This window comes from Pteronotus mesoamericanus, unplaced genomic scaffold (genome assembly GCF_021234165.1).
Source record: "Pteronotus mesoamericanus isolate MK-2021 breed Mesoamerican mustached bat unplaced genomic scaffold, CSHL_Meso_final contig_68, whole genome shotgun sequence".
In the NCBI taxonomy this organism is placed as follows: domain Eukaryota; kingdom Metazoa; phylum Chordata; class Mammalia; order Chiroptera; family Mormoopidae; genus Pteronotus; species Pteronotus mesoamericanus.
Genome location: NW_026555234.1, coordinates 4,975,336 through 5,119,514, shown reverse-complemented (window position 1 = coordinate 5,119,514; position 144,179 = coordinate 4,975,336). Strand labels below are relative to the sequence as shown.

The window sequence follows — 144,179 nt, the reverse complement described above, 5'->3', positions numbered from 1 at the left end:
TAAGATTTCCTTGTTTTTTTACAACCAAGTAATATTCCATTGTATAAATATACCACATATACCACATACCACATATACCACATGTGGTATTACCACAAAAATATACCACAGCTGTTTTATCCACTCATGGACACTTGGGCTGCTTCCAAATCTTGGCTACTGTAAATAATGCTGCAATTAACATAGGGGTGCATATATTCTTTTGAATTAGTGTTTCAGGTTTCTTCAGATATATTCCCAGAAGTGGAATCAGTAGGTCATAAGGCAGTTCCATTTTTAATTTTTTGTAGTAACTCTCTACTGCTTTCCACAGTGGCTGCACCAATCTGCATTCCCATCAACAGTGCATGAGGGTGCCTTTTCTTCACATCTTTGCTAACTCTCATTGTTTGTTGATTTATTGATGATAACCATTTTGACAGTATGAAGTGTTATCTCATTGTGGTTTTAAAATGCATTTCTCTGATGATTAGTGATGTTGAGCATCTTCTCATATGTCTATTGGCCACCTGTATGTCCTCTTTGGAGAATTATCTATTTGGGCTCCTTTGCCTATTTTTAATTGGATTTTTTTGATGTCTAGTTGTTTGAGTTTTTTATAAATTTTGGACACTAAGTCCTTATCAGATGTATTATTGGCAGATATGCTGTCCCATTCAGAAGGTTGTCTTTCCATTTGTTGATGATTTATTTTGCTGTGCAAAAACTTTTTAGTTTGATGTGAAGGGATGAGCAAAAAAAAAAAAAAGAAAAGAAAAGAAAAGAAAAAGGAAAGAAGGAGGAGGAGGAGAGGAAGAAGAAGGAACTCATAGCCACAGACAGCAGTACGGTGATTACCAGAGGGAAAGGACAGTTGGGGCAGGTAGGAGAGAATACAGGGGAGATAAACGGTGAGGCAATGAGACTCAGCTTGGTGTGGTAAACACGCAACACAATACACAGGTGATGTACTATAAAATTGTACACCTGAAATTTATATAAATGTATTAACCTGTGTTACCTCAATAAATTCAATAAAAAAGTAGAACAGAAAAATAAATAAATTAGAGAGAGAAGGTGGTTCATAAACATCTCAGAGTTCTTTCCAGATGGGAAACGAGGGTTTTGTTTTTCCAAGTTCCCCTTAAACTTGTCATTATTTGGCAGAAATAGTCAAAACAAATGCACCATGCTTCAAAGGAGCCGGCACGTAAGAAAGCAGATAGCAGCAAGACAAATCCTCTTGTCTCAGCAGACAGATGCTGTGAGCGCAGATGTTCGAGGAGTGAAGGGCGGGCCCTTGTGATAATGTATTGCATCATTTCTTTGACCTCGAGATAAAAGCAAACAAGAGAAGCAAAATGTGCCACTCACCAGGCTATAAAAATGAAACCTGCCACACCACTCTGATCTTTTGCATGAAGTCTGTCTTTGCCAGAAAGATGGAGGATTTCCATCAGAATGTCAGCTGTGCCTCGTCTTATATGCTTTTTTTAAGGAACAGAAATGAAATTAGGGAATATGAAAGAAAGGTTTTAAATTCAATTTAGGTTAGCTCATACATCAAGTCTCATTCACCGAGCTACTCTGATCGTCTGAAACGATACAGAAAAATGAACACTAACCCAGTTTCCACCACAACAAACTTAGCATGTGTCGCATTCCCACTGCTCACAGTACCCTTGAGAGGATGTGAGTATTTTCCCCATTTTCAGCTGAGGACACCAGATTGTGGCAAGGTTATGTAACTCACCCAAGGTCATGTAGCTAGGCTCGATTTTAGAGGGCCAAAATCTAAATCCAAGTCTCATTCTGAGGTTCCCACAATTCTCCACCCCCACTTCCCCAGCACAGTAGTTGCTCTTATCTGTGGTTTCACTTTTCGTGGTTCTAGTTACCCACAGTCGGCTATAGTCAGAACATATTCCATGCTAAACTCTAGAAATGAACATAAGTTTTAAATGGTGTGCTGTTCTAAGTAGCTTGAGGAAATCTCACACAATTTCTCCCTGGATATGGATCATTCCCTTGTCCAGTGTCACCATACTGTTGGTGACACTTAGCCATTCGCCATTTATGGACCTTCTGGGTTATCACATCAATTGTCTTGGTATCTCAGTGTTTGTGTTCAACTTGCCCTTATTTTACTTCATAATTACTCCAGTGGGAGAGTCACGATGTCGGCTACTTGGATATGCCAAAAAGAAGCCATAAAGTGCTTCCTTTAAAAAAAAAATAAAGCAAAGTTCTCCACTTAATAAGGAAACACAAAATGTCACATGCTGAGGTTGCTAAGATTTACGGTAACAACAAATCTTCTAGCCGTGAAATTGTGAAGAAGTAAAAACAAACCCATGCTAGTTTTGCTGTCACACCTCAAACTGCAAAAGCTATGGGTGCAATGTGTGATAAGTGCTTAGTTTAGATGGAAAAAGAATTAAATTTGTGGGTGGAAGATATGAAAATAAAGTGAGATGGCAATGTGTTGTACCAGAAGGTATTGAACCTACACAAAAGCTATGGCAAGGGATCCCCTGAAATGAGTGGACACCAAGCCGTTTCCTGCAATCAAGGGATGGTTTCACAGGTTCAGGAATGAGTTTGGCATTTTACCATCTCACACCACCACAGGAAGAGGGGGGAGTACGGTGCGATAAAGTATTTTGAAAGAGAGACCACATCTAACTTTACCTGACTTTGATTACAGCATATTGTTATAACTGTTCTATTTTGTTAGTAGTTATTGTTGTTAGTCTCTTACTCTAATTTATAAATAAAGCTCTATCATAGGTATGCATGTCCGTATAGGAGAAAACATAATATATATAGGGATTGGTACTATCCGCAGTTTCGGGCATCCACTGGGGGGTTTGAGTTGTGTGCCATGCAGTTAAGAGGGGACCACTGCAGCGAATGGCATTTAAATCCACCAGCTTTGGGTTGCAGTCTTCACTCCCAGCGTTCTCAGATCACGTGGATAAGAAGTGAGGGGAAATAATTACCCAGAAGAAAAATAGAGTTTCCATTACAGAAGATAAAGAGTTTTAGGACAAAAGTCAGCAATGCCTACATGTCAGCACTGGTTTTGTTGCTGTCAGTTTTGTTCTTTTTTTTTGCTGTTGTTATTCTTTTTTAAAATTGTGCATGGACAATGCTACAGTAGCTGAACACATTCTTGAGGAGTTCTGCCAAAGTGGACTGACTTCACCTTTCGTATTTGTACATTGCCTCCTTGAAAGGGTGTATCTCGCTTTGTTCATCCTGGACATGCATGAATCAGAGATAACAATAAGAGGAGGTGACCTGCGGAGCTGGTTGGCATGGGCTCTTCCTATTAGTATTAATCACCTTACAAAAAGTCTTATGATAGCAGTAATGAACACAATCAGACAGATGTCAAACAGACTCAATTATGTCAACCTAAGAGCTAGTCCTTCTTCTTTCTCTAACAGACTTGTTCATCTTAAGACCTTGTTTTCCTTCTTTGAGTCTTTATTTCATGGTCTACAGAGTATCAGGAGTTAAACGAACAAAGTGAACTCAAAGGTGTCTCCCAGTTTCATGATTCTCATAAATCAATCCATGGTAGTGACACTGATTATAAGGGAAATGCAGTGTTTTGGGGGCACCGGGAGAATCTGGGGGCAATGAAGAATTCTGAGTTTGGAAGTACTGGGACAAGATTAAGAAGAAAGCTAATCAAGAGGCCAGAGGAAGTAAACTCCAGGGCCCACCCCACTATCACCAGTGTTCTCCTCCGTGTAAGGCAGCGGCAGCGTCGTCGATTCATGGTTGGGACAGAGGAAATGGGCTGTGGAATAGGGATCTCTTTCTGAGGGTAGGACTGACAGTGGTATATTAGAATCATCTGGGAGATATTTTTTAAGTGCAAATAGAACAACCCCAAGTATCATTCTGGCCCCCTGCTCACCTTAATTAGTTCTGATATTCTCCTGCAAGAGCCTTGGCTAATTTGACAAAACCTCGCAAGTGACTCTGATACATCGCCATTCCCCAAGGCCACCCAGCCCCACCTGTGCCCACTGAGAACCATGGTCTGGATGATATTTAGCTTCCATTGCTGTTCTCTGACTTGATTCTGACTCACCATTCTATGCACCACCCATATGTAGGAGCTCAGTAGACACTGCAGAAAGAGCTGGGTTCACCCTACTTTCCACCCATTGCCTTTATCTAGGCCAGATCATAGACAGAGCTCCATACCACCAGGCATGTCCAGAATTCAGGGCACTACCCCAGCCTTGCAGCAGCCTCAGCCTGACAGTGTTTTGTGACAGATGTTGCCCTAGGCCTCAAAGACATAATTCTGACTTTCCCAGACAAATATACTCCAGTGAAAAGTCAAATTCTGCTGCCTCAGTGGCTATATCCCATTGTGAGACTCTGCCCAGGATAAAATATGGCAGGTTCAGAAACTCAGTTTTCCCTGACAATCCAAGACCAGGACCTGTCAAGACAAGCTGCTTCATTATCTGCCTGGCAAAGAGGAACGAACAATATTGTTGAGTCGGAAATGGTCATCAGTGGTAGACACTTTATCCAGGGCAATGTTTGTCATCTAATGCCATGTTGGGTTGTTAAACAAGTCATTTTCAGGACTTCCCTAAAAATATATAAAACCATCTTTATTTGATGTGGTACCATTACTACTATTTATTACCCAAACAAAACAAACAGGTCATCAGAAGATTGAGAATTCATCAAATGAGAAGAGGCTAGAAAGCTAATTAAAGCCACAACTGTGGCATAGGAAATCTCTGCTTTACCGAAGATGTTCACTTTTAAAAGGGAAAGATAATCTAAAAATTAGACTGTGTCATGGTTTTCCAAGGAAAGGAGGGGTCAAAAGAGCAGTATTGCATGATTATGTCAAAAACCATGCTGCATCCTTTGCATTTATGATCTTATTTGACCTTCAAAACAAAGCCATGTAGATTTTCATAGGTAAAAATGCTGAGGATGGAAATGTTGAGGAAGTCACTAAGCAGAATGACTGGCCAGGCTTCCCCAGTGTATAAATGGGAAGAAACCTTCTTTCCTCCCTTTCTGGCACAACCTTGATACGTCACTTGGTTTAAGCTGGAAAATACCTGCTCTCCCAGGCAGAACCTTCTGCAATCACTTCCATGAAAGAGTAGAGATCATGGTGGTGTCTAGAAAGAGCTTTAATCATAACCACAAGTCACTGTGCCTTGGACCACACAGTTGTCTGGGGCTCCTTGATAAGTCATGTGTGTGACTTGGAACTTTCATTTCTCTGTGACAGAAACCTGCATCAAATTGGCAAAAGTAAGAGGGGAATTTGGTGAACACAGATTGGGGTATTTGACCAAAGGGCTAAATAATTTAATGGGAGAAAGGTAGGGATTCGTTGGTCTTTCAGAAACCTGCAATCAGAGACTCAGGGTGCTGCCAGGATACTCTCTCTCCATCTCCACCCCTCCTCCTGCCCAAGGTCTCTGCATCGTCCTCACACTCTTGCTCCAGACTGGCTTTCTCCATGAAGCAGGAAACACATCTCCCAAACTCTGGTTGAAAGTGACTCACATTCATTCCAGTAACAGTTTTAGCAATTAGCTCACCTTGTGTCGGGTGCCCATTATTGGACCATCGCCAATGGCCAGAGAAGCAGCTCTGTACAATCATGGTAGCTTCTGTGCCAACAACAGAAGCGAAGAGGGAAAAGAGAACCCTCTACAACAGGGAGGCTCCTGGGCTGCCAAAACTGTTAACACTCAGGACACAAGGGGGGTGCCTAGGCAGGAGGCAAGGTAGGAGCTCTGGGGAGCAACTTCAGCACAGGCACATACTCCCTGACTCATTCTTCAGATGGGTACAGGAGCTGAAATAGAAGGAAAAAAGAGGAGAGACTTTGAATAGGCACATTTCCCCCAGGAGGAGACTCAAACCTATGTAGCAGCTCTTTAAGTGAGTTCGAGATACGATGCCAAATAAAACTATTTTCACTCTCCAATATGCACAATAGGGGGCAGCAGGCTGGCATTATGGTCAAGAGGCTACCAAGATTCATATCCAGTTACTTGAGTGTGACTTGGGCCTAGTGACCTAATCTTTCTGGGCTTCAACATGCTCACTGGTAGAACTGGTATCTGTGGTTATCAAGGTAGTGTGCTCCTCGAATCTTCTTCAGGAAAGAACGTGACATTCAGCTGAGAGTAGTGTTGTCAGCTTCCACTGGGGTCCACTGCAGAATCTGAGTGGAGGCCATGTTCTTCCCAGCAGCCCCTAGTCAATGACAGAGCATGGGGAGAGGGGTGCCATGTGGAACTCTGCACAAAGGCAAGCTTGGTTTTGGATCTCCACCTTAGGCTGGCCAAAACTTTGTCCAACCTGCATCATACCAGAGGCCCATGCTACAGAATCCTGCTTCCTCTAGACTCTCCCCTTTAGGAGATTTCAGAACAGTTTTGTGACCTGAAGCCTTTCCTCACCCAATCCTGCCTTTTCTCTCTTTCGTTTATAGGCACAGTGCCTACAAATTCTCCTGCAGTGTCTGAGCATCTGTCTCCATGAATGGACACATTACCTAAACATTATGCTGCCCCAGGTCTCAGTCCTTGAATCACTGCTTTCTACACCCATTTCCTGGGAAAAACCACTTAATTTCTAGAGTTTTAATGCCAATTCTATGTTGAAGACTCAAATGTGTGACTCCAGCCCCCAGCAGTCTTCTGAACTCCAGACACATGTGCCCAGTCCTTACTTAACATCTCTCTTGGCTATTCAATAGGAACTTAAGGCTTAAGATGTCCAAATCCATACTCTGATTTTTCTCCTAAACCTATCCCTCTTTCTATATTTCCCTTTTTAATAGTGACTCTGTATCTACAGTTGCTCACAGCTAACACATTGGTGTCATCCTTGATTTCTCTCATTCTCTCATAGCCCTCACCCAATGCATCAGCAAACCCTGTGGGTTCCACATAAACATGCATAGAGAGCCTCACCCGTTCTCCTCAGCTGCACCATGTCCTCTTCTCTAGACTATTGCAATAGCCTCCTCTTTGAACTTCCTACCTCTACCCTTGACCAATTCAACCTGTTTTCAACACAGCAGCCATAGTACCCTTTAGAAGGACAAATGCTGTTTGATATAATTTGTATGTGGAATCTAAAAAAGCCAAATTCACAAAAGCAGAGACTATAATGGTGGTTGCAGGGACTGAGGGAGTGGAAGAACAAGAGGGATATTGTTTAAAGACACAAACTGACAACTGGTGATAAATAAGTCCTGGATATCTAATGCACAGTGGAGTAACTACAGACAACAGTATTGTGTCCTATTATCAAACCTGCTAAGAAACTAAATCTTATTATTCCAACCACAAAAAAGAAATGATTTATGTTACGTGATAGAGGTGCTAATGTCTCTGCAATGGCAATAATATTATACTATATAAAGGTATCAAATCAACATGTTGTACACCTTAAATTTACATGTTATTTGTCACATATACTTCAATAAAAATTTTAAACTAAAGCATCAATCCTCCAAATAACCTGTAGGACCCCGTGTTGTCTGGCCCCTCCTCCACAGTTTTGCCCTCTTATTCACTCACTTCTTTTATCCTGACCATGTGGACTTCATGGCTGATTCTCATATACGCCTACATGTCCCTACCTTGGGATTTCATGAGTGACATTGCTTTGCCTGAAATGTTCTTCCCCAGATGTCCAAAGGGCTCCCTCTTGCCCCTCCTTTACACTTATGCTCACATGTCCCTTGCCAATGACATCTTTCCTGAACTCTATGTGCAACATGACACACCCAACATTCCTTTCCCTTCCCCTGCTAGACTTGTTTACAACACTCCTGAGGTCTCACATAATTGATTTCTGTCTTATTTCCGTCTTCTCCTTCACTAGGATGTAAATTCCAGGAGGGCAAAAATTACACCTATTGTATTCCCTACAGTATCCCTAACACCTATTTCAACATCTTGTATGTGGCAGGAACCCAATAAATGTCTTGTATATAAATTAATGAATTAAGATAATAATAGTGCTGACCGCATAATGAGGTTGTGATCTCCAATAATTAATGTAAATTACTTAGTCTTGTTCCTGGCACACAATAAGTACTCAACAACCATAAGTTTGTGTTAATAATATTAACACTATTTAGTCATGGCTGCCTTATGAAAGGTGGATATTTAAATAGTAGTCTCTTCTGGGGACAAAATTCAAAAGCAATGATCAGGTATGAACCACAGAATCTGAACATCTCTCTATAAATCTATTTGTTCAGATTTTTGAACAAAAAATTTTGGATAACACATCCTATGTAGGTGAACAATGATCACAATTCATTTAAAAATGAAAACTCTGGTTTACTATTTTTTCAATATAGGAACTATATTAAACTACTATAATATTGCACTGTAGATTTCTAGTGTAAATGTTAACCTCTTTCTTAATAGTGTGAACAATTTTAGCCAGGTGTTAACAGAAAGATGAAACTGTTTGGTTTACTTGAATTTTTCCTCTTCATTGCCTAAATTCTGGGACTGTTTATTTGTTTGTTTTCCAACAAATATTTTTGGAGCACCTGCTATGTGCTAAGCAAGAGGGCATTCATCATCTAGGGAGATAGGTTTGGTTCCTGTCCCCAAGGAGCTGATGCTCTATTGGTGAAGAGGGGTCATTACATAAGGAATCAGAGCAGGTAGGGTTAGAATAGCTACTGGAAGTACAGGATGCATACCATAGAAGTAACTTAGCTTGTGGTGTAGAAGTAAGATGAAAAGAGATCACACTGTGCTTCTCACAAGAGGTGATACTCAAGAAGTGCAAAGTTGTCCCGGTAAAGATTAAGTCATCCTGGTAAAGGGAAGGGTGGTTCCAGAAGGATGGGAAACATGTAAAATGACTCAGAACCTGGAGAGAACATGAGGACTCAAAGTCTCAAAAGTTCTGGAAAATGTTACGGAGGCAAAGCAAGATTCACCTGCCATGCCCTGTGAATGGCTTGTCCATAATGAATAGAATTTCTTAGACTCTTGGTAACCATAGAAAATCCTTAATCTTTCTTTAATATATACTCAAAGTTAACTTTGCATATTAATAAAGATTTTCATTTTCCATGGTACACTCTGAAAATGTCTCCTGGTCTCTTGTAAACCCTGGCTAGGAATTTCTCTCTGTGATCAAGATCCTTCAGTTCTACCTCATTCAGTTCCAAGAACCTGCAACTAGACTTGGGCTTTGGATCCTGACATTGTCGCTGGGCTGGCACATGTGCTTGTCCCTCACCCTCTTCAAGGAAAGAGCAATTTCCTGTGGATACAGAGATGAACGTAGATCTTAAATGTAAGCAGGACATGGGAGCCTTGAGTACACCTTAAGTTTTAATAGTGACTCTGTATCTATAGAGATACAGAGTGTGTCTATGAATGTTAGGCCTTCTGCTACCAGGCCTAAACTAGGCAGTAGGAAGACTCCTTGATCCCAGGAAATGTATACTATAAAGGAAGAGATAAGGCATAGGAACACACAAGAAGAGATGATTAACGATACAATAAGCAATGAAAACTGAGTGAGTTACTTAAGGGATAAAACAGAAAATCAAAAATTTGGCCATCACAATCAGAAAGGCAGCCCATGTCATGGCAGTTTGAACTGAATCGTGAAGAATGAGTAGGATTGTGATAGATGGATAATCCAAGAGAGAGAAGCGGGAGGTGGCAGCGTTGGGAGGCCAAGAGGCAGGGGAGAGCTGGTGGAACCTGCAGTTAGTGTTCTGGGATAGGAACACTAACTCTTGCAAATTTAGACTCATTCCTTCATCCATGAGGGCATGGTTGTTAAACACCTAGGATTCTGCAAACTTTTAAGATAGAATTTTAAATCAAACTAAGAAAACAAACAAACAAAAATAATACAGTGTTTAAAGAGTAAAGGCATGAATCATAATCGTCAGCTATTTTACAGTTTAAGCTACTTAAATTTGAAGCTCAAGAAATTACAGGCATAAGTGCCTAAGTAGTCTTTGGTTGACTTTTAATTAACCTCTTTTGCCATTTCTCGTCTAGGGAAATGGAAAAATATTTGTATAGTTCAACAAAAACTTATTTTATAAAAGAATTACATAAATATGAAAGTCACTTATAATAATCTTTCAAAACATATGATGTTTGCAGCTGACTCAGGCCGAGTTGTATTTATTCCTTATCAGTCCTCCTTATCTCCCCATCGCTCCTTTCTTAATAAGATTCAGACAAAGCCTAGCCTTCAGGGACTAAAGTGAAAACCCACAGCGTTTAAAAATGATTTTCTCTAATCAGGCCACATCTCATTAGTTGTGATTCCTTTCTTTTAGATTCTGATCTTTGCAGATGCTTTTGTGGAAATATTATTTAAAACATGTGCTCCCAAGTGGGTACCCACCTCTTTTGCAGATTATTCTTCCTCTATCCTTCGAGTTGGAGAAGATTTGTTTATTCAGCTTAACCTAAATCTCAATTTTTTAAAAAAAGGAAGAGATTCTTTTCCTTTTCATCTTCCCCCCTTTTAAAAGAACAAAACAATGCTAGATTTACCTAAAAACAGTAATAGAAGCCATGCCATTCAATTTTCATTTTAATGATGGTACATGGCATCACTAACACCCAAAGTAATGAGGTTTTTATACCTCCCATGATCACTGGTCACCAAAAGGGATTCACTATTGTATCAGTCAGGGTGGGCTAGGTGGTGCTGCAGTAACAAATAAACTTGGCAGTCATGGTGGCTTCACACAACAGAAGTCGGTTTCCCAGATATACAAGTCTAATGTGGTTTGTTTTGGATGCTTTTCCACCCAGTGACTCAGGGATCTCAGCTCTCCTCACCTTATCATACAGCTGCCTTAATATGTCACTTCTAAGGTCACATCACATGGAGGGAGAGAGAGAGAAGAAACACACTGGCTGGTAACTGCCACAGCCCAGAAGTAACTCGTGTTGTTCTGCTTCTGATTCTCTGGCCAGCAGGAGTCACCTGACCTCAAGCTAACTGCCAGGGAGAGTGGGAAATGAGGGGAACATGGGACATTTGGTGAGCAATAACCTCCTCTGCCTCAGGTGCATGATCAACTACTTTTTGTTCTATGCTAGGCTATGACCAGGAAAGGCACATTGAGAACGTGGAACTTTCAGCATACTGAAATCATTGCCCAGAGGCGACCTGGAGTGCAAAGTGTACACATTCTGGAAACAGAGTATAATTACCACCTGGCTTGCCACCTTCCACCACATGTCCTTTGGCAGGTATTGTAGACACTCCGAACCTCAGTGTCTTCACCTGTAAAATGGAGGGATACCCACATAGCAAGGTAGTTGGGAGAATTATGTTTTAATCCTCACTCGAGGATATGTTAATTATTTTTAGAGAAAGAGAGACAGAGAGAAACATGAATCTGCAGCCTCCAGTATGCACCCTGACTAGGGATCAAACCCAAAACCTAGCTATGTGCCCTGATCTGGAATCTAAGGGACAAGCTTTTGGTATATGGGACAATACTCCAACCACCTGAGCCACCTGGCCAGGGCCATTTGGGAGGATTAGTTTAATGGCTGTAAAACATCTATGAAAGGACCTAGCAAATACCGCAGATTCAATTTTTGAAGTAGCAATTATTATTATTGTATTTTAGTGAGAATAATAACATGGTGATATCATTATCATTTTGCCAAATAATTAAATAGTTACATTTAATTTATCAAAAATAATGAAAACAATTTTGAAATATAAGCATCCCTGAGCCTTTCTAGTTGAGTTCAGAATCAGCTTTAACCCTGCATTTAATTTGCTTTTAGCAGAAAATGTAATATATCATTACCTTTAGAATTTCTCATTTCAGATGAAAAAAAATTGAGCTTTTAGAGTAATTGCAAATTTTTTTTAAAGGGACCTCAGCGGAAGCGGAGAGGTGAGTTTCCATGGCAATGTCTGAACAACACCAAGGGACGGGCAGGAGGAAAGGAGAACACCGAACAAACGTTTACATGATGGTAGCAGCGTTCCTGGCTCTTTACCTCCGATGTCTGTCTAAAACCCAGGAAAGTGCTGGGAAATCAGCATAGAGGTCACAGTTTCATGCAAGAACAAATGGGCTCAAAGGGAGCGAGACTTTGTTCAGCCAACCGCATAGAAGGTGGACGGAGTGGGACAGGACCCCGCCTTGGCCGGCCACGGACATCCAGGCTCTCTCTGCACCAGTGAGTCTACGATGACTGCAATGTCTTGTGCCTTCTTGTGCCGAATGTCCAGGGTTTCCCTGACCTTTCTTGGACCTCCTCTAGAGTGAATGTGCAAGCGTCCTCTTCAGCCTGGGCTCTCACCAGCATACTAGCCTCCTCTTTCCTTCTGACAATAGGATACATTTCCTTAGATGCATTGCCTTGCTTACTTGGAGAGGGTTCTTCCTTGTGGTAGAAAGCCTGTGATGAAAGAGGAGAGTGTGGGGGAAGAGTGAAGTTCCCGCCATGCCCATCCATCCTGGCAAGGATGAGTTGGGCAAAATTCATCAATGGAAGCCAAATCTAGAGGAGCATGGGATGAGGAGCAGAATGTGTGCGTGGTCTCAAAGGGTGTCCCCAGAGATTGCTCACTAGTTAAAAGGGGAAAACAGTAACTACACAGGGGTGAAAAGAGATGGCACTTTGTGTGATCAGCATTAGCCTGAACAACGAGAGGCAGATGGGTGTCACATGCCTCCGGTGTGATACTCTGAGAAGGAAGCGCCATCACTCACAAGCATTGCCACTGGGAGGCATGCGACCTGAGTCTAATTATAAGAAAATGTCAGACAAACCCACACCGAAGAATAGACTATGGTGATGGACCTCCATCCTTTTAAAACATCAGTGTAGGAAAGTCAGAGAGACTGAGAAACATTCCAGATTGAAAGAGGTTACACAGACATGGCCACTGAATGACCCAGATCCTGTGTAAAGGGCATTATTGGGGCAATTAGCAAATATGAAATATTAGAAGGTAGATCGGATAAAAGTATTATTGTAACAATGTTACATTCCCTAAATGTAACAGTATTTTGATTAAGAGAATATTCTTTTCTGTTTTAAAAAATTGTTTTTGACTACAGTTGACCTTCAGTATTAGTTTCAGGTGTACAGCACAGTGGTTAAACATTATATAACTTACAAAGTGGTCCCCCCAATAAATCTAGTACCCACTTGGCACCATACAGAGTTATTACAATACTATTGACAATAGAGGAAATTTTTATCCTTAGGAATTAAAATATTAACAAGTAAAAGGAAAGAATGATGTAAACTACTTTCAAATGGTTCAAAAACAAATAATCATTTTAGAATTTATAATCTGCACACACATACATGTATGCAGATATATGTGTCTATATAATATGTGCATATATAAATATGTATACATATATATATATAAAGAGAAATAGAGGAGATAATAAAATGAACATGGCAAACTGTTAAATATTGCTGAATCTGGATAAAGTATATCCAGAAAAAGAGACTGTATTTGCAGCAATTCAATGAGCTTCAGACATTTAAACAAATGGACATTTCTATGAATAGCGAGCAATTACTGTGTGCCCATCATTGGCTGCGGACTGTCTCAGGCAGGTCACCCAAATTCTTTCTCAACTCTTTAAACAGCTGTTCATGTGGAAATTGTGTCTTCATTTTCATGTTTAGGTTCGAGAAAATTGAAAGAGGGCATGGCAGGGTCCCAGATTTGAATTCAGATCAGGCTCGCTTCCTTCCACAGCCAGGAGGTGTGGCCCAGCCGGTAGGAGCTCACGGCCCACAGGAAGACCAGAGAAGGAAGACAGAAAAATAACCAGAACATAGTGTGGGGTAGTAAGCTGTTAAAGTCTCCCAGCCAATACTTGTAGAACACCTTCCACGTACCAGGTGCTACTCTAAGCCCTCTGGGCCTGGAGCTGTGGACAGCAGAGACCTGGGCTTTGTCCCCCAGAACTCCCACTGCAGTGGATGTGGATGCGGCAGTTACGAGCGAGCACAGTGCTACGGAGGCACACAGCTAGGGCCTCGGACCCAGATGGGGGTAAGGCAGGCTTTCCAGGACGTGACTGCTGCTTTCACGGATGTTCAGAGAGGGGGGAACCTGGGAAATTTTGCTGCTCCCCAAGGGAGTTCACTAGTTGGACAAATGATAATATAGGTGTTCTCCCGGGTTTGCAGTCGGCACTATTCCTGATCGAATGAGTGTGTGGATGAGCAGGTCCCACCTGGGAAGGTGAAGAGCCCAGTGGGAAGAGCTCTCCTAGGAGCTTAGCCCCTGCGTCACGCTTCTAGGTCACCAGGTAGAGCTGGCAAGTCCCAGCAAGCTGTCTGTGAGGAGAGTTTGCGGTGGTGGCCTGGTGACTAATCACAGCCATGGGAGTTCCCTAGCTTCTGTGTTTCACTTCCAGATGAGAGGAAATGATTTATTAAGAAAGTCATTCAGAGAGCAATCTCTTCCCCTCTCTCTTTCTCTCTCTCTCCCCCCACCCCTCCATCTTTCCTAAGTTGCTCAACAGTTTTTCAGGCTCCTGTTCTGAGAGAAACAAAGCTTCCTTCTGGGAACTGTACCTTGGGGTTTTGTTTTCCCCAATGTCATGCGAAGCCAGCAGCCCACATGTCCTTGTAGGTGGGGAACAAGGGACTTTGGTTCCAGCCAAAGATCACAGTCGTCATAGTCACCAAACAATAAGCTTTCACTTTTACTCAGTGCTTTTATGTGACCTCATTTCATCTACAGAGCTGACTCGCAGAGTGTCAGAGATCCTTGTGGATGAAATGCTTGGGCATTTCCACACTCCTTTGGGGGACGTCCCAGGAGCTGTGACAGGCCGTGGGCTAGTCCCTGGCAAGGGTCAAGGTGGGGACCGGGTCTGGGCAGGGAGCCCAGCTGGCGGCCACTCTGCCTCCGCTCAGCCAACCATGCCAACTGGACTAGTTTCCCTGTACTTGCCCCACATACTGGAGTCCCAGGTCATGTTTCACTTAGAAAATAAATCTCATCACTGGAGACAAAAGGAAACTTTGAAGACTACTGATCCATTTCAATACCTTTATTTAAAAAAACAAAAACAAAAACACAGAGGCCCAGAAAGGGGAATTATTTGCCTAAAGTCACAAAGCTAATTAGTGGTCGAGTAAGAACTAAGAGCTCCTCCTGGGTATTCTTGTGATTTCTTCTCTAGGGCACGTGACCACTGGATCTGGCTAAACCATCTGAGTGATGGAAAGGCCCAATGATTAAGTCCAAGAGGGGGGAAAAATAATATATGTATTTTTTAAATCGCTAAAGTTTCTGGAATGCCCCCTGCACCCCCGCCCCGGCCATATGCCTATGGGATCTGGGTGCCCTGACCCTGAGGGCCATGGAAGGCCAAGTGCTGCCACCTCTCTCCCTTCTGGAGCCCCACTGTCCCCTCCAGAAACTGATCTGGGCACAGGAGACAGCACACAGCCATCCCGTCTGGCTCCTGAGGGTCCTTCTGCTCACCCCTCCCCTAGCTAGCTACAAGATTGAATGTGAGGTTTAAAGGAAATCATGGCTGGGCACACGGCCTTTCCTAATGTTCCCGCATCTGCAAGGTGCCATCAGGATCACAAAAGACAGTCAGCATCCAGGTAAGGGAATGAGCCCTCGCCTGCAGCCTTCAAAAGCCACAGCAGGGAGGAAGTGCCCAAGCTGCGGGGGCTCCTTTGAGAAGGTGAACTTGGGTCTATTTTAGCTCCTTCCTGTGAAGGCATGGCAGGCCCAGAGACCTCACCGAGGGCACAGCCACCAGAGTGACACCGTGCTTGCCATCTGGAGGCATGGGGCAGGGGGAGAGGCTGGGCACCGGCTGCAGTGGGATCAGCAGCTCCAGGAAGGCGAAGGGACAATGATTCCCAAGTATCCAGCAGACCCAACACGTGCTTAAACACACTTCTTTCTGCTGTAGAGAAAAAGTGTTGTCCTATAGCTTCCTCCTCTGTAAGTTCTCAGGGTGGTTTTCATAGTCGGTTCTTTCCTTCTTTTCCAGTAATTTTCTCTCTGTCTCTCTCTTGCAGTAGCTCCTGCTCTCAATCTTTCTTTGGCTCTCTTTCTCTCTTTGGCGAAACAATGTCACTTCTTGTTCGATCCCTGCAGAGAACACCAATTATATTTATTTTTAAAATGATGACAACAGTAAAATTACCAAAAACCATAAAGGGCAGTTAAGAACTAAAAGCTTGAAGTGCTGATGCTCCATGAAATTAGACTGATTTGATAGATTCTAGAGTCGGGCAATGACTTCCTCTGTCATGGGAACAAAATGTGATCTCTTTGTTTTAAAAAAAAGTAGTTAAGTCGGTGTTTCTTTGATGATGTCTATGGGTCGTTTCCTTTCTGTGAAGACAGAATGCTCATTTTCATAGTCACAAAGGGAAACAAGGATTGTCTACTCAATTTTCACAGCTCAGGGCATGTACTAATAGTCTCAGTTTCTTTTCCACTCTGGGAGCAAAAGATAAATAAATGTTATTGTTGTTTGTCACATTGTAAGATGATAATGTTACTGTAGGTAGTTAACTAGATATTAATAAAGAGAGCAAGGGGAATTAGACATGGAGCTTAATAAATGGGGACCATGAGCCCGTTTGTTTTAGCAGGAAGCTACAGCTTCACACCCCAGGGTATGAGAGCATTGCTCTGCCAAGATTGACACCCCTCCTTCCCCCTCTGTGGTGCTGGATTATTGGGGGGTAGAGGGAAAGGTGCTTGACCATAGAGGCCTGTCAGTTCAACTAGGGGGTGGACCCATGTGAAAGCCCACAAAAGCTTGGGAAGTAGATGGGTCATTTTGAAAAAGCACCTGTTCCATTCCAAACCCAAACTAATATAACCCCAAGGAAACAAAGGAGTGTGCGTTCTCTCTCTCTCTCTGTACATCATGCACATGTGTGCTTTGTAGCACACTCATTCCATGCACCCATGGGCTCTTTTGCCCATGTGAGTTTAGCAACTACTGGGGCCCACAGCAGATGGCATGGGCTTCAGAGGGCTAAGCTTTAATGTGAAGCAAAAACTCTGGAACTTGGCTTTTGTTTTGGACATGGTTGGACTTGATTCATGGCAGGACAGACAGAGAGGGGAGACAAGAGCAACCTTCCATACAAATAAACCATCTTGCCACCCTACAGTCTCCTGTGCATGAGTCCTTGAACTGCTCTCTTCAAGATACCGCGGAAGAACCTGATTTCTACCAGTAATAATGCTGACCAAATAAACAAATGGGGTAACCTGTCAAATATTCCACATGTACCATAGGTTAAAGTTGACCAAATGTCCCACGTTCAGCTTCATGTATATGTGTATATGCATATGTGTACATGTATGTATATGTATATGTGACAAATATGGACACATTCAGGCTCCATAGAGTTGTATTTCTTAAGCTGAAGGCCTAATTGCCCTAGTATGTAATTTTCAAGCTGAATGACCTTTACCCACTTTCTTCCCCTCTCTGGACCTCACTTAATTCATCCACAGTGTATTTCCTTTCACTAAAAAGGAAAAAGAAAAGGCCGTGTCTCAAATTCCATGAGTCAGGATTGAGTAAGGTCCAGGGTCAAATCTGCTTCAGGGACTGAGGGTCGTCATGGGGTGACGTGGAGGGAAGGACAGAAAGCCCAGAGCAGAGCACCCCCAGCCCTAGAAACCCAAGGCTGAATCCCACCCAGCCAATCTTTTTTTCTGAACCTGGAGATTAAAAGGGTGGGATTTTGAGAAGGCACTTATAAACTTCGACCATGTATAAATTGTCTGCATTTTTATTATCAATTAACAAGCACGATAATGATTGAGTTAGTTCGGGCATTAAGCTGGTAAGGCACTCACCGAAAGCAGCCAAGTTCTTACAATGTCCAAGGAAATGGATTTCCAATTCAGTGCTCTCTCTGCCAGATGACACAGCATTTCAAATATGAAAATGAGTTCCACAGATGAGAAGCGGTCATTCACCCGTGGGCCAGGCTCTCATCTGTCCCTGCACACCTGTCGGGAAGAGATCCAATGGAATGAAACCCACCTACCTAAGATAAAGGGCAGCACGCTAAGGACTGTGCCACCAGGTGCTCTGTCCTTAGGCCCCGCAGCAGAGAGCTGCATTGGGGTGCAAGGCACGGAAGCCTTCCTGGCCTACGTCATTCACCCCGGAGTCCAGGGATAACACTCCAGACTCTGAATTAGAGGCAAGCCTTTGTTTTCATTTCAATACAACCACAGAAAGCAAGCTCAGGATAAAGCCGTTTAATCAAAGTATGCAAATCAGTCCTGTGTGTTACAGGTCATGCCTTAGGCACAGGAGAGGAGACTACAGCCCAGGAAACGGGGGAATGAAAACAAAGCAAGCAGACTGTGCTCCTCCTCAGCGATGTGGTAGGAAGGTGGTGAGGGTTGAAGGGCCACAAACTTGCTGCCGTGGTTGCTGTCATACCACAGCCACCCCCACACTTGGCTGGCGAGGTGCCTTTGGTTCAGCCGTGTCTCTAGAATGGCTGAAAAGTGAACATATACATTGCAAACAATATGTTATATTTTTGTAAATTTATTTTTAACATGCATACATTAACATACCTTTTTTAGGTACAGTTGTTTGAGATTTGGCAAGTGCCTGGAATGGTGTAGCTACCACTGTGGTCAGGATACAAAACAACTCCATCAACACACAAGCACTTTGTGTTCAAAGATGGCGCCTATCCTGTAGCCATGGTCACTGCTCTCAGATCTTCATCCCTATAGTTCTGATGTCTACACAATGTCATATAAATGAAAATCTGGCTCCATTCATTTACATAACATGTAATGTGCCTTCGGTTCGTCCATGCTGTTGTGTGTATCGATAATGCACTCCTTTGTGTGGCCTTGCAGCATCCTACAGTATAGATGCACCAGTATGTGATCAATAAAAGGATATGTGCGTCATTTCCAGGTTTGGAGGATTGCTAATGAAACTGCTGTAAACATTTACTTCCAAGCTTTTGTGTGACATAACTTTACTTACTTCCTTGGGTAAAGACCTAGAAACAGGAGTGCTATGAATCATATGACAAATATGCGTTTAACTTTTTAAGGCGTTGCCAAACTGTTATTCAAAGTGCCTGGGCCAGTTTGCATTCCCATCAGCAATGTATGAGAGAGCATAGTTAGTCTACAACCTCACCAACACTTAGTATTGTCGGGTGTTATTACTATTACTATTTGTATTCCTATTCTAATCAGTTTGAAGTGGATCATCATCATGGTTTCAATTTGCATTCTTCTCATGGCTAATGATGTTGAGCATCTTTTCAAATGCTTACTTGCCACATTTTTCTTGAGTGAAATGGACTAACCTTTTGCCCAATTTTAAATGAGTTGTTTTCTTACTACTGAGATCACAAAATGATTTCTGAGCTTAAAATTTTTATTAACTAATTTTTATTAAGTAAAATGCAAAGAGCCAAGATTATTATCAGCAGAATTTGGATTAATGATAGCAACAGAAAGCTAGATTACTAAGAAGTCCAGATATTTACAGTTATAAAACAATTCTTCTCAAAGTTTAGTATCTAAATGAATCATCTGGGGGTCTTGTTAAAAATGTCAGTTATGAGTGAGCAGGTCAGGGTGGAGCCTGAGAATCTGTATTTCTAGTAAGTTCTCAGGCGCTGCTGTTGCTGATGTCTGCATCACATTTTGACTAACAAGAGTCTAGAAGATCCTGGCTCAAATTCCCTTGTATAACCCTAAAGCTGACCGACACTCATTATTTAAGTAAAGCTTTATTTTCTTTGGGGAGAAAAATAAACACAAAATTAACAAATACATCAAAATAGTTCCATCTCTCCCTTAGGACATAATGCATACCAGTCGACCTTGAATAGGTATATCACCAGTCTCTGTGCCAAATATCCACCCAAAAATTATGCTGTCATGTCATTTAATTTTACTACTAAGGAACATGGCGAAATCTTCCCATTGAAGCCAGTGAAGAAATAATTATATACATCCCGTGTTAGAATTCAGGTTTTTTGCCCCTCAAATACTTTGATGTAGTCACTGGTTGCAGTCAAAATGTTCTGTACTTCCCACATAAACAATGATGTTGGAGTTGGTAGGAGTGTCAAGTTATCTTAGGACCTCATTTGAAAAGCCTCATCCACAGAAGAGAGGAATTAGGTGGGTACTCTCTAAATGTTACTTAACATTGCATAGGATTTAAAGTAGAAAAACATTTTATTGTCCAAGTCTCCTTGAAACCTGGAATTTCTGTTGCATTTCTGATTTAAAAAAAAAAATCAGAAGCCTACTAGGCCAGAAAAGACAACCATCTATAATTTTGGCAAATGCAGACATTTGTTTTTAAGGGAGGAACCAAGATGAGCCATTGGGATTTAGAAAAAAAAAATTAAAACTTCTGTTTTCATTCATCTTTTTTAAAAATTCCTTTTGACCAATGCTGACTTTATCAATTGACACATGGCTCTTCATCCAGTCTCTACATCATAAAGTGGATAATAAAGAATTCCACGGTGAACAAAGGTTTGAAATCTCTGAGAGATACTTTAAAGGCGATGCCAAGGAAGTAGTTAGACTGTGGATGCCACTCACAAGAGAAGGAGGGCTAGCCCTGTAAACCAGCATGATGTCCGAATATAGATAGAAGTGGACAAGATTGTGTCAGTAGCCAAGGGAGGCATGAGTCTGGAGGAATTCTAGCATTTAGAATTTTGTGGAGGAGGAAGAACCACCAAAAAAACCTCTGAAGATGACAAAATGGTCAAGAATGTCAAGAGAAGCTGGTGTGTGCCCGGGAGCAAATGGTATTTCAGAAAATAGCAGACAGGGTGTCCAGAAAGCCTGGTTAACCACAGTAGATGCTAACGGAGGGCTCAGAAAAAGGAGACAGAAGATGCTACTGGATTCGTTCACTGGGACAGACAGCACAGCTGACCTCAGCTAGACCGTGGTAATTCAGAAGACCACCACACAAAGTGCAAGTACCACACATTTACGCCAAGGAAGGAAGTCGTATTGTTCACAAAAGTGCCTCTCATCTGGTGTTAAGAAATACGTGCATGCTTCAAGGGAATTTTTTGGAAATTCGAGAAATGAAAAAGCTGACAAGCAAAAATGTGTTTTAAATTTGTCACCAATAATTCTGTCATCTGAAGACAAGTCCTGTTATAATGTACATCTAACTTCTGTGATTTCTCACTTGGTAGTATTTTTTTTAATTTGCTTCATATAATTGCAATTATATTTTATGCATTTTTTTCGCTTCACTTTTGAACACATGTGTTTTAAGTGCCCTGTAAGCATACTACACCATAAAGTGAGCATACCATGCAGCTATTTATCCCATTAAAATAGTTTCCAATGTGAAGGTTATAAATACAGCTGAAAGGGACACCTTTCTTTATAAAGCTTCTCCACAATTATTTTGGGTTATTTTCTTACAGATGAATACCTACAGGGAAATTTCTAGGTCAAATATTAGGAGCACCTTTAAACTCTGAAGACCTTCTTTCGATGAGCATTTGTGTGCTGTGGAATGAGGAGACAGACCCCAAAGAGACCCAAACCAAGATCAGAAACTCTTGGCAGCTTTAATTACACAACTTCAATGGACACAGCTTCTAATAGTCTTTCTTACAATTCAGATTTGTTTTCCACCTCTTCCTCCAAGGACCTAAAACTTTGCTAATATTGAGCAGTAGAACATCACCACCAACAAAAGAAGGAGGCTGTAGGGAGAGAGAGAAACTGGAAGGGAAAGAAAGGGGAAGGGAGGGGAGAGGGTGGAAGAGAAGAGAAGAGATCATTTGCTACTACTAATTTCAAGAAAGCCTTTGAGCCTTGTGTTAACATATTTTTCTACAAATATTGGCATTTCCACAAGCTGAAATATCGGCCCAGTAGACACATCAATTTTAGCTTTGCTGACGCCCAGCCTCCTCCCTACTCTATCCCCAGTCTCCCATTATGGGCACCCTTGTCAGCAGGGGCCCAGGTGAGGAACACCTGTCCCTCACTTGAGCAGGAAAGGCAGCCATGGTCCTCCTCACCCTGGGCCGAGTTAGCAGGGGGATGGCACATGTATTGGGTTCCCCAAGCCGACAAATGATTCTGGGGCTGGATCTTGGAAGAATGATATAGTCATGTGGGAACGGAGGTCATTGTTACCGCCATGGTGGCCTGGGCAGGACAGCGCACGCCTCCGCGGGGACCTCTGTAGCAGCCTGTGATGGTCAGCTCTTCCCAGTGACTCTCTGTTTCTAAGTCTTACCCTCTTGCCTCTCTGAGCCCCAATAGCCTTTCAGTAAGCTTGCCTTTCAACTAAGTCAGCCTGAGTCAGTCTTCGGTATTAGAAAAGAATGTTCCACCAGTGGGCAGGGCCAGGCTACATTTAGAATTTTGGACCTTATCTTTAGAGCAAGAGAAAACTACTATGGGTAGAAACTGTCTGAGCACAGGAGTGACTATCCAGGGGGTGATGGAGGCCTAGAAAATAAATGGAAAGTAGGGAGAAAAGAACGTTGGTAAGAACAAGAGGCGCGATGCCCGCAGCCACCCCCAACCCCGACCCCAGATGGTAACATCTGGGCTGCGCACAGGGTCACTTCAGCATTGTAAGAGGCTCCGGACACCAGGGACGTAAAGGCCAGGGACTGAGATGCTGCCACTGTATGTGTCTGGAAGTAATTGCAAAGATGGATGAAGGTGCCAAGAGAGACAAGTTATCTCACTCTTCTGAAGACTCCAGAGCTGTGCTTTGTCCAATTCATGGGGCCACAAAGAACGGACCACCTGATAGCAATCTGCTCTTTTGACAGCTCCTGACAACCTCGGTGCTCATCTCCAACATGCTAGACAGAAAAAGACCGCCGCGGGATAGGGCCGCCTCTCCCAACTTGAACAAGAGTCTCCTAAACTTCACTGATCAGCTTCTCCTGCCAATCTGGTTAAAAATGCAGCTCCCAGCTCGAGACCCCCTGAGATCCTGATTCAGAAGGTCAGGGTGGAACCTGAGAATGAAGTTCTGCCATGTGACTGTTGTCATCAAGTAAGTGAAAAACACCACTGCAAAGTCTCTTACCTGAGGAAGGTACGACACAGGCACCTAGCGGGGATTTTCCTGGTCCGTCGATGGCTTCAGTGATTTTTGGTTTTGCACTGGCCAGAATCTCCCAGAAGTATTTGTATTATTGTATTATTATTATGGAAATACAAATTACTGGTCCCACCCTGAGCGGTTCTGATTGAGAAAGACTTAGGGTCTGAGAATTTGCATTTCTAACAAGTTCTCAGGAGATGCGGAAGCTGACGGCCCCTGACCATGCTTTCAGAACTACTGACTTAGAAGGAGCCCAGCGCCCACGGGTGTGCAGTCATTGGAGGCAGGCCTCGGTAATCACCCGTCACCAGCCCCCCAAAGAAACCCTCCTCCCAACCAACAACAGTCAGAGCAGAACAGGGGATTCTCTACCAGAATTACACACCGTGAGGCATCAGAGACCAAGCTCCCTCCACAGTGTATTAGAAGATAAAAGCTGGAATTCTCAGGGTGGCCATCAAGTACTCAGAGACCCAGTCCAGATCCTAACCTCCCTGGATTGAACAATGAGCAAAGTAGGAGGTGGAAGGGAGGTGGATGCCTATTCAGAGGTGATGTTTCTACAGTAGAGCCTCAGGAGACCCGGGGCAGAGTCAACACAAGGACCCAGAAGCCATAGGACCTTGGGACACATCCCTGCAAATCGGGGAGAGGATAACTGAGGTGTGGGGACCTCACGCTGGAAGTGGTGCCAGAGTGGGCACTGGGGAGTGTTAACAGAGCCAAGCCAGGGCTCCAGGCTCCCCTTGGAAATGCCCTGGGGGCGCCAACATGCTCAGAGCCAGGACCGCACCATGCGGTGCCTAGCATCTCCCTTCAGGAGGACCTTTCAAATGGCAGGCTAGTAAATGCAAAGTTCTCAGCCCTTTTCACGGAATCACTTTCAATATTGATTCCAACCCAATGAGCAGGTATTATTATACTAACTAGCCCATCCTTTACAGGCTAGGAAATGGAGACATGGTGACAGAGGAGGCTTTTAATCTAGACCCTCAATGCATTGCAAGCAAGATAAATAGATAAATAAATAAATAAATCCATCCCTCCAAGGTCGGCAAGTGAAAGAGAGTATCTTGGAGGAAGTAGCAGCTGATTCTGCGGCTCTGGCCTCATTTTTTCAGCTTCTCCTTTGCTCTGGTTCCCACCATCACCGTCCCGCTGGCCTCAGGGAATAGTAATCTTTTTCACCCACTCGGACCCAGACAGAAAAGACCTTTCTATTAACTCCTCCACTGTACAGCTGAGGTGAGGCTGGAATTAGAAATAATGAAAATCAATAGGCCTCTTACTAAACGCTCAGGAGGAGACACAAGAAAATAAACCGTCTTCTAATATCAAAATTTGGTCCACGAGGCTGCGCCATCCAACACGGAGCCCTTGGGGAAAGAACTTCATGCGTGGCTTCTCCTCCCGGACCCTGGCCTCCCTGGGTTTAGCAGGCACGATGTTCATCCCTACCTGTTAGCCGGACTCCTCAAAGTCTAGACGGGGAGGTGGAGAATTACTGTCCTCGGGTCGGGCGCCTGCCCTCTCGGGTCCAGCCTCCTTTGTTTTACGTCACTTCTCCTCCAAGTAATTGGAGATGATTGACTCTCCTCTCTGGCCTTTCATTTCTTTATGGACTTTCAAAGCATAACATGGCTACCTCGTCTGAAATCAAGTCTGTGTGTTGCCATCAATTAACTGCATAAATTAGATCTGGACATTTAACCGTTCTGAGTTTCTGTTGGTAAAAATAAGGGTTTGAATTAGCAGTTAGCTTTGTGCCACTTCTGATCTCTCTATAATTCTAGGGCCACCCATGGGCATGAATCAAGCTACTCATAGCATATGTTTTGCCTCAGCAGTAATACATTAAGGGAAATTGCCTGAACCTGAAAGATCAAGTCTTAGAGAAGGGCCTGTGTCCCTAATCTCAAAGGTCATTTTGATTTTAAAGAACAAGTCTGAGCGAGCAGGACCCGGGCTCCTGGATTCTCGATCTCTATTTGTACATAGTATTTCAAGTACATAAGGACTAAGGGAGTCCAGGAGCCTTTGCCGTCTGCGGCAAGCTCAGCTGCATGTAAAAATAGCATGGCTGGTAAAAACCGAAAGGCCTGGTCATCAGCCCTCCCACAGACCCCAGCATCCAGGCTCTGAGCCACCAGAAATGACCAGCAGGATTCGAGCTAGCCTCATGGCAGCCAGCACCTTCCCAGGAACTGCAAGCCATGGCCTGATGTCCTTCACCAATGGGCAGTCAGTACATGTGTACAAGTGACTCTTAGCCACTGGTAGTTCAAGTTTCTTTTTACATGTGAAGATGTGCATAGAATTTTAATATGAGGATGACCACAACAAGGCTCATGTTCAAAGAGGACAAGACCTTGCCCCCGCAGTGGGAATTGCAAAATGCGTGAGGTAACCCCACTGACATCACCAATACCTATTATTGTGTTGAAGTTCCTATGACAAGCTGGAGGCTTTTCACCATGAAGGGGCCTAGGACATTAGATGCTTCCTCTTTGCCAGGAGATCCAGGAGGACCAGACCTGGAAGACAGAGATTTAACAGAGCCAAGATGGAAATGCCTCCCAGTGAGAGTACAGAAGAGATCAAGATTTGGAACCCTGAGTTAATAGAGAATCAAAGTTAGGGAGTCAGGAAGGTAGGAACCAAACAGTCAGGCCTTGGTATAGAACCAAGTAATCCAAAAGGTAGAGAAAGAAGAGAGCTGTACTATTGAATGAGATAGATGAGCAGGTTATTCTAGGAAAATACTAGGAAAAAACTCTGTTGTCCAAGTAGCCTTTTAACTTCCTAGTGTGGTAACTAGTACTCAACTAAGTTTCTATACGTTGACCCACTCTGCAAAAAAAAAAAAAGGGGGGGACAACAGGTATATTTTCTGGGCTTCCTGATGTCATTGGCTTCCAAGTGGACTTCGTTTCTATCTCCTGATTTCATGGGATATTAGTTACATGTTGCTGAGGAACAAATTACAACAAATTTAGCAGCTTACAACAACACACATTTATTATACTGCAGTTTCTGCAGATTAGGAGTCCAGACCTAAATCTGTTCAGCCCTCTGCTTCAGGGTCTCATCTGAAAGTTACAATCAAGGTGTTGGCCAGGGCTGTGCCTCACTTTAAGGTTCAGGTGGGGAGGGACCCCCTCCCAGGACCATGTGACTATTTGGCAGCATCCATTTCTTGCAGGCTACCTTCAGTCATTTAGAAGCTACCTTCAGTTCCTTGCCTTCCTCCACAGGGCAGCTCACAACATGCTTGGCATTCTCATAACAAGCAGGGGAGTCTCCCAGCCCAGCAATCTCAGGTCATGTCATTATGGACATGCAATCACATCTATCCTACTACCTTTGCCACATCCTAGTAGTTTGATGCAAGTTAGAGGGCACATCCACACTCAAGCAAAGGGGATTAGCAACAACATGAGCATGAGGAAGTGGAGATCATGGGAGCCACATCTGTCACATGAAAAAAAGGTGCTCAAAGTGGATCTCAATGCTACTCTTCTGTTTTCTTGAAGAAATTAAACAGAGACACTGTAGCATGTGATATAGTTAAGTGCTGGCTTCTGGGCCAGACAATGGGGCCTGCTAGTCACACCTGTGTTGATGGGTGGATTCTCCCATCTGTTGGCTTGTAGCTGAATTTCCATTCCCAAAAATAAAGCCTTTCTTTTCCCAAATAGACAGGCTCCATGAGCCAGGTGGAATGGGGTGGAAAATTTAACAAGGAAAAGTGTTAGGATGTACATTCAAGTTCCCTAAACCCACTGCACAAGTTGAAGCAGAGCCTGGTAATGAAGGCTTGTGAATAAGGCTTAAGGGATTTGGTTGACTCAATATGGCTGCCTATAAATAGCAAAGGCTATGTTAGACTCTGTAATTAGTCCAGATGGAGGATTAATCCAGAGGAGGAGGACCTGTCTCACTTGCGGTGCCCTGTCCACCCCTGCAGCCTGACGCTAATCCCATACCCCACACTCTAGGAGAGACGTGGGTAAAGCGGAGCACCTGACAAGGAGGGACCCCCCCCCCCCCCCCCGCCAGCAGGCTGAGGAGGCGGAACCACGGGAGATAACGAAATGATGAGGACAGGAATATTTAATCTGTAAAGGCAAACTCCTGAAGTGGGTAGTGGCATTGTTTTAAAACCCTAGAGGGCTGTCTTACAGATGCGGTATTTGAATTTTTATATGAGTCCAAGGAACAGGACCAATACCTACAACGGAAGCCTTGGAGCATCAGATTTCTTCTCAGGGTGACAAAAAAATCTCCCAATGGGCAGAGCAGTTACAGTGAAGGATAGAAGCATATCACTGGAGGCCTTCATTGAGTCGTTTAGTTACTCAACAAACAGTTATTAGTTTCTACTGACTGCCAAGCACCAAACTATACAGACACCCACCAAAGAAGAGGCATTGCCTGTCTTCAGGGCATGTCTCTTGAATAAGACTAGGGAACACACAATTTCAATGACAGACTGGAAGTTACCAATGAGTCCCAAGCCTCAGACACTTATTTCTTGCTCATGTCACATGTGCCTCCATGTGAGTTCTCATTCTGGGAACCAGGATGAAGGAACTTCAGGTGGGAGAAGAGAAATGGAGCTGGTGGAAATCTGTGATGACTGAGAAGGCTTCCCCTCAGATAAGGTAAATCTGCTCACATTTCATTGGCTGAAGCATGTCACATGGCCAGTCCCAAGACCAATGGACAGAGAGGTGCAGTGTTGCCACAGGAGGGCGCTGCACAGCAGTAAGCAAGGATGAAAGACGTCAAAGAAGCAAGAGCAAATAACTACAAAAATAACGTTTCCTAGAATACTCTCAGAGACGTCCTGTGGGAGATGAGAGGACAGGGTTTTGTGGAAGATGTAACTCTTCAGGAGAGGTTTCTTGGGTGGAGAAGACCATTGCCTTGACAGTCCCGGGCCGACCACTCTCCCTTTCTAAAGTCACTCTTGACCCCTAAATACCGGGGTGGGCAACAGTAGGTTTACAGCTGTAATGCAAATAAAAAATATAACAATAAATAATAATACAAACGTAACCTCTGGGCTTCACAGACTCACAACTGTAAACTGACTTTTGCCTATGCCTGTATACTTACTAATGAGATAAAACATTTCAGTGTGAAGGCTTGTGAATTAGATAGCTCTGACCTAAGTGGGAAGGTTTTCTGGCTTGCCTGGGAGGGGAAGCAGGAAGAAAACATGCAAACTTTCCCCTGGGGGAAGAACATCTATAGACATTTAAATAAGGTAAGTGCAATTTAACAGGTGAGAAAGTATAACTGCTAAGAATTAGGTTAATCCAGGAAAGAAAGACAATGAATCAAGAGAACAATGTAAGAAGCTGAATTTAAGTAAGGGACCTAGAAAGACCCTCTTAGTGGCTGTTCTCCATCAGGAATAACAAATGAAAGACTGACTGTCATCTTGGGTTGGAAAGGCTTAAATTATGCTTCTCCTCACGCTTCCCTCCTCAAAAAAGAATTTATTTAATCTATCTGTGAAAATTTCACAGATGGAGAGAGCGAAAGCAGGCTGATTACAGTTTGCATATTTGTTTGTTTTTAAGAAATTCTTAACTGCTTTGGGCACTGTGAGCAAAGCCATTCCCAATAGGATAAAAGAAAAATGGTCCCCTTTTCCTAAGTGTGGCTGGCAAACCAAGGGACGTTGGATGAGGCAGAAACAGGCACGTAGCCCGAAATACTTCATGGCTCCCATTGCAGGTCCTTTAATTTTTAATACACTTTATATCCGAGTTCAGAGAGGTTTTGTTTTTGTTAACCTACTGGGTCAACATCGTTCTGTTAAAACTTTTGGAATTAATATGCCAAATGCCAACTGCACCGTGCAGTGGCCGTGAGGTGAATGCGTTTTAAGTAACTTTCAGCTTGAATGCCACCTCACTCTCCTTGGAGGGAAAGACGAGTTTCAATATCTTGAAGGCAGTGTTTTTGTCGTAAGAGAACCGCAACAGCATTTCTTCGCAAAGCTGCCCCTCGGGCCCTGGGTAGACACCATTAGGAGTGGCTATGATGAGTTCCTGTCCTCGGGGTCTGTGAAGCCACTGCTGTCCAAGGCAAACCCTGGTGAGGGGTCATTCGGAGGCCTCTTTAGAGTTCTGTGCCACAACTGTGATCTTGGCTAATAGCCACAGAGAGCATTGACTGAGCGGTTACTGTGTTCCACGCAGGGTTCTAAGCTGAGGTCTTATACCTATCGACTCATCTCACCCTTGTAACTACCTTATATAAGATAGGCATTGTTAGTCTTCCCATTTTATAGATAAGAAAACAGAGGCACAGGAACTTGTCCCACTATATAAAGATCTTCCATAATTCAAGAACAAAAAGATAAATGACACAATGTAGAAATGGACAAAAGACATAAATAGGCACTTTATAAAAAAGTATATCCAAATAGTCATTAAACAGGAAAATGTGCTTAATTTCATTTGTACAAAAGTCCAAATTAAAACCAAAATGACACACCATTACATACTTAACAGAGTACCTAAAATTAAATGTGTGGTGTTCCTATTGCTGGGGAAGAAGCAGAACAATGGAAACTCCCATGCTGCTGGTAGGAGTGAGTTGGTCTTACCTCTTTGGGAAACTCTTTGGCATTAGCTACTCGAGCTGGGCATCTGCAAGTCCTGTGAAGCGACAATCTCACTCCCAAGTATAGAGCGAACATAAATATCTGCACCTGTGCACCAGAAAACATGCAGAAGAGTGTTCACAGAAGCATGGCTTGGGAAGGTCCTAAGCTAGAGACAACCCAAATGCCATCAACAGTAGGCCGCCTGTGAACATGCAATGTGTTCCTACAACATACGCTCTTCACAACAACAATGAACTTCAGCTCCATGCAACGTGTGTCTGAATTTCATAAACAACACCGAACGAAAGAACTGTGCACAGAATACTACTGTATGATTGCATTTCAATAAAATAGCAGGGTTTGCAAGGTTACATTAATTTACAATAAATACTGATATTTGATCATTTTAAATATAAAATGCTATTTTTTTTCATTTAAGAGCGACATTGAGCTTCTATGCATTCTGTGAAATACGTATTACTACTAAAAAGGAGAAAATGAACTATATTTAGTTAGCTCCTCTGAGTGTCATTGTAAATCTTTCATAAGAAAAGCATATCAAAAATGGGGAGAGAGAGAGACTTCTCTGAGCTTTGGCTGTATTTTAAATCTGGAAGCAAACCAAAGCTGAGGAAGGACAAGGCAGCACTGTTAGTTTTCAAGGACAACAGGCCCACACTCTGTAGGACTTCAGTGGGGACTCCAAGAGGAGAGAGCTGCTAGGAAAATCACTAGTGGCCTGAAGCTGAGAGTTCCGTGTAGAAGGGGAGATTGTGAGAACCATAGTCCAAATGCTCCTTTGACCTTCCTCGCGTACAGAAGGCAAAACTCCCAACTATTGTCAGGCTGAATGGTAATTTGTTCTTGCGTGTCTGTGAGCTCCTTCCGGTAAGAGATTAGATTTTATTAAATTTAATAAAATAAATAATTTTATATATTCAATGTATTTTCATCAACCTTTTTGCCCGTGTATCTACCACAGGGTACCCGTGAGGAGTTTGAACCTCCCAGTCTCCTTGAGTAAGGCCTCCAAGAGAAAAGCAGCCAGACCTGTTGGTGACAACATCAGTCTCTTCAGTCCCAGCCAACCTAACACCAAAGGGTGCGCCCCAGTTTCCCGCTGCTCTGAAACATTCCCACACTCAGCAGGGTCGAATAATTGGAACAAGGTGGCCACTTCAGGCCTGCAATATTACAATTCTTGCAACAATGATATGTGTAATTTGGGGCAAAGTTGGACTGGGGTCAGAAATAAAAGCCATGTGTTGTCTAGAGCTGTTTACCCAACACAACAAAGAGGCTCTAAGACTTGTCTCTGACGTTGCATTACTCACATATGTTTTACCGGACTCAGTGAAGACTTCCTCCTCTGTGATGTCCTCATCTACCTGGGACCACCGTCTCCATCACATAGGACCCCAAGGCACCATCAGGGCCTCTCCAAAATGTTTTCATTTCTTTTGAAATCAGAAGGAAATTGAGCTTCTAGGTCTCAGAAAATATTTAAATAAATAACAATATGTTCATGTTTATACCAATGCAGCCATGATATGAAATTTTCAGTTAATGGATTTATCTTGGTGAAGGTTAGGTCCCACAAAGGCTAGTGTTCTCACTCCACCCAGTAGATTGGAGTCATGAAAGGGATTAAAATCTTGTTTTCAGAAGAACATCAAGCAATCTATTAAGCATGCATGGCTGGACTATTTTCAAGGACATCCAGGTAAAGTTGGGGGAGTCAGGCCAGGCTGGTGGGGGGAGGCATGTGATGGGTAAGCTGAGTTGGGAAGAACCACAATCCTTCACAAACCACATGTTTTGGGGAGGTGCCCTGCATTTTCTCTCTCCCAAGTCTACTGCTCCAGCTAATTAGCAAATCAAAAGAAATAGAAAGAATTCTAGATCTCAGCCTCATTGAATTAGGGGAGTTCTTTGAAGATACCACTTTCACACAGCATAATCACACTGTCTTTGTTTTGGTCAAAAGAGTGAAAAATATTTTTTCAAACCCAGCTCCCTCCTTCGTACCCAAACAGATGATGTGGGCCATGCTATTTTATACCTGCTCCCAGCAGTCTTATACACGATCTGGTCTGTGAGGACGGGGAGCACAGTTACCATTCGACAAGAAGCATCAAGCCTCTCAGACAACAAGGGCCTTTTAAAAATGCACTAGACTTTTCAGGTGATTCAGCAGGAAGAGCCATTAGTGCACCATCTAAATCAGGACTTGGAAAGTTTATTAAAATTCGATTTTTAACCTGATCCCAATTTCCTCTGCTTATAAAAAAAAATCCCACTGGACTACTTAATATTCATGCTCTTAACCTGAAAGATTCAAACAGCCATTATGGGAGGAAATGCTTTCCAGGGGAACCCCATAGATAAAAATCACATTGAGCCCAGGCAGGTAGAGACACTGTGGGTCCTGGACAGCTGCCCAAGGAGCAAAGCCTCTTCACTGCTTCTCACCTCCCCTTCTCCTGATCTCCCTCTTCCATCGCATACCTGGGCTGGGGGGAGGGGCGGGGAAGATAACCAGAAATAGCAAAAGAAAACACAAACAAACCAGTCAATGACAGAGATCACTGCTGCAGAAATTGAGTTTTTCCTTGGACAAATCACCTCCTATTCTGGTATCCTAATTACTCCTCCTCACTGATGCCATGGCTTTAAAACTTTTGTGCTTTGTTTTTGTGAAAGAAAGAAATCATAGTTCCTAAGGAGGTCAGTGCAAGGACAAAACATGGGCCACCATGCCTAGCACAAAAGCCTGGACTGCCTCTCCTTGGGTGTTGTGACTGATTGTTGACCCAACTCGAAAGTCAGTTGCTTTGTTTCCATTTCAGCCTTTCAGCCTTTGTCTTCTGCAGAACAGGAGTTGCAGCTTAGCTGATATCAGGGAGTTTGGGGAGTAAGTAAGAGGTTGAGGGTGTTCATCTTGTTCCCCCTGGAGATCTGGTTGTCGGCACCCTTGGGGCGCCTTCACTTTCCAGGGTATGCAGCATAGTGCTGGATACATGCTAGGTGCCCGATAAACACTTTGTATATTAGAATATAAGCAGCTAGAGGTCATCTACTAGAACCCTCTCATTTTCTAGTTGATGACACTGTGTCAGAGGGTTTGGGGCAACACATCAAAGAGTGACAGCCACATTTCCAGGCGACTCCCACCACGTCTCGTATGAGCCCCCTTTCTGAAAGGGAAACATGTTTGACCTAAACCGTAACTCCTTGGGGGAAGGTCAGTTTAGAAGACTTTTTTTTTTTTTGAGAGTATACAATGTCTCAGACACCATACAAGATTTTGGGAGAGATAACTAAATGATGGTGCCCAAGCTCAAAGCCTCTCTAATCTAGTGGGGAAGACAGATCTCTAAGCAGATATTTTCAATAAAATGTTCATGCTATAGCAGAGCTGAGATTTGGTGATATGCAAATGCATGTCAGGAAACAGAACTCATGCCCGCAAGAGGTCGAGGAAGGGGGTTTAGGAGAAATGACATAAAACTAAAAAAGAACAAAAGAGCCAATTAATACTCTCTTATTTATCTAAGCATAAGAACACGAACATTGATTAGTGAATGTTGGCTGAAATTAAAGAACGGGAGAAGCTCAACTTCCAGTCTTCAAATCCCTCTCACTTGTCATATCTGCTTGGAGTCACTTCTTGCACATGAAGCTTCTAATGGAGACTGGGGGCTGGGATCTGGGTTTTAGTTCCTTTTAGGACTTGTAGCCGGCGACCGAACCGATCAGTTAACCTGCCTTTGCCTCCGTGGGTGCAAATCACGCTGCCAGTCTCTCTCTGCAGCTGGCGAATGAGTTGCGAGATTCACGTAATGGGCACAAAAGCACTTTGGACTCTCATGGAAAAGGACTCATAGCAACTTAGAGCCTCAAAGTTCCTCCCTGTTTTGAAGGACTCATGACCTGCATTGGGCTTAGCTGCTGGTAGGAGCTTAAACACCAGGGATTGACGAGGGTTCACCTTAGACCGCCATTTCACCCGAACAACCTCCTGCATGATTTTACGTGACTTCACAGAATGAAAAGCACTTCTTTTAAAGCTAATGTAAATTTAAATGCCATGACTTTTCAAAGTGGGGCTTTAAATTGACTTCTAAAAATTCATGTATACGCACATATATAAAAGTCATATATATCTTAAAAACAGGCATGTCTATAGTAGTCTGTCTCCAAGAAGTAGCCAGAATAATTAAAACCCCTACAAGCTTATTTCGCACCGTGAGGCTTGGTCTTGGCCCCACTAACATCTCTGCCCTTAGCTTCATCAGGTAGCCAGAAAACACTGGCCATTGCGTTGCTTTCTAAAAGGTCAGGGCTCGTTGCATTACAGGAGTAAAGAGGTCAGTTTCCTATGGGTGCCATTCCGTAGGTGGGAGAGGGTTTTTAAACTAAGTGAAGTTAATGAGAGATTTTCAAAACTCAAGTGGCATATTGGAATTCTTCCAAGTATTTATGTTCCAATATTTAAGGTGTGGAAGAGCTACTGAAATCTCATCAAAAAAAAAAATACTGTACTTTGCTGTTCCTTTAGCTTTTTTAAAGAACACATTCGCTGACCTGCCTTCGCGGTGACTTGCTCTGTTCTGGATGGGCAGGTGAGCAGGCGGACCGGCTTCTCCAGGGAGATTCCAACCCCAGGCCCCTGGAAATCCTCATTTGAAGCTGAACTACTGAATGCTGGCCGAGTTCTCAAACCAAATCCCCCACCTACCGGAAAGGGGGGAGGGGATGAGGGGACCCTGCCTAATTTCAGAGATGACGTTTGCAGTCCGGTGCGCTAGCAAAGCTGAGCTGAATTTTCTGCGTTCTCTTGGCAAATCGTCATTTACTGCCAGACTCCAAACCGAAGGGAGAGGGCGTGTTCAATGGCGACCAGGAGCGCCCGGGAGCCGGCTCCTCTCTCGCATCCCGGCTCAGGCTGCACTGCCGCAGGCGTCCCAGCCCCGCCGCGGCCTGAGCTTGAGAGGATGGCTCCCCCTGCTTCCCGGGCGGCGCAGGGCGAATCGCAACCTAAGGTGGGTCACCTGCCGGGAAGGGAACTCGGTGTGAACGCCAGAGGGACGGGCGCAGGTACCGGGCACCTTGCGGGGCTGGAGGGTGGAGGAAGAGGTGGCCTCAGGGTTCGCACCTGCCCTTGCCTAGCAGCGCGAGGGAGTAGACCTAACGTCTCAGGTTTGCAGCAAAGGAAGTCACCCTACCCGCAACGGGCCCCGCCCTCCTGGCCGCGCCGGTTCCCTCCCGGGTGGACTGAAACCCCTGGCGCCGCCGCTCCAGGTGGGCGGGACCCACTCCGCCTCTACCTGTCAGCTGCAGCCGCGAGCCAGGCGGGGCGAGGCAGCCCCGACCGCCGAGCGGCGAGCCGAGCGCACCCACTGGGCCCGACTCGGGGCAGCACCTGAGCGGGGCTGGCGGCAGTGGGCGCTCGCGATCTTCCTCTGCCCAACGCGCTCTCCCTCAGGGCCCGGCCTCCTGCGTCCCCTCCTCCTGCCTCTGCTCCTCCTCCTGCTCCTCCCCTCAGCGGGACTCTGCTCGGAGTCTCCAGCTCGCAAAGTCGCCGGCGTGCGGGCATCCAGGACCGCCGCCGCTGCCAGGTCTCGGGGCGCCCGCGCCCCTTCTCTGCCGCCTGTCCTGCCGTGTCCCGAGGCTCTCTCCGCCTGCCGCGTGCTCGACGGCGCTGCCCATGGCCCAGCCCGAGAGCCGACTTCGGGCGCCGCACCGGCTGGACCGCGGCACAGCTCAGGTGAGTACGGAGCGTACCGGGCTGGGGCCGCCAGGCTGGGGAGTGACAGGGCGATCAAGCTGTCCTGACCCGGCGCCCGGCACTTAGGGGCAAGCGCAGAGGCCAAGGTGAGTCGGGCCTGGAGCAAGTGCAGTGGATGCAGGGGAACGAGGAAGGAGAGCCTCGGGATTTTCCTGTCCCCCTCACCTCCTGCCTGGACCCCCTCACGCCCGCAGCTGGATGAGTCGGGAGAAACTGTCTGTATTTTGCCGGCAGGGCAGGTATCCGGATTTCTCACTCTCAGTGGGTTGGATCTGTACTCCTAGCAGAGCCGGAGGCTCGATCTCGCCCGTCCCTGCTCCCTAGCATCGTGCGGGGATGCCGGAGCGCGGAGCGCAGCGGATCCCGGGTACCACTTGAGCTGGGAACTGGGGCGGGGGCAAGGTCCGCAAAGAAAGTCAGTCGGTCCAGGGAGTATCCAGGCCAGGGAAACCTTGGTCTAGTTTGCCTCTGCATTGGGCTAGGGAGGAGAAGAGACGGGGCATCTCCCCAGGGGCGGCGATGCTCGGGAGCAGAGAAACTGAGGCTACCTACAGGCCTGGCAGTAAGTAACCTCTTTCCCCGAATGGCAATTATACACGGTCCTGAAATTTCCTGTTACTTTTTAACACCCCCCTCCTCACTATTTTTCCTGCCTCTGTTTCTATTTCGAGCACCACGGGTGGCGGCCGCGGGTGAGGGTGAGGGGAGGTGGGGCGCCAACCCGCGCGGGGAGCCCGCAGCCCCAGCTCCGAGCGAAGGGCACCCTCGAGGAACCCGACAGCTCCAGGTGCGCTCTCCGAGCCAGACGACGCCTCGTTCGCGGCTCCCCTCCTGCCCCCCTGCCCGGGGAGCCGGTGCGCGGGTTTCCAGAGCCTGCGACGGGATGGGAAGCTGCGAGATCAGGAGCCAGGATGCAGGGCCCGGGGAGTGCTCTGCGCCGCGGTCGTGGCCGGCGCCGCACGTCTTACACCTCCTGGCCTCGCCCGGCCGGCGTCCACGCTTCCTCGCACACACAGGCCCCTCTCCCCGAAGGGCGGCGGGGAGTGCATCTCTCCTCCTCGGCCCCTACTTTGCAGGACCAGTCGCATCCTGGCTTCGCCTTGCACGAGTCTCGCTCCTCCCCCAGCATTATCCGCCGGCTATTTTTATCCAGTCCTTGTACCAAGATGCTGTAGAGGGTGCGGGGTGGGGGGGATTCTGGGGAGGCGAATCCAAATCCACTGTCCTCGCGCTGAGATCGCAGAAGCGGTCCCCTGCTAGCAGGGGGCAGCCAAGGCTTCGAAGAGGAGCTCAGTGCCCCGCTTCGCCTTTGGCAGCCAGAGCTCTGGGAACCCGGGTACCGCCGGCTCCGCTGCGCCGCCCGCCGCGCTCCCGGGGAGCGGCCCCCGGGACAAATGCCCCGCGTCCGCGAGTCGGTGCTCTGCCGGCTGCTGCGGCTGCAGCCGGTGCGCACGCAGGATTGTTTGAGTCTGACTTGTGCGTTCTCGCTTGGCAGCCAAACCTCACCTTAATTTATTGAAACGCAATTACCAACATCCACCCAAAGGTTAATTTCATGAATTACATCTTTAAAAAAGGAGGGGGGGCAGACAACCCAACTTCTGCCTCCCTGCGTTTCTAAAGCCCATCCTTTCGCTCTGGGAATTCTTGTGTTGAGTTCTGCTTTCTCAGTAACAACTGGGAGCAATTGCAATAAGCCTGACCTAGTGAAATTCCAGGAGACGGACACTCCAGCTGCAAATCCCCGCGTCGGTCGGGCTTTGTATTTCCAGGGCTTAGATGTGTCCCTCCCACAGGGTTGCAGAAATTACGTATTGAAATGGACCATTGTGTTACATAAGATTTCCCCCCGAAGCAGCGAAGGACTAAGGAAGAAGCCTTCCCAGGAGTCAGTAGGTTTCTGCGACTCTTTCACCAGAGTTTGACGAAGCTGACAACTTCGTGACTAAGCACTCCTAAGTCAGCAGTTAATTGGGACACTAGCGTCCAGTGAGGATCCCTTACTGAGGCTTCTTGAGTGTTTTTCTGGGCTGCGGATCCAGGCCAAGGCTGCCTGGCGTACAAGGCACTGCAGCTTTGAGATGGGAGAATTTTCTTTTTCTTTTTTCTTTTTTTGCTTGGAACGTTGGTGAGAAAGTGGTACCTTGAACTTGCAGATGACATCAGGAAAACGCAGGGCTCTGTGGCTCTGATGTAGGTGTGCCTAGCATGAAGCCTGAAGTCCTACTGTCTAACTCAGTGTCCTGCACAGCGTAGACAACCAGGGACCCTTTCCTTGGGCTCCGTAGCATAGTTGGACTTTGAGTTTTTGTTGTCGGAAGAAGACATTCTCACAGAAAAGTACTGAGCTCTTTGAAAGAAAAACGACGTGGAAGGCTTTTTTTTTTTTTTTAATTAAAATATGATGGTGACTAGAAAGGGGCGTAGAAGATGGGCTGGCTGGTGTAAAACTGCTTGATCAGTGCCCGCTGCTTTTCCGGACCCGGGCATCTACCGTCAGTGGCGCAAACCCGCTGTGAGTACAGAGTCCTGGTCTCCCTGCTGAGGCTGGGATTTGGAGGGAGGAGCAGTAACCTGTCCTGATGCCTCCATGGAACTGAGCCTCTACCCAGGGTCATGGCTCAGGCACCAGTTCTGGAGCGGGGAGGAGTTACAACTTTCTAGCTGCTGGGTGGGAAATGCAGGAACTTCTCAGCTGTCGTGGAAAGCCACAATTTTCCAGCTGGTATTAGAAAAGACCTGGGTAGTCCCCCATCACTTTGCCGTAAGTGTCTGTCTTTCCTCCAGTCCCACTAATGACCCAGTGCTCTTGCCCTTGGCTGCCCTTTCCGGAGTGGCGGGGTCGGGGGGGGGGGGCATGCGTGGGTGCTGGCTGAATTTGGAGTCGCCCTTGGCTAATGACTTTTCCCTGTCTCAGCCCCAGATCCTTTCTCTGCAATACAGAGATTGAAAGATTATTATTAGAAAGTGAAAGAATGCCTGTGAAGAGCGTTTTGGAAATTCTAAAACACGATGGGAAGGCACAGGATGGCTTACTGTGTTTTCCCTGAAAATTTAATTTTGCCTATTGTAATGTCAACTGTAGTTTGTATGGCCAGCGCAAATTGCACGGGCTGAACATTGAATAGAGGAGAGGCTGTCATCCGAGGCTCCAGCAGCGCCCCGTGAACACGCTGCCTGAAACCCACCTGCTCCAGGCCGGCCTCGCTGCTTCTCAGAATTGTTCGGTTCTGGGTTTTAGGGTCAGAGTACAATGTTTTCGAGGCTTTTTTTTTTTCTTTTTAGCTTCATGACTCAAAAAAGAAGGAAAGTTCCAGATGGGGGTATCCATGGGGGAAGAGTGGCACGTGACCAGTTCGGGGGCCTGACCAGGGTGTCCCTTGTCATCAGCATAAAGTACTGGCTCTCGATTGCATTTTCAGTGTTGTTCGAAATGTATCCCCAGGATATAGCTAAGTGCCTGGCACTTAATAGAGACTTGATAACTATTTCTGAAATAATGAACGAATGCTTGAACTGAATCTTCGCAGAAACCCTGTGCTGTGCACAGGCAGATGGCATCCTTTCTATTTTAAAGATCTGGAATCTGCAGATGAGAAAAGTTAATTAATGTTCTGAAGGTACAAAGGATTCCAGATTGGAGTTCGGGTCTGTCTGTTCTCACTCCACTCCCTCCTCTGGCTGCTGTGGGGTGGCCCTCTCCCTCCCACCACCGCCTAGCGTCCCCCGACCCATGGGCATGTCTGCACTTTGGACGGCGCCCAAACAGCCCTCTTACTCGGGGGGCACAGCGCTCCTCTCATAGAGACTTTTCGGTGGGAGGTGGGGCTCTGTCTCTTTGTCCATCTCTCCAGGCCCTGAGCTAGCGCTTGGTTGATGATCTCACCTGACACCTGGGATCCTGAGGGACCCACTAAAAAGGGCACAAGGGCGGTTGAGTGCTTACGTATCACCATAAGTCATGAGTCCGGGGCCGTGTGTAGCAGCACGGATGTCCCAGGATGATTTCCCATGGTGGGATCCTGGCACATTCCTTGGCACCTGGGTTCCTTCATCTTTCTCATTTTCCAAGCCTGGCCTTGCCGCTTCTCATCCATTCCTGGGGGTAACCCATGGTCTCCAAGTCAATTCCCTTTCTCTCTGCATTAGCCTGACCTGTAATCAGCTGACATGCAGCCTCTCAGATTCCTCTCCACACCCGCCTCTGGCGTGAGGCCTCCTCGACTTCCTCTACCCACAGGGAATACACTCCTAGCTTTTTCAGGCCGTTAGAATAATACTTACTGGGCCATAATTTGTCAATAGTTATGTGGAACCATGAGAGTTCTAGAAAAATGAATACATTACTCTTCCAAGGAATAGCCTGAACATAATAGAAATAGATCCCAGTGGGCATCTTTTCTTTACATGGTTTCCCCTCCAAGCTGCATGTTTTCTGGGAGCTTTCCAGTAGGGGTCGCAAACTCAACTGCATTTCAGTGGCCCGGCAATTAACAGCTTTGGAAGCGGACCTGGGGCCTGGGCCGGCACCCAGGAGGGTGCCGCAGCTCAGACCCAGCACAGGCGGTTACCAGTGGGACCCCAGGCCCGGTCTTGCCAGATCTGTTTGTTTGTTTGTTTTTAAGATAGGCGGAAAGGTCACAATTTTATATAGAATCTATTGACTTTTAAGTACCAGCAGCTACTTCACTACTTTTAAATAATGCCATGTGGTCCAAACTAAACACCTCTGTAGGTCAGCCTCATATTTGACCCAAAGGCCCCCAGTCGATGGCCTGGGCTTTGCGGGGATGGAGGAGAAATTGGTTGCAATGTGAAACTTAGTGAAATCAGTTACCTAGAATACCAAGGCAAGGAAGGATGTGCCAGAGTGGGGTATAGACAGTGTTCCGGTGAGTTAACCTTCACATTCACAGCTGGTTTGTAGTGTTCCTTTTTCCTGCCCCAGTAACGGGTTAGGACGATCAACTCTGTTTTTTTAACACATGTTTATTGAGTTGTAACCATGTATCAAGCAAGTGGTGTTCCACTCACTGGTAATACTGTAGGGAGTAAAATAGATGGAAATCCTTGCCCTGAACTTACCTTCCAGTCAGGAGACAGATACAAATGAGACTGATCAGTAAAATCTGTCCTACGTTAGACAGCGATGTGCCAAGGGTAACAAATCAGCAGGGGACCATAGGAAATGGCAGGGGTCTGGGGTGAAACCGAGGCTCTGAAAGTTTAGCCTCTGACTCAGTTCAACCAAGTCAAGCTTCATGGTCCAACATGAAAGGTTTTTGGCAGAGGAGTTTGGATGCTTGATTATATTCTGGGAGTTGCTGTGGTGGGTGAACCCCTGAGCATATTTATTGAGTGCTCACCATGTGCCAGGCACTGGATTAAGTGCTAGAATACATTAATGAACAAAACCAATCGAGGGCCAGCCCTCAAGGAAGTCACAGACAGGCATGAAAGACATTAATACACGATCCCCAATGCACAAGTCACTGAGGTGCGCAAGAGGTGTGGGCAGGGGGTTGAATTTTCATGTGCAGAGCTCGGACGCTCAGCTTCTTCTTCCTCGGGCACCTGATTTGTGCCAAGTTTAGGTCTGTGCTCCTTTGCCCACTTGAACCCTGGCCCTATCATCAGTGAAGATATTTCGAAACTTTAATTTCATCACCTGGCAAAGATGTGCTGTATTATTACGAAATTTCACTTTTGTATCTCACACACACAAAAATGAAGTATTTTAAAAATGTGTTCTCTGTGTGCAATGTACTTGTGCCCTTGAACCCCTGATACCGCCTGTCTCAAATCTGCCCCCGGCTCTGTTGTTGCGTGTTGTCGCCAGGGAAGCTGTGGACAAGGTAGGAGACAGCTCTTCTTCTTGGGGAAGCGACCGTGTAGTGTGGCAGTCGGGTAAAATAACAAGTGTTCACGTATGAGGGGTAAGTGCGTAATGATTGGGCAGACCTTTCCTTGAGAACCCATCCCCTCAATCACCCATATATTTCTCTAATTGCAACGCCTTCTCCCACAGCGAGCTTGTGTTACAGTAATGTTCATCTTCCTACCTCGGTTGATCCCCTTCACTGTAGATGCCCTCTGAGAGCAGCGTCCAGACATGGATGTTTGTTTCTGCCACCAGGTTCTGGAACACTGTGTCTGCCTCCAGTACTTAGTTGCTCCAAAAATAAACAAGAGGAAACAGTTTGGCCTGGGGGAATTCGGGAAGGCTTTGTGGAGGGAAGAAATATTTAAGGAAAGAGAGAGGCATGGAGAGAAAAGCCAAAGAAAGATGATCAAGAAGAGTCAAATCTGCCAGAGGCCCCCCGAGCCCTTCCTGAGAGCTCATTGCCCATTTCAGGGGTCTCCAGTGTGGCCTGTCCAGGTGAATGGCTGCGACATCCACACAAGCCTTCCCCGCATTGATTCTGGCTGTGCAAAAGCGCTCTGTCAGGAAAAGAATGAAACCACTTAAAGAACAATGACATGAAAAGAGTAAAAAGGATGAAAATGATAATTCCGTACTTTTAGGCAGTGCGCTAACACCGGCTGTCTCCTTTTCCTTCCGCACCCAGCCCTTCACGGGAGGTGGAAGCCAGAGCATCTTCATTTGGTGCTTAAGGAGACTGAGGTCTGGGAGTGAAGCTCCTTTTCTCAGACCCTCAGGACGAAGGCCGCAGAGCCCGGACTCAGGCCGGACACTCTCCACCTGCCGGGAGGGGAAGGCTCCAGGTGGAGGCTCCTGAAATCCCTGGAAATACGGACAGAGTGGTCCGTATTTTCTATCAGTGAAGAAATACGTTTAGATTTCAAACGTTTACCTCTGTCTCCTTGTTTTCATCAAGAACTTCCATTTCAGCACTTCCCGGGCTTCATTTGGTGTCGTGTTGAATTTCCCCTAGAATTCCCGCAGATTAGGTACACCGCGTGGTAGGTGATTTTATGTAAATGTCCTCACTCTTTCATTCAGGAGAGTAAATCAGAGTCCTGTATCAGCAGTTAAAATACAGGGGGAGAAGGTGGATTGCAGAGGCAGCTGAAATGAAAAGGCAGGCTTGCTTGGCTGTGCTCAGGAAAATAAACACTCGGCGGCACAGAGAGCAAGTGGCTGGGCACCTCCTCTGGAAAACTTGCTTGCGCTTCACTTAAATTATGTCTTACACCAGATTTTTTGCCAGTGTCCTGGGTTGCAAGGAGAGAGAAGGTGCCAATTACAGATCTCCAGGTTAGACTTTGGAGTTATTCTTTGCGGGGAAAAGCTTTGCTTTTGAAGTCACATTTGTTTGAGTTTCTCATCTCTTGCTTACTGACTGTGTCATCCTGAGAAATAGACAAATTCTCTGGCCCTCATTTTTTACTACATTCTAATGGTGATTAAAGAGAGGGTCAATATACAATGCCTAGCATCATGCTCAAAAAAACATATATTCTTCTGGTATGGAGTCCCCAGACTTACCAGATAACTATACAGGACACTCAGTTAAATCTCAATTTCAGGTAAATGACATAGAATGTTTTAGTATAGATCTATTCCAGAAACTAAGTGTTAAGAAATTACTTAAGTTTCTTTCTGAAATTTAAATTTACCTGGAAGTACTGTACTTTATTAAGCATCCCTATTCTTGGTTGTGAGCGATTACTTTGGTGAAAGTTCTAGAGCCCTAAGAAGTTAGAGAGGAGAGAGTTCAGTGCTCTGGAAGGTGAAATGACTTAGCCAGGGTCTGGTCCCAGGAGCAAAGGAAGGGTAGCTTGTTCTGGCGGGCTGAGTAACAGATCAAACCAAGGCAGTCTTAATTTTTGCTGAAAGCAGCAAAAGAATAGTGGACCACATCAAGTTTTCAGTGCACTGAATAAGTGAGCCAAATTTTCTCCCGTGTCTCCCGTGTCGTGAAGGCACACACAGATTATTCCTGACACCCTTTGAGAGGAAGGCATTTCATACCCGTGAGGCCACCAGGGCAGTTCACTAAGGCAGCCCCCTCGCCCGCCCGCCCCCCCTATTTAACACAAACATCGCTGTAGGGCTGAACTTGGAAAGACAGAGCTCACACAAGGGGCTCCACTGAGCTCACTGAAGGAGTACTTTGTGCTTTGAAAACCCACACCTGCAACTGCTCCCTCCTCGATGAACCCAAAGCTAATAAAACTGTTAGGAGGCCTTTCAGACGAGCTCCGCCCAAGGAATGACCTCAGGTTGTAAACGGAGACCGAGATCTCCCAGAAGGCTGCCGGAGTATGTTGTTCTGAGGACACGGCTGTGAAAATGGCGTGTTTTTATTTCAGATAATAACCTGGTGGGGAGCTAAAATAACAACACTTCGGTCGCATGTGAACTTTTCCAAAGAAGAGTTTTGTGTTTTCTTCCATAGTGAAATATGCTCATGCCAAAATAATCAGTTTCCATTGCATATAATATCACTAACTCCTCACTTAGCCCGAGCTGCTTCCTAGCAGCGTGTGCAGATGGACTACAGGCCAGAAAGAGGGCGAAACAGCCTGAAGGTTAGCACGCGGGCTTCACCAGCCAAAGAGATCTGGTGGGGGTCCTCCCTGCTACTTCTCAGCCACGTCATAGGAGGTGAGTTACTCCTCATCTCTGAGCCTCAGGTTCCACCTCTGCAAAACAGACATGATTAAAATTATAGCAGAGGGTTGCTTAACGCACATTAAACCAAATAAGTTATGCCAAGCATTTGCACAGCGCCCGGATCATAGTCAGCACTTTTTAAAAAGACGCTGTTAATAAGAGGACAAGAGCAACGCAGGACCCTAGACGGCAAACTCAGCGTCATGTCAGAGAGAGCCTGGGAAGAATCTCACGCATCGTATCCATGGCAGAGTGTCTGAGTCCTCTGCCCTTTGTTTTTTTAGTCTTCATTTATATAACTCAAGCAAACTTTATGATTTCATTTTCTGGGCCAACAGGCTAGAGGCAGCAATGTAGGAAAGGCCTGGAAGAGCTGTTCGGGGCGGACAGGGTACAGAGAGAGAAAGGAAGGGAGGGAGAGAGCCCGGGAAGAGGGCAAGGAAGATAAGAACGCAGAAGAGAAGACAGGGCAGGAACATGATTGCAAGCAAACCAAAGTCCTTGAGAACGTGGAAATCCAGCAACATCCTGTAGCAGGGCAGTCTTCCGGGGTCCCTGATTAAATCCCCAGATACAGACGCCCTTCCAGCACGTCTGCACCCTGTCCTTCTCCCAGGCCTCCCCAGGACTCCACTCGATGCCCTAACCGAGAGGGAAGGTCACAAAGACCGTAATGGTGAAACTGGACAGGATGTGGAACATGATATAAACAGTGCTCTCCAATGGCATAACATCAGGGATAAAGACTGAAGACAAGGGAGCTGAGTGCCATCTTGTGGAGGGATTGGCCACGGTACCCCTCGGCCTCCCCTGACTTCCAGAGGGCTGTTTCTTCAGGTTTGGTTTTAAATTTCTGTTTGTTAGTCATCAGTTCTCTCTAAAGAGAATTTCAGGGCCCATGTCTCCTGCCCCGGCCCCTCCCTGTGAAACGCTGCCCGCCCTCCTGACCCCTGAGCCCCATCTTGACACATGTCATGGGATACGGCTGCTTCTTGGGGGCAAGGGGGCTGGGGCCTCCCTGGGGCCTGAGCCCTGAGGGGCTCCTGGGGACTCAGCACAAGAGAATGTCTTCTGCTCCCAAAGGGTGTGCGCTGTTTGAGGTTCTGGACGGGATTTTGTTTTCCTGGACCTTGGTTGCCTCGACCGCTGAATGGAGTTACACCTGCTCATGGACTGTGGCTGGGAGGATGGCATTTTATAATGTACACCAAACACCATCCGAGAGCCTGGTACCGAGTGGCTATAATGCAGCACTTAGTAGTAATTGTTAGTTTTTCTCTCTGATAAGCCAGATTTTGTTTGAAAAGCAGATCAAGAATGTCACTTAGGACCTAGCTGTGGAGTATCTTCCAGCCCTGCCCATCCCCCTGGCAGACCTTGTCCAACTGGAGAGAGGGCCCGCCTGTGCTGGGCAGCCCCCCCCATCTCTGCCCTAACGTGGGGACACAGCAAGAGTGGGGGACTCTCCTCTTCTACTCAGGAAAGCAAATCTTTCTCAGAAGCCTGCAGAAGATTTCCCAGTAGGTGCTGTTCCCCAAAACCTTGGTCACGTGCCCACAGGCCAAAATTACAGACAAGGAAACTGAGGCACACAGACATTTGAAACAGTGGACAAGGATGGTTAGAGGAGCACAGCAACCTTAATTGGTCCCTCTTGCCTTTGAGCAACTTTTGGCACTCAGGCTTGTATACCGCGATTGGGGATGGATCCTGCTCAGCTTCATAAGGTCTGTTTTATTGCCGTCCTCTGCTGAAACACGCACCTCGTGTTCTTCTGGCTCTACATTTTTTTCCTTCCCAGCTTCATAACTTTCACAGTCATTTGCAATCTGCAAAACGGGGTTGGGGGGATGCAAAAAGTAGGTTTGCAGTTGTTCATATGGAAAATAATACAATAATTAATAAATAATGAAGGGACAAACATTGTTTCGTGTCCTCACAGCTGTTAACCTATGTATGCCCACCCCTGTGTTTTTCTGTGTTCCTCTCTCCCCCCGACCTGAGCAAACCCTGCAAAACTAATCAGGCCCCTGCCCTGTCCCCTGATGCAGAATGTCCCATGGATCCCCATTATTTACAGAGTCAGGACTCACCCACAAGAAGAGATCTGAGCCCAGACATACCACTTCATTACCATATCCCTGTGGGAAAACTTAGAATCCCTCCAAACCTCACGTTTTCTTCATGATTTTTAATTATGTACGTTTATACACTTATTCATTTAATGTTTAGTCTGTTTTAGTGGGTTCAATTATAGGAGGATGGGGACATACTTGAGAGTGACCAAACCTGGGTCAAACCTGAATGAGTACCCGGCACCCCCGAAATAATCATTGAACAAAAAAACCCTCAGGACCCCAGTACCCCCCTTTCCATAGGGTTGTCAGGATTAAACACGGAGATTCACACAGAGCATTGAGTGCACATGGGGTTGCTCACAGCTGGCTGGCTCTTCTTTGCCTGTTTTGTTTTCACAGTGAAAGCGATGATGAAATTCAAGACCGCAGCCTGGCAGCCACGTTCTCACCTTGCAGGTGCCCTCTCTCCCCAGCCTCTGTTCTCTCCACACACCTCGCAGTCTGACCTCAGGACCGACGCCCATTGTTCCCCAGATAAAGCAGGAATGTAGTCATCTCCACCCTTGCCACATGCTGCTCCCTCCACCTCAGATCCCTGAGCCTGTCCCCTCTGTCATCAGGTTCAGGTTGTATCATTCTTTCAGGTCTGTCTCGGATGCCGTCCTGCTCCACTTCCTCCCCTCGCCCCCGCCCTATGATAAACAATTCTGTGTGTGCGGCACCGGGGAGGGGATCTCTCATCTGGGCTTGTGATAGGCTTGTCCTTTCCCTTCTGTGTGAAGGTCAGTGCAGCCTTGTGACTTGCTGTGGGCCATGCAGCCTGGGTGTCCCGCCTAGCCTGGAGCTTTAAGGAGCACTCCCGCTTGGCACATATTCTTTCCCCCGCCAGCATGGTGACCTGCATATTCCAGGCTAGCAGGTGTTTTGATGTTTGGGATTTCTAAGGGACTTGAGTGAGCACAGTCCCGCCACCAGCCCTCAGAAGGCAGGCAAGCAGGCAAAGGGCGGCGGCACTGGGATGTGTTGGGCTCAGCAGAGCCCAGCACGGCCACCGAAGGCGCTGGGTTTTCAGTTGTCCTGGAGCTCGCCTTACCACGTAGGTGACATTGTTAGGACCTCAGGAAACAGCTCACCCCCACTCCCCACCATCCTGCCCCAAGAGCGGGACAAACCAGGGCTCCTGGAGCTTCACCCCTCAGGCCTGATCCAGGACATTCTGCAGGATTGCTGAATGAAACGCAGACTTATGTGGTGTGAGGGTGAAGGGCCTCAGGTCCTGGGAGCCGGGCAGTGAAGACGCCAGTATTGTGAATACAAACATGAGTCTTTGAGGACAGGAGGATGGCTCGGTTCAGGGTTCTTGAGCTCAGATGGGCAGCCCTCCTTTGCTCCCCCTCAAAGGGGTCAGAGGGACATGGGGAAATGTTCCCTGGGCAAAGTCAAGGTCAGCCGGTGTTCTGCCCTCTCCAAACTCTCTCATGGTGGCTCTGCGTGCATCTTCCCCAGCCTCGTCGGCTCCTGCTCCAGGAACATATCCACAGTTATCGTCTTGAAGGAGGAGCCCACATTGGCCTGCTTCTGACTCCCAACCACCATCCGTTCACGGCAGAGAGCAGCAGAAGGGCTCCGGTTGGCATCGAGCCATTTGTTGGGACTCTGGTTCCACAGGCCACCAGGCCCTGCTGAGTTAAACAGTCCCTTGTGTTCAGAATTGCCCTCACCTGCTGCCTTTTCTTACTTGAATGGTTCTTTATGGGCCTTTGCTAAAGAGGGTACAAAGGCTAATGATCTCATAATAGTTGTCCTTTAAAAACATGCGATTCAGAGCCACTTTATGCTTTCATTCTGCTCTTTTTGTTTTTTGTCATTAGCTCTCTTTGCATAACTCTCAATACTCATAATTTTCTGCTTTTTCTGAAGAATGCTTTCGTTCTTGTCAATTTTTGGAATGCAGCAGTTTCTTTCTTATCATAATTATTTAAGCAGACTAGGTTTTATAAAATCTAAATGGTTGCTATTATGGCCCTTGTATTTTTCTCTTCAAGATAATATAATCAGGCCACTGTTGACTGAACTATTATGATTGAGCTCCTAGGTACTGAGGCTCTACCATGGGTTGTGTCAAGTGGGCTTTTATTCTTTTCTTCTGTAAGGGTTCATTAATTCTTGTAGCCACTTTCAACATGGTAGGCAACACTCCCTTTCTTCAGATGGGGAAACTGAGGCCCCGAGAGTCAGGAAGCTTTTCCGTGGGCAAACAACTAAGCCAGGGTTTAAAATCAAGGAGATCTGAACTCACTTGTTTGATCTTCCCAAAACATTTCATTTATTTCTCGATTTTCCTGTTTATATACTTTAGGCTGGACTTCAGTTAAAAACATTGAGCTTAACTTTTGTTACTGAGAAGCTTTGTACATAGTGCTATTTTTCTTCATCTTTGGTTCCGGTGATGTCTCAGCGTGCTTTCTAGGTTGTCCCCTTACCTAGGTGATCCACCTCTTAACCATGACCTAGGGTCGATTAATATCTACTCAATGAATGTGGGATGTGCTCTGAATAGACCCAGAACAGCAAAGGCAGTTCAGGAGGCTGGACCCAAGGAAACTGTCTTTCCTACGAGAAGCCGTATTATTTCCCCTCGTCACAAAAAGCTCAGCCGGGTAGAAGCGCAACATACGTCACAAACTTTAACCCATGAGGTGGTCTGCTGATGCCGGCAAGAGTGACAAAACTTTAGGGTTTACTTTGAACAGAAGTGGAATTTTGGATAATAGTGCCTTCCCATGACACACACACGAGTCTATTTCTTAATTCTCTAAAGGCTTCACATTTTATTAGACAGATGTAAGAGGGCAGATGATCTTAGAATTCATGACACAATAATTTCCCTTCATAAAGGAAGCTTAGGGCATGTCTGAGTGTTGGCCAACGTCCCACAGGAGTCAGGCCAGGGCTCGGGACTGGCCCCTAGCTCCTTACCCCCAGGTCAGCAGCCTGCTCACTCTCGCGCATCGGCCCCTTCCAGCAGAGAAGCCTTGGCCACGGTGCATTTTACGCGCCTGACAGGAGCCATGTTAGCGATATTGGTCATCTGAACACAACCTTTGTTGGCCACAGCCGTGGAAGGTGATCTGACATTGACAATGGTGACATTTAGTGGCAGTTTTCTACATGCCAGGCTCTCTTCTTAGCACTTCAGGTAATAATAAATCCTTTAAGTCTCATGACAATTCTAGGAAGCTGATACTGTTACCATTCCTACACTTCAGGTGAGAAAATGAGTCACACCAAGGTCACATGACTTGCTCTTGGCCAGCCAGAGGGAGTAAGGGATGGAGCCTGGATTCAAACCACCAGCCTCTCCCCTCTGAGCTGTTACAATTCATCCTGATGATGCCTGAATGTGTCCCTGGGTACCAGCTTGTTTCAAACAGTTTAAGTTAGAATAAATAAGTATACTGTAAAAGTATAAAATATAAGTCATTTTGCGTCAGCATTCAGAAAGAATAAATGATCAATCTGGAGATGATTTAACTTAAGATATGGTATTGTATGTAACCTGAAGATCCTGAAATTACAGAAAGTGTTAACAGGAGCTCACAGCGATGGTTGTGTCAAGTGCAATATCCAGGTGTTGTTCTTCTGCACAGATTAAATGGCACTGAGACATTTCTAGATGAGTAAGATAATAAGGCAGGCATTCCCTGTTCAAAGTAAATTTGTTTTAGATAAGTTAAAGCTCGAATCAGAAAGAAATGCAATAGCAATTCATTTTGCAGACAATGGAGCTTAAGAGTTTAGGAATATTCAACTTGAGTACTGTTTTTAAAACAATTCAAGTAGGGGACAAATAAAAGTCACAGCCACGCATGTATGTGTGGTGAGGGAGAGGAAAAAGCTTTGCGCTGTTTGATTTTTCAGGACTGTCACGCGAACAGCAACAGTTTGATTCAGAAAAGGTGGCAATCGGGGCTTTGTAAACAAAAAACAGCCCCGGCACAGTGTCCTCATTGTTCCCCTGCCTGTTTGTCATCAGCTCCTTGCAGGCAAGGATGTGTTACTCATTGTTCCATCCCTCGTGCCTTTCCCAGTGCGTGTCAGTACCAAGGGCTCGCTGAAATGCCTGTGTGTAAATGATCAGGGTAACCCAGGACATGCGTATCCAAAAGGACAGACAGAAACAACCCTTTGGGCGGAACCTGAGCTGTGGTCCCCAGGATCTCCCACTGACCTGCCCCAGCTCGCTGCCTGCCTGTGGTCTTGCTGGGAGTCAGGCTCAGGACGTCGCGTTTCCTCCCGTCGCCACGGTGCGAGCTCTCCCCACCATTTTTCTTTTTGTTCCTTTGTTGGGACATACACTGTAACCACCCTCCCTTTTGGCAGCCTTCAGCTTGTTCTGTGTACCTGGCTCCATTTTGTTTACTTTATTCATTTATTTGGTTTCCTTAGATTCCACATATAAGTGAAATCAGATGGTATTGTTTTTCTTCAGCTGCCTTATTTCCCTGAGCACAATACCCTGTAGGTCCATCCATGTTGTCCCAAATGGCAAGATTTCCTCCTCTTTATGGCTGAGTAATATTCCATTGTGTGAACCGTTGCATCTTTACCCATTCATCTATCGATGAACACTTAGGATTCTTCTGTGTCTGAGCTTTTGTGAAGATCGCTGCAGTGAACATTGGCATGCATGTATCTTTTTAAATTAGCATTTCTGGGCTGTTGCTTTTTTAAAATAAATATCCAGAAGTGCAACTGCCAGACTGTATGGAAGCTCACTTTTTCAGAGTGGCTGCACCAGTTTACAATCCCACCAACACTGAACAAGGGCTCCCTTGTCTCCTCATCCTTGCTGATGCTCTTATTTGTTGATATGTTAATGGCAGCCACTCTGACAGACCCCTGTGTATCTAAGTCTCAGGTGTGGCCCCGCCCGCTGGCTGGTGCAGCCTCGTATCCCCACGGCCTCGCCTCGACTGTGCGCGGTGCCAACCGCAGCACCCGCCTAGCCCTGCCCTGCTGCCAACTATTTTTTATTATGTTTTCTCAAGTGCACCTTACGTGGCAACTAATACCCCTTATTACATTCATAAAAATTAGGAGTTTTCCCATCAATATCCGTGGTTGAATCTTTTATAAGCAAATGATCAGACCGCAGCGGTCCCTCACCGCCACCAACTTTTGGAGAGCTGTCCGCAGCTGGCTTTCCAGGCAAACCCCATACGCGGCCTCTGGCTGCAGCCCCTACTGGTAACCACCTGCCTGAACCCAGGACACAGGTGAGCACTGCCCCTGGAAGGATTTCTGCGGCAGAGGCCTTACTATTGTATTTCTGCGGAGGGCTGTGTGCGAGTCTGCTCAGGCGGCTGTAACAAAGTACCGTCGACAGCGTGGCTTAAACAACAACAAGTATTCATTTTTTGCAATTCTGCGGTCTGGGAGTCTAAGATAAAGATGCCAACAGACTCGGCTCCTGCCGGGAGCCCTCCGCTGGCCTGCATATGGTTGTCGTCTCCTCGTGTGCTCCTGTGGCAGAGAGACCTCTGGTCTCTTCCTCTCCCATTATGGGTCTCGCCCCCATGATTCCATCTAACCCTAATTCCCTCCCAAAGCTCCCGTCTCCAAGCAGCATGTCACTGGGCATGAGGGCTCCGACGCACGCATTTGAGGGACACTGACATTTGGGCCGCACAGACTGGCTCAGGAAATGACAACAGCCCTCCCTCGCCGTTGCCAGTCCAGGGGAAGAACTTACTTCAGTTTGTACATATTTATTTTTAGCTGCAGACTACTTAATGTTTTCTACCCCAACACCAAAGAAGCACAGATTTCCGTGCCTGGGGCCGAGTGGGACGGGCACCAGGAGACCTTGGTTTCTGGCTGCGCCCAGCCCCTGCCTGCTTGCCCTCGCGTTCTTGTTCCCCGCCTGCCTCTGTTCTCCGGGCCCCAGGGATGAGGGCAGGACGGGACGATGGCTCATGGCCCTCGGCCCCCGATGCCCCATGTGTCTTTCCTGGTTATTTCTAAGGAGACCCAGAAATGCGTGGGACTCATGGGTGCCCACCATCCATGGAGTCGCATCATCCACTGCTCCCACCTCCCCGCCCGCCCACCCAGCCAGGAGGCGCTACAACCAGAGGGCACCTGAGGGGCAGTTGGGTTTCACGTGGAGAGGAACTGAAGCCACGCACAATGGCACACACCAGGCCACTGGCCCCTTCCCCTGTCTGCTGGTACAGCCCCCTCTCCACTCGGCTGCACCCACGAGTGAGAGAGGCCTGGCCGCCCTCGTGTCACGGAGCCCCGCATGCACTGCCTGTGCTAGCGAATCTCCGCCTCGCCTGAAGGATGTGTTTAGTCACTGCTGCCTGCTGTGCACAGCAGCGTGGTCGACCCAGCACGTGGTCGACAGGTAGCTCCTCCTCCTGTTCCCACACAGGCCGCACACACCTGGCTGCCCATCGCTCATGCGAGGTGTTGACGAAGGTGCCACTCACTGTGTGCGCCTTCAAAAGAGAGCCTGGATCCTGTCTGGGGGTCGCTGTCCTTTCTTCCATGAGCCTCTGTCTGCTTGAGTCACTGCAGTGCTTGGATTGTGCACAAATGTGTTTGACAAATTATCATCCCCGGATCCCGTGTATACCAAGTAGCCTTCTTCTTTTAGGGACAAAAATAGCTACCATGATTTGAGGGCTTGCCACGGGCCAGGCAATATGGTAATATCCTCAGCATCCACGCAGACTATTTCATTTAATCCTCACAGTTGGAATCTAGGGCCAGAGCATTCAACCTAAGGCTCCACGTTTCAGTGCTGCCTGCAGGATTTCAAGTTACAGAGCTGAGATCTGAGCCAGATGTGAGCCTCTAACTCCTGTGTGAAATCCACCAACCTCCTCTCCCCTACCCGCAGGATAATACCACCTCCTGGGCCAGACCAGGCTTTCTCTAGTTTGTCTACCACCAACTAGTTGTTTCTGTCCTGGAACTAAAAACAAACTGCCCAACAACAGTACGAAACAAAAACCAGCAGAAATGGGCCACAGCAGCTCAAGGCCAAGGCAATTGGAATCCAAATCCAAATGGGCACAGACCTTCCAAGCTCACAGGGCCCTCACCTTCCAAGGGCCGAGGGTGGGCAGCTAGTTACCCTGGGAGCTTGTTAAAAACACAAACACTCTGGCCTCTCCCAGACCTCTTGGATGGGAGTCCGCCTTTTGAAGTAGATCTCCAGGGGACTGGTAGCGTGGTGTATACATATGAGTTTAGAAAGCACCGAGCTGGACGGTTGTCGTGGGGCAGCCAGAGCTCCTGAGAAGGGAGCTTCAGTCACCTCCCCCGTGCTCTTCCCAGTCCAGATCCTTCTGCCCTAATCTCCCATCTAATGTGGAGAAGAATGCTGCTTGGGTTGGCATCAACCTGTTGTGGGACAGGCTGCATTCATCTTCCTTGTACCACGGCGTTCTCAGAGCCTCAGAAACAACACTGCGGTTTATTGCTTCTGGCCCCAATCCCTGTTCCAGCCCCCACACCACGCTGCCCTCCCTGGCTTGCCTAGGCACCTCTGACCTTCCATCCTGGGGAGATATATTCATTACCAGTCACCCTATTGTAAATATGGAACCTCTCAGCCTTGAGTGGGTACATTCAGAGAATTTTCCCCTTTTCCAAGGGAAAAATGAGGCCATCGCACTTCCTTGTCCCAGATGGTAAATGTGGCCCAGGGACAAGGATAAACATTACATGGACGAACCTTGGGTCCTTTCTGCTCTGAACTCTTTCCACCCACCCTACCCCACGGCCATTGCCATACGTAAAGCCAAACCACAACGAATGTCAACCTTGGTTGAAGAGTGTCATGTGTAGGCAGTTCCTAGAAAACAATTATGTACGGGAGGCTCGAGCCATCCACTGCCCTTTCCGAGGTGACAGGCACGAGCTAGATCCGTTTCCTCTGCCTCGGTTTCCAAGGGGACCTGCCAGGAGGGAAACCTGCCACCACTGCCCAGTGTTCATAAGCAGTTGGACCACGATGAAGGTGAAGGCCTGCATGTTCCCTAAGGGTGAACAGGTGATCTTACCCTGTTGCTGGCTCTGAAAATCAGTTGGATAGGGACATGACAGTTCTGTGGCCCGAACTGTCTTTAATCAGGTTGCAGGGCATTCCAGAAAGTTAAATCCCTCAATGCCCTGGGAAGCTTGGAGAGAGGCAGTCCCTGCATCGCAGTAGAATCACTCTGGTCCTCCCTGCTAGCTTTTCACGCTCTTGCTATGCTCCCCCCACCTGGAACACATTCCCCCCACCCAAGGGGAGCATCGCAGTCACAGGAGAAGAAGAGCAGCGGACTTTAGGGGTGGCCTGCAGAATTTTAGTTTTCACACTTCCTGAGTCTGTGACCTTGAGAAGGTCATTCCACCTGAAGAGCATGTTCCCCTATTCACCACGGGGAGAAAGGTGCTGTACTATTAGGCTTGCGGAATCTTATTTAATCAGGAAGGCAGCCATAGGAAGTACATTTAGCCCATTCTGCAAAAATGCACATTGAACCTAGACAGATAAGAAGCTTATCAGAGGACCGTTAGCTCTAAGAATTCTTGCCTGGATCTATCTGATGGAAAAATCTCCTTTGTTTTTCCGCTACCTTTTCATTGCTTAAAAAGTGAAAAATAAAATGAGAAGAGCCACTTCTTTATACTGTTGCAAGTATTAGAGGGGGTAATTTATACATGAGTGTGCACCGCCTGGCACACAGCGGGCACTCTTAAGTAATCTGTTCTTCCCAATCCTTTTGTGGAATCCTTTCAAGGAAGTGTGGTGGAGTGTTTTCATCGTCTCTGTTCTGGAAGAGACTCTTGCCTGGGACAGCTGTGTTTCTCGCATGTCGGGGGCTGGGAAGGTGCCCACAGATGGATCACAGACTCCCCTGTCCCCGACGCACTCAATGTCCCTCCTGTGAAATTCTCCTGGTTATTTCATTTTATCCATGAATCTTCCAGGGGTGGGACTTGGAGAATATATTGTAGTTAATTATATTTGAAATCTAGGTCACGATGTGAATCATGGAATAAGAAGACTGAAGGACAAAATTAAAATATGTTTGAAGGGTTATTTCACTGCTTCCCCTCCTTTTTTAATTAAAATATTTTCTAGACCCAGGTGACCTTGTCCAACTACCATTGGAAATGTTGAGCCCCTCTTTTCAACATCTGGTTTTTGCTTGACTCTCTAAAGATGGAAAACTAACTTCTTTTTTTGATGCAGTCTTTTTCATAGACACACTGTTGGGTTTCCCATTTTATTGGATTCAAAGTCAAGGGAGGCAGGGAGAGGGTAACGGGGGAAAGAAGGGGAAGGGTCATCAAGGAACATGTATAAAGGACCTGTGGACAAAGCCAAAGGGGGGAAGGATTGAGGGAGGGAGGTGGGGGTGGGTGGGGCGGGGGAAAGTGGTGGCAGGAAAATGAAGACAACCGTATTTGAACAACAATAACAAAAAGAGACAGAAAAAAGGAAAAAAAAGAATTAAAAGTCTTTCTCAGGGTCTGTGGACACTTGCGTTCCTTTTGCCACTATATCTGGCACGTCTGTCAGCAAACAGGCTCTCCAGGACCCTCTGTGTCCCAGAAGTCACGCGGCGGGGTGGGGGCGAGCGGGGCAGCAGGGGGGCTGGGCCCTGACAGGGAGCCAGCGCTGAACTGACGTTGTCAGCTGGAGAGGCAGACAGTAAACAAGCAAAGATGATTTCAGATAGTATATGAGGGATATAAAATGGATGATGTAAAGAAAGTAATTAAAAGAGAGCAGGTGGGCTCCTGCAGCAGTGACTGCCAGTGTTTGAAATGAAATATGCATGACAAGAAAGCGCCAGGCCCAGAAACTCGGAAAGAGGGAGGGACAGCGAATGCCAAGGCCCGGAGCTGGAGCTGGCGTGCGCCCCTTTTGTCCAAAGGAACAGAAAAGGCAGTGAAGCTGAAGGTGGGTTCAAAAGAGCAGGCTGAGGCTGGAAGGGCAGGCAGCTCCCGTTCTAGGGGCCTCCAGGGCCTGGAAAGGCGTGTGAATGTAATTCCAAGTGCAAGGGAACTTCCATCTAGAAAATTCCATGGCCTCTCCTTTGTGTCCCCCACATCTGGCATGCGGTCAGCATCTTCACGGTGTTGCCCAAGAAAGCTTCATGCTGCTGATGGGAAAGGCTCTGTTCTTCTGAAACAGGGCTTGTTACTGCTGACGAAGGAGACAGCCTCCCCATCCACGGGAGTAAACAGAGAGGGGACTGGGTCGCTCTTTGGGCCTTTTCACCCGTCTATGCAGAGGAGAAAGGGGTTCAGATTGTTCATCCCCATCAGTCTAGGGCCTTCTAAGAAATCCTGGCTCTTCATCCAAGGATGGATGCCAGGCATGAAGGTTCAACAGGACCAGGAGCTCCCAGCAAGGAACCCAGCGCCTGCCGCTGTGCCTCTTGGGCATTGTCAAGGACTGGAGGCTTTGCCTACCCAGGCTGAGCTTGCTCATTTACCTTTTCTTAGGCCTCACTCCCTTGTGAGGCTGCCAGTTCCCTTGAGGACTTGGGCTGAGCCTCGCAGGGGCCCTCCATGCAAAGTCACCAACCTGGAGTCTGCTCGGTAGCCAGTGCCACAGACGGCAGCTGCCACCACTGCTTTGGGTGGGGGACATGGCCTGGGCTCCAGATGCCGGCCAGCGCCCTGTGCGTGCCTTGCCAGCTCAGGGCTCCGTCATTCAGAAGGTTCCATTTGTTCACTAGTACCTGGTTTGCTCCTGGAGAGAGAATAATGAATTGATCTCCGTGCTGCCTGCTGACTCAAACTTGCCTCCCCAGTCGTTTTCCTGGTTAGGAAGCTCGTAATTTGTGAGTCAGGTAGGGGACCTTGTCTGTGAGAGAGCACTTTGCACACTCCAAGGGCTTCCAGGTTACGAATCCCCACTCCACTCGGTGCTCTGAGTCCCTGTGCTGCCCACCCCAGTTGTCGCCGACCACGCACGGCATTGAGACGCGCCGGAAGAATAAATGTGTACGTGCCGGACTGTGAAGGCTGAACTCACAAAAAATGTGAAACGCCTTCTTAATTTTACATGGCAATAACATTTTGGGTATATTGGGTTACATAAAATATTTCATTTTAAAATCATCTTAAATTATTGGGGAAAAAAGCAGGGTCAACTGTAATAGCATAAGCAATAAAATACAATAAAAAATTATTGGGGTCACAGTGTTTAACAAAATTATGTAGGTTTCAAGTGTACAATTTTATAATCTATCATCTGTACATTGCATTGTCTTTAGTGTGGCTCCCGGAAAATTTTACAGTGCATATGTGGGTCATTTTGACATTTATAATAAAAGTAATAACAACACATGACTTGTCATAGGGTAAGATTTGACTGAGCACCAGAGACATGTTAATAGTGATTACTGTCATCTTTGGGAAGGTTTACTGTTACCCTGATTAGATCTCTTAATTACCTGAGAAGACTGCAGTTTTTCTGAGAAAGTACGAAAACTGTTACACTTTTATCTATACAATTCATCCGTTGTGTGACTACCATTGGGGAAGCTGTGGTTAACATTACAGATGAGAAAAGGCTTGGTAAAAATGGGGAACTCTTCTCAATGCTGAGCTAAAATGTTAGATATATCCCATAAATTCAAGAAATATTTGTTTGATAAGTGAAAAAAGTGCGTATGTGGCTCACACCGTATTTCTATTGGGCAGAGCTTTGAGGAGGTGGAATGATCAGCATGTTGCAGAGGAGGCGACGGAGACTAGGAGAAGTTAAGCCAAACCTAGAGAAAGATTCCTGACTCCATAGCCTGTGTAGTTTCTTTTGACTCTTCTACTGAATGGGACCAATGAATGAGTTTGGCCCCGCGTTGTACGTACCATGTGTATCAGTTGGTTCTGGAGTTGCTGTCTGGGGGTTGTTACTGCTGGGTAGGTTTGGGCGGGCTTTCTTGTTTAGGACCCCAAAACATTGCCCTTAGTTGGGAGGCAGCGGCAATAACAGATAGAGCACAGAACTAAAATTCAGGAGCCACAGATTCGAGGCCTGGATTGTCTGTGTGACCTTGGGCAGGTTACTGCGAGGCCTCCTCACCCAAACGAGGAACGGCAGGGACTCAGTGCCCCTTTGCTTCGATGTTCATAACCCCATTGTCCAGATCCATGGGGTTCCCAAGTCCTGGCTCACACCTGGGCCGGGAGAGCTTTACTTTTCTGAGAGTGTTACTAAAAGCCCAGAAATTCTGGCCATACCCCGGAGAAATTCAAACTTGCAGACGACCACAGGAAGGAGTTGGCTCTTAATGGCCACTGTGGATGTGGGTGTGTGATACACATTATACATACAGTGAGATATGCATATATGTGTATGGATACACATCTATATATAAGTGCATATATAACAGCTAAAGTTTCATACGTGCACATGCTATACATATAACTGCCTCTGTATATAACTCATATGTATATCTATGCTTCTCGCTCTCTCTGTTTCCCTGTCTCTCTCTCTCTGAGACTTTAGCCAAGCTTTTATTTCCCCTATAGCTCAAATATTAAATATTTTTGGAATGTAGAAGGCTGATAATAAGCAAATACATTTTTAGAAAGTTTAAAGGAGAAATGAGGAGCTGTTAAATAACTAACTGCCCAGTTTTGGGGTTTTGTTTTTGTTTTTTTTTTTTTGTATTTCTACTTCTGACAGGACACACGACATTTAGTTTCTTCTCTCTGTGACTGCCGGTAATTCCCCTTTAGGAAAAAGACCTCAGATGGGCGCTGGGCTGAGCAGGAGGCCTCATAACAGAGTAGGGAGAACATTCGGACAGCACGGCTTTTAGAGCTGGGCCGCTGACTCTGCCCCTCCGGCGCGGAGGGGCTGGGGCTAGTGGTGGATCCCCGAGTGGGAATAGAGAGCAGTAATACGGAGACAGCACTGCCCATCGCTTCGCCCACCCCACCCCCTGCCCAGGCACACACGCTCCCATGCTCACACATGCACGAACCCACACTGGTACATACACACGCACATGTGCACACACATGTGAGAGGCAAGCACAGCTGGTCCATTCCGTAGGCCCACACGCGCAGTTGAGAAGGAAATGGAATTTGCCTGAAACATACTGAAATGTTCAATTGACTGAAGCAAATGGCCCATTAAATTGAGCTTATCCAATCAGTAGAACCAACCTTGAACCACATCTTGTTTGGCCAGCCATCCTTAAACATTTCCCTTTTTTTCCCAAAACAATTACACCACTCGATCTTGCCAGTCTCTTTGCCAGCATTCGGTGATTCTCTAAAGGTTTCCAGCTATTTAACTGCTTGTTCTTTAATATACATTTTTTCCTCCAAATAGTTAATACAGTCGAAATCTGAGGGAACTGGATCAATTGGCTCTGGAGGCGGTTCTTTGTTTATACATTCTGAACAAGTTTTAAACTGATTAAATGAATTTTAAACCTGGTCTAAAGAAGATGATGGGCCCCCTGATGGAGAACATTTTCACTGGTTCTGGAAGCCCCACAGTCCCCAAGCCTGGCCTGCCTCTAGGCCATCCCTAGCTGTGCTTAGTTAGACAGGGGTTACTTCAAAGACAGCTTCCGCTCTCCTCTTTCTGGGAGAGGGTCAAACATGGATTGTTTCTCAGCGCCTGGAGAACGCGAGCCATAAGCCGTCCCTCTTGGGGAACCCGTGCCATCCCGCCCAGAGTGCCTGTGAGCTTGAGGGGCTCGAATGCCTAACTGTGATAAATCCCAGATGGGTAAAGAGGAGAAGGTGTAAAGGAGGCAGTTTGTGGAAAGACAGCTCTGAGTTCAGAGTTTTGAATTTGGGCTCTGCATTTTGAATGAACTTCTTGGTATCCTTGGGCAAGACTGTCATCTGTGACCGTCCTGCCTGCCCCCCTTCCACTGCAGGGTTGTGGGGACAAGTCAACTGAGCGGTCTGCAAGACGACTTTGCAAATAGTAAGGCATTGCACACATGAAGGCTTTTCGATCTTTCTAGGACCTCACCTGTTCATCCCTCTAGCCCCACTTCAAACCTTTCTGCTGCTGTGAAGCCCTCCCCAGCTGTTTCAGGCAGAATGAGTGACCATACGCCCCCATGGCGCCCTGCCTGAACGATGATCGTACCTGCATGACGGCAGTGCCTGCAGTCAGGGCGCAGCAGTCAGCCTTTCCCAAACGTGTGCTGCTGTACGAGCCACCCCAAAACTCAGTGGCTAAAACCCACCAGGATGCAGGATGTGAGCCCAGCGGCTCTGCGGCCCCTGTCCCTCCTCCTCCTCCTGGAACCAGGGGCTGACCGGGGCACATTATTCTCATGGCAAGAGGGCGAGCGGAGGCACACGAGGCCTCTTAAGGCCTGGGCTGGGGACTGACAAATTGTCTTTTCTGCCCACACGCTGTTGGCCCAACACAAACCATATTGTTGGGAAGCATATTCCTCTCACAATGAAGCCAGAACAAGAACTGGATGCAGGGTAAGGGGAAGAACTGGAACCAAACAGTCAATCGTTCATACGGGTTCACCTGTGCTATTAGATCCGGAGCTCCCGGGGGCCTGGGGCAGGAACAAGGTGTGCCCCATACCACCTGCCACTGCACCTGGAGCTGGCAGGTAGTAGATGTTTCACTGATGTTTGTTAAGGTCTGAAAGGCCTCCCCAACCCTCTCGTTTATAGCAGAGTTTGGCAAACTGTGGCTACCAGGCCAACGCGGGCTCTTGCGCTCTCTCTCTCAAACTTATAAACTATTCAAGAGAACATATAAATTGTTGGAAAACAAAAGAAAAATATATTTAATGAGACATAAAATTATGTGAATTCAGATTTCAGTGTCCATAAATAAAGCTTTATTGGGACACAGCCACACCCATGCCTTTGTGTATTGTCTGTGGCTACTTAAGAGCAAAACTGCATACTTAGAGTTGCCATAGAGACTCTATGTCCCTGAAGCCTCAACTTTTCCTATCTGGTCCTACACAGAAAGTTTACCACCCCCTGCTTTGTAGGATCAAGACACTGAGAGAGCCCCGGGGGAGGTGAATGCCCTGCCCAAGACTCCAGAGTCATTGGCTCCTTTAAGCCTGTGCATTTGGGGTTAATAATTTCCTTTCTTTGTTTCCTAGTAATTGGCTACCTGCCACGCCCATGTGTCACTGATAAGGAGGCACTTCTTGCGGCAGCACTTCATGACCCAGCGACGTCCAGCCTAGTGAAGCCACTGTGGTGTCCAGCATGGCCACGCTGCTTCTGGGCGCCGCGCTGCTGGTGGCGCAGCTGCAGCTAGTGCCTTCCCGCCCCGGGGCAGAGCCTCAGGGGCTTGTGCGGAAAGCAGCCACCCTCCAGGACGAGGCCCTGGATGGGGTGGCCCCCAATGGCTCAGCCCAGCAGCTGCCGCAGACAATCATCATAGGGGTGCGCAAGGGAGGCACCCGCGCACTGTTGGAGATGCTCAGCCTGCACCCCGACGTGGCAGCCGCCGAGAACGAGGTCCACTTCTTCGACTGGGAGGAGCACTACAGCCAAGGCCTGGGCTGGTACCTCAGCCAGATGCCCCTCTCCACCCCGCACCAGCTCACCGTGGAAAAGACCCCCGCGTACTTCACGTCGCCCAAAGTGCCTGAGCGGGTCCACAGCATGAATCCGGCCATTCGGCTGCTGCTCATCCTGCGGGACCCGTCGGAGCGCGTGCTGTCGGACTACACGCAAGTGCTGTACAACCACGTGCAGAAGCGCAAGCCCTACCCGTCCATCGAGGAGTTCCTGGTGCGCGACGGCCGGCTCAACGTGGACTACAAGGCGCTCAACCGCAGCCTCTACCACGTGCACATGCGCAACTGGCTGCGCTTCTTCCCGCTGCGCCACATCCACATCGTGGACGGCGACCGCCTCATCAGGGACCCTTTCCCCGAGATCCAAAAGGTCGAGAGGTTTCTGAAGCTGTCGCCGCAGATCAACGCCTCGAACTTCTACTTTAACAAAACCAAGGGCTTTTACTGCCTGCGGGACAGCGGCCGGGACCGCTGCTTACACGAGTCCAAAGGCCGGGCGCACCCTCAAGTGGACCCCAAACTCCTCAATAAATTGCACGAATATTTTCACGAGCCAAATAAGAAATTTTTTGAGCTTGTGGGCAGAACATTTGACTGGCACTGATTTGCGATAAGCTAGGCTCGGAGCCTTTCCTACTGTAAGTTCGGGGGTACATCTAGGGGGAAAATAATTTTAAAAGGGCATTTAAGCTATAATTTATTTGTAAAATCCATAAATTACTTCTGTACAGTATTAGATTCACAATTGCCATATATACTAGTTATATTTTTCTACTTGTTAAATTGAGGGCATTTTGTATTGTTTTTCATGTTTGTTAACATTGTGTAATATGTCTCTATATGAAGGAACTAAAAGATTTCACTGCAAAAAGAAAAAAGAAAAAAAAAGAAAAAAAATTCTGGAGACGCTGTCTTTTTTTTTTTTTTTTAATATAATTAATTTGCCCCTGACTCAAACTAGCTGTCTATGTTGCACTTATTGGAGACTATATTCCTTTGTTACAAAAAAAAAAAAAAAAAGAAAAGAAAAAAAGAGATTTTCATGACTATGATGTTCATCTCTCCCTTTTCTCTTGTGTTCTTTTTAATTTTTAATGTCTCGCTGTGGTCATCCGATTTCTTTTTTCTTTGCATTGTAAGATGTATCTTCATTGAGACCCCCTATTATTCCCGGGAGGGAGGCAGTTTCACCCCCTCCTGACTTCAGCAGACACCTGAGTTTGGATGTAACCCCATGTAAACTCAAGGTGGGCAAAGCCATGTTAAGACTGGAGAAGCAGTCGATAACTAGTAAGAAGCTCCCTGTGAGTCACCTGTGCCTCAGAGAGCGCTTGCATGTATTCCTGATCTCAGCCATGGTAGAAACCCACGAAGAAGGTGGGCAAATCCTACAATAAAGGGGTTTCAAGCACTGGCCTTCAGAATGACCTTGAGACTGCGTATACTGCCCCTGGTGGCCATGGGTCTCCACAGAGCAACTTAGATTTCCTGTTCTATGTGTGTCTACATCTTACAGATTTCTGGGAAAAGCTGACTAAAGGGAAGCCTTTTTGCTTTGGTTGGGGTCTGTTTAACTATGTCTTGAAAGCTCAGCGTGCATTCAAACACACAGATGCCATATGCAGGCCTATGTCAGGTCTTTTTTAACTTTGTTTTTATTGTTGATACTATTACAGATGCCCCATTCCCCCCTCTGCCCACCTCCACCCAGCACCCCCTTCCCTCTGGCCATCAGCACAGTGTCGGCTGTGTCTTCTGCCCCCGAACATCTGGGTTGGTGGAGGAGCCTCGGTTTTCTCGTGCTGTCTTCCTTCAGTCAGCCTTTTACAGAGTTACATAAATTGGGCTTTTTTCTCACGAAAGCAAAACATGTTCATTACGGTAGGACGAAAACTACAAACAGGCAAAATAAAGCCGTTTCCTGACAGAGTTTATACTTACGGCAGAGGAGCGAAATGGACATTATTGATCGTTTTCTGCACACAGGAACTCATTGGAATTTTTCCCCAAACCACCTCACGAAGTAGGAATCATTATGGCAAGTTCGAAAAGGAGGAAGTAGGCATGAAGGAGATGAGGGATGTGCCCAGGCTCACGCTGACTGGAAGCAAGCCAGGGCTTGGGGTCCGCAGATAGCTAAAGCATGCCTTTTGTTTCTTCCCGCACAACTGTGTCTGAACCCCAAATAAAAGGCCCTGGCTCAGAGACAGGTCTTCCCTACTTCGCCTGAGAGATGTCTTTTCTGGTGCCAAAGGTCGTCCATTCCAAGAAGCGTGGCCAGGTCAGAGGGAAGGGGCGAGAAGGAGCCTGTGTTCTCAGCAGTGCCCGCAGGGAGGTGAGTCACCATGGTTCTGTTTCAGCACCTGCAGCCGGGCCTGACCCGAGCACAGCCCAGGCCCACCCCCGGGCCCTGCCTGGGGAGCAGAGAGAAGAGCTCTCTCTTTAGAAGCCACCAAGGCTGTCATTACAAACCAGCTCCCCAGAGGGCGCGGCAGGAATCCCCGAAGCAGGCTGTCCCTAGTGCTGCAGGCAGCGCAGTGCTTTCCTCTGCAGCACCGGATCTCGCTTTTATCACCCCCCCTTAGGAACTGAAGAAATGAGAGACCCGGGAAGGTTAAATCGGGTTTCCAAGGCGGCCCGTGAATTTGGTGACAAAATGGAGACCCCAGTGTGAGGTTTCCGACCCCAAGAGAATGGCCTTTGCAAAAGTCCTATGCCCTAATGGGGATGATATGCTCGAGGCACAGGGTGTTGGGCAAAAGGTGGCACATGGGAAAGGAGGAAGGGCCAAGCACCAGGGGCATGCTCTAACAGCTGGGGCTGGCACAGTCCATGGTGGGGGGGGGCAGCATAAAATGGCCAGTGGGTGCAAATCCAGTAATTGTTGATTTGGGGATGCAAGGTGTTGACCAAGATGTGTTCATGGAAGTCCGCCATGGGCAAGGGGTTCTGGTTCTAGTGGCTACGCCTATTCAAAAGGTGCAAGGAGTTAGCAGCCATCACTCCAGACCTGGCCCAGGCACTTAGATCTGATGTGAGCCCTGTCAGATTCAGAGGATGCCCTGCAGTTGACCTGTGCCTGCCTTCCTGTGGGCCCAAATCCCTGACTCAGAAACCAGGTCGGCACCTGGTCCCTCTTCAAACACATCTAATACCAATTCTATTGACGAAGAGAGAGGTGCCAACTGGACAGAGTGAGCTTCCTGCCTGAACCAGTCCAGGCCCAGCGGCAACCTGGGGGCCACTAGGCGGGGTCCTTTGGGAGAGGCTGCTGGGAGCAGCTGTGTGGAGCCTCAGCTAGCGTATTTGGAATATTCATGGCACTTGATGCTTCTGAGTCAAGACAACCCCTGCCTCTCCCTTCCTCTAGGAATCAGATAAACTCTGTTAACCCAGGTTATGAAAATCTGCAAGCCCAGCAGAAATGATGCTTAGCCTCTGAGTGCAGGGTGCTGCTCTTTCTGTGTCAGGAGGCTAAGGGGGGGAGGAGGAAGAGAAAACCAAAGCCCAGGGTGCCTGCCTCTTGCTTACGGGGGAATCCAAAGTCACGGACAAGAGTGTAGATGTTCATTAACATGATATTTTTCTTTTGAGCCCCTGCTCTGTGTTTAACTTGTTATTAAGCCCTTTGGAGTGTAAAAGAAAATGCAGCAACAGGAACTAATAGTTATCGACTGTTCGGGGTTTAAATTAAAAAAAAAAAAAAATGGAAGGGCCAGGAAGGCGGGGGAAATGACATTGAGAACTGGCCAGTGCTTTCTCATTTAATTTAGAAACAACTAGCTCCACTATAGAGAGGGGGAAACTGAGGTATAAATTTGGGCCTACCTTGATTGCTTTCCAAGAAAAAGGACTACTACTCATGCTAATGGAATCGTTATCCCGGAGATGGGGAATGATGACACTAAGGAACGTAAAGAGACGGGGAGAGGAGGTGCCAGAGACGTTGCTCATAATGCCATTACTCAAGAGTAGTAACAGATGAACAGTCTTCCTAAAGGTCATATGGCAGAGCTATGACCATGATCACTTAGAACTGATGGGCTACAGAGACCCCACTGTTGCCACAGGAGAGCTTCTCAAAAGATGTGCTAGGAGCCAGAGCACAGAGAGTGATGGATGTAACAGGAGCAGGGCATTCTGGACAAGGGCAGCTTGAGGAATCAAGACTGGTGGTGGGGAAGGGAGGGAGATAGGGGACCTGAGGGCCAGAAACTTGTCTACTGGGCATGCAAATGGGTAGACACTGCATCAGACAGTTGTGGCCTTGACATCTGCTTTCCAAGTAGTGGCATCTTTCTTGGCAGACACCCACATGTCTCTGTCTCCTGTGCAGGTGTGTCTGTCACATAAAAATAACTATCATTTATTGCACACCAGCTATGTGCTTGGTATTTTAAATAATGTTGCTGCTAATCCCCAGGACAGTTCTAAATAGGAAATGCCATGGTACTAATTTTACAGAGGCAGAAACTCAAAATCTGAGATGAAAGGTTTTCGCCACAATAGCAGAGCCATTGATTGTTATAATTGGAATGTAGTCTCCAACATCCCTGCCCTACTACAGTAAAGTCTGTGCAGTTGTGGGTAAGGGGAGGAAGAAGTATTGCATGAATATCTGTCTCTTAGGAAATGCCCACAAGGGAAGTGATGGGCAACCAGGATGTGGAGGTGCACAGATAGGGCTAAACTAGATCAGATCATCTTCAAGCAAAAGACTGGCTGGGACTGGATACGACTGGGGCATGACAAAGCTCTTTATTCTTAGAAGTTCACCAAGGAAGCCCAAACCTGAGCTGGAGGCCAGAGCAACACAACCGAGCTCTCCCAGGGGCCAAAAAGGAAGACCAAACTACGAACACTCTAACTGAATTACGTTATGGAAGTATTTTGATGTAGGAAATGGCCTTGGTTCATCACCCTGAAATCAAGATCCACTTTCTCCCAATTTCCCAATTAGATAACCTAAGAGGAAAAGCAATGTGAGCCAGGAGACCTGGGGGTGAATCCCAACTCTACTGATTGATTATTGACCATGTGGCCTTAAGGTCATATTCTCAAAACCAACTTCCTTGTCAATCCTAATGGGCTGATATTTACTTAACTCTGTTTGGGGGGAAATTCAATACGTTCAAGTAGGTGGAAACTATAAATCTGTTGGGTATGTGACATAGTGGTTAAAAGGATTTAGGACTTTGGCAGACAAACCTAAACTGGTTTTGAACCAGAGAGCAGGCACCCACTGCCTTTGTTTCCCCACCTACTTCCAGCTCTGGGGGCTGCAGCCATTGGTAGGAGTGTCCCTTCAGGATTCCATTTACCAGGGAAAGGCCTCCAGGCCACTACCAGAAGAGCTGGTGGCTAATGGCTCGCCCTGTATTGTTTTCTGGGGAATTTCCTTTTGCTGCCAGGGCTATCTTACTTGGAGGTGCCTGGAAAGTTATACCCACCCTGTTCTCCACTTCCCTTAGGGTTGCCAGTGGCTAATGATTGACAGATGGGAGACAGGGGATTGGGCTGTGTGGTAACAGCCCCACCTCCTGGTCTCTGGGCAGGACAACCTCTGTGGTACAACCCATGTTCCAAAGCTCCTCATGGGCAGGCTAAGACCAGACTTCTCCCTTAGCCTGTGTCCATATTACCTTGCCCATACCTTCTGTAACCCACTACCCAGCAAATGACTTGCCCAAGAATATAGAAGTCTGCATTTCAGGCTTTGCTTCTAAGGGCATCCAGCCCAAAATAGTCAACTTGCAAAGATGTCTTATTCTCCCTGAATTCCAGAGATGAGCACTCAGAACTTACTCCCTAATACTTTCTACACTATATATTTGTTGTCTAATTACTGTCTAACTCCTTACTGGCCAGTTTGCTCCCCAGGCAGAAACCAACGGTTCATAGTTCTTTGCATGAAAAGGTACCTGTTGGTAGTGTTGATTGAAGTCATATTTCTCACTTACCAGTGTTTTCGGTGCAGTGGGAAAAATGAAAAAAGCTAGGTAGACATGATTTCCAGCTACTTGTGGCTGTGTAAGAAACCACCCCAAAACTTAGTGGTTGAATGTAACAACTAGTGTCTCTCATAGTTCTGTGGGGGGCTGGCAACAGGTGGGCAGATCTTGTTTGGGTGCTTACCTGGTTGTGGCCAAATGGGGGCAAGGTCCAAGGTTGTCTGGAGGTTGGACCGGGCTCGGTGTCCAAGATGGCTCTTTAATCACACGTCTGATGCCTCAGTTGGGGCGAGTGAAACATTTGAGGGCTGCCTGGGCGCCATCCTCTCTCTCTCCCTCCATGTGGCCAACTTGGGCTTCCTCACAACATGGCAACCCTAGGGTCACCAGCAGGACTTTGAATACAAGAACTGGCTGTTCCAGAGTGAATGTTCCAAAAGACCAAAGCAGAAGCCACAAGTGTCACACAGTGAGACCACTGACACATTCTATTGTTTCAGTGGGGCCAGCCCAGACTCAGTGCAGGAAAGAACCTCAGAAGGAGCTGAATAATAGGAGGCGGAGTTCCCTGGGGGCCCTCTTTGGAGATTAGGTCCTCTACCTGGTTGTTCCTTGACAATAAAATGGACAGAACACCAAGCTAATGGATCTTTGGTCACACTTGAAAAGGAGATTAACACAGGTGTAAGCTCTCAGGAGTCCATTAGACTAATGTAAGCAATCATTATTCTAAGTCATTGGGCCTGCTATGTAATTTCAGTTAGTTTGACCTAAAGCATTTTACTCTATTCAGTCCAACCATTTGATCATATGTGACGGTGAGTACGTGATTTTGCAAACATCTTTTGTTCCATAAGTAGAATACAGGCACAAACACTGTGTCATTTTCCCTGTATTTTCTTACAGCCCAGCCAAACCATATGAGAATAACATACTCTCAGAAAAATAACTGTGGCCTGGGGTCACCTTGGCAAACTGTCTTGTGTAGGCATGCACCCTGACAGGCCCACAAGACCTCATGGATCATTTGTCAATCATGAAAGAATGTTGCTGAGACATTTAACACTGCATATTAAAAGCTGAATACAGAGTTCAAAAAAGAATGCATGGCAGATTCCATTTCCGCTTTCTGTAATTTGGAAGTTCTATCTTTAGTAGCAATTTACATTTTCCACACAATTAAAGACTGTACCTAGTCCTAATTTACACTTCAAGTATCCAATTCAGCTGTAATTTTCATTTTTCTCTCTGTTTATCTGCATCCTAGTATGAAAGCTGGGTTTTTAATCTTGACATTATCACTTAAAATGGGGGTAACACTGGACACATTTGATTAACCATTTCAGAGGCTTGTATGTTAAATGGGAATGTGACTTTATTTAAGGAATCATTGAGCATCTTAAGGCTGTGAGCACAGCCAGGCACACAGGCATGCAGTACATGTACATTCAGTGTTTTTTTAATGCACCTTCTGTTGACACATCCACAGGGTCTGTGAACAGAAACTCACTATTGGTATTGGAACAGTCCTTCAGCTACTGCTGCCCATTGTGAATGTCAAGGCTGACACCTTCCAAGTCAATGAGATTTTTGCATGTGTCCCTGTAAACATAAACTTCCATATAAATCCAAGCCACTGACAAACACAATTTTTGAGACAATTACCTGGATGATAAAGATCTTTATGTTTTTCTGAAATATTCAAATAATGAAGAAGAAAAAGAAAAAAGTTTGAGTGGTCTCCTTGTTCCTTTATTCACTACACATGACAGATGCAGATTAAAGGTAATTTGAATAGAAAAATTTTTTTCTTCTAATCATTTGCAAATGTTCTTGTTCGGGTAAAGAAGGCTCCCAACAGTTTTCCAAGGACATAAAATGACTATTTTTCAATTAGCTGTCATTTCTCTCCTTTTTAACAAAATTACTCCTTTAAAATTCAGTTTCTCCCTTCTCTCAGTGTACAATGTCCTACTTAGTTGCCTTCCTCTCCCCGGGGATTATAGCAACTTTGCAAAAAGAAGTCTAAAAAGAGTTTTCAAATTCAAGAGATATTTAAGCCATGCCCATCTATTTATTAAAATTCAAAATTATTTTTATCCACAGTCACTGAAAGTTAGAAGCAACTCAAGTGTCCTCCCACAGATGCCTGAGTAAACAAATATGGTCCATCCATACAAAGAAAGTTTCTTCGTCCATGGAAAGAAATGCTGTTCCAACACAGGCTACAGCATGGATGAACCTTGAGAACATTATGCTAACTGAAACAAACCAGACACGAAAGGATGATGGTTGTATGATTCCAATTATATGGCATATCTAGCCTAAGGAAATCAGAAGGACAAAAGATAAATTAGAGATTGCCGGGGGCTGGAGAGGAAGAGGTGGATGGAGAGTAGTTTGATAAATACCAAGTTTCTGAGGGATGGGGCTGGCAAAGTCAGGCTTGTCTTCACTCAGTTTCCCTCCTCCCCGCATCATTCTGCTCTGTCTTCCCATATCACAGTGCATGCATCCCTGGACATTCTTGCAGTACACACATGAGGCCTCTGATGCATGTAAAATGGGGACAAGTGGCTCAGGCACAGTCTCTGTCCCAGAGGAGCCCATGCCAAATGGAGGAGACAGAGAGGTGCAGCCTGCAAGCCCTGACAGAGTGGTGAACAGGGACAGACACGGAGGCCTGGCGGTCACCTGGATGGGGGAAGCCATCACAGGTCAGGGGGCATTTGACCCGAGTTTGCCTCCAGACCATTCCACCACAGTCCACAGCCCCTACTCTGCAGTAGAGTCTTAAATATATAAAGTTTTCTCAGTGATGGCTGGATATACGGCCCATCACCAGAGGGGCTTGTTAACAAGCACAACCACATTCCACTTCAAGCAGATTCTGATTCACAGGGGTGAAGCTGGGTCTCAGGAATCTAAATTTTTTTTTGAGGGCCACAACTGTTTTCTGAAACATGCAAATGATTGAAGCTTAGCTCTGTAATTTGGATTTAGAGGTCCAAGGCGTGAGGCTGCACCCCCACCTGATAGAATCAAGGTAGTGCCCCATCGTAGCTAAAGACACAGAGTGAGGCTGCTGGGTTCGAATCTCCTCTTCTTTCTTTCTATCTGTGTGACCAGGGACAGGTCACTTAACTCCCACAGCCTCACGTCATCAGAATTAAAATGGCAATGATAAAGGTACCCCTTCACTGGGCGATTTTAGAGCTGAGTAATTTAACAAATGCTAAAGCGTAAGAACTGTGCTTGCTTAATTTTGTGGTTCATAAACGTTAACTGCAATTGCTACGTCACTTTAACATAGAGGTCTACTCAAATCTCACCTCCCTAGCAGGGCTTCCTCCACCCTATAATAAATATCCTATAACTTTCTATTTTTCTTTATATAACTGATTTTTTACTGATGACATATATTTATTTGTAGATTATTTTAAGCATATTTCTCCCTTATTCCAATTTCCTTTGCCAAATATAATTTGTTGAAGCATTCTGTAAGTATTAACTGAGCACCTACTATGTGCCACTGTTCATGGACTTGGAATGGAACAATAAATAAGAAGACAAAGTTATTTCCATAATAAAGCTTTTCTTCTGCTGTTGGCTTATTGATCTTTCCCACTAGACTCCCATTTCCATGGGGGTAGTGACGTTGTATCTTCAGTTCATTCCTGAATCCTCAACGCTGAGGACAGTGCCAAGCCCATGCTATCAAAACTTAGTGAATGAATGAATAGATAGATCATCTTTTAATTTGGTGCATAGGAATTGACCCCACGGAGAAAAGAAGGGCAAACTTTGCAGATCTCTTACTGATGGAGAACTGGTGATGGAATGCTTCTCATAGGTCCCCCTTGTGTGACAGATGAGAAATGCTCACGTGGTCTGTGCTTTGTCCCTGTGATCAGCTGTGGGAGGTGAGCCTGAGAGACTTCAAATAATTTTCTCATGGACACATAGCCAGAGAGGGACAGAGTCTGAATTCTAATCCAGGTCTATTGGACCACTAGTTCCATGCTCTGTCTCCTGTATCTGTTCAGAACAGCACACACTTACCAATTAGCGACCAGAAGGAATAAGAAAGGATCAGCAAAGACCCCAGTTACATTCGAAATCTCTCCACACTGTGGGCTCTACCACACACTCCTTGCAAAACAGATGTTGGGATTTCTAAACAGCCAGGGGTTTAGATACCTGAAAAAAAACAAAACACAAATCACTTTAGGGCTTATAAAATAAAGAGAAGAAGGTTGGGGAGAAGCAGAGAGAAACAAAGTAGGACATTAAATTGACTTTTTGTTCACCTCCATATTTTATCCTTGGCCAGCAATGGGGCACCTGCTATTGTTGACCATCCTGGAGGGATTTCTCAACTGTGTTTTGTGAGGGATTCCTGCACATTCCTCAGCAGACAGCCAAGATACCCTGCCTCCAACAACCTCCAGCTGGAAGCCTCCCTCCCATTCACTACCCCCCACCCTGAATCCTTTTCAGAGCCCCAGTTCTCTGGAAGGTGGCCAGGTGCTCCTTCCAGGAAACAAACATGATTATCTCCTCACAGAAATGAAGTAACTTTATACAAATGGGGGACTGGATTCTCTGGTTTTATCTCCCCTCTGGAGGAGATAATGGCCCAGCAAGATCTTCCTCTTATCTGTTCTGTTGTTTATCTAGACAGGGTTTAGGAATGTGTTGCACAACATTTTAGTTCATCTACTCGCTAGCTTGCGGTTGTAGACAAGCATCTTCACTTCTCTGAGCCTCTGACCTCTTCCTCTGAAGGTGGTCATGGAACTAGATGACCTTCAAGTTCCTGGCAAGTTCTAAAACATTTTAACTTCTCCTAGGTAAAAAAAAAAAAAAAAAAAAAAGTTTTGTCTTTTCTCCTTCCCATCTTTCCTTGTCTCCCTCCCTTCTTCCTTCCATTTTCCTTTCTGTCTTTTTCCTTTTTCTTTCTTCTTCACTTTTTAATGTGCCAAGATTTTAAGTACAGGCTGTTCTAACTGAAATGAATACCTTAAATCTTTGAAGTTGTTCTGGGCAGAAGCCAGAAAAGTAATCTCTCCTGAGCTGTAGCCATTGTGTGATGTTCTTAGAGGAGGAAACTGGAGGATTCCTTTGCAGCCATGTTTCCTTTGCCCAGAGAGCCATCAATCCACAAGCCTCATTTCTGAGACAGTCTGCCTCCCTCTATATCCGGGCCCTTTAGGTGGAGGGGTTCAGCCATGTAAACCCATTTTCCCCCTCACAGGTTACACTGAGTCAGGTGGTTGTGGTCTCAAATTGGGGCCTGGCCAGGGACAGCTGAGACGACATTGATTTAGAATGTTTTGAAAACTGAGCCTTATCCTTGTAGAAATGGAGGTAGTGTTTGAAAGTTTGTTTTCTGAGGTTGCCTAGAGGAGAGAAGCCCTGGAAGGGGTAGCTAAGGGAGCTGATTTCTGGAGAGATTTTGCGGAATTTCCCGTGGAGCAGCCATACAGACAGCAGGAGCAAGTGGCTTGGGGATAACTGTGCTGAAGTCATCTTGTCTCTCCATGGATTTTGTGTGAGCTAGCAACAAATTTGGGGGTATGAAGCTTTTGAGATTCTGGGATGCTGCTATGGTAGAAACCTTAGGTTGTGTGAAGCAATCTAAACCTAAACAGATTAACAACCCACAGGTAGTGACGATAAGCTGATAATTGTGGGCACATGACACACACCATTTGGGGGTCCAAGAAAGAATTGGCACTGAGAGGGTGAGAGAAATGAAGACCGGCCGTCAAGTTAGGAGGCTTCCATGGCACAATCATTTTTGATTAACTGCACGTGCGACCTTGCTTGGACATAGTGTTAATGTCTTCAGTGTATTCTTGTCTCCTTGGACCTTGACAATGATTCCTTAGGAGCAGGGAAATGGAGGCTGGGGTTTGAGCCCAGGACTGCCTCATGCTGTGGCCAGCGTTGTCCCCACCACAGAGCACTGACGCTGGGCTCCAAGCTGCCTGCACAGCACTTCAATGCACGCACAGCCATATCACGTTAGGAGCTTGGCTCTCACTACAAAGAAACAATGGCCCTTTCCTGCTGAAGACCTGGACACATGCATTGTGTACAAAACAACAGTGAGTATTTGGAATGCTTTGTGCTTGGTTCCTCTTCCTATGAAAAATGCTTGGAGTTTCAAAACCCTTTGAGCTCTTCCATGGAAGCCGTGGAGGCTGGTAGACTTGAAAGGGTTTCAAACGTGCGTCTTTGGCAATCTTGTAATTCAAACAACCTCAAGTTTTTAAATGTCACACTAGCGATGTGCTGTAGACAGTCATTAATAAACACGAACGGTTTTTGGAAGTGAAGATACATGACAGTTAATAAAGGATGGGGACTTCAACAGGGGAGGCAGGTGGGTGACTTCGGGCGCCCCGCCTCGTATCCACAGCTGGCTGGCGAGTGCAAGGAGTTCAGGTTGCCTCGCAGGCTGGGCCTGCACAGGGGACGTCACTCCCTCTTGTGCTCTGATGGCAGCCCATTGACAGCAGGCAAGTTTGCTCTCTGGGTTTTGTTTTTGCAAGTGTGGTCCAACTTTACTTCCTTGTCCTCTTTCTCCACTCCTCTACATTTTGGCCACGTTTCGAGCCACAAAAGTGCTGGACACAGTAGCCTGGAAGTCCAAACAGGCCACAATTTTTTATGCCTCTGTGACTTACTCACAACTTTTCCTTTCTTTGCTCCTCGACAGTGGCTGATGTGACGCTCAGAGCCCAGCTGTTACACAGCCTCCTGGATTTAACTTCCCCTGGTCCTCAGAGGTAGGACTGAGCACCTCCACAACATCCCCAATGCACTTCATAAAAATGCCATCTGTGGGACAGGCCTTAGCATTCCGTGCCATGGTCATGCTTGGGCCCGAGTCCCCAACCAGACACAGAACCTGCACCTCACTCAGCATTGACCTCCTGGCACGTGCTCAGCAAATGTTGGTTGAAAGGATATTTGAATAGTCAATGGATATTGGTATCAAGAATTGAGAGATATTAGTAGATATCAGCGTTCCTCCACTTGCCTTCATTAAACACGTTCTCCAGCCACAAAGAGAAGAGGACTTGCTCCTGAATCCAGTGGCATACCAAAGATGGGGCAAAGGGGGCCGTCTGCCCAGGGTGCCGACACTGAGGGGCGCATTGTCTGTACAGAGTTTAAGCACAGCAATGACAGCAGTCAACAGTGGGCCTGCTTTTTATTACTGCCACGCGCCGGTGATGCTAACCATTGTCGGTGACACAATTTTCCTCCCCGCAGACCACTCTTGCCCCTATTCCTCCCCAACACTACAGGACACTGCTCTGGATCAGTAATGGAGGTTTCTGCCCTGCGCCCTGTTTCTGTAGGACCTCCCCCAAGGGTCCATTTGCTGATTCATTCTCTTAGTCACTTGACAAATACATATGTAGTTTTGCCACTATATGACAGCCATCAGTACACAATGAAGAGCAAGAAAGAGGATCTCCCGATGTCTTGGGACTTGAACTCTAGTTAGGGGAACAGGGTATAAAATGAGAACACACACCTAGATTTTAGGGGCAATAACTGCTTCGAGGACAGCATCCCAGGATGATGGGATCATGGTGGAGGAGGGGTGCCCTTAGATAGGATTAGGAGGGACAGTCACAGTGTCTGACTACATGGTGAGCCACCTCTCAGGCCAGAAATGTGAATGGTGGGGAAGATGCTTCTTAGCAGAGAGAGGAGTGAGTGGGAAGCCCTGAGCTGGGAGGATGTGATAGGACACACAGTACAAGCAAGTCCCTAGTAAGGGCCATGGCTATTACTTTTCTCTGTCTTCTAAATCCCATCCTAGGGCCTATCTCTGCAGCCAGCTCTGCTTAGCACACACTCTTGACTTTTTTATCTGGGCACAGAGCATAGCCTGGCAGAGAAATAGACTGTGTTTTGTCCAAGGGCCACTTCTCTCTGGCTAACTCTGTGGGTGGGAGGACTGGGGGTGGGAACCCAGACAGGGGCTCCATGTCCCCCTTCTCTCTCAAGTGTCATCTCCTGCTCTCTCCCATATGACCTAGGTGAATAAAATGATGCAGGTCCCATAATCCCCTTCCCCTCCTGACTGTACCGCATTCTTGAGTTGTAATTTGCATATTTTGACTCCTTTCAGTCACAGAGCTCACCAACATCTCACCAGGCACCTTCATTTAACCTGCAAAGCAATTAATGCTCAGAGATGTTGAGTTACTGACTTGTGGATGCATAGTTATTTAATGGTGATGTCCTTCCCTAAGCATCAAGCAAATGCTAGCCAGTGTGAAAGTCACTTCTCATAGACTGCCTTTTTCTGTACAGTCCTAGATGTTAAAGAAAATAGGGTGCAGGAAGTTAAGTGAAGTGGCTTTTAACAGAAATTTTTAAGAGGGAAATCTCTCCTCTCTGCATCTCATGTTGTCTCTAGATGCATATGCCTTTCAGAAAATGCAGGCCCACTTGGCATAGGTACTTTTGGGGACCCTGAACGATAGATGTAAGCACTTTTAGTGACCCTGATTGATAGATGTTAGATTTTGCTTGAATGTTTTGCAAGCATCAGACCCAGCGGCGTGGTATCTCACACCATAGGCTGCACTTCAAAACTGGAATCTCTGGGTGAGTAGCATTTCTGTAACTGACTTAGCATGAGAAAAAGCACAAACAATTCCAGAGGGGCTGGCACAGGACTCCAGTAGGACATGCCTGGTACTACAAACCAGATGCAAGCTGGGCATCCTCCCTCTGTGGCTCCTGTGAAATTTGTTCTCTGCGTTTTGAAAAATGAGAAACTCAGAGCCACTATGGTCAAATTTAAGAAATAGATGAGCAGACTAAAGAAACTTTTTATCAAGGTCCATAATTCTAGGAGCAGGAGAGAAAAAAATGTATACTCCCAAAAGGTAAAATAATTATTGAGCAAAAAAAAAAAATAGATAATTCCCCACTCTAGGAATATTTTAGGTTAACTGTAAGAAAAATGAATGACTACTTCACCTATCAAATTATATATATATATATATATATATATATATATATATATATATAAATCTGTATGCTCATAATGTTTAATACTGATGTGGGTTTGTCAGTAAGACATGATCATACTTCAAGTTCAAATAGTAAAAACATTTTTGGAAGCAATTGAACAATATGTATCAAGGTCCTTAACAATGACTAGAGCCTTTAGCTGCTAATTCTGCTGCAATAAATCTTTTTTAAGGAAACTACAATACCTGAAGCAGAAACTTATGAACAAAAATTGCATTAAAGTGATACTGTGGTAGTTATATCATAAAAATGAATATTGAAAGCAACGAAACTGTCTATTAAGATATATACGCTATATTTTATGCATAAAAATAAAGGGTGATTTATATTAAAATGTAGAAAATGGGAGATCTTGCTTAATATTTTACAAGCATCAGCCCTTCTGGAAGTAAGTCAGGAACAAATCCAGGTCTGGGGAAAGCACTCTTTAAGGGTTAATATTGAAAGTCTGGGCCGATAATCATTTACGCAACTGCTTCAGCATTAAACAAGTCCACAAAGAATGTCAGAATGTTTGTAATTGAAACATTAGCAGGGTTGACACTGATGACAACATCTTGCTGGCCAAGATGTGGTTATACAGAAATTCTTACACATTTCATGATACTAGATATGGGTGATTGTTTAAATGTGCTGGCCTCTAGAATTAATTCTGAGAGTGAAACCTAAGGAAGAAAAATGGAGGCCCTCTCTTGAGTCAACCCCGCGCACGCAGTTTGTGATATATGAGCCAAAAACAGTCCCTGTTCTCTAGTACTTGCATCTTCCCCTTCAAGATGCCTGAGGAAGTGCACCATGAAGAGAAGGTGGAGACTTTTGCCTTCCAGGCAGAAATTGCCCAACTCATGTCTCTCATCATCAATATGTTCTACTCTAACAAGGAAATTTTCCTTCAGGAGTTGATCAGTAATACTTCTGATGCCTTGCACAGGATACACTATGAGAGCCTGACTGACCCTTCCAAGTAGGACAGTGGTTAAGAGCTGAAAATTCGCATCATCCCCAACCCTCAGGAACAGGAACACACTTTGACTCATAGGCACAGGCATTGGCATGACCAAAGTTGATTTTGTAAATAATCTGAGAACCATTGCCAAGTCCTGTATAAAAGCATTTATGGAGGCTCTTCAGTATGGTGCAGACAGCTCCATAATTGGGCAATTTGGTGTTGGCTTTTATTCTCCCTGCCTAGTGGCAGAGAAAGTAGTTGTGATCATAAAGCACAAGGATGAGGAGCAGTATGCCTGTGAGTCTTTTGCTGGGCTTCCTTCACTGTGCGAGCTGAGCACAGTGAGCCCATTGGCCAGAGTACCAAAGTGATACTTCACCTTAAAGACCAGACAGAGAGGTGGGTCAAAGAAGTGGTGAAGAAGCACTCACAGTTCATAGGTTATCCCATCACCCTTTATTTGGAGAAGGAACAAGAGAAAGAAATCAGTGATGATGAGGCAGAGGAAGAGAAAAGGGAGAAAGATGAGGAAGATAGAGATGATGAGGAGAAACCTAAGAATGAAGGTGTGGACTCAGATGAGGAGGATGATAGTGCTAAGGATAAGAAAAAGAAAACAAAGATTAAGGAGAAATACATCGATCATGAAGAACTGAAAAAGATCAAGCCCATTTGGACCAGAAACCCTGATGACATCACCCAGGAGGAATATGGAGAATTCTATAAGAGCCTTACCAATGACTAGGAAGATCACTTGGCAGTCAAGCACTTCTCTATAGAAGGTCAGCTGGAATTCAGGGCATTGCTATTCATTCCCCATCAGGCTCCTTTTGACCTCTTTGAGAACAAGAAGAAGAACAATATCAAACCATACGTCCACTGTGTATTCATCATGGACAGCTGTGATGAGTTGATACCAGAGTAACTCAACTTCATCCATGGTGTGATTGATTATGAGGACCTGCCCCTGAACATCTTCCAAGAAATGCTTCAGCAGACCAAAATCTTGATGGTCATTTGTAAAAACGTTGTTAAGAAGTGCCTTGACCTTTTTTCTGAGCTGGTAGAAGACAAGGAGAACTATAAGACATTCTATGAGGCATTCTCCAAAAAACCTAAAGCTTGGGATCCATAAGGACTCGACTAATTGACCATGTCTTGCTGAGCTTATGCACTATCATACCTCCCAGTCTGAAGATGAAATGACTTCTCCTTCAGAATATGTCTCTCGCATGAAGGAAACCCATAAATCTATTACATCACTGGTGAGAGCAAAGAGCAGGTTGCTAACTCTGCTTTTGTGGAGCAAGTATGGAAGTGGGCTTTGAGGTAGTATATATGACGGAGCCTATCGATGAGTACTGTTACAGCAGTTCAAGAAGTTCAATGGGGAAGAGTTTCATCTCAGTTACCAAGGAGGGTCTGGAGCTACCTGAGGATGAAGAGGAGAAGAATAAAATGGAAGAGAACAAGGCCAAGTTTGAGATACTCTGCAAACTTATAAAAGAGATCTTGGAAAAGAAGGTTGAGAAGGTGACAATCTCCAATAGGTTCATGTCTTCACTCTGCTTCATTGTAACTGGTACCTACAGCTGGACAGCTAACATGGAGCATATCATGAAAGCACAGGCACTTTCGTGATAACTCTATCATGGGCTACATCATGACCAGAAAGAACCTGAAGATCAACCCCAACCACCTCATTGTGGAGACTCTACAGCAGAAGGCAGAGGCAGACAAGAATGACAAGGAGTTTGCAGTGTTGCTGTTTGAAACTGCGCTCCTCTCTTTTGGCTTCTCACTTGAAGATCCCGAGACCTACTCCAAACGCATCTATCGCATGATCAAGCTAGGCCTAGGCATTGATGAAGATGAAGTGACAGCAGAAGAACCCAGTGCTGCTGTTCCTGATGAGATCCCCTCCTTGAGGGCAATGAGGATGCCTCTTGCATGGAAGAAGTAGATTAAGAGTTTCTACCTGCAGACCTGTGTCCTCTGTTTAGTATGTTCATGGCTTCCTGAGCAGCCCTGAGTGGCCCTAGCCCACCTGGTTTTCCTCTGCTGTTTAGTGGGGTTTTTTCCTCCTGTCTTTGCCTAAGGCAGGTTATAAGGGCCTCAAGTCTTCCTTTCTCATATTTGACATCGGGTTTGGATGTTGTTGTGTATTGTTTTTTATTTTGTTCTGAAATTAAAGTATGCAAAATAAATAAAATGTAGTTTTATATTAAAGAAAATGTTAAAGAGGGCAGCAACGGCCAGTCTTTACATCCAAAGATACTCATTGTAACAGAATTTAGAACAGTCAAAATTTATAAACCAACCAAGTAGGAACAACTTACATACCAGATGACAGGGTGTGGTTAGATCACCAGTGGCACAGACACACAATGACACGTAATGGTGTATCACTCAGTCTGGACATAAGTCTTTTCGGAGAACCACATGAGACTATGAGACAATGCCTGTGAAGTTAATTGGAAAATGCAGGATTAAAAAAGAATATATCATTACCATAGTAAAAAATAAAATGCTTCTGTACACTAAGAAGACTATCAATTATTCATAAAACCATTACCGGGGGGGTGGCGTGGTAAGGTTATAGATTCCTGCATTCCCTTTTCCCCTGTTTCCTCCTTTTCTCCACCTCCTGCTCCCCAGCTCTTTTACCAATCATTCACAATAAACATATACTAACATTGAAGATGCACAGTGCATCTTCAGAGGCAGCTTGAGCAGTCAATTGAGGACAAATTAAAGGCTGTAACACTTTATGCAACACACTCAGAGAGGCCATCAAGTGCCGTGAAGGAAGGAGTGTGTTTTCCTAGGAAGTGGGGGGGACTAAAAGTATAAGTTGATTATTGAAGGACTTGGAGAACTGGTTTGAATGGAAAGTGTACAAAGGATTGTTGAGCTCAGTAAAGTATTTAGGGAGAACACTTAGCTTTTGAATTTCATTTTTCAAAAGACAGCTCTCAGAATTTTTGTCATGAAAGCTTCAGCTTTGAAAGTGGCAGTTTCCAGATTTTTAGGTTTTTATGAAGATCTACCTTGTGGATTTAAAGGTCTACTACTTGGACGGATGGGTGGGACCTTGTCTGTCTGACTTCAAGGGATGGAACGAGGGGTCCCATTGCCTTGACAAGGAAGATCTTTCAATTAGTTAGAAGTGGCAGTCCGGGTAAGGAAAAGAAACAAATGGCAAACTGAAATTGGGATAACTCAACATGGACTTATCAATGGAACTAACTAAAAAGCTCTGTAGCCCATAGGAGAACCACAAGGATAATGCCATCACCTGGGCTAATAAAATGAACCAGATGAAACAGGTGCAAGTATCCACTTGCTTGAGAGAAGCGATGACTTTAATCAAGGATTCACCTGTCCTACTCAACCCTTAGGACAGGACCCAAGGAAATGAATATCCTGACTTCTCTCCTTCCATTCACCCATGTCCTGTGGGACCTTGACTGAATCCAACTGAAAGTAAGAATACAGTCCACAGAGATCAGCCTCATGGAGAAAAGTGTAGGGTGAAGATGGTGGAGCTTGAATCAAGAGTCAGAAAGAAGACAGACTGAACACAGCCCAGAAAACGAACAGCTGGCCTTATAAAACAGTGTGGTTTTCATCACAACTATTGGTAAAGGGAGGCTGAAGCATTATTTCTTTGGGAACTCCAGGTAGAGTGTGTTGTTTGGGCCAGATGGCTTAACACTTTCCATTTAAATATGAGACTTTGTAATTTTAAGGTAGCTCCACTGAACTAGAAACACATAAATAACCAAGGCAACTGCAATTGCATATTACGGCCACCAGCCTGGAGTCAGGAAAATTGAGCACTTTATCCTTTTATGGAGCAATAACCTTTTCAAGCATCCACAGTGATTATCTGTGAAAGATTTTTACAAAGCAATAAAACCAATGGTATATTTAATTGAAGTAAGGGTGTTGACGATCAACAAACACAACCTGAGATGAATGTGTAATTAGAGTTCTTTACATTTGTCACCTCATGACCAGGTGTAGGAGAAATACATTTTAATAAGAGCTAATGTGTATTAAGTGTCCACATGTGCCAGGCACCGCGCCATGCACTTTATAGTAACTCACTTCATCCTGCCAAGAGACTTCTGAGCAATGCCCTATTCCCTGTATCCTCTCATCTATGCACAGAAGCAGCCAGGGCCATGTACTTCTCATACCTCTTGCTGTAGGAGGGACCAAATGCTGAATGTCCCCACTGCTGCCCTGTGCACCCATTGCCATGTTTGCTAAAGCCACACTGCCCTTGGGCTGCTTCCAACCCAATAATAGAGCATGGCAGGGCCCTTCACCCCCACCCCAGTGAGATGCAGGACTCCTCTGATGGGTGGCCGAGCCTGGCTAAAATTTGCTTGAAAGTGGGCTGCAGTCTCAGATTTTTCCTACTCAACTCTTCTGTCCCCCTTGTCTCCTTTCACAGACACCAGATCCACATAGAGTCCTGGAGGCTCTCCTGACCCTCTCCAGCTTCCTCCCTGCTGCGCACTGTGCTGGCCTCTCCACCTCATTCATGTGTTGAGGCTCTTAACACCCATGTGGCTGTATCTGGAAATGGGGTCTTTAGGATGTAAACAGACTTAAATAAGGTCACAATGACAGAGCCCTAATCCTATAAAACAGTGGTCTTATCAAAAGAGGGAGATTCTTGAGGAGAATCAAGATGGTGGAGGAGTGAATGGGAGTCACACTGACCTCCTCCCAGGTCCAATCTGGAATTACAACTAAATTGTGGAGAAATCACCTGGAACAAGCAACTGAACAATAGCGAGAGAGGAGCCTTATAACTTTGAACAGACAGAAAGATCAGCTTTAGCACAACCTAACTGGTAAGGAGCGTGGTAGAGACCCACGAAGGTGGGCAGGGCACCCACTGGTGGCAGCACCAGAAGGATATTGAAATGGCCAGTTGGATCCCCTGAGAAAAGTGGGGCTAAACCATAAGCAGGGATCTCCAGCCTACAGCAGAAGAGCCCAATAAGTACACAGATAACAGCCAGCTGCAAAACGCGGCAGGGTTGCTCTCTGCCAGAGACAGGCAGCTGGAGACGCAAAGAGCCATTTAAAGGGGCAACGCATAAATTTTTGTTTGCAGCCACCTACCCTGGTCTCTGGCCAATGTGGGGACAGAGTGGGCTAGAGACTCCTGAGAACAGACTAGAGAAGAAAGCTTTGGGGAGAGTAGCCACAGGATCCCAGTGCTGACTCATCCTCGATACAGCAGCAGCCATCTCACTCAGGCAGACCATTCCTCTGAGCGGTAACAGCATGAGAGGACTCAATAGGCTCCCCGACCCCTGCCACTGCACAGGAGGCTCTGCCTAGGCCTGGTAGTGTGAGACGCTGATGGCTGAGTGCTGAATGGCAACCACAGGTTGTAGATCCCTGGATAAGGGGGCACAGAGGGGTTTAGAGACACATGAGGAGAGACTGAAGACAGAGTCTTTGGTGAGAGAATGGAGAGAGTACTTGGTGGGGTTCTGGTGCTGACTCATCCCCCATCCAGCAGCAGCCATCTGTCTCAGGCAGACCACTGCCCTGAGCAGCCACAGCTTGGGAGGACCCAATATCCCCACACCCAGGAGGGACTCTGCTCCACCCTGTGGTATCTGTAAGCTGGCCTGCTGAATGCAGAGTGACTAGATTAACAGCTGAAGGAGACAGCCACAAACAGTAGATTCCTGGAAGTCTCGAACAGACCACCTAAGGTCAGACAGGGTCAACATCTGACATCATCAGAGGCAGATCCAGAAAGGAAAAAAAAACAAACAGCGGTCTCCTACCATAGAAGTTCACACCACGAAGTCAGGAAATCAAGACAGATCAATTGAATATGCAGAAGCAAAAAAGAAGAGTCTCACAAATAATGGGAAGACAAAGAAACACCCCCCACTTGAAGGGAAAGGAGGAATCACTAGAAAGAGATCTAAATGAAATAGAGGCAAATCAACTATCAGATATTGAGTTCCAAACAGCAGTTCTGAAGAAGCTCAATGAGGTCAGTGAGCTCAGAGAGAATTACAAAAAACTATAGGGAAACTATTAGGAACTTACTGCAAACTATATCAGCATGAAACAAGGAATAGAAACTATCAATAAGAAACAAGAGGAACTGAAGACTGCAATTTCTGAATTGAAGAACACAGTAGAAGGAATCCAAAGCAGGCTAGATGAAGCAGAGGATCAAATCAGCGAGCTGGAGAACAAGGTAGAAAAAACCTCCCAGAAAGAGCAAGAAAATGAAAAAAGACTCAAAAAGAATGAAGACGCATTGAGGGAAATGCAAGACAACTTGAAACTTAATAATATCTATATAACAGGGGTACCAGGAGGAGAAAAAGAGGAAGGGATAGAGAACCTGTTAGAAAAAGTCATGATAAAAAACTTCCCTAACTTGAGGAGAGAAAAAGTCACACAGGTCCCGGAAGCACAGAGGGTCCCATTCAAGGGGAACCCAATGAGGCCCACTCCAAGACACATTATCATTAAAATGGCAAATATGGCAAGACAAAGAGGGAATCCTATTTGGAGAGAGAGAGAGGAGCCAAAGATATAAGGCTCCTCTCTCGCTATTGTTCAGTTGCTTGTTCCAGGTGATTTCTCCACAATTTAGTTGTAATTCCAGATTGGACCTGGGAGGAGGTCAGCGTAACTCCCGTTCATTCCTCCACCATCTTGATTCTCCTCAAGAATCTCCCTCTTTTGATAAGACCACTGTTTTATAGGATTAGGGCTCTGTTATTGTGACCTTATTTAAGTCTGTTTACATCCTAAAGACCCCATTTCCAGGCAAGACATAAATGGCAAGACAAAGAGGGAATCCTAAACAAAGCAAGGGAGAAAGGGATAGTAAGATGTAAGGGAGCCCTGGTACGGTCAGCAGCTGACTTCTCAGCAGAAACACTACAAGCCACAAGGGAATGGCAAGAAATACTCCATGTCATGAAAAGCAAGGCCTGCAACCAAGACTACTCTACCCAGCAGGGCTCTCAATTAAAATGCAAGGCGAAATAAGGAGTTCCCCAGACAAAAGAAGCCTAAAAGAATACACCTCCACCAAACCAGCATTGCAAGCTATGCTAAAGGGACTGCTTTCTTAGATGAAGAAAACGAGTCTATGAATATCCAGTTCCTTTCACAGTCACCAATACTTGATATTACCAATATTTTTAATACTTATTAATCTGATTGTGACAATGATGTGTTATTTTAATTGTTACTTTATTATTTGTTGAAACTAAACCTGTTTTTGTATATTTCTTGCCTATTTCTATTTTTTAAAAAAGGTTTAAATGACTTTTTAATATTCTTTATCCATTTTCTGATTAAATGTTTGCAGAATATTTTTCCCTAAAAAATGCTGTTAACCCTTTTATAGATGTTGCGAATACTTTCCTATTCTATTACTTGTCCTTTAACTTTTTTTACATAAATATTACTGTATAGTTTTAAATGTTTAATATAGTCATATTGTCAATATTTTACTTTATAGCTTCTGTGTTTGAATATGATACTTCAGGGTAAGAAAAATGTTATTTTGTACTTTCTCCTAAAACTCCTTAGATTTTACATATTGATTTTTAACTCACCTGAATATTTCTTTTATAATGTATGAAACAGGGCCTTATATTTGTTTTATTACAAGTAATAGTGGTCCATGCACCTTATTTGTTGAATAAGCCTTCTTTTCCCCATTGATTTGAAATATCAATTTAATCATATATTGCATTGTCAGACAGATACATACATTTGTTTCTAGAATGCCCATTTTATTCCATTGATCTACTTGATTATTTCTGTGCAGGTGTCATGATTGCTGACTTCATAATGGATTTAAATTTTTTAATATTTTATAATGGATCTCATTTAAAAAAATAAAAAAGTAAAATCAATCTGCATTTTTAAAAAAAAGAAAGAAGGAACTCCAACCTTTTGTGACAACATGGATGGAACTGGAGAATATTATGCTAAGTTAAATAAGCCAGTCAAAGACAAATACCATATGATCACACCTATAAATGGAATCTATTCAACAAAATAAACTAACGAACAAAATAAACCACAGGCATGGAAACATGGAGCAGACTGAAAGTGACCAGAGGGAATGGGGAAGGAGGACAATGGAGGAAAGAAGGGGAAAGAACTAAACAAAGAACATGTATGAATGACCCATGGACACAGACAACAGAGTGGGAGTTGACTGTGGGAGAGGAGGGTGGGGTGAGATGGGCAGAGGAGGGCAAAGGGGGAAAAATTGAAACAACTGTAATAGAATAAACATGATTTAAAAAAATTTTTGTTTAGTTTTTAAAAAGAGGGAGATATTCTCTCTCTCTCTCTCTCTCTCTCTCTCTCTCTCTCTCTTTTTCAAGACACAATGACAAAGCTGCCATCTGAGACCAAGTAAGTGGACTCTTTTCAGAAACCTAACTGCCCGGTAACTTGGTCTTGGACTTGCTAGCCTCTAGAACTTGGAGAAAGTAAATTTGTGTTCTTTAAGTCACCCAATCTGTGGTATTTTGTTTTATCATGTCAAGCTTACAGTAATCCATGCTCCCAATAAATGTCTTCTTACATATCTAATCCCCTCTTGGCACCTGGTTCTCAGTGGACCCAAATGAACTCATAGACTATCAGCAGTTTCAGGTGCCAGCCTAAACTCACAGACCCAGGATGTGGCAAAGTGGGGCGCGCAGCCAGGCAGTGGGACTCAAAGGACTATCTGCTTACTCACTAAGCCACGCTGCCTTCGGTGTTGCTGACTTGCCTAATTTGCCTAGGAACCCTTTTAGGAACACCTACCCTTCCTCGCTTAAACAAAATGTTTATGCTTATCTCTATTTTCATGACTGGAAGTCAGACCTCTGTTACAACCTGAGACTTCATTCCAGTAAAACATCTCCAGCCCTTTCATTCCTCACTGGGGCACTGAGCTCAGAGGCCAGTCACCCTCCTGATGCAAGTTAGGCATGTGTAAGTGGACATGGGTTTCCATATCCCGCAGCTGTGAAGCTTCAGGCAGCACTTGCCCTGAGGCTTTGAGTAATTGCATAAAAAATGGGAATATCCATTCCTAACTCATGGGTCACTTGGAGGACCAAGTGAACATTTATGAGCCTGGGACATCGGCTGATACAAAAAGCCTTTATAAATATGTCCCACCCAATTTGGACCAGTCTTTTGAGTTATTTGTAGAAGTTGTTCTTGACTCTGCTGCCCAAAAGTGCATAAAATACTCCCACTTGTCATAATGGCCTTTCCTTGTCCTCCCTTGTCATGACACATCTGGGGGACATATCAGGACATTCCATTAGAAACCTTGCCTGGATTTAGCATTGCCTCATATACTTCTGTGAATGAGAAAACAGCTTGGTTATCTCAGTCCCAGAATTTCTCATAAACTTCATAGTCAAGTCCCAACTAGACCCTATGTTACTGTCATAGCCTATGTCAGAAGCTGCTTTTCCCAAGGGGGAAAGAAATGAGTCAAGGAGACCTTTTTTCCTTATTACAATCTAATCTTCAACAAAGCATACTCTTTTCAAAGATTTCTAATTGTTCTTTATTGGAACCCATCTGTAAAAGTGAAAAAGCAATTTTTTAAAGCCGTGTTTTCTAAAATTTGCAAATGAGAAATGTTTCCTACCCTGGGAATAGAATAACCTTAAAGTAACACAGGTGAGGATTTCTGCTGCTAGGGGGCTCCTCTGTGTTGGTTTCCTGCAACTGGGGAGTGAGGGTGACTGTCCCTTTTTTGTGGTGAGGATGAAAAGAAATGATGATATCAGGTGCTCCCTGGCCGACAAGCACAAGCACCTCAACAGCCGGTGTGAGTGTCCTGTGTGTGCAAACCCAGTAGTTCATCGGTTGGTCACCCACGCCAACTCTTCTCTTTCCAGGCTGATGAGTGTTCAAAGCTCTTCGGGTGTTTCAAGAACTTATAGTAGAGAGTTTTTACTGTTTCACTTCCAGAGAAGGCCAGGATGGCCTTTTAGAACTTGGAAGTTCCATTCATGATTTAGTATCACTAGTAGACACTGCTTCGGGTTTATGTCCTTCTTGTTTTGTTTCATTTTAAGTAAAAAGAATTATTCTTCCCATCAAATATAGGTTTGGTGGAAAAATCCAATTTTAGGTTATACATAACATTCCTTTGACTGTTTATTTCCTTGCTTATTGGGCCTCTGAATGTCTTTGTTGGAATATGTTAGAACCCCTGGAATGTCCCACTGGATTTTCCCTCCGTTACGACCTGCATTGTGAACTACAGACAGCAGGTAGTTTCCTGTTACTGAGTTCTGGAAGGATTACATTATGCTCTGAAAAACAATGTACCATATTGAAATATCTTCTTAACAGTGATTTAGTTGAATATGTCATCATTTCTAAGAATAATTTAGTTTTTTTTCACTAGCTCAATTCTTTTTTTCTCTTTTTTTTGTTGAATTTATTGGGGTGACGTTGGTTAATAAAATTATACAGGTTTCAGGTGTACAATTCTACAAATACATCATCTGTATATTGTGTTGTATGTTCACTACCCCAAGTCAAGTCTCCTTCCATCACCCTGTATTCCCCCTTTACCTCTCCTACCTTCCCCTATCCCCCCCCGCTGCCCTGTTCCCTCTGGTAATCACCACGCTGTTGTCTGTGTCTGTGAGTTGGTTTGGTTTGTTTTTTGCTTAGTCCCATACCTTTTTCACCCAGCCCCTAACTCCCTCCAATCTGACAGCTGCCAGTCTGTTCTCTGTATCTACAAGTCTATTTCTACTTTGTTTGTTAATGTATTTTGCTCATTAGATTTCACATATAAGTGAAATTATTAGTACTTGTCTTTCTCTGACTAGCTTATTTCACTTAGCATAATATTCTCCAAGTCAAGATCTGGAAGCAGCCCAAGTACTCATAACAAGATGAGTGGATAAAAAAAGCTCTGGTACATTATACAAGGGACTATTACTTGGTCATAAAAGAAAAAAATGGAAATCTTACCTTTTGTGACAGCATGAATGAGTCTAACTCACTTCATAATGTATCTTTTGGAATGACAAGCTCTGGTGTTGACAAGCAAATGCATGTGATGCATCTTGATTCCTTCATATTACTAAGCCGTGGCGGAGGGGTCCCTGTGTGGTGGCTGCATCACAATGAGATGGCCTCATGGCTGGGGAGCAGTGCCCCATGGCTGTGCTATTGATATAATTTGTGGCGTTCATGAACTATACGTTTGTGCTAATGGCTTTTCTATTACTATGGTATGCCATTTTAGACTTCCTTTCCACATGGGTCTTCCTCCAAACAATAAACTAAAAGGCAAATAAGATACTTATTTCAGGCTCCCGTGAAGAATCCATAAGAGTAGGCCCCCAACTGCCTTTCTAAGATCCCAGCTCCTGAAGGGACCCCAGGACTTCTTTTCAGAACAAGACTTGTCCCTGTGCCTAAGCTACCTCTGTTCAGGATGGGAACATGTTAGCCCCTCAGCCCTCAGACCCAAAGGGAGTCTAGCTGAGTGGCAGCGATCCTAGAATTCTGTCTCTATCGCTTGTTATCTCTTTGAATTTGGGCAAGTTACTTAATGTCTCTGTGCCTCAATTTCTTCTTCTGTTAAAAAAAAAAAAAGCATGATAATACCTATTTCAACAGCTTCTTTTGAGGACCAGCCAGAGTATTACATGTAAAGTACCCAACGCATGATAAACTTTCAATAAATATAACTTCTTCTTCTCCTCCTCCTTCTTCTTCTCCTTCTTCTCCTCCTCCTCCTCCTCCTCCTCCTCCTCCTCCTTCTTCTTCTTCTTCTTCTTCCTCCTCCTCCTCCTCCTCCTCCTCTTCTTCTCCTTCTTCTTCTCTCCTTCCGGCCAGCCCAGGTCACTGAGTCAAAACCCACGGACTCTGCCCCGAGCCTGCCCTCATTCCTGTACAAAGCATGACGGCCTGCAGACTGGGTCAGACTCACAGGGCCTGCTGAAGCTACCACTGCTTAGTGAATTCCGAAATTTATTTCATCTGCAACATATACTTCTCTTTTGTAAAAGGGCTATCACACCATCATTAGCAGTTTAAAGATTACGTGAGCTAATTCATGTTGTTTGATGAAATCCCAGGGGCAGTATTAATTTTTATTAATATACACAAAAACTAATTGTAAACAACATTTGGGTCTGCTTTTTAAGAATCCCACCTTTGTAGCTGTCAGCTTGCTAGTGCATCCACTAGCACTGGATTTCGGTTTTGTGCGTGTTGTTCACAGTCCATTGTTTTGAGAAACCAGGCCCCCACTTGTCTTTAGAGTCTAGAGAAAGCAGGCCTCACACCTTCTGCTGTTACAGGCTCTTGTAGAAGACCAAAATTCACATAAGGGGACAGAATACATAGAAATGTGGAAAAGTGAAATTCTGCTAAATAAATATTCATAAAGTGAAACTTATTAAATGAATGCCTATGCTAAGTGAATGTGCATAAAATAAAACCTCATTGAACAGGTACGGCATTTAACCACATTATAAAATTCATTAACCAGTGAATACACTCATCCAGCAACAAATTAATCAGCTTCCCCTACGTTAACAATGAATTCATGACTAAATGGCTTCTTTTACTGATCTTTCCTCATTAAAGACTATTAATATAGGAACATTGAATGTGCAGGGAAGGAAGGTGTTTTTTCCTTTCCTTTTTATTGCCTTAAGGATATACAGAGGCTTCAGCGAAGACTCCCATGTAAATTGCACAATAGGGAAATGATACACTTTTTTTTTTGTTTTTCTGTTTTGGGGGTTCATTTTTAACATTTACTAAATGTCAATGTACACATCCCATGTAACTTTCATTGAAACCCTAGTGGGGATAAGAATCATTATGTTGTTTTAATTGGCTTGAACAAGGTCACAGGCCACAAGCGCTCTGAGGTCGACTTGGCCAAGGCCTTCTGCTCCTGAAACCTCACTGACACCCTGTCCTGCAGCAACATTAATGGCGGGAACAGGCATGACTGATGGACGTCAGCCAACCCCAGAAACAAATCCCTCCTGCAGGCACTTGCCTAAGTTCACAGACTTGCTGCCTAAACCTGCTGCCTGTGATACCACTCTTGGCTATTTTATTGTCCTCATCTCTTGAGCAAGAAGACTGAGCAGTGCACAGCAAAGCACTAACATGGATCCATGAACATGGATCCATCACCCTGGAATCACTCTAAGTTAAAGTCAAGGGGAACCCAGAGGCCAACTCCCCCTTATCACTAGCTAGAAACAATTGGGTTGGTTTTCCAGAATAGGAACAAAGTAAGCCTTTAAGGAAAGTAAAGGTAACTATGGATCACAGAGATTCAGAGCTCGGTATCTACACATTCACTCCTCTCAATTCCTCAAATCAGGAAATTAAAACCCTCATTCCTATGGTTTTTACCGGCCAATTTGAATTGCTTGGACCAAAGAATACTTTAGCTGGTGCTTAAAGCTGACATAACAACTGTTATTGGTTGAAGTGTGACACCCAAATACATCTGTTAAGTTCTGTAATTCAGAATGTAACCTTATTTGGAGATCGGATCTGTACAGAGACAATCAGGTTAAAGTGAGGTCATTAGGATAGACCTTGATGTTATATGACTGGTGTCCTTATAAGAAGGGAAATCTCAGCATAGAGACAAACACATACAGAGGGAAAACAATATGAAGAGAAAAAGAGAGAAGATGACAAATTAGTTTGCTAGAGTCGTCATAACAAAGCACCAGAGACTGAGTAGCTTAAACAACAGCGATTTATTTTTTCACAGTTCTGGAGACTGGAAGTCTAAGCTCAAGATGTCAGCAGGGTTCATTTCCTTTGAGGTCTCTCTCTTTGACTTGTATCCAGCTGTCTTCTCCCTGCGTCCTCACCTGGTCTTCCTTGTGTGTGTGTCTCCTAATCTCTTCTTTCAGTTCTATTGGATCAGGGTCAACCATATAGCTTTATCTCTAAATACAGTCTCATTCTGAACTGCTAAGCTTAGGACTTCAACATATGAAAGTTGGTGATCGATTCTCAAAATAAGTCTTCTATAAGCCAAAGTAGAGGCCTGTGACAAATACTTTCCTTATAGTCAACAGAAGGATTCAAGCCTGCTTACTCCTTGACCTTGGACTTCTAGCCTTCAGGTCTATAACAATATAAACTTCTGTTGTTTGTGGTACTTTGTTAGGGCATCCAGAGATTTAATACAACAGTGTTTACCTGGAAGTGCCTGGATCGAATTTTCAGCTACCAGGTGCAAAGGTATATAAATTAAGTTGAGTTATACAAAAATAAAGTTGCCCGTTTTTGCACCCAAGTTTGTGTCCTGTAAAAAATTGTTTGTATCTCATGATTTAATTCCATTTCTCTCCAGTTCACTCTATTAGGTTTTGAATACTTTATAAATTTCCCAATTATTGCGGGAGATAATAACATGCATAACTTTAGGGTGATAAGTATCCAGACAAAATTGGTGGGAATTTAAAATTTTTTAAATGCTAAAAAAATTATCATAAATACCCCTTCCAAAACAGAGCACCTTTCTCTGTCCCCAAACATGTTTCTTATAAAACAATGCAACAAATTCTCCCATCTTCCTGTATATCCCCCTGTCCACCCTTCACACCTCAACCTGAGTGACAGATACGTCACCCTGCACTCGGGACTCTTAGTGCTAAGTCTAGACTGACTTCTGTACTGCTTACTATGTGCTGTGGGTCAAGCTGTGTCCCTCCAAAATCCACATGTTGAAGTTCTAAGTCCCGGTACTACAGGAGCGACATTATTTGGAGATAGAGTCTTTACAAGGAAAATCAAGTTAAAATGAGGCCACTAGGGGAGCTCAGTTCAGTGTGACTGGACAAAGAGGGACAATCTGGAGTCATACGATATGGAGGGAGGACTATGGGAAAAAACATAGGTAGAAGAGAACCATCTACCAGTCAAGAAGAGAGGCCTAGAATACATTCTTCCCTCCGGGCCTCAGGAGTCGACCCTGCCAACCCCTTGATTTTGGACTTCAAGACTCCAGAGCTGTGAGACCAAAGACTTTCAAGCTGCCAGTTTGTGTTACAATGGCCCTAGCAAAAACTAATATAGCAGGGCTCGTGGATCTTGTCCCAATCTGCCCATACCTGCCCTAACCCAGCCTGCTCCCAAAACACCAGGTTTATCTTATTGTCAGTGCTGTCTTGGGCCTCTAACTCTCAGCCGCTCCCAGAACAGTGCTTGCCCTGGGGCAGGCTCTTAATAAACACGCATGAATCTCACTTGCCAAGAGCACAGGCCAGAGCAAGGAACCTTCAAGAAACACAGAAAGGTCTACTGGCCCTGCGAAGGTCACTCCTCATAATGATGTGTGTGCCAATCGGGGCTTAGATAAAGGTCATCCTGATTCCTACAAACTGTCAAGACACAGCTCCAGGAAGGGGTCAGCATGGTCTTGGCTATTTTATTTTGCATTTACTGTTGGTTTCTGATAGCCCATCAAATAAGAAACCTTTGTAAAAGATAATTACTGTGATTATGTTTGATTTCCAAATGCCACAGTGGGCTGGAGGAGCTGCCCTTCTTGATATCTGAGAGACCCTGGAATATGAGACTTTCCTGAGAACATGGTTTAAATCACTGTAACTTATGTCTTCTTGCCCTGTTATCTGGTGGCCATGCCTAATTAACGTGGTAGGAGTGAACATGGTAAGTCACCCAGTGCTTACCTTCCCAAAGTCCAGTGAATTATGTTTTCTAGAGTGACTAAATATTTTGAAATTGGTAAAACTTGGCTCATTAAACTCTTAAGTTTAGAATTATATCATTTTTACAGGATTCTTTTGTAACAACAAAATACACTTTCCTATGTTCTAAGACAGGATTTTGGAAACTATGTTCATGTCCATGCCTTGGGGGATCATCACATGCACTGTTACTCAGTGCTAAAATGCAGCAGGACCCCAAGAGTATATTTAGGTACAGCACCTTACCTGTGATCACTCTGGGCTTCTAGTCTTTTGGAATTCTGATTTTTTAAATTTTTTTCCTAAGAGGCGTGTTATGATTGTGGAGAGATCATGCATGTTGAAGTAAACATTAGAAATAACAGAAGTTTGGCAAATGGACATAGTCTATTAAAACTATAAATCATAAACATAGTGCCTGGCACATATCAGTTTCTCTTCCTTTTAATGTCTTCCCTGATTGGAATATATATTGTCAAACTGGTTAGAATTGTGAATAAAATAAAACTTAACACGCGCTACCTGCTGGCCTGACTCATAGTCCTTTCAGAGTTGTATGTAAACTTTAGTAGCTGAAATTTCTTGGCAATGTAAAGGGTGTGGAAGGGTGTGTGTGTGTGTGAGTCTTTATCCATTCTCAGCCTGCTGGTAGGTGGGTGGTAGGCTCTGTGCTCCCAGACAGAGCTGGGATCGAATCCTGCTGGATTAGTTTGCTAGGGCTGCCAAAACAATGTACTACAAACTGAAACCAGAAGTCCAAGGTCAAGGTGTCAGTAAGGTTGCTTCCTTCTAAGGACTGTGAGAAAGAACCTGTCCTGTGCCCCATTCTCACTTTCTGGTGCTTTGCTTGTAACCTCTGGCTTCTAGGGCATCACCTGCTCTCTGCCTCCACCGTCACATGGCATTGTCTTCCTCTACGAGCCACCGCCTTCCTCTCCACTGACTTCAGTTTCCTTCTTCTTGTCAGCAATTACACAGGCTCATTTCCCTTCATTCTAACAAAAGGTCTTAGATTCTCATGCCCCCACCTATTACACTTCCCAGTTTGTTAATGAAATGTTCCCAAAGGTCTTCCTGCCTCTGTTTCTTTTATCCCCAACATCCCGCTTCCCATCTCCACCCACGGTCTCTGCATTTGGTCATTTATGTCACCGGAGGGTCCAGCAGTCTTCGACCTTACCATGTCCATCAAGTGTGAATGTTCCCTTCCGTAGCCTCCTTGATATCTCTCCCCTTGAGCCTGGCTCCTCCTCGTTCCCTCCTGAGGAAGGCATGGAAGACAACTGCTTCATTCAGCACCCAAGCCCCTGGCAGTGTCTGAATCGTAGTGAACCCCTTGGGGGAATAAACTAATTAGACCTCCATCTTTCCAGGTGGGAGACCAAGATGCTATTCCTTAAGATCCCATGCACTTTTAACCGCAGCAGGGGGCTGTGCCATGCCTTAAATTCCCCCGGTAGCATCCGCGCTCTAAAACCCTTCCTTGGAAACCTTCACATGCTCTGTGAAAAGTTGGTATTGACTCTGCATGTCCTGAGTCATAAAGGAGGGAGGTTTCTTCAGTTCTGGAAGCACTGTGGCTGAGAGCTACACTTGGGAATCAGACTGGCCGAGGTTTTAATTTCAGCTCTACCATGTAGTCGATGGTGACTTGATCAACCAGAGTTCCGTTCCCACATCTATAAACTGGTAAAAATAACAGCCACATAGTAAATACCAGCATAATACGCACCTGCCACTATTAAGCTAAATTAAATGAGATTACATACAGCCAGTTCTGCTCTAATGTGACATATAAATTGCTAAAAATCATCACAGTATGTATGACTGGGCTCAAGGGGGAAATGGAGTTATTGGCACAGGACTCAAAAACCTCACCACTGACACATTTCAACGAAAAAGATAGACTTAATAAAGCTGGCACAATTCTACACATAAGTAAGTGGATAAGAAATAAAGTGGCTCAATAAACACAGCCCTTGACCTTGCAAAGGACCTGAGGTTTGTAGCTTGTGAGCGATTGCAGAGTAGTAGAAGGAGTGGCATGAATTTGAATGAAAAGTTATAAGATATGATGTGGGTGGCTGGGGGGCTCCCAACACACACGGCAACCCGGCCAGCTGGAACACAGGTGAGCTGTTGTGTGTGCACACTGTGTGTGTTCCTGCTTGCCTCTGTTCTTGGGGATGCAGTACTCTTTGGTTTTCTAATAGTGTTTCTTGTGGACAAAATTCAGCTAAGCAAGCACAAAATTGGCGTCCAGCTCAAATTGCTCCCTGATGTATCTATTGTGTCAAAACACATTTGGGTTGTAAAAATGAGCCTCGTATCGGAACTGGCTGTGAATAAGGTGCTGGCTTTGTCTCTGGCCAGCAGTAAACACTCAGGGAATGGTTGCTATTTTTCCTTTCTACCTCCCTCCCCTAAAATCAGATCTTCCTGAAGGCAGGTGCGGTGGTTGGTCCACCTCCGCGCCCCAGTGAATGACACCCATTCGCCAGTCAATGTCTATCCTCAGATGGCAGGAGCAGGCCAGAGCTGCAGCCCCTGCGGAACGGGGCGCTGTGTTTGATGGCTTACTACCAGGGGGTGCTGCAGTAACCCCGGGACCTGGTGGGCTGCAGGTTGGAGCAGACCCACAGCCAGCTTCCCAACGCTGGGCCCAGCCAGGACCTGAGCCTTGATTTAGGTGGAGGAACCATTGTTTCTTACAGTGGGAAGTGGAAGGCTCAGGAGTTGGAACTGGCCATGCCGTAGCTCCCTCGGGGCAAATGAGAAATCTCAGGTGGCAATATCACCACGCTGGTGAGACTTAGAACTTGACCTGGTGCAGAACTGGCTGTAAGCCCATGGTTTTCCTTTCATGCCCCTATTTACCAGTGCCTATGACAAAATTAGCCAAATCCACAATAGAGTGAACTTTCTACCTGGCATTTTGCCAGTCATGCTACTTAACCCTCAAAACCACCATTGTCTATTACATTGTTGTCTTTATTTTATAGATGATTAAAAAAATAAGCTCAGAGAAGGCAAGTGACTTGCCCAGGAACACACTCAGATGAAGACAAGGGACTCAGCCCTCCTCCCTGGGATTGGGGCAAGGAGAGTACAGGTGGCTTGTCTTATGGGGCAGGGCAGGGGAGCATGGGTGACGGAGTGAATAAGAAACCTCAAGTGCTGCCTGCCCTTGGCTGAGACCACTAACTGTATCAATGCAGAAGCCCCTTCTGCTCTCTCCCTAATAGGAGCGGGAGCAATTTCCGTGGCTCTGCTGACATAATGGGAAATATTCTCAGTGAGAAAATGAGATATTAGTGTCAGAGGACGATTAGAGAAAAATGACATTGCGCACCTCCTGCCCCTCTCCCGGCTTCTTCATCTGTTCTCACTGCTATGAAGCCTGCACAGGCACCCGGGGTCCCAGCTACGAAAGTGCAGATTTTTTGAGATATCAGAGACTTGGCTTTGTAAGGTGAATAGTCCGTTTACAGATTTAAGAGACTTCTATTTGAAACAGAGTGAGGTTTTCATGAGATCCTGCGATTCAGGTTTGTGAGCTCCAGCCTGGGCTCTGCCTTGAGTAGCTATGAACTTGGGCAGGTGGTTTTATCTCTCTGAGCTCTAGGACTCTCTGGACCTATTTCCCCATCTATAAAATGGAGACTATCACCATGGATCATCATCATCATCATGATCACTTTCAATCATTGTCATCATCACCATCATAGTTGTCATCATCATCACAAAAACATCGCTGTCATCGGGTTGCTCTGAGAATTAACCATGTTAGCATCCCAAGTCTAGAAAACAGTGTGCATACAGCCAGCAGGCGCTCAGAATGTGATAGCCTTTCCTTTGCTAGGGGTCCCAGGGCCTGCGCACAGCAATGAAGGAAACACAGCACACCCTCTCCTCACGGCAAACACAGGAACCCAGGTCCTGACTCCCCAGCTGCGTCTCAGAGAATAGTCACCTGTGGAGTGCGAAGAGCCTTTTTTAAGGTTGTAACTGTTTTGCATCCACCACAGGACCATTCCTTGCCATCTGAATGCATGCATATTTATTTTCTTCAGTGGGGCAATAAGCACCTGGAAAGCAAAGATTGCCTTTCTGGAAAGGAGGATTTACTGCTGAGTGCTCAATCTTGTTAATTCATAGAGTAACTTACATTTTGTCAAAAAACCATCCACCCTCCTCATTGTCCCAGTGATTCTGAAGGGGATTTGCCTCTCAGACAGCACCCTTGGGGTCCCTATGTCCTGCATTGCCTGGTTTTAGTCTTTTGGGGTTTTTGCCTCAATACTAAAGAGCTCGGTGAATCTGTCCAGGTCCCCAGTGCTGTCTCTGCTGTTAGCTAGAAGCATTGCTACCATTTGATTGTCTAGAATGCAGCTTAGAGAGCAACACAACACATCATTGCCCTGAGGGTGTCTATAGAAACAAACTTGAGTTGAGAGATAACTGTGCATCAAACACTGACATGCACTTGGGATGCAGGGACAACCCACCCCCAATGAAATACAGTTCAGTGAGGAAATAGATGCCTCCAACAGACAATCGCAGGACCGTGTGAGAAGTCCCAAGACAAAGGGAAAGGGAGGAAAAGCTCAGCATTTGTAGAGCTCAGAGGAGGCACCTGGCCCAGCTGGAAAAGAGAAAATGGTTCTCATGCAGGCTCCGGGTGGCTTTCTGAAGAACATAATGCCTTAGCTGAGTTTTGTACAATTAGTAGGAATTTACCATCTCATCAAAATGGGAAGATTATTTTGTGGGTAGAGGTGGGAGATAGTTTGAACAAAAGCATGAAGCCCTAATGATACGAGAGTCAAATGGGCCATCATTAAATTTGGATGAAAGGAGCAGGAAGCTCAAGATGTTAAACGTCAGGGTGAGTCACTTAGCACTTCCCAGGCCGTGCTAAGGAGCTAGGCCAGTTTCCTGTAGATGCGGGAGGATTCAGTGAATAACAATGGGGCAAGGCAGAGCAGCAGCAATGGCAGCGTCTATTTACACTTTGCTGAGTGCCAAGCACTGTGTGAAGTGTTTTACCAGGATGCTGTCATATTTACAACAACCATGTGTAACATGTTAGGTGGAACAATGCCCCCAAAGATGTCCCTGTCCTAAGCATCACAACATATCTTACATGGCAAATGGGATGCGGAGGCATGGTTAAGTTAAAGATCTTGAGATGGGAATATGTTCTAGATTATCCAGGTGGACTCAATATAATCCCAAAAGTCCTTATAAGGGAGAGGAAGGACAGATGGAGCTAGAGAAGTAGTGATGGAAGCAGAGGTTGGAGTGATGTGAGGCCACAAGCCAAGGGATGCAGGCAACCTCTAGAAGCTGGAAAAGGCTAGAATATGGATTCTCCTCTAGAGCCTCCAAAAAGAACCACCTCTTGCCAATTCATTTTAGACTTCTGACCTCCCAAACTATAACATAATACATTTGTGTTGTTTTAAGCCAGTAAACTTGCTATAATTTGTTACAGCAGCGATAGGAAGCTAACACATGGAACAAAGTATTAAAAATTATTTTAGTGATGAAGAAAATAAATCTCAGGGGAGTTATTTTGTCAAAGGTCACAATGGTGAGAAAAGGCAGGCCTGTTGTCATAATTAATCTATGCAAATCCTTTCTCCAGTGCTGCTTATTCTGCTCCAACCAACCAATTTATGCTGCATGAACCATCAGTTCTTTGACTGGATTGAAAATAGGTTCTTGTCAAATTCTTCCATTTCCCCATTTTTGGCAACACCCTTTTATGCAGTCGTCTTGCCCACTGGTATGTCATTCCTTATAAAATAAATGAGGACAAAAAGATCTTTTACTCCTGTCAAAAAACCTGAAGGAGAGCAGGAAAAAAACATGGATTATTAGCATCTCAATGAGATTAGAGAATCTGAGTTTAAAAATTAGAAGGAAATCTTACCTTTTGTGACAGCATGGATGGACCTGGAGAGTATTATGCTAAGTAAAATAAGCCAGCCAGGGAAAGACAAATACCATATCATCTCACCCATATGTAGACTGTAATGAACAAAATAGACTAACAAACAAAACAGAAACAGACACATAGATACAGAGAAAAGACTGAACGCCATCAAAGAGGAGGGGATTTGGGGGACTGGGTGAAAAAGGTAAAAGGATTAAGCAAAGAAAAAAAACACTCATAGACAGAGAACAGTATGGTGATTGAAGGAGGATGGGGAGAGGGAAAAGAAGATAAGAGGGGGAGAAATAGTGGTGGGAAGAGATTTGGGGTATCCATGGTGAGGGAAAGAGACTGACTTGGGATGGTGAACACACAATACAACAGACAGATGATGTGTTGTGGAATCATATACCTGAAACCTATATAATTTTACCAACCAATATCACCGCAATAAATTCAATAAAAATATTAAAAAATAGATCATGTCATTAAAAAAATCACATTCTCCATAAACACTTAACCTCTGTCAGCAGGCCGGTCATTCCTGAGCTGAGCGGAGCACACCGCTGGCCATGGGCTGACCCGACTTCTGAAAAAGAAGGCCGTCCAACGTTGTAATCCTTTTCTTGGAAATAAGTTATTGTGGTCCCAGAAAATGAAGGACTGCATCAGCCACTGACATTTTATTTGAAATGCCCCCAAAATGATGCCTTTTCAATGACTCTGAGTCCAGGCTTGACCACATGGCTTGCTTTGGTTAAAAAGTTGTAGCACATGTGAGACTTGAGAAGTACCTCCACATGGGGGCTTTCCTCTTCTCTCTCTTAGGATCCTGCATGTCACAAGCTTGGACAAGCCTATCAGGTGATAAAAGGCATATAGTCCTGTTGCCTTATCACCCTATATGGCGTCATACATGAAATTTGGCCATGTTGCACTATACAGCCCCAGCAGACCACTAGCCAGTTGCTGATCACTGACATATTACATGAGACCAGTGCAGTCAAGCAAAATCATCTGGCGGAACCCAGCCCCAATTGCCAAGCAGAATAAACAACTAAAAAATTATATTAAGTCACTAAGTTTTCAAAGAGGACCCAGAGTATATGTGTTAAGTCCTAGCTCTACTATCCATTGGCTGCATGACTTTAGACAAGTTACCTGGCCCCCACATGCCTCAGTTTCCCCATCTACATAGGGAGTGAATAATGGGTTTATTGTGAGGATTTAAGGAGATTAAATAGTGTAACACATTTTAAATACTCTGTGTTAACTATCACAGCATAAAAATCATTTACTTATTCAAAATATTATCTTTTTACAAATAAAAAAGTCAAACAAACTGAGACAAAAAGAAATGTTTATTGTAATGACACACGTTTATGGAAACTAAGACCAGAGTGAAGCTAGAATGTAAGGAAGAGTTGGACATGCACACTCCTGCACCATTCTGCATTCTTCTCACTGCAGACAAGCTCTCTCTTTCCTGTGGTCTGGATGGAGCAAACATGGCCATAGTCAACACTTTCTTGGTTTACTTCTTCTCAGTTTAAGATAGAAACCAAGTTAGATTGAAGGTTAATTTCATATCCAATTTCCAGCGAAGCATTCCTATTGGCATATTCTGGGCCAGGTACTCATCATCGGCTTAAGCAACTGTGGCCAGGAGATGGGAGGCGGTTGTGCCAGGGAATAACTCCCAGGGGAGCATCCAGGTTGCATAGGGGAGAAAGGAGATTGTTCACAAGGAGCGGGGTGAAGAGAACAGCTCCCAGGGAAGAGGAGTACAGTGCAAGCAAAGAAAACAATAGTTTTCTACCTCAGGCTCTGATAGTATCTTCATGGCAAAATCTAAGGAACACCTTTCAGTCTTTATTTTACTTGATCTCTCAACAGTTGACCCAAATAACCAAATTCCCTTAAAGTAGTGTGTTTCTTTAGAGACTGAGACATATTTCCATTTTTATTCTTCCACTGCCCTGTCTATGCCCACGTTCTGCGCCTCCTCCTTCTGCATCTCACAGTTGGATATTGCAGTTTCTTAAGATTTTTTTTCTGGGTGCTTTTGTCTTTGTGGAGTTCCTCTAGGTGAGCTCATCCCCTACCAGTTTCAAAAGCCATCCACCCACATCCTGACGACTCCAGGTCTGTACCTAGAGTTCCAGACTGTCCACTCCACCAGTGCACTTGGATACTTCTCCCAAGTATCTCAAACAAAACAAAACAAAACAAAACAAAACAAAACAACATGGTCAAAGCAGCTCTCACTCCCTCCCTTGTGAGCCTGCTCCTCATCTTTTATTCTGCCACTTGGTATTCGATGCACACCCTCTCCAGAAACAAGCATAATGGGTCATGACTGACTGCATTAGAGTTTCTATTTTATTGAATGCCCATTTACAGTAATTGTAGAAAGATGAAAGGAAATTCCTTGAACTCACAGTAATAATTTAGTGGAAAAGATTCCATCAAGTGCCAAAAATAGTTTCTTTGGGGTCTTTAATGTGGGTTTGTTTCTCCAAAGCTCAGATGATACCCAACAGCCCACAGCCCATTCAACTCCAAGGGAGAGGTGTCAACCAAACACTAAGGAAGTCTTAGGGGCAGGAAGTCCACAGACATGTCTAAGGTATATTTGAAAATTCCTTCCAGCCCCTGTGCATAGTGTATGGTCCTTAATAAGAGCAAGTCACATGAGGATGAAACAGAGGGTCCCACAGAGCTTCCTGACAGGCATCTGAGGTGGAGACAGAGATAAATCGACCCTCCGAGGCCGACCCCTTTCTGTGACTGAGGCTTTAATTTACAGAAAACACAAGGGAAAACACGTTAGCAAAGGAAAGCCCAACTCATTTTCTAAAAGTGCATACTTTTACTGCAGAGAAATACGTATGTGATTATTGGGGCACAACATGAATTTCTATTAGAGAAAATAAATGTTAACGCTTAAACGACACAATTTGAACCTGGGGATGACAGAGTTGGAAGGTTGACTAAAATAATCTGGTTCAGCCTCCTGCTTTTGCATTTGTGAAGGTAAGCAATAAAAGTGAGGCACGGGGTGAATCTATGTAGGCAGACAATTTTGTCACCTTAGAGCCCAGAGTCACCATGCTAACCTTATCTCTACTATGAGCTTGCTAGAGCAAGTAAAACACTTTTTGTACACCTCCCTATATGTCTAGAAATGAAATCCATTCCAAAAACTTACTTTTCCCTTACTTTTGCTTATTTTCCCAAAATACAAAATAATAATGAATGCATAGTCATTAAGTAGACTGAGAAAATACAAGATGATATTGAAGATTATGATGGTAATAATAATAAAAATAACAACATAATAATGAATCATTTTTAATCCCATCTTCTAAAAATAGTCATTATTCATATTTGGGTGTATATTTTCTTTCATTTCTTCTAAAGACGTAGGTCCAGAGGCATAGGTTAAGAGTAGGGGATATCATTTGCAGAAGACAAGTTTCAGATTTCAGTCATGCCTAGCAGCTGTCTGACCTTAGATGTATGTTCTGATGTCTATATGGTAGAGCCCAAGATATTAACAGCATCTGTCCAATAGAGTTCCAAGGATTTGTACATCTTAGTCCATTCTGGGCACATGTCAAACTCTTAGCTATTTTTTTATATGATTTAAAGCTACATATGAAAATATAGCATATAGTAGTATCTATAATATATCTTGATATATACATGTCTAACATCTATACCCAGTTACATATTCTACTTTATTTAAGTTGCCATTTATGGTAAAATTTCCATGACATAACATTCATATGTAAATACCACCTTTGTGGCTAAAAATAAAGAATATGTGTAATCAACCTTCTTTGTTGACATTTAAAGCCTTTCGAGATATTTGTAATTGCAAATAATGCCATGATGAATATGTTTATATCTACTCTCTTTTTAAGGACACATTTCAGAAATGAAACTATCACATCAACTATTATGGATATTTATAAAGCTTATGATGCACTTTGCCGGATTGCTCTTTCAAAGGTTTACAACAATTTACACAAAAATTAGCAATGCATGAGATTTTTCATCTTTCAGTGCACTTGAAAGTGTTCCATACTGACCTGAAAAAAAAAATCCCTGCAAATTTGACACTATTTAAGCAATGAGATGGCATTGTGATAATTCAACTTTTGCATGACTTGGATGACTGGTGAGTTTGAACTTACTATTGCTTTTTAAACAAATGCATTTCTAGTATGGGGAAAATACTATCTTTTCATTCTCTATAGATATCCAGGTACTTTTCCTACTCATTTGTGTGTGTGTGTGTTATCTGTTCATTATTGGTAACCACCCTCTCTTATGTTTTCTGCAAATATGATTTCTCAACAATAAAGTCACATTGTCTTTTCATGTACTATCGGTGTCCTTGTTCATTACTTTGTTTTAACTTATATGTGCCCTCATCTGAGTATTCTGATCAATTTGTCTATTAAATACAAAACTGTTAAGATTTAAGAGTTATATTTCTGGTATGTATATTTTGTTCATCTTTTTGTTCAGGCCTAGATGAGAATCATACCCTCTTGATATTTGTAGCTTTATATCATTTTAGGAACTAATAAGATCAGTTGTCCGCAATGGACTTTTGCTTCAAAACAATTTTCTGCTATTTTTACATAGTTTATTGTAAGATAAATTTGGATTAATCTTTCCTAGTTAAGTAAAGAATCTGTCATGATTTTGATAGAAATTACATTCTACTTTAAAGCTATTTGAAAATAAATAATAGTTTAGACTTTAGTTTACTCATCCAGAAATATGCACTATAGTGATGACTCAAGTATTATTTTATATTTTTCAATAACATTTTGTAATTTTCCACAAATAGCCCTGCATATTTTTTGTTGAAATTACTTCTAAGTATTTTATTCCTTTGACTACAGTTAGTGGAGTATTTTCTAGTTAAGTATTTTAAATCCAGGTTTTACTGAATATATTGTCTACCACACTTTCAGTTTACTAACTCTCATTGATTCCAAAGGTTGTTTTGGTTGATTTCTTTAGGTTAAAAGGATCTATATTAGTTATCTTTTGCTGCATAACAAATTACCCACAAACTGAGTGGCCATAGACAACAACATTTTATTATCTCACGTTTTCTGTGGGTCAAGATTCTACACAGAGCTTAGCTGCATCTTCTGGTTTAGGGTCACTCTCAGGTTGCAGTCCAGATGTTGGACAGGACAACAAGAGTCATCCTAAGGTTTGTCAGTGGGATAAGCTTCTTCCAAGCTCATTCACTTGGCTTTCAGCAAGATTTAGTTCCTTGTGGACTGTTGGGCTGAAGTCCTCAGCTCCTTGGGGCCATGTTTTGAATTGCGGCCATGTTTTATTTGTTGCAATTGGACTTCATAGGCAGCTTGCTTTGTAAGAGTGAGAAGAACAAGAGATAGATGAAAGTCACACTTTTAACCTGTTGTTAAGAAGTGACATTCTTGCCGTGTTTTGTTGGTGACAAGTGTCAAGAGTATATGTTCGTGATCGAGTCTTTCCTATAAGTCAGCCAGGCAACGGCTCGGCTAGCTGCCTGCGGAGCAGCCCGGCACCAAGGAACAGACAAGAGTCACACACAGTGACCATGCTATTCACTCAGCTTTTATTGAATGCAGGTTCACTCAAAGTAGAACATCAACATGCATTAATATCCTCCTCATACTCTAACAATCTAAGAGGAATATAACACCCGTGCAGCAATCGGAAGGGATAACGAACCCGAGCCCCAGAGTATGAGTCTGCAGATCCAGGAGACAGCACTGTGGGCAAGGGAGTCGTCAGCATCTTGCAAAGGAGGATCTCCAGAGCCAGGTGGGCAGCAGGGCAGGCGAAGCCCTCAGCCCAGCAGGGCAGAACCTCTGGTGGCCAAGGCCAAGGGAAATCAGCATGATGTGGAACAACACTCTGGTGTGTGGAGCTCGACTGTCTCAGCAGTGGTCTGGAGCCTGCCGCAGTTGTATCCTGAGAGTGGTGTACTCCACCCTTCTGGGCCTCTTGATAAGTGTCTTGGCACCCCTGATGCCAAGTGGGGAATTATCCCAGAAGCCTAGGGGTGGTACATGTCTGTTCTGCTTGACACCCCGGCTGGCAAGTGTGCAAGTTCCCCAGGACCCTACCTATGGGTGGTACTGCTCTGCAGACATGGCTATTCTGATCACATGTGCAGATATCTTAGGTGTTCAGAGCAAGACATGTCTGCTCTGACTTAGGTAGTTTCCCTCTTGAACCTAAGTACAATGGCTGACTGACAGCCGTTTTTGTTGACATGAGTGACTCTACTTTGTTTTATAAACTTTATGCTATCTTGATGAGAACAATGCCATTTTATTGGTACTGCTCTCCACAACAAGTGAGTCACTATGTCAATTCCAGCCCACACTCACAGGCAGAGGGTTGTCCACGTAGTAAAAACCATGGGGACTACTGAGCATCAATTCAGAAGCTGCCTACCACTGTCCCTTTTGAATGATTTAACAGTTACAAAGTCCAACTATAATTTTAGCTCCAATTAATCTACTGCATCTGCTGCCAGTTAATCAAAGCAGCAATTCACTCTCAGCAAAAAGCACAAAGATCAGGCACCTCCATGCGGGAAGCCCACAGCTGGCTGTCTGAACATTTGGCTGCTCTTGCTCAGCTTCTGGGCTGGACTGACCACATGTCCTCAGACCACGCCAAACCCAGAGGATGGCTAGCCATCAAGTTATTACACTGGCCCAGGGTATTATTCTGTGTGCACAGCCTTATTCTCTTATAAAGTCCCAAAATGAAGAAAATGGAGTCCAGGGAACATGAAGAATTATGTATAAAATTGCAGTTCTGTAAAGTAGAGAATGGCACTTTCTTCCCTGATCTCCCAACCAGAGTTGAATTATACTTTATTAGTGAAGAATTAAGTTGCTGTCTCTTTCGTTTCTTTTGAAAAAGAGAATTGAAAGTTCAAGGGGTCTCCCCAGCTTTCAGAAGTTTTGCAATCCAGGACTCTCTAAGCACTGCATGAAATGATACTAATCGCTTAAGGGAGTTCTTCGAATCGGAGTGCTTTATTCCATCTTCAAGGGGAAAGAAATGGAGTCAACGATTCCCTCTTGCAACAATAGACACTTCCTCCTGAACCCAGTTGAAAGGAGAAAATGAAAGAAGTGTTAAGTGAGAATTGACAAGTGCTTGCTCCGGGCTGCCAAAGCAGGGTGATAATGGGCCTCCGAGTTTTACCGATGTCTTTTCTTATTATTATGTTCATCCTGTCAATACGTATTTCCTCAACCAAACACAGACACTTAACCCCAGCTGTTTTATTTTTTTTCTTGAAAATTAGGAGTTTGAGTTTGGGAATAATGAGAGTCACTTGAATGGAGAAAGAAAAGAGGATGTAACGGAGGGGCTGCACCATGGGGTTTGGCATCCAGATCTGGTGAGACTCCAGCTACCCCGCTCCCAAGTTCACTGTCTATGTGACTTTGGACCACTTTGTCTTTCTGAGGCTGCCCCCATATTCATCAATGATAACACCTTGCTCAGAATTCACCTATCCAACACACATATATTGAGAACTTATTATGTGTCAGATGTTGTTCTTTATTCTAGAGATAGGGCAGTAAATAATACAAAGCCCTGTTAAAAAAGATACACGTAAACAGACGCACACATGAATTCAGTAGGGACATGCGGTAAATTAGATTAATGGAGTAACCCAGGTGGTCAGGAAAAGCTTCTCTGAGGAACATAATACACAAAATGTAATAAACACGGTGCTTAGCACATAGTAGGTGCTCAAAAATGCAAATTCCAGTTTGTTCCTAGCATCATCACTCCTCTTATTAGTCAAGGCACAGCATATTGAGAAGCATTAGCTGTCCCATCGATCATTTGTACATTGCACAAAACTCTGCAGAGCTTCCAAGCAGCCTTAATGGTATCCTAGCCTAACTGTTACACCTCATAGAGGGGGAAATCAAGGCCCAGAGAGAAGTGACTGAACTGAGGTAAAACCATCAGATTTTAGTCAGAACACTCCACCTGCAGAGTTAATTTGCACTGACGCATCCTCGGCTGCCCTGGACAGCTGGAGATGTTAAAGTCCTGGCATTTGTGAGAGCAGCGTTTCCAAGTTCAGGAACCAAAAACACCCTGGCCTGGAGGTCTGACTTGCGGCTGAGCTTTCTCGCATCCTTAGAGTTCTGACAGCCCCCACGACCCCCCGCCCCCCACCGCAGCTCCAGCCAGGGTAGTCAGGGAGCAGCAGCGTGGGGAGGGCAGGCAGTGGAGAGACAAGTCAGGGACGGCGAAGAGAGGCGTGGGAAGTCCCCCCGCCCACGGCCTTGTCTGTTCTCCCCCAGCCTCCTACCCAAGCCAGCTGCACGCCATTCGGAAGCTCGGTTCTGGTCCAGCCGCTCCCCTGCCTGGTGACTCCTTTTCACCGTCAGGAGAGAGCCAGATTTCCTCTGCGAGGAGGTGGCTTCCTGACCGGGCTCCTGTCCTCTCACCAGCCCTCTTATCACGGTCTGGGAAACCAGAGCCCGTTGCCATTTCAAATATGGACCATGCTCCCTCAGGCCTTTTGTGCTCGTTCTTCTCACTGGCTGATTCCTCCGAAAAGTTCGCCTTTCTCCTTTGAGCCCTCGCTTTGACCTGCACCACCTCTGGCCCGCTAACCGCCCCCGCCCCGGCCGGCAGCCTGGCCTGGAGCCCCACCCTGCGCCGCCTGCTCCCCTTTCACTCCGGGCTGAGCCCCATCCTTGCGCTGTCACCCTGCACTGGCTTCTGTCTCTGTCCTCTGTTTCTCCCGCTAGATCCTAAGCTCCCCTGGGACAGGGGCTTGCTTAGTTTACTGTGGAACTCCCAGGAGACTTACGCTGTGCTTGGCACAGAGTGAGGTACCAAATAAATAACCGTTGAACAGAGGGAGGGGATGGATGGACACCGATCAGGAGGTCTGATCACTAATTTAGGAACCTGAAGAGTCAGGGAAAAAACATGGTTGAGTGGCAGTTCTTGAGGTCTTTATTAGTTTCCTCTAGGACTGGACCTTAAACCGTGGACCTCTAGCAAAAACTGGGTTGTACTTGTCTGATACACAGTGTACTTGGGCCCTGTGTTAGTTTCCTGAAGCTGCCATAACTGGGTCTATTTCTTTGAGGGAAAGGACTGGTCATTCCCTATACTGCTTCCTTGCTCCTTGAGGCATCCCTTCTGTATTAGTTTGCTGGCACTGTCAGAACAAAGTACGACACGTTGTGTGACTTAACCAGAAGAGATTTATTGTCTCACTGGAAGCTAGAAGTCCAAGATCAAGTGGCTGTCAGGTTTGGTTTCTTCTGAGAGCTCTGATGGGAAGATCTGTTCCAGGCCTCTCCTCGGCTCATAGATGGCTCTCCTTTTGTCTTCACATGCATCTCCCTGAACCTGTCAGGGTCCAAATTTCTCCTTTGCATAAGGACACCAGTCATACTGGATTAAGGATCCACCCTCCTCCACTATTACATCTGCAATGACCCAATTTCTGAACACAGAACAATCTGCTGTAGAGGGGGTTAGGACTTGAATGTATGAATTTGAGGGGGATACAGTTTAACCCATAACAGGGTCTATAGGGAGTTGAACAATATCCCTCAAAAATTCATGCATACCCAGGATCTCAGAATCTAGACCAATGCGAAATAACATCTTTGCAGGTACAATTAGTTAGGAACTGTGGGACAATAACTTTCTGGTGTGTAAGCCCTCAGTTTGTGACACTTTGTTACAGCCACTCTAAGAAAGGAATACAAGCTCTCACGTGTGCCAGTGTTTCAGATCCAGGAAGTCCAACATGGTTTCCGTGGATCAAGGTCTAGTGCTAGTTGAAGCGAGCACCGAAGCTGGGTTCCGTGATGAGAGCTTAAACACTAAGTGTCAGACCCAAGAGGACTGAGTGAATAATGGTTAGAGCGTGGCTTGGGATGTAGCATGCTCTTGTGTATATCTGAACTCTACCACTTACACAGTGGATGAGCCCGAGAAAGTAAGTGAACCCCTAAGGTTCAATCTCATGCCAAGCAAAGATAACAACCCCTCCCTCCCATGAGCTAAGTGAGGAAGAAAAGAGCTAATGCATGAAAAATGCTTAACAAGCACCTGGGTCAAAGTAACAAGGGACAGATAGGCAATTAGGAACCCGTCCAAAGGTAGACTGGTCATAGATAGAGATGTTTTTAGAGGTTTCTCCCTCAATGCGAAAGTAGCCACTTCCTATGGAACCTCATAAGCCAAAATAGCGTAAAGCAAAGAAGCAAGTACCTTGCATCACATCTTGCTAACAGATGCACAAAATAAATTTAAGATAAAGCACAGATGGTCACAGCCACAGCTCAACGCTCTGGCGCTGGATGCTGAGATGCTGAGTGTAGCTCCTGAGGAAAGAGCTCGGCGGGGCCAGTCTCCCTGCTCCTGAGCCGCTCCCTATGCAATGCTTCCTGCAAATCAAATGCTCAACGCTCTCTTCACTTTTTGCCTTTCTTTCCTGAAAGCAAAACTCTTCTTTGGGTTTCTCCTGGGTAGGAAAACGGGTGCTCATGTAGGTCTTTTGTAAAAGCAAGGCAGTGTGAAGTGAACTTTTCAAAGTCAAGGATACCTATCCAGGAGCCCCCCTTATCCACGGTTTTGCTCTCTGCGGTTCAGTTATCCACGGTCAAATGAGGTTGGAAGTTTATTGAATGAAAAGTTCCAGAAATAAACCATTCACAAGTTTTAAATTATGTGTGTTTCTGAGTAGTGTGATGGAATTTCGCCCCCTTTCTCTTCACCCCGTCTGGAATACAAGTCATCCCTTTGTCCCGCGGCCCATCCTGTATCTCCTCCCACCCCACGGTCACCGAGGAGCCATCTAGGCTATCAGATCCACTCCCGCGGTAGGTGTCCCAGTGTTTGTGTTCAGGTTACTCTTATTTTACTTGATAATGGCCCCAAAGCACAAGAATAAGGATGCTGGTAATTCAGATGTGCCAAGAGAAGCTCTAAAGTGATTTCTTCAAGTGAAAAGGTGCGTATGTATAGAAAAAGAACATATATGAGGTTCAGTACTATCTGCCATTCAGGCATCCACATAGGGTCTTGGAAAATCCGCCCCCCCCCCCCCATGGATAGGAGGTGACTGTTACCTAGGGTCTGTAGCATGATGCCCGCATGGGCCAACAGGGCTGGGTCACTCTGCAGCATAGGTAGAAGGTCCCCAGGCTTTATCCAGGCCCCTCAGGGCGGGGCAGGAGCTCTTTAGCCAGCAGGGGGGTTGGGTTATCCTGGCAGTGCCGGTGGGAGGAGGGGTGGAGCTGGCTGTGGGCCTTCAGGAGGCCGTCCGTCGTCCGTTTTTGCTTCTAGGGAAGGCAGGGGGAGGCCGGCGCTCTCCTTACTGAACAGCCCACCCTCAACCAACCAACAACAGAAGAAACTTTCAAAAAATGCAAAAAATAACTCTTAAAAATTAGTAGTCCTTTATTTCTTTGTTCATTGTGTTGTCATCTCCACGCATGCTGTTTAACAAAGGCACGCTCGATCCAGGATCAAGCCCCTTTGTGAGAGAGCGCTTGGTCTTCCGCAGAAAGGGTCCACTTTCATCGAGTCTGTGCATGTGACCTCCCCTTGCTCTTCAGACCGGGGCGGGGGGGGGGCGGGTAGCGGGGTGCAGGGGCTGGGGGAGTCCAGTGGTTTCCCAGGAAGCCTCTTTCAGTTAGAAAGGGGCCCATTTGTTTATTTTACTTCATTCTTTCTTATTCTTCCCCACTTTTTATCTTACTTCCCTGGAATTTTCTTTAACAGTACTTAACTGCTGCCCCCCGACCCCATGCTCTGGCCACAGTGAGACTTTTTGGTCTTATTTTCCTGGGATTTTCTTTAACACTACAATCCCCCTACCCAAAAAGAAGACTTCAGGGAATATAGAAAATTATTTGAGATTCTAAGAGGGTTTGGCACCCAATTTTATTTTTTGAGACATTTAGCTGCGTGATTAATTTAAAACTTCTTCCACATTCCACAGCCTTTAGCAGTTACCACTGCTCATCAGCTAGCACTTCAAGGCAAGATGGTAGGAGGTGCCAGGAGGCTTCTTGCTCATCCCTGGAGAAAAAATGAATCTGAATGAGAAATTCATTTCGGAGGAAGAAGTGACAAGGGTCCCTCAAAGGTCCTGAAGTCAGAGTTAGAACATCGTCACCCCTGTTGTCTGCCTTCCTGTCGGCCTGCTATTCTAATCCAGGGGCACCGACAGAGAAAGAGTAGAGGTATCCCTCCAGGCCTCCAGGTCTGCGGTCTGTGGGAAAGTGGGGCGCTGCCTCTGCAGCAGCGCTGGATGCACCTGAGACCCTCTGGTTCGGTCCAGGGCAGCAGGGGGTCAGGGGGTGCTACCCGCCCACCATAGTCAATAATAACCATGAAAACAATACCAAACTTTCCCCATGACTACGGTGTGTCAGACAGCGCAAATCATTGTGCCTATGTTTTCTTAAGCGTCACGTGATCTCTGCAGAGTTGATATGATTGTGACCATTTTATAGACAGAGAAGCTGAACTTGCCCAAGTTCACACGTCATATATTGGTCAGAGGTAATCCTGGATCTGTGAGGTGTAAAGACTCATGACCCACATAGCCACTATTTTGTCAGAAAGCAGTTGAGGAAAGTGGTTCCACACTCAAATCGGGGGCCAGATGGCTGGGACCGCAAACTACCCAGGCCTCTAGTCACTTCCAGTATAACAGCGAGCAAGCCATCTAGTTGTTTTCCCAGTGTCCTCACCTATAAAATGAGGATTTATTTGTGCATGTTTTCTACAACCGTTTAGTAAGTGCCTACTTTATGCTAGGTACTGAAAATAGAGAGGCAACACTTCCTGAACTCTAGCTTCTGGGATTTGGAGGAGGGGGCCAGGTAAACAAATTCATAAATAAACTAGATAGCACATTGCAAGGCAGTCTGGGAAGGGGGCTTAGAAGTGCAGAGGCAAGAAAAAGGAGCGGTGGGATTTTACAGACATTGCGTGGGCAGGCCCCGCTGAGAGGGCGCCATCTGAGCAAAGCCCTGTGGGGTATGGAGGTCAGTCATGTGGGTATTTATGGGAAGAGCATTCATGTACAGGGAATGGCAAATGCATGGAGCACACCTAGTGGCCTTAAGGGCAGAGGGGGAGGGCAGCGGGGGAGGCCAGTGAGTTGGAAGCTGAGTGAGCAAAGGGAGGAGGAGTTGAAGACAGATTCACAGATGGGAGTGAAATTATCAGAGCCTGACAGTCCTGGGATAACTGACCTTTTTATCATCACCCCCATGATATGTTTATTGATTTTAGAGAGAAAGAAGGGAAGGAAGAGAGAGAGAGATAGATTGACTTTGAGAGAGAAATGTCTGTCAGTTGCCTCCCATGCAAGCCCTGACCAGGAAGCAAACCCCCAACGTTTCGGTGTGTGGGGTTACACTCTAACCAACTGAGTCGCCTGGCCAGGGCAGGATAACTGGTTTTTACTATGAATAAAATGAGGAACCACTGGAGAATTTGAAAGAATGACTGACAGAGTGTGACATATTTTCAAAGCATCCCTCTGGCCCCGTAAGTGAAGAACAGACTATGGGTAGGAAGCTCAGAAGCAGGGAGATTGCAGCCTTAATCAAGCAAGAGAGGGCAGTGGCTTGGAGGAAGGGGAGGAGACGGCTGGGGAGCAGGTGTGCAGTGGTCAAATTCTGGAAGCAACGTGATGATCACTGGATGCACTCCTCAGGGTGTCATCATTGGAGTAAATGAGTTGATGTACATAAAGCGTTTCCAATAATGTCCCATGTGTTAACTGTATGTCTCCTTGTTGATAGAAACCTTATTATTGGTGACAACACACTATACAATTGTTTCATTCTAAAAGCAATAGCTCCCCCTTCCTTGTTTCCTTTCTTCCTCCCTTCCTCCCTCTTTCCCTCTCCCTTTCACATGTCCGTGTAAGCATTGAAGGACAGATTACTATGATGGGATTTCATATGCAATCTGGAGTCACACAGACTTGGATTTAAAGCCTTGTTGTGCTATTTAACATATGTGTTACCTGAGTAAGATTAGGATTCTCAACCTCTCTGAGCCTTGGTTCCTTACCCCTAATGTGGACATCTGTTGAAGGGGGCTAATTTGAAGACTGAGCTAGTTTGTGTAAAACCTTTAGACTAGTGTTTGGTGCTGGAAGTTCTCAAAAAAGTTTGTTTTTATTATTCATCGTATTTTCACATTTGTATTAAAAGCTAATAAGCATTGTATTATATGTAGAGGGTACAAAAACATATCAATATTTACCTAGTCCCAGCCTCCTAATACTGGTGACCTAGGGCAAGCCACCCAGGGGGAAGCACAGTAACAGTAGTAACAGGTGACTCATACAGCACAACCCAGGGAAAGATGGTGTATTGTCAGAACATTATCCAGTGGTACCTACTCCAGCCCATGACTTCAAGAAGGGCTTCACACAGGAAGTGATCTTTAAACCCAACTCTGAGGGATTAATAGAAATTAGCCAGGAAAGTTGGGCATCATTAGGAGAGGCTTCCCGGCAGCGAGCAGACAAGGGGAACGGCAGGAGCAGGGAGCCTGAGGCAGAACGCAGCAGGGTGCAGCCGCACACTGATAGCTGTGCTGAGACCCGCAGAGAGTCCCTCTGACGATCAGGTGTGTGCTAAGCGGTAAAATGAATTAAACATTTGGAAATTGAATCTCTTTTTTTCACAATTATTCTACTTGGGTAAAATAGATTTCCAAAAAGAACTCATGGCTATAGCACCTGTTAGCTAATGTCTAAATAATGATGTCAAACAGAGGGAAAGAAAAACAAATTTACCACATTCCCTCCAAAATACCTTCTCCCTCCATGTGCTCCCCTCGCCCCTGCCATTTCTGCTAATAGCATCCTACTACCCCGTGGTGAGACTCAGTCTTTTTACCATGGTGTTCACTCCCCTCAACCTCCTCTTCCACAAGAGCACGCATACCTTCATTTAACAAGACACATATTGTGTCAATTCTGCCTGCACGATGTCATGTATCTGCTTCCTGCCGTGATCGATGTTTATGACATCACTAGAACGGATTGCTGTAGGAGCCCACAACTCATCCTCTGCCCCTCCCACTCCTAGGACAGGTCAGTGGTCAGAAGACTATTGCTGTCAAATTAATCTTCAAAGCAGAGGTTGACAAATTTCCTCTGGAAGGGGTCATAGAGTAAACATTTTATGTTTTGTAGGTCATAGGATCTGTGTTGCTATTTAGTGCAAAAACAGCCATGGAGGATATAAAAATGAATGAGTGTCTGTGTTTCAGTAACACTTGTTCTGAAGCAAAACTTGTAGCATGACCTTACAGCTGCTTCCAGTGCCTTCTGGGGTAAACTTCTTTAGCCTTAAACATATGAAATACCTCGTCATCTATTGCAGCAATTTTCAATCGCATAGCATGCTAATATGCCACCAGAATTTTTTAAAATAAATGTGGTCACTGACCTCTTCTCCCTTAGATTGTCCAATAAAAAAATGACAACACCCAACACAAGAATAACCATCAGTGTGAATGCCCTGTCTTGAACCATAAATATAATAGATCACATAATAGAGTTGTATCTTATTGCTCACAGCACAAAATAAGGTTGCATCTGATTTGTTAATTCTTTACCAGAAATCATTATACACAAGTATAGACACCTGATACTTTAAGAAGTCACTTTAGAGCAAGAAGTGTAGTAACTACTATTATTATTTTTTTGTAAATCAGTCAACATTATACCTATTTTTTGTCAGATTGGCCAAACAATAAAATAAACTGTTTGGTGTGTCACATAATGTTAGGAATTAGTTTTTGTGTGCCATGAGATGAAAATGTTGACAATCGCTGATCTACTGTTTTAATCACTTTTTTCTCTGATGCCCTTCTCATACCACCTCTTTCCCTGTAGTCTCTAACTTCCTGCCCAACTAAATAGTCTTTCTTTTCTGAACATCCTCATGTATATTTGTCTAATCGGGGTGCTCCTTCTCAAACTTGGCTTGTTAAAGTCTTGCAGCTCTCCCCAGACCATCTCTGATGCTGGCTCTCTCTCTCAAGGGTCTTTAGTAGTTTACCCCAGAGGGTCAAGAAGAACCTGGTATCGATGTTCCTGCTGGTAGATGTTATCAAAGAAGATTCATCTCTTATCTTGACTGAGACACTTAAACCTCTGCTCTTGCCTGAAAATATTTTGACATTCCTGCTCTTGGGAAGTGGGGGTTTTGACAGCTTCCCTTCATCTGGGAGGGCTCTGGGATTGCTGTGACCATAAAATATAGCAAAATGAGTCTGTGTCAGTTTCCAGGCTTAAGACACTGGCATCTTCCACTTTTTGCCTCTTAGAACAACCTCCCTGGGAGCCCTAACTGGCTATACAAAGTTTGACTACTCCAAGGCCATCTGCTCTACCAGAAACACCAGATGTTGGCACTCAAGTCAACAGTTTCAACTGAACCCAGCCATGCCAGTTAAGACCAGATGCAGACTAGATACATGAGTAAAGACATCTTAGGCCCCCCACACACTAGCCCATCCACCAGCCAGATACCTCTGAATGGCCTCCATCAGTACCTCATGGAGCAGGAGAATTGTACAACGAAGCCCTGTCCATGTTCCCCACCCACAACATCTCGGAGAGCAGAACACAGGTTTCTAAATCAATTACCTGTTTTCTTCAAGCCTTTTTTAAGCCAAGACATTTCCCACATTTCCATTTATTTTGCAGCTGCTCTTCTTCCTGCTCAGATGCTCTTAAATTATTATTTCCTTGTATTCTTTACCTTTTTGCCTAGTAAAAGTCTTATGATGTTTTTACAGATCCAGGTATAATATCGTTTCTCCCGTGAAGCCTTTCTTGACTCCTCCAGGCAGTTGTTCACAGGCTCTTTGAAGTTCTCCCAGAACATGGTTTATGAGTTCATCATGGCAATGCTTGCCTTGTTTTATGAGTTTTCTTTTAGTGTATCTACCTTTCCCAGTGGGCTGTGGTCTCCTCAGAGGGAGAGACAAGGCCTTATTCATCTACATGGCTCTGTTCTTGGTAGGGTTATTGACAGTTAGTAGCCACTTCACAAACTTTTATTGGATGAATGAATCCAGGAATTGAGATAGACTCTCTGGTATTAAACTAAAAGTATTGAAGGAAATCTGCTCATTCACTGACAGATCTAATTCAAACTTTCTTATTCCTCCTTCCAAAGAAAAAAATAAATAAGTTTAGCTCATTTCCAATATATGAGATATGTCAGGAATGAAGACTGAGGCTAGGCTTTGCTGTGATAACAAGTAAATTCTAAATCTCAGTGGTTTAAGATGGCAAAGCTGTGTGCCTCTCTCATGAGACAGCCAATGTGGAGCAGGTGCCCTCCAATGCTGACTCAGCTCTTCAGGCTTCTACCTTTAAACTCTGTCAATATTAGAGGGGTTTTCTTCCTTCTAGGCAAGCTGACTAGAGAAAGGGACTGTAGAGAACATACTCTACATTTCAATTGCTTGAGATGAGTTCACATCACTTGTGTTCACATTTCTATTGGCAGGTGCTTAATTACCCAATATTCACCTAATTATAAAGAGGGCTGTAAAACGTAGTCTTTCTATGCAACTTAGAAAGAGGAAAGGGTATGATGAATACATGTCATCTCTGTTACAAGGACTATATTAATTAATTTGGGATAATTAATGATCTCAAAACCTGATGGCTTGAAACAATCATTTATTTTTGTCTTATAGCTACATAAGCCAGTTGAGTGATTTCTCTGGTCTGGGATCCATCAGCTGGGATTTGATAGTCTAGAACAGTGGTCCTTAAACTTGGAATGACTTACATTACTACCAGAAGACATTTGTAAACATCTTTTTATTTCACATAGTTATCTATCTTATTTATTTATTTATGTGGAGAGGGAAAAGGAAGGAGAGAGGGAGAGAAACATCGATGTGAGAGAGAAACATCAATCAGTTGTCTTTTGCATGTGCCTCTGTATCCCAGGCACGTGCCATGACCAGAAATCAAACCAGTGACCTCTTGCTTTGTGGGATGACCCCACAACAACTGAGCCACGCCAGCCAGGACTACATTTGAAAACATCTTAATACATTTTTGTTGTTCTAGCTGGGGGCTTTAATTGGATAAAGGCCAGGGATACTGCTAAACATCCTACAATATGCAGAACTAGACCCTGCAACAAAAATTTATGTGGTCCAAAATGTCAGTAGTGGTGAGGTTGAAAAACCCTGGTTGAGGATGACTTAACTCAGACGTTGTAGAATGTTCAGTCTAAGAAGTACTCCGCTGGGATGACTGATGTCTCTTCTGTGTGACCTTCTAGTTTCAATAAGGTGGCAAAGCCTTCTTGACATGGCACTCCCGGGGTTCCACGGGCAGCAAAAGAGAACATGTCCCAATATGCAAGCACTTTTGAGCTGCCCCTTGGTTCCATTTGCTAATGTCCCATTGGCAAAAGCCTTTTGTCTCTTAAGGGAAAGAGCTGAAAATGTGGCCGTTTTTGCAATCTATAACAAAGATCTTGTATCAAATTTGGGGATGGCTCTAGCCTTTACTGTCAAACTTTACTTAATAAATACTTGCAGTAATTCAGTGCATTATAACAGTGTGTATTTATGAATTCCTGTTTTCACAGGGTATTCACGGTAACATGACTGTTCAGACTATGAGCTCTGGCGTCAGACAGCCTGAATTCACATCCCAGCTCTGTCACTGCCTTGAACATAGACTATGTGTCATAACTGCTCTGTGCTTTTGTCTTCTTATCTTTAAACCAGGAATGACAATAGTAAATCCTAATTAGGTTTTGGGAAGATGCAATGAGAGAACACATGTAAAGTGATCATGCATTCTTCAAAATGCAGTAAGAGTTCAATACACAGCACCTAATTGCTAGCAGGCAGTGCTATTTCTCTGACATGGGAAGGGGACACACATGGGTTCTAAGTTCTTTGTTAAGGTGATGGGTCTTTGTTTTTGCTTTTCTCCTTCTTTTTCCCAGATAACAGATGAAGTAGCAGTCAAGACTCTTCATTTTTAGCTTATCATCACTCAAGAGCTGAGCCAACACAATGGTTCAGCTCTTCTGAGCTCTTTTCTCCTCTGCAATTTGTAGAAAAGAAGATTAAAAGGCACCGTGAGAACCTTCAAGTGGAAGGGGATTAGGTGAGCACACTGTCAGTTTGGATGACAGAATAGCTCCGTTAGATGGGAGTTATAGGAAGTCTAAGTTTTGGTGAATTAAGGGGAAAAAAAATGTACTGAATGTGAAGAAAGACCACCAGGTGTCAAACAATGGATAGGCTGCCCTCGTGTCTTAAGTCAGTTCCCCAGGAGCAGCCCCTGATACGACAGTGTGTGTAAAAATGAAACATAGATTGTGGAGAGTAGGTTGAGAAAGCAACGGACACCAAGGTGTTTGACTCACTATGGGTTATCAGCTTTGGAGGTGGCTGTGTTTCGATCCCAAAGGGGAAACGGTGAAGGTCACATGCTTGAGCTCCTAAATGTGGGGCCAGGGAGGCCGCATGTTTATACTCCTGCACTTATCACTGTAAGGCCTGGAGGTGACACACATTCCCAGGTGCCTCTGGCTCTTTGTGCGTTTGTGCTGCCAGCCAAGAGGGCTCTGGTCGCCTGTGGGCAGCCCTACATTTGGCCCTGCCAGGAGCAGAGGGGCGCCAGAAACCGGTGGACACACAAATGACCAAAGGGGTCTGAGGAAATATGGGTGACCGCTGACAGCAGCTGCTAAGCTTCATAGTGACACCTCATTTCTGGGGAGAGCTGAGCAGCAGGGGACCACTTAACAAAGGGGACCACTTTGTTAAATGGCCCTCAAGACCAGTTTTGACTCTGAGGGCCATTTAACAAAGGCATTCTGTAGGGTAATACATTACCATTGCTTGGATGCCTTTGGCTACCTATGAAAACGTGACTAGAGAAAATTTTCCCAAAATGGACAAGCCTCGTCCACAGGGGACCTATGTTGGCTGACCTCTGTGGTTACCTAGGGGACGGTCGCTTCAGATGGACTTGGGTTTTTGTTCTTGCTCTACCCTCTTTGGCTGGGGAACCTTGGCAGATCACCTAACATCCTTGTTCTTCAGTTGCTTCACTGGAACAACGGAGCCAGCAACACCTACCCTTAGGTCTAATAACAAGATCTCTATATTTGTTTACAATAGATGTTTCTGTAAGTACTGCACGCATTCCTGCATTCCCAATTCGGGAAAGCAGGAAGCAAGGCCAAAAGATGAATTTACATCTCAAGTCACTTGGGGAGAATGGGGGTCCTTTCTGTTCTGCTGACCCTTTCTTTCCCTGGTGCAATTTTTAATATATCATTTAACATGGAAAAGGAAATACAGCCAGATAGATTGTTGGGAAAAAAATAGATTGAAACCCAGCATCCCTGTTTGTTACTATTGCTTTTGGCATCTATATCATCAGCTTCGTAGCTCTAGGACCTTAGAATGTACTGTGCTCTTCATGCCTCAGTTCTCTCTACTACAAAACCTAGCCATTGAGCCACATGGACATGTCCTTCTGGTTCCAACTGCCTATGATTTGAGGAGGCAAAGATGAGGAGACAGGAGTTGAAGCCTAGCAGTCTGGGTGGCGTGGTAAGAAGGGGTTGTGCTTGCTCAAAAGGTGAAGATAAGAAACGTAGCCTGGCTGCCAATGGAACCTGTGTTCTCCTGACTGCTGGTGGGATTTAGAATTTGCTTCCTTTTGAGGCTCTTTTGAAGCATGTGAAGTTTGGAGATCTGGAAGTGCCGGGTATGATGACAGTTCTTACAGAGGTTACCAGAGAGGCACTGAGGGCATGAGGGAGGCCAGGCAGCCACAGATGAGGGAGAATCCTGTGCGGGGAGCCCACCTGCCCACGCACAGGGCGCGGGGTGGGGTGGGTTACAGTGCCGCAGCTGAAGAGCTCTTTCACATACTTCCCAAAACCACTCCATTGGGTATCCCTTATTAAGCAATCTGTTTCACAAAGTTCTTCCCTTTTTTCCCCCCACAGGGTTGCAAAGCCTCACAATGTCATTATGCTGGGGGGCTCGGAGCCGCCTCTTTGAAGAGATTGTCTGCCTGGCTGGCGGCCCGAATTACCGTCCTTGCTGGGCCTTGATAAGTGTCTCCGAGCTAAGGGGAAACACTTTGTACAGCTAGTCCCGTCGGTCGGAGGCAGAGCTGCAGGACTGCGTGGAGCCCGGCTCCAGCGACGGTGCCAATTAGTCCTTGCCAAGAGCAAGAGAGGAAGCGTGGTGGCGGAACAGGGAAGCGCTGCCCGCAAAGTGAAAAATAAAAAAGTTACCGGGCCAGTGTTATCAACTCAGAGCTGGCTCTGCGGCAATTTTCATACAATTATGCCGTGGTCGGCTTGCCTCACCATATGGCAGGGCATTGATCATTTTGCTGTGATGCTAATTTAATATGTAGTGTGGATTTTGCTTGTTTTCCTAATAAAATTTTCATCCTGGTGTTCTGATTCTATCATGGAATATTATAGTCTATCATTAACATTGACGGCTTTTTTTTAAAATAAAAATTATTGATATTTGTAGACTAAATCTCTTTCACAAACTCCCACGTGGTTTGAACTTTTGTAAGAAACCCGGGAAAGCCCTGGCTGGCTTATTGAGTCAGATACACTGAAAGGCTGGCTGAGGTGGAGACGTTCCTAATCTGGCCGAAGGTCAAACCCCCAGTACCTGGCAGGTCCGGGTTCAGTCCACATCTTTCCAGTGAGATACTCTTTCCAGGCCTGGACACTCATTTTTATCAATAAAATTCCATTACAGGGATCTCGTTGTGACATATTCAAGACCTCTCCCAACCTGATGGGGAAAGGCAGCTATAATTAGAAGGCCCCCCTTTCTCCTGTTGTGAGACCTGGAGGACAAATAATAGACCCTGGAGGCCAGAGGTCAGCTCAGGGAGACCCCGGTGACACACAGGAGAGGCTAAAATGACCCTCTGAGATGGTCTAGTTCTGAGATTGTGCCCTCCAGGGTCCCCAAGTTCCCGTGCCAGCATCTCCGAGCCCACCGCAGGGGCCCGCGCGAGGCTCGGGGGCATCCCCTCCTCTGCCTCAGGCAAAGCCCTTCTGCTGTCACAGGGCTTCATGTCCAGGACTTCCAGGAACATTATCCTTTGGTATAGAAAGTCCGACATGGGAAAGTGGTTGAAACAGCCGACCGAATTCAGCACGCTGCCTTTCTGCGGTTGGGAGAAGCCTGACCCAGGCAGGCCGTGGGTCCGAGGTGGCTGCGTCCTGCAGGAGCCGGCGCAAGAGCCTGCCTCCTGACCCCCAGTGGGTGGGGGTGTCAACAGAGGAACACAGAGACCCAGTGTCTTCATACTGTTCATGTTTGCACGCACATTAGCCCTACACGCACACTGCGTTTGGAGGATGAAGGGGTCGGGTTGTTGGGAAAGACATCCTCTAGAAGGGGCGAGAATTTTGGCACACTGGGGAGAAATGTCTAGCTGCCTCTTAATTATCGAAGGACTTTTTTTGTTCCTAATATTTTATTATTAATCAATTCTAAACCATTATTCTATGGTTAATTTCCACATCCTTTTTTTTCCTGCTGTCTGCTGTCACCTCTTAGCGGGTCTCTCTGCCTTCTGTTTTGCCTCCACCAAATTCATCTTACACACATTTACCAAAAAATATGCTTCTAACATGCAAATCTGACCCTGTTGCTTTCCAGTTTGGAACCTGCTTCTCCTTTGACACGATGACATCCTTGCCCCTTAGTTTTCCTGCAGACGGGCTCTTCCTCCCCTACACACACCAGTTCCTTCTCTGGGTTCATCTTCCAATGCTACTCTCCTTGATATACAAGTTCCAACCATGAGCACTGTGTTCTTCTCTCCCCAGACTCATCACTGCTTCACACATGGGCCCCTGGCCTGCACAGTCCCTCCTGTGTGGGACATGCTTACGGCTCTTCTATAGCTGGAGAACTCAAGCTTCAAGATCTGTCATAAGAATTGCCTATATGAGGGAATACCCCCCTTTTCTTCTGCCTTACCCATCATGCATTAGGTAAATGTTCCTACACATTTACCAAACAATTGCCAGTTTCCAGTGACATCTGTGCCTGTGACTATATCTCCTGTCAGTAAACCTTTCTAAGACAAGACCTGTATCGTATGTTCTCAGTCCCCATACACCTAACACAAGACGTGGTACAGATAGCTGCTCAGCAAACACCTATACAACTTAAAATTTTCTATTTCTGATCCTATACAACTTAAAGGTTTTAATGTCTGAAGAATTAGTTAAGCTTCTTTGGTTGCAGGAATACAAATTCAAACCCAAAGAGGGATTCAGTGGGGATATGTGCAGGTAATTTTTTGTGTAATATTCTAAAGCACAAAGCTCAGCGTGGCTTCCTAGGGGTTAGAATGCTAGGGAAATAATGAAGGCCCTTCCTCCATCTCTCTGTGACCTCAAGCTCTCATCCTTGTTTCTTTCTGAAGGTCTAAAGAATCTTTTCTTCTTTGTCTCTGAGGATCAATTTTCTCTGCTTTCAAATACCAACGGAGGAAAACCCTCACTGTAGCCCTGGCTCAGTGTCTCATCCCACCTGGTCCTAAAGCTTCTGAGGGCTGATTTCAAAGAGGAAGCACGTGACTCCACTTTTCTAACCAAGCATCGTCAGAGGGCCAGGCAGGGCTGTGCACGCTAACGAGGGGGCTGCACTCACCCATGTGGTTGGGTCCATTAAAGAGGAGAGACCATGGGCTGCACAGGGATCTCAAAAGTACCCATTCTAAACATGCCATGTGTATCAAAGCTAGGCACTCTAGAGTTAGACTAGCACTTCCCATACTATCTTCCACCAAACGTTAGTTCCATAGGGCTATATAGTTGATACGAGAAAAACAGAATACTCAAATCCAATAAGCTTTAAAAATTATTTACTTAAACTGAAGTAGGTTTCTTTACTGCAAGCCTCCTCAGTGACGTTAGCATGCAAAAGCGATTGGTGAAACAACAAAATAGAATATTATTTGTTGCATTTCCTAAGCTTATTTGTACAGAGAAACTCCTCCCACCCACCCCCAAGAAACATCTTTTAGCATTAAGCTTTTGTAGAATATACCTGGAGAATATTGACCTAGTCCAGGGCTAGTGATCTCACCCTATTGGTGGCAATAAATACTGATCCTCATGTTATCCTGCACCAGCTTTTAGTAATGGCATTTCCTGGACTGTGTTTAGGAGTCTTTGAGGGTCCAAAACTTTCTTCTCCTCTCTCCCCTCCTCCCAGGGCAGGAATCTGATTTCCCTAGTGACCATCCTTCAGGTGGGATTTCTTCCTCTTCATTCAGCTTTAGGCCAAATGAAATTTCTGCCATGGTCTTAACGGGCTTCATTAAGGGTGTGAGTGTTAGTTCTCCTTGAGCAGTCATTTCAGCAAATAGATCTGAGCTGGGAAAACCAAAAGTGATCTTTGTTTACAGGGAGTAGCACAAGGCATTTACATGATGTTCCCAATATTGATTCCAGTCCATTCATCATGTGCTTGTTAAGTCCTTGCTTGACTTTAGGACCCAGGCTGGGCATTGCTGATGCCAAGATAAATGAGACCAGATTCTAACCCGGAGCAGCTCAAATTTTAGTGGAAGAGACTGATGTATTGGGATATAATTTCTGAATGTGATAAAGGCCTTTGTATTAGAAGGAAGTACATGATAAAAAGCTAGCATAGAAGTGGGAAGGGTTTACTCTAGGGGAAGCTACAGGAAACACTCTCCAGAGAAAGCAACAGCTAGTCTTTGTTTTTATGAAAAGCTAAGTGTTCTCAGTGAAGATAAGGAAGGAAACCTTTTTATACATGAATAAGAAGAAAAAACAGTCAAGGACAATACCTTGGGTTACACTAACAATTAAGTGGTGAACAGAAAGTGAATGCAGGCCAGGGGACTAAGAAGAAATATCCAGAAAGTTGGGAAAAGTGGGGAGAAGGACATCCAGGTAAATAGGAAGAAGAAAAAATTTCAGGCAACAAAAACAGGGTCACAGCATCAAATGCTGTTGTGGAAAACCCAATAGGATGCCAAAATCATTGGTGTAAGGTTGATATTCTTAGTCTTGGGTTTCAGTACATTGGGCTTAGAAGGTGGCAGTTAGAATTCCTATGAACTATTTTCATTATACTCACCCACCCTGTGAAAATCTTAAATTGACCCATGGTAAGATAGTGTAGACTATTATTACTGAATACATGCAAACTTAAGTTAATGTAAATATATCTGAGCATGAAAGTAAAGAGAAATGAGAGATGGAAATCAAAGGGGTGCTCAGTGGGTTACAGGTTTGTAAACATTTGTATCTGATCGAAAAAAATGCACTAGGAATATAAGACCTAATTTTTATATTGCATGCTACAATTAAGCAACTATGTAAACTTAGTAAAGTGAGGTCATTTTCTGGAGCTGAGTTACTTATACAATGAGACTCAAGGAGAAGGTCTCCATGGTTCTCCCCCCAAATCTCAAGTCCCTGTGATGCTCATGTGGAGTCACAGGGACTTTCACCTTGATGCTGTACCACAACTCCAACATACCTTTTTACCCTTCATCACCATTCAAAGAGGAAGCAGAATTTCTGACAGAGGTTGGAGATATGCTTGGATAAGATTAAACTACTTGGGCTTAGCTAGTGGCAGGGGAAGGGAGGTGAGCTAGGAGGTTGTTTCTTCCTATTGCCACAGAAGGAGGACCCTAGCTCTGATATAACTCACTGTGTGACCTTGGGCAAGTTTCTTCATCTCTGTTTTATTTCCCTATTACTGCATAACAGACTGCCCCCCAAAATGTTGTGGCTTAGAACAATAAACAGGTATATTCTCCCACCATTTCTGTGGGTCAGGAACTGGGGATTGGCTTGGCTGAATGGTTCTGGTTCACATTTTTCCTAAGGTTGTCAGATATTGGCTAGAACCAGAACTGGGATCCACTTCCGATGTGACTTTCTCGCATGGCTGGCATTAGATCCTGGTTATGGAGGGGAGCTTCTGGGTTTTTTGTTTGTTTGTTTGTTTTTCCCACCAGCTTCTCCAAAGAATTGTTTAAATACACCCTAAAAACAAGGTGGTGGCTTTCCCCAGAATGAGAAATTCAAAAGACTCAGGCAGAAGTAGTCATCCTTTTTAGGACCTAGCCCCAGAAGTCACACACCATTGCCTGTGCTGTATCCCATTGGTCACATGGGTCAGGGTTGATTCATTGCGGGTGGGGACTACACAAGGGCATGAGTCTCAGCAGGAAAACCTCATCAGAAGTCATCATGGAGGCTGGCTATTTTACTCTTCACATTTCACTTTCTCATGGCACAAGGTAGATGATGCTTAGTTCATCTCCTACATGTAGCCCAGCCATGTTAACTCTGTAAATGTTAGCATTTTCTATCTCTTGTTCCCTCTTTCACAGCCAAGTTGAATAAATGACGCACTAAAGAGAAAAACAAAACAAAACAAAACCTGTTTTTGGAAATGGAGAAGGAATTCCCTTCCGGCTGGGAGTGGTTTCATGTAGTCAGTGGCCTTTGAACTGGACCTTTGGGGAAGTGGGGTTTAACATGAAAGTTTAGATGGGGTGGAGTGGTGGGGAAAAGTCATTCTAAATAGAAGGTCTGGAATAAATAGACTCAGAGATAAAAGGATACAAGATCGTTTAGGGAAGTAGAATTCCCCTGGAGTGAGTCTGCGTGAGTGTTGGCTTCTCTGTAACACATGCCACGCCAGGCAGAAGGGTAACTAGGAGGGTCTGGCCAGAGATGCAACTCGAAGAACCTACAATACAGCCAGGGAGGGTCCCGAACACCAAAGTGGAGATTGACGGCAGATCTATTTTCTGAGCTGATGTTTCTTTTTGGAGATGGAATGTTTAGTAAATGCTTTCCCAAACTTCAGTCATTTTCATGAAAATTTTGTAACTTTTCTCATAAACAAATACATAGTAAGCAGTTCTTAGATGTCTCCTACTGGTCCGCATTTCTTGGTAACTCCCTACTTTTGAGTGATTAACTGCTACTGAAGAGGATGTAAGTCATGTTGTAAGATGCCCTAGTGTAACAGAACTGAAATCACAGCCAATCAACATAGCAGACCTGATACCTGCCAGCAGTCTTATGAGAGAGACTGGAAGTTGAGCCTGCCCCAGTGGAACTTTGGGAGGACACGGTTCCTTCCAACGGACACCTTGATTTCAGGTCTGCGTGACACGATAGTCTCAATGGCTTACTTAAAACATCTGTCTTTAAATCGACTAACATATCTCCATAACTATGTTTATCTAAACAGAAAAACTGGTATTTCAAGGGTAAGAGAGCACTATTAACTTTCATACACAAGAAGGTTAAAATTATTCCATTTACTATACACCTTGAGGAAAACTAGCTAACTGAAAGAATGGAGATTGTTCAGAGAGACTCTAGTTTGAATTCCATATTCACTTTTTGTTAGCTATGTGATATTAGGACATTTCTTCATCTGCGCAAGAGGAAATTTATCTATATATTTTAAGCATTTTTTGAGAATTAAAGAGACAACTACTAGGAAAGTACCCAATAATGATGATGATGATATTTGCCATTTTTTAAAATCTCTAACCATGCATCAGGCACCGTGCTAAATGATTTCATTTTCCCTCAAATATTGTGATATTATTATAAACATGTTGCCATCTAAGAAACTCTTCAGAAGATGTTTAATAATTTATTTGAGGTCACAGAGCTAGTGTAATGGCAGAATAAAATTTCAAATGCAAATTATTTTCATTACAAAGCACCCACTCTTCATCATAATAGATTACAAACTTTACACAGCCAATGTTGATTCCCTCCTCTTGCTCAGGCATGAACATTTTCAGTTTTTAAAGTAATGTCAAAGTAATAGCACATGCTTCTTTTCCTCAGCCAGCTTCAGCTCTGTCTCTCAGATCATCTACCGTTTTCTGTCCACGCAGCGGTCAGGACCCCATTTTTCTAGGTTCACAGCAGCGCGTCAAACATCACCCGGGGTCAATTGGAGCTGCCTGTAGTAATGACAAAATCCATGCCTTCAATTTCTTAATTAACTGAATACAATGAAGTTTGTAAATTGATCAAAGCAGGGTCTCATGTAGAATTAATTAGGGAATTGTGGGGGAGGACTTGATGATTAATTCAGATCTAATAAATCTAATGGGAACTTAATGGAAGCCCAAAATAAAACTCAGTTGTATTTAAAAAATTAATACACAATGTGATATCCACTCAGGCCTGTTTTTATTGGAGGGGGGAGCGTGCAGCATTCCAGAATGCTGCTGTAGGGGGACTCTCTCAGACACTCCAGGGTAACACTGAATTTTGAAAAATGCCCAGTGGCAGTGCCATGGGTGGGCAGGTGGGGGCCTCTTACAAACTCCCTTAGCGCCCTCCTCTGGCAGGGCCCCCGAACAATGCTGTAGGGACTATTACTTTACAGAAGCAGTGCCATTTCCCCTCATCTTATAGGAAGTATAAATAAAAGCACTCTTGGAGGACTTAGCAATGTTTTTGACCTGTTACAAACCAATATGCAAAACAAGGATGCCTCATACGGTTCAAAAAAAAAAAAAAAAGTCCTATGATTCTCCATCACAAGCTCATCTCTTCAGATATTCTGGAGCCAGCAGCCTATTTAAACCAAGCTTTCATTGGTTTCAGTCATTCAGGAAGCATCCGTACACATTCACCCCAGCCGCGTCAGCGCCTGGCAACACGTGGTCAGCCCTGCCCAGGGGCTGAGACTCTCCACCGAGGCTCGGAGGCCTGAGCTGAGCTGCGAAAGTGCCGAGACTATCACCAGGCGAACCTGAGGGAGTGGCGTGAGCCCGCAGCCCTCGGAGACGCGGCCACCTCCAGCACACTAAGGGCATGCGGATGGTCACAACGGCTGGAGTATTCATTCTTCTGGGTCTGGCACGTTCAAGGTGATAATTGTTCAGGGATAGCACTTCCTTGGCTTTGGCTCAGTCAGAATCTCTGTGATAGTGAGTTAAAAATACAATTAGTAAAAAAAAACAAAAATGCAATTAGCTATTTTTACATTGTTTTCATATATGCAAATTAGAAAGAATACTTTATATAATTATGTAGAAAATGGAGGCTAATTAAGACCAGTCTGAGCTGTAATTGTCTATCTGTTTCCGGAGAAGGGGCGCTCAGGGTTTGCATTAACTGGGCGAGAGAGAAGGTGAACTTGGGTCAAGCTCCTGGGCTCTGTGCTTTCTGTCCAGCCCTCTCACCCTGTGTCAGGAAGGTTGCGCTATCCCCCGTCTACAGGTGGGAGGAAATCAGGACCCGGAGCGCCTTGTCAAGCGTTGAAATTCGCACACCCAGGGCCTGACCAGCCGGCCATGTGCTATGACTCGAATTCACACTCCTTCCTTTTTGCCTTGCTTTGTTTTACTGTTATTGGAGTTTATTTTTTAAACAATTCCAAGGTGCAGTGATAGCTAGGTTCAAATATTAACATCTGAAAATTTATTAAAGATTTTTTTCAGATAATTTAGCTAAAACCTACTTTAATGATATGACTGTCAATAAATGAAATCATAGTATGTGAAGCTTGTAAGAATATCTGATTTTCACAGTCTTAGATTTTGGGGCGGGGGGGAACAACCAATTAATTCGAAGCATGGAACTAACCTCACTTATACACACCCTTCAAAACTGGAAACTACCATATAATCAGGAAAATTGAATAATTATGCTATTTTCTATCATGGAGTTTTAAGAAGCAAATTAAAATATTACATTCAAAGACTATAAAATATACACTGAAAGAAGGAAGAATTTACTCTGAATGCATTTTAAAAATTTTCTATTATAGGCAAGAAGTTTTTGCTAGAAAACTGTATTTTATTATTACTTTTAGTTGAGCAGATCTAATATAAAGTCTGTGTGTAGATTTTACATCCCTGCATCTGTGGACTATGGTCCATTTGCTTTAAGAATGTACAATAAATATCTCTAAATAATAATAGGAGCCCATGATTCATTAGCCCTCTGATTAATACAGCAAGGTGAATAAATTCTAGGATATTTGTGGCAACCGCATCAAAGCAGACGTCAAAGTGAGTGCCAAAGCCAGCAATTACTCCGAGACACCGCTTCTTGCAGCTGGGGTTTCTGCCTCCAGTTTTGTCATTTTTTCTTTGCCCTTTGCAGCTCATCGTTTCGTGCCCAGACTTGTGCTTGTCTCCATCTGCCGTGATTCACCCTGTTCTAATCATGCAGCACGTATCCTGCCTCCACAAACCAGTTTTATCAGTGCTTTATACATAATTAATCAAAAGTGAAAGATGCACATGCAACATTTTAAAAAATAGTATTATTGCTGAAAGTAACTTGCACAGGCCTGAAGGCTTTGGGTATTCATGGGGATTTGGGGCAGAGGGAGAACTCACATATTTTAATTATCTCGATTCCCTGGATGGGTGTTTGGTCCAAGACAAGAACAGTAGTGGCCTGAGAGACAGGATTCTTGACGTCTCGTCTCAGCCCCGCCTTTTACCAGCTGTGACACTCTGGGCATGTCACTTAGCCCCTTGAAAATCAATTTTCTCTTAAGATGAGAGATAGTCTCAGATCTTCTTTCCAGGTCTGTGAGCCTGACCCCTCCTTCTGGACTGAGTCTCTTTCCCCTCATTCAACAGAGCCATTAATTTGTTCAACAGATATATCGTAGCATGTTATTGATATAAAAACCAGGTCTAAGAATTGAAATCCAGTTGTAGCTCTTCTACTAATGAATAAGTCAGGCCTGGCAACTTATTTCTCTGTTTGCAGTGTCTTTACTTAGCAAACATGTATGTTACATCTACCAGGTATTGGGCACTGTCCTCATTGTTTTACAAACTACTTTGTGCTCTCCATTTTACAGACATGGAAAATGAGGCTCGGGAAGTTTCTGTAACTGATGCTGTGGGCTGAATTTGCCTCCCCTGCCCATTCATATGATAAAGCCCTAACCCCCAGGACCTCACCTCAGACTGTAACTAAGAGATACGGCCTTCAAAGTGGTGAACACGGTAAAATAAGGCTGCTAGGGCGGGCCCTAATTCTAAACGAGTGGTGTCCTTATAAGAATTGGATATTTGGACATGCAAAGACATGCCAGGGATGTGTACACACAGAGAGAGGACCATGTGAGGACACCAGGAAAAAGCAAACATCTACAAGCCAAGGAGATCTGCCAACCCCTTGATCTTGGACTTCCAGAATTGTGAAAAGATAAATATCTGCTGTTGAATCCGCCTCACTATAGTATTCGGTTATAGTAGCCCTAGAAGACTAATACAGCTGCCCAAAGTCTCATGGATCTTGGGTTCAGAGTCTGTGCCTTTAACCACAATGCTATGCTCTTTCAAAGACATAAATATGACTTTCTTATCAGACCAAATAAAAGGTAGTAACAAGAGCCTGCTTTTCTGAATGGAGTACTTTCAGGAACTAATCATTTCTGCCTGGACAGTCACTGGCTGGGTGACCTTAGCCAAGGCAAAAGCCCTCGGATCTCCAGCATTCTCGTGTGGAAACTGAGATGGTAATGCCCACCTCATTTAATGAAACTGTCTGAGAAGGCAAGAGAAAGGAGCGAGTGGCACTGTCCTAGGCAGAGCCACATGTGATGTCCCTGAGGGTTCCTGGAGGGAGAGACAGGCTGCCTGTCATCTGGGTTCAGAGCTGGGAAGATTTGGGCCACCGCTGGCAGACCTGGGTGATTCCAGCCCAGGCACTTGAAAAGCAAAAGGTCAACCAGCGTGGGAGTTCCTGTCTCAGAGACTGCCTTCACTTTCTCCCTTTGAAGATATTGGCTTCTTGTCGACAACCAAATTCAAACTTGCCAGCATTGTGATCTACTTGCTAAGGCACTGGTTCAGGTTAGAATTTAAGGATTCAGATGGATTCCGCTCGATGTGGCTCCTCAAAATGAGCTCCAGCTCATTTCAAAGCAATTTTTATGAAACACTTAGGAGGACAGGAAGGTATATGCAACGGTCCTTACACAGAGTCCTTCGCAAACACAGATGTGGGGCCCTGATAGAGCAACTGGGTGTAAGGGAATGTTAGAAGCAGGGCTCTAAGGTACACCCTCTGAACCAAGCCTTCTGCTCTTCATGTGTCCAGTTCAGTCTCTGATAGTGGCGAGCTCCTGAAGGTCAGTGACCTTGAGGGTTAGTGCTTGTACGGCACGTAGGAAGGGGGCTGGCTCATGGGAAGTGATTGATAAGGTTAGTGTCACGGCCTTCATCATCACTAACATGACTCGTCTATATTTCATACTTGGTACCCGGCACACAGCTCAACAGAAGCCCGCCGCTGGCAGCTGTATGGCAGCATAGAATGAAATCAAGAAACACTCAAGGACCTCAAGGCCTATTGCTATTTAATTTCTGGGCTCTGGGTGGGCTCATGGTCCTCAGGGCCATGTATTACTATTGCGATATCTGACTGTTAAAATCTCAGTGGCTGCTTTTTGGAAATGCTTCTTTCCATTCGTATCTGCGCCAGCAGGCCCTTCTCACAGCCAGGCAGCCCTGCGGGGACCATGGCCCCTCCACGGCAGCTCCTCCGCTCCCAGGATGCAGCTCCCTTTCTTGGCATGCCGCCTGCCGGCAGTCCTCTGGTCCAGGAAGAGGCATTAGTTACCATGCCCTCCGTTTCTACCCGAAACACACCCACAAGCCATCTCTTTAGATGCAGGGTGTAGAGGAAGCTAAACAGGGGATTCCTATCCATTCTCCTGTGATCTAACATATTCCAGTTGCATCATGTTGTTCCAGCCTCTGGATGCTCTCAGATTCTTCATCTGCACAATTTGGGTGCTCCCACCATTCTAGCAGCGAGATCATGGTGCTCAAAAGATAATAAAAAGAACAGCTCTGGTGACTGCATGCTCAGGCGCTCTGCTGAGCTCTACAGGGATTCTCTCCTTGAGTCCTACGAGATGGGTCTTATTAATACACCCATTTACAGGTGAAGAAACTGAGTCATTCAGTAACTTCCCTGAGATCACAGAAGTGCTATGTGTGTGTTGGCAATTATCTTTACTTTTATTTCTCAAACAATCATTCTGGTTCTTAGGACAGAAACAAAATCCCAGCTCCCTGGTGCAACCTGGTGCATCCAACATCCTGCGTGGCCCAGGCTGCACTTACCTGTCTGACCTTGGCTCTCACTCTTTCTCTCTGTGCTTGGGCCATGATGTTCCCGTGGCCTGGAAAACTGTTTCCTTCTTCCTCGCCCTCCACTTTTACCTCTGGCTTGGTTACTCATCTTTCAGGGACTGGAGTAGCTTAGTTTGACTTTTTTTCTGGCAAGTGTTTGTATGGTGCTATGGGATGCATAAAATCCCACTCCAAAAATGCTCTTGACAATGGATTCTCATCCATTTCCTTCTCGGCCTTCCACTAGAAAGTGAGTTCCACGAGGACAGGGTTCAAATCTATTTTGTCATTTTACCCTAGCAAACTGCTTGATCCTAATAGACATTTCCCAAAAAGCTGAGTGAATAAATCCACTGTTTCTGCTCTGACTTGACCCAGTCCCTGGATACTGGGGTTCAACCTCACTTGAGTCATGTGACGACAATACCGTCCACATTATGCTTGTGTGTGGTGCTTTTCTGGAGGCCAAGTACCTTATTCAACCTGTTGGTTTCCTAATGATGTCACAAAACTGGTGATCAGTGAATAAATCTCATAATTGAATCAGAGAATATTATATTTGAAAGAATTATTCATGACCACTGAATATAAATATATTTCTGTTCATCATATGGGGGAAAAAGACATCAGTGTGTTGAACTGATTGAACTAATTTGTTTACAAAGCTTAGGTGTACACACCCCCCGCGCCCCGCAGCGTGCAGAGCAGAGGTGGGAATGCCAAGAAGATCACAGGCTCTGCTCTCACACATTTCTGAGTTTGAATACTTACTCTGTCACTATTTCATTTTATTGTCTTGTGTGATTTCTTTAACTTCATTGAGTCTCAATGGTCTTATCTCAAAAAGTAGGCTCATAATAAGTAACGCACGAGGACATTGTGGGTATCACATATTGAAAACATCAATTAAGAGGCATTAGGAACAGGACAGGGAAGGATAGGTCCTGTTGTCAGCTTGCATAGGCTCCCATTCCTGCTCTGCCCCACACAGACTGTGTGACCTTGGACAAGTTACTTAACCTCTCAGGGCCTCAACTTTCACTTCTGTAAGATGGTGATTATAATATTCACACCTACTTCAAATGGCTATACAGAAAATGAAAGGTCTAGTTATTCGAATTGTACTCTCTTCCCCTCTCCACCTCAGGAAAAAAGAAAAGATGCATCCTTTCATTTCAGAGTCTCAGCAGACACTGGCTGCCCCTAGGGAAAGGGAGGGGCTGCTGGATGACTTTAGACAGAGGTCAGGCCATCTGGGCTCTTTGATCGCTGAGCAGGGGATTTATTGTTTCAAGGCAAGGCCACCTCAGAGATTGGCCTATCCCAGGAGAAGCCCCATCATTTTTCTGCCCCACACTCTGTTTATGGGCCTGGGAGACAAGAAGTGACAGAGGTGCTCTCTCCGAGAGACCTGCCCTGAAGGAGTCACAGTGCTTGGCTAGCAGTGGGAAGACGGTGTGCTGTTTTGTCTGTGATTGTCACTGCCATGTGCAATTCCAGCTCAGTGTGAGGGGACATGTTCGCAGGGGAGCACTTGCGGATCTTGAGAGGTTGGCCATGTGGAGTCTGTGATGCAGGGCCAGGGGGGTGGTGCCTTGAAGCGGCTGCTTTCCCGTTGCTCAGTCAGTTGCCTGCATCGGGACCAGATGTGCAGGGACGCCGGGGATCCTAAGTGCCCATCAGCCTCCCGAGGCGCTCCTCCTCTTCTTGGGAGCCTCCTCAGCGCATCCATGCAGTCACGCTCGGATTCACTCTGCAGGCGTTTGTGGGTGACTGCCGCATGCCAGGCACGGGGCTGCCATAGCCTCAAAAAGCCAGAGCCAGCACCTCAGGGACCTTACAGCCTGCAGGAGAGACAAGACCCGAGGGGTGTGGGGAGGGCGGTTAATAGAATCAGCCTGAGCAATCGGCGGGGGAAGGCTTCCTGGAGAAGGTGGAATGGAGGGGGGCGGGGTGCCACTTCCCAGCCAAGACACTGGATCTCATTGTATCATGGCAGAAGGCAACAAAATTCAGTCAGTGCCTAATGGGAACTATGGACTTTAGGTGACGATGTGTCCACCTAAAGGTGAGGAAGTTCATCGACTGTAACAAATGGACCACTCTGGTGGGGGATACTGATAATGTTAGGGGCATGTGTGGGTGGGAAAGGGAGGTATGGGGTAAGTTTCTGTGCCTTCCCCTCAACTTTGCTGTGAACCTAAAAATCCCCTAAAAATAAAGTCTTAATAGGAAAAAAAAAAGAGAGACACAAAAAGAAAACAAAATCCAGAGTGCTCAGTTATTTCAAATTTTACATAAACAATAAAGGTTTTAATAGGATTGTGTATACTTATACTAAAAGTAAAACATTTTTCATTTGAAAACCAAATTTAATTGGACATCCTATATTTTATCTGGAAACCCCATCTAAATCTATGTACTGATTTCTTTATTTCTCCATTGTGTAATCATGAAAAGGTACATCCGTTTTCTCATCTATGATCTTAAAGTTGCCATGAGTTGATAAATATAAAACTTAGTACCACCCCTGACACATGGTAGGCATTTAAGAAAAAATCGGCACTACTATTATTATTTATTCAACACGTATTTTTGAGAGCCTGCTACTGCCTCATCTCTTACGTGGAGGTGTGTTGTTTCCTTGAGAAATTATTGCAGGGATTCAAGGAGGCATTGGATGTAATGTGCCTGGTACAATGTCTGTTCAGGAGAGACTGGCTGTCAGCCCTATCAGCATGTGAGTCCAGCTGCCTCTTTCTATCTTTCCAAACCCAGATCCACTGTGTCTTCTCACATCCATATAGCCCAGGACAAGGGTGAGGCCAGACAAGTGCTCACCGTGGAAACAAAATTTAATCAGTGCCAAGAAACAGAGTAACAAGATAAATAGAATTTTTGTGTGTTATTTTAAGGTAGTTAATAAAATATTAAAAATCAAAATGAATGCAAAAAATTTATGCTGAGCAAAATACTTAAAAGAAAAATAAAAGCAGGAAGGATCAGATTTATACATGCAGGACCCAGCCTTACTGCCTAACCCTCATTCCTGGTCCTGCTACCATATCACTGTAATGAAGTGATTGGAATTTTTCTTCTTGAAAGAAATCATCAAGAAAAAAAAATATTTTCAATTGCTGGTGTTAGAAATTAAGTAAAAAAGAACTCTGAAAGAGTGATGGTCTTTTGCTAGAGTATAATATGGCACTGAATCTAGTCCTTTTGGGAGAAATCTCCTGAGGCACAAATGTTTTAGGTGTATGTGAGAAATGGCATTTGCTATAGTGATATCGTCAAGCTTGGGACATTTCTGAAGGTCTTAGAGCTTATTTAGCATTCTGAACATGATTAGTACCTCTTGCTTTGCACTGCACTCTACATATCAAATCTGGGGGACAAGAAAGGATGTGTATGGTCTTCCCTCATGGCCCTGATCTTCAAAGAGCCTCCCAGTGCCCAACACCAAACCCACCATGGACGGGCAGTCAAGGAAAGGCAGACTGAAAAATTTAGTCCTGTATTCTCTCACTCTGTTTTCTTTTCTTTAGTATTTCATGATGACCTAATACAATTTGAAACATGTACATTGTGTATGTTACCACTTTTGTATTTTCTTTACCATTCCATGTGGGCTGAATAGGAGTGAGTCACTGTTCCACATACCTATGGGTCTTGTGTAATAAAATTTAATAAAGTTCTCCTAATTCTATGTAATCAATGCTATTAAAGTCACTTTGCAGATGAAGACACAGGTTCAAAGAGATCAACTGATCATATAGATCACAGAGCTGACATGTAGCAGAACTAGGTACCAAATGCAACCTGGCCAGACTCCATGCTTCACCATGACATCCCATGCCAGCACCTGAGTCCTGAGATGAATGGGAAATGGCTTAAAATAAATCAACAGTGTGTGGGACGTCTGTCCATATCTAGCTCATCCTTCATGGTGCAGCTCAAGCACTCCTTCCATGATGTCTTCTAGACCGCCATCTGTTTAGAATGTCATTTACCTTCTCTATAATCGGAATTCACTGACGGTCTGTAATTATGGACTTAATTAGAGTCATCTGCGTTGTTGTAACTTATTTTCTCTTAGTTAGCTTTATATCATCAACAAGATCTTTAGTACCTTAGGGACTAATCTCATGTCACATCTTTGAACCATCTTTTCATGTTTCCCAAATCCCAAATTACATAATCAGGCCATAAGGTAGAGATTTCATTTATCAAGGGTTCTCCTTATCTAGTGTCTTCAATTTATAAATGTGGACATTAAGCCCCCCAAAAATAAATAATTTAAGCAAGACCACATAACTATTTCATTCATTCATAGGCATTATTTATTGAGTATCTACTATGTGACAAGCCCAATGGCAGGAGAAGAGGCAGAATGAAAATAAATAAATGAATAAACACAATAATTTCTGAGAGTGACAAATACTACCTGGGATAAAAAGCACAATGGAGATGAGTGACAGAATAGCAGTGGCTTCTGAGTTGGGTAGAGTGGTCAGAGACACCATATTGAAACAAGTAATCACAGTGAGAAGACCTGAGTGAGGAGAAATAGGATTATGTGGAATTTGCAGGGGTGGGGAGGAAGCATCTAACACAGCAAATATGAGATCTGTGATGAGTCTGCAGCGCAGGACAGCTAGAATTTGACACCAGTATAAGGGGATGGCATTTGAGGGTTTTAAGCAGGGAAGCCACAAGATCTCATTTACATTTTACAACAGTCCTCTCTGGTTTCCGTGTTAAAATGGGTTGGAGAGAAGCAAGAATAAAACAGAGATTGATTGAGAAAGCAGTTTTTTATTTTTTATTGAAATTTGATTGAGATACAAGAAATTGATACTTAATGTATGCAAGTTGATTAATTTGGACACATTTATACACCCATGAAACTATCACCGCATTATCAAGGTAATAGACATAGCTATCACCTCCAAAAACTTCCTTTGTGCTTCTTGTGTTTTTGTGTATATATAGGAATACTTAAAATGAGATCTACCCACTTAAAAATTTAAGTGCACAGTACAGTATTGTTAACTATAGGTGCTACATTGAACAATGGATCTCTAGAATGTATGCATCTTGCATAATTGAAACTACATGGATTAAATAGTATCTCCCAATTTTCCCTACCCCTTCCCCAGCCACTGGTTATTACCATTCCGTTCACTCTCTGCTTCTGAGTTTCACTCATATGTGGGATATAAAATAAAAAGCAACACATGAATGAACAAAACAAATATACACACAAAAAGATAAAAACAAACCAAAAAACCTCATAGAGATACAGAGAACAGAAGGGTGTTCACCAGAGGAGAAGGGGGTTAGAGGGAAGACAAAGAGAGCCCAGGGGTCACATACATATGGAAGGAACCCGGACTTTGGGTAGTGAGAACACAATGGAGTATACAGATGTCATATTATAAAGTTGTACATCTGTAACCAATGTTACACAATAATTTAATTTAACAAAAAAAAAAAAAAATGGGAGCAGCTTAGCAACTGAAGTTCCCTTGAGAGACATTCGCCAGCTCCTGCTCTTCAGTGCCCTTTGGCACAATGTTTAGAGGTTGGTCCAACAGTGATGGAGGCTGAAGAAGAGACAGGGGCCACAGTGGCCCTGTGCATATTAGCTAAAGGTTATCGGTGTGCTCTGTTCATTTTCCAAAGCAGTGTTCATTATTTTCCCATATTCCCTGGTCATCTTTTTCGTCAAAGGGTGAACAAGTGTGCATGCGTAGGGAGGGCCCCTGCTACCCACAGACACCCACACTCCAGGCAGAGCTCTAGAGGACTTCAAAGAGCGGGTCTCCTGGCCTCATCCTCCCGATGTGGCAGGGAAGCTCAGAGATAGGAAGCTGCCCCTCCCAGTCATGCAAACTACAGGAGCAAGGGTAGGCATTGAACTCATTCTTAAGCCATGGTCCTGCCCTAGGAGGGGGCTGTGACAGAAATCATCACAGATCCCTTTGAGAAAGATGTTTTTATAGCCTCCTGATCTGCATCCCTTTGCTTGACCCTCAGTATTAATTCTGAGTCTGCTTAGTCACCACTGAGCACAGTGAACAGGGTGATCCTGAAGTTCTGGATCAAGACAATGCTCTGTGGGGAGGGATGGGAAATGCATAGTCTCACCTCTGTTTGCTCTAGAGATCCCAGAGCCAAGAAGAGGCCTCCAAAGAAGGAAATTTCCACTCAGAATGTCATAGCAGAAGGGGGAAATGAGGAGGAAGTCAAACACCCAGATAGCATTAGAACAGGGGGAGAAGACTGCTCAAAGCATCTTACTTGGCCCACCCAGCAGCTTGGCAAGGCTGGGTCTCCTGACTTCATCCTCCCCATGTGGCAGGGAAGCTCTGAGAGAGGAAGCTGTCCCTCCCGGTCATGCAGACCGCAGAAGCAAGGGCAGGCATTGACATCAAGCATTCTTATGCCATGGTCCTGCCCTAAGAGGAGGCTGCGACAGAAAGAGAATGTACAAGAATGGGAAGCAATGGGCCTTCCATGGAGGACACATGGGTGGGGGAGCCGTCCCCTGAAATCCCTGCTTTCAGAATAGAGAGGTGGGGAGCTCAGTGGATGAGAGAGAACGAAACCTATGGTTTCCCTGCTGTGCACGTAGCTGAGGGGCAGGGAGGTCTCCTGGGAGGCGTGGGAATCTTCAACTGACAACCAGATACTCCTGGGTAGCTTGCTCACCGATTTCTACTTCTCTAACTCTGACTTCTTACAGGTAATCCTTCTCTAATTCTTCCAGACAGGAACTGTATTAATCAAGGCTCTTCTGAGTGCAAGTGACAGAAAGCCCATCTTACACAAAACTATGGATTCTATTGGCTTGTGAAAGAAACGCCCAGCAGGTTGACCAAGCTTCATGTACACCTGGACGCAAGCATTCACTGTTGTCATCTGGAAGCAGACCTGCTCTCCCTTCTAGACCTGTATTCCTAGACACTAGATTCCCTCTCAGACAGACCATTTTAAAGAACACCATGTCTCTGTGTCCGCAGGTTTCCCTTCTCACTGAGCCCAGCAAGAAGAAAATGTCTGCTCCTCAACACCAGCAAGCTTTGGAATGTCTCTGATGTGCAGGGCTCTGTCAGATGTCTGCTGTCAATATAAACAATACAGCAGAGCACAAGGGCATAGAACATGCTGACTGGCCAGGCTTGAAGCACAAGCCCACACCTGGACCCCAGGCCCACCCACCTGGACCCCAAGCCCACACCCAGACCCCAGGCCCACACTCAGATACAGGCCCACACCCAGACCCCAGGCCCACACACTGAACCCCAGGCCCACACCCAGACCCCAGGCCCACACACCTGGATCCCAGGCCCACACCCAGACCCCAGGCCCACACACCTGGACCCGAGGCCCACACCCAGACACAGGTCCACACCTGGACACAGGCCCACACGTGGACCCCAGGCCCACACATGAATCATAAGCCCGGTCCTAAATTACCCGTCCTGGATCGCAAGCCCTCACCTGAAGCAGCAACATAGGAAAGGATTGGACAGGCCTCATGCCCCTGGACTGACAGTGTGTGATAGAGAAGGAGAGACTGACCTGATGAAAAACAAGTTTTAATGTCAAAAGATGGAGAAAGGGATCTGGAAGAAGAACAAAAAATGAACTGATGTCATCGGTGCTCCTGTAGGAATCATGTCAAACCTCACCGAGCCGTTTCTAAATCTCTCCTATTCATGGAGCAGTCTGTGGACCAGTAGTGTCAGCATTGCCTGGGAGCTTGTTACAGATGCCGAACCTCAGCCCTCAGCAGGTGCCACTGAATCAGAAGCTGCGTTTCATCAAGATCCCACTGAGAGCTCTGTGCACATTAAAATTTGACAAGCACTAATCTCAACTTTGCCGAGCATTATTATACCATTGAACTAACGGTCCTCAGATAGAAGAAAGCAGCTCAGCTTGGGAAGGAGGAGAACTTGCTCTGGAATCCAGCCTCTACTACTGAGCTCAGGACCTCTGGGCACTTTTTTCTTTCTGTCCTTTGTTTCTATTTTCTCATCAGGAAAGCGATGCATACAGGATAGTAAACCTCCGAGATTTCTGCCTGTTTCTGACCTTTTGAAATTCTGGATTCAGTAAGGCTCAAAAGGGAAGTTAATTTGGGGAAAATAAAAACCATAATAAAGGGTTTTCTGTAGCCATTGAAAAAGAAAGATGCATTCAGAAGTTATCTTTGGAACCCAAAATTTAGATCTCCCAATTTAGAAACCAAGCCAGAGCTACACCGGTGGTTTGAAACCCTCAAATTCCATGGAAAAGGTTGAAAACGCTGTGCTAGATGCTATGATTCTAAGGAGAAGTTCTACAGTAGCTCAGAGAAGAGGGCGCGGCTAGTACAAATCCAGGCATCCATCACGGAGGAGGCGAGACATAAAGCAGGCCTTGAACACTATGCAGGACTCAGTTCTGGAAAATCTAGAGTAAGCTCTTAAAAAAAATCAAGCCTACCTCTCCTCACTCCATTAATTTCTTTCATAATATAAAGAACTTAAATAACAAGAGCTCCAATTAAATAATAGCAGCTAGGACTTCCTGTGGTAATTAGGGAGATGGATCGCCGGTAATTAATCCGGAGCCCCCACCAGCCGCTTTCACCCTTTGGCAATCCGCTCTCAGCCGTTCGCTCTTCCACGGAACACTGAGGATTTCTAGTTGCCTTTTATGTTCTCTGTGTTATTAATGCCCCAAATACCTCTGTGTAAAACATTAATTGCCTGCCTGCCAACTCCCACCTGAATCTCGATACTCAGTCTGTTGAAACCAAATCCATCATCACACTTTGCTGGGGGAACTGACCCCAAGGGAGAAGCTTGAACAGAATCCTGGGCGAGTTTGATGCAGGCCCCTCAGCCCACACAGAACAGTTGCCGACACAGCCGTCGGCCTCCAGAAAAAAAGTACAGTTTAAAACAGAAAGCAGACAAAAGCAAGGCTCTTTTCCACTTGCCGGCGCTACTTGTGTGTGAGCGAGCGAGCATCCTGGGGAGCAAATTAGAGAGATAATGACTTTGGTAAAACTCGACTTGAAATGGCAGTTGGAAGGGAAACGCTGCTAATAGCTTGTCACTGCCTTTGTTAGAGGAGCTGAGCGAAGACAGAAGAAGGAACAAGCCAGTGTTCTCACTGCCTGGCTGGGTATAAAGCCCTGAGCTGTATCAAAAGTGGCTCTTAAGGATCCAGGGAAACTTTCCCTGGATGAGCTAACCCAGTGCCATGACCTACAGCTTCATCTATAAATGAATGGCCCTCAGACCGTGCACTCCAGCCCTCACCCCTTGCTGTAACTCCTCACTCCTCCATCTGAGCATCTTTTCCAGTTCACTCTTGTATTTCAAGAGCCCCGCAGCAAAGAGGTGGCACGTGTCAATCAAACAAGTGCCTTCCATTGTCTGCAATTCTTGAGCCCTTACATGAAAGCAATTGGGCAAGGAGGCCCGATGAACCGTTGTCGGCCACCAAGGAAGCAGAGCCTGATGGAAAATAAGGAAGAGACACTGGGAAGGTCAAATGGAATACACTGAACACAGCTGGCTTGTGGGTGTTCCAAACCTACCAAGCCCCAGAATGAACTCAGGGTAGCTCTCTCCTTACTCTCCCCCAAAGCGCTGCCTATCCCAGTCTTCCCCCTCGTGGGAAAGATGCCACCGGCCACCCAGGTGGCCCAGACCTCAAACGTAGGAGCTGCTCTGCGCCCTCTCCTTTCCCTTCGTCCAACTAGCACTCTTCCAGGACATCCAGGTGCCGGGCTTTGCAAACACATTCTGTGTATCTTGTCCCAATCTCACTGCTTCCGTTCTGAAACAAGCCACTTTGATCCCTCCAGTGGATTATTATAGTTGTCCCCTCATTGGTCTCCCTGCCTCTGCTTCTCCAAAGTCATTGCTGACTCTTAGAACCAAATCCAAACCCCTTGTTCATCCCTACCAAGGTCTGTCACAGCCCCTGCCTATCTTTCCACCATTGCTTCTTGTCACCCACCATCCTAGACGCCCTCTTCCAGCTATAGTTGTCTCACCCTGCCTTCCGAGTAGGTCGACCGTATTCACACAGTAGGCCCTGGTACCGACTCTCCCTTGTGCTTGCAAAATCCTTTCTGGAAACAGCAGGCATGCTTGTTTCGGTCCTTGAATATCAAATTAGATGCCACCTTCTCAGTGATGTTTTTAGAGCACCCAATCTAAAGTTGGTACCGTATCCCCCTCTATCACGTCACCCTGTTTGATTTGTTGTGTATGTATTCGTTTCTGTGTTAACTTGGTTTTTAAAATTTTGTCCGACTTTCTCACTATAACACAAAACCTACGCAGTCAATGACCTTCGCCCCTCACTTGTCTTGGAGAATAACTGGGGCTAAAAAGATATTTCTGATTGAAGGCTTGGGAGCTGTTAACATTAATGTGTTTTTTTAAAATACCTAAAATAAAGGTGAAAGAGAAACAAAAGAAACATTTTGACTTTTGGATACAGATTATCTGAATTTAAATTTGGGCTCTGGGAAACTACTGGGAAATTACCATGATTTTAACGCCTCATCTTTTTCATCTATTAAGTGGGGATTATAATATTATATATTTCATAGGTTTTTGAGAGGATTAAATTAAAGAAGGCATGTAAAAGTCCCAGAAAATTGCATAACAAGGAAGAGATACCCTGTCAATATTAGCTGTCATTTTATTTGAAACAAAAATTATTAGTGTTGTTAGGGTAGGAAAACAATTTACACAGAAAAACTAAAATTATTATATATTTCAATTTCCTTGACAAGTAAACACCATTAAGGATTATGTTTCACTTACTGCTATAGAATCAGAATATCTGATATGTAATAGATATTCACTTTTTGCAAATGAATGATTGATGAACAAATGAATAGTTTACTAGTGAGATAAGCAGTATAATAGAATGGAAAGAACGTTTGTAATCCAAACCAAATTAATGTGTTTACTCAAAAAAAAAAAAAGTTTAATGAACACTAACTGTGTGCTGGTCATTATCCTAGGTAATGGGGAGACAGCAATGAACTGCAGAAGCATAGCTTCATGAAGCTTATGTTGAGGAAAACAATTCAGGAAAATGAGACCAGGTTTGCTGATGAGTTGTGACTTAAAATAGGCATTGCTGATGGCATCCTTGAAAAGGAGACATTTAAGAAAAGACCTACAGGGAGTGAGGGAACCAGCTGGACAGGTACCTGGGGAGCAATGCCTTTGTTGGGCAGTGTAGGCCCATGGTTGCTGGCACCAAGTTCAGGCTGACAGGAATTCCCAGCTTTGGGTGCAGTGAAAATAGGAACTTCATTCAGCACAAACAGCCCAATCGCGATACCTCACGGCTGTGAAAACAGCTTGTCTGGGGAACAGCTGCTTTAT

The 144,179-nt window shown here is 45.0% G+C and overlaps 1 protein-coding gene and 1 pseudogene across 2 annotated transcripts; both read left to right on the top strand.

Annotated features, from left to right (window-relative positions):
* The first annotated feature begins 35,315 nt into the window (after window positions 1-35,315).
* Window positions 35,316-62,655, top strand: HS3ST1 (heparan sulfate-glucosamine 3-sulfotransferase 1). 2 transcript variants are annotated; one of them, XM_054582237.1, is made up of 2 exons: window positions 35,316-35,529; window positions 61,353-62,655. In XM_054582237.1, the coding sequence occupies exon 2, from the start codon at window positions 61,462-61,464 to the stop codon at window positions 62,380-62,382; it is 921 nt and encodes a 306-aa protein (XP_054438212.1). In that variant the 5' UTR covers window positions 35,316-35,529; window positions 61,353-61,461; the 3' UTR covers window positions 62,383-62,655. The 2 variants fall into 2 exon arrangements, with proteins under 2 accessions (XP_054438212.1, XP_054438213.1); XM_054582238.1 differs by lacking the exon at window positions 35,316-35,529 and adding an exon at window positions 37,447-38,065.
* Window positions 62,656-77,577: 14,922 nt separating this feature from the next.
* On the top strand, window positions 77,578-79,718 carry LOC129077685 (heat shock protein HSP 90-beta-like; annotated as a pseudogene).
* Window positions 79,719-144,179: the final 64,461 nt, after the last annotated feature.

What these genes read in the sequence shown, in the direction of transcription:
- HS3ST1 (XM_054582237.1), top strand. Translation starts at nt 61,462, where the DNA reads ATGGCCACGCTGCTTCTGGGCGCCGCGCTGCTGGTGGCGCAGCTGCAG.